Source organism: Pteropus medius, unplaced genomic scaffold (genome assembly GCF_902729225.1).
Source record: "Pteropus medius unplaced genomic scaffold, Ma_sr-lr_union100, whole genome shotgun sequence".
In the NCBI taxonomy this organism is placed as follows: domain Eukaryota; kingdom Metazoa; phylum Chordata; class Mammalia; order Chiroptera; family Pteropodidae; genus Pteropus; species Pteropus medius.
The window spans coordinates 15,982,086-16,103,460 of NW_024354499.1; the positions used below are offsets into that span (position 1 = coordinate 15,982,086).

General features: G+C 38.0%; 1 protein-coding gene, 2 long non-coding RNA genes and 2 pseudogenes across 7 annotated transcripts; 1 reads left to right on the plus strand and 4 right to left on the minus strand.

Annotated features, from left to right (window-relative positions):
• Positions 1-11,512: 11,512 nt before the first annotated feature.
• LOC120594763 (uncharacterized) lies at positions 11,513-11,631 on the minus strand (annotated as a pseudogene).
• A 2,051-nt stretch (positions 11,632-13,682) lies between these two features.
• LOC120594402 (immunoglobulin kappa light chain-like) lies at positions 13,683-87,269 on the plus strand. 5 transcript variants are annotated; one of them, XM_039852395.1, is made up of 4 exons: positions 13,683-13,793; positions 13,988-14,280; positions 83,155-83,191; positions 86,754-87,269. In XM_039852395.1, exons 1-4 carry the CDS (start codon positions 13,745-13,747, stop codon positions 87,074-87,076), a joined length of 702 nt encoding a protein of 233 aa, XP_039708329.1. In that variant the 5' UTR covers positions 13,683-13,744; the 3' UTR covers positions 87,077-87,269. The 5 variants fall into 5 exon arrangements, with proteins under 5 accessions (XP_039708329.1, XP_039708328.1, XP_039708327.1 ...); XM_039852394.1 differs by lacking the exons at positions 13,683-13,793; positions 13,988-14,280; positions 83,155-83,191 and adding exons at positions 46,139-46,251; positions 46,461-46,758; positions 82,829-82,863; XM_039852393.1 differs by lacking the exons at positions 13,683-13,793; positions 13,988-14,280 and adding exons at positions 46,139-46,251; positions 46,461-46,755 and having other exon boundaries at positions 83,154-83,191.
• On the minus strand, positions 80,821-80,939 carry LOC120594706 (uncharacterized; annotated as a pseudogene).
• A 10,514-nt stretch (positions 87,270-97,783) lies between the features above and the next one.
• LOC120594609 (uncharacterized) lies at positions 97,784-101,242 on the minus strand. Its single transcript, XR_005650646.1, has 3 exons — positions 100,920-101,242; positions 100,629-100,761; positions 97,784-99,704 (listed from the first exon to the last, which is right to left on the minus strand). It is a non-coding gene; the product is annotated as an uncharacterized LOC120594609 (long non-coding RNA).
• Positions 101,243-103,244: 2,002 nt separating this feature from the next.
• Positions 103,245-109,931, minus strand: LOC120594608 (uncharacterized). Its single transcript, XR_005650645.1, has 3 exons — positions 109,787-109,931; positions 104,215-104,322; positions 103,245-103,315 (listed from the first exon to the last, which is right to left on the minus strand). It is a non-coding gene; the product is annotated as an uncharacterized LOC120594608 (long non-coding RNA).
• Positions 109,932-121,375: the final 11,444 nt, after the last annotated feature.

Genomic DNA, 121,375 nt, shown 5'->3' on the forward strand with positions numbered 1-121,375 from the left:
GGGCCCCTGGCCATTGTTGGTGGCCTTGTGTTCCTGCATCATGTCCCATGAGACGGAGTCACTGGAACACTCGGCAGGCTTCTCCAGGACCTCTGCAGTGGAGCTCTACAAAGACAGAGCCCCGTCCCAGGCCAGTGGGTATCGTATACTTTCCAACCAATCTGTGCTCCTGTGTTATGGCAGACCTATCACACTGAACACGGTCCCTTAGGACACACTAAAGATGCAGCATTGCTCAAATGACAATGGAGTTGAATCTTGTCAAGGTCCAACAGCATTGAAAGGCTGATTCACCGAATCAGTTACCACTTTCGTGCAATATTATTAACATAAGTAAGGCCACCCAATTAAGTGTGATGATGTGTTAGGCTTGGAGACAGACTACAAGGACAGTTGAGCTGACTACCCCACAGGATACCTGAGGCAGGTAGTTAAACAAAACAGTAGTAAACTGGAAAGACAGCATACATGTTTGTCTCTACTAGACCAACAAATATGTGAGGAGTATATTTTTACACTGCTAAGAAGCTGGGGGGAAAGATTGGAGGTCCAGTTTTGCAGTGATGGGGCACAGAAAACATCCATGTGAGAAAACCATGAGAGCGTCCCAGGGGAGTCACCAAATTAGAGTTCAGGTTCTGGTCTCACATCGCCATTTTGAGGTCCTGGACATGGGGACGCCTCTGGGCCATCTCTCACCTCAGTGCAACACTGGATGGTGTGGGTATCCTGGCACACTTGTGCCTTGTACCGGGAGATAGTGTAGGTGAACCCATCATCCAGCTCCTCCACGATCTCCAGGGTAGGAGTGAAGTTCTATAGAGAGAGAGCCTGATACTGGGCTAAGAGGCATCAGGGGTCTGCTGGGCATTGTCACTGGGGGAGAAGCCCACCACAAACTGTGCTGCACAGATCAGGCCCAGAGGGGCATCTGCAAAGACCTCCAGCCAGGGAAGGAACAAGATAACACATCAAGGGCTCGGGATTAACAAGTGGATGAAAGAACATGGTCCCCAGCACCCCACTTCCCATCCTTCCAGCCATGACTTGGGGTATGAACTTGATGGTTCTGCTAGGCTTATGACAACTAACAACCTGCACCAGCATATAGTGTGCTGCCCTCATCTCAAGCTTTCCCTCGCCACTCCCAATGTGCACACATACACACACAGGATGAGGGGTAAAGTGTGTGGGGTTGTTCAGGTGGGTTCACAGTTGAGGCCTGGCATTTACCAGCCTGCCCTGGGCTGCCCTGGAGTACCTGATGGTGCCTCTTGCCAAATGGCCAGAGCCGTCGGAGGTTGTGCCAATGTCTGTGACATCGGAAAAGACATTGGTTCTGGGCTTTTTTCTTCCCAGAGCCTCGGAAAGTCAGGAAACAGCTACAAAACATCCTGCTCTCTTGACTGTCTTCAGTCAAGTGAGCTGGATAGGGGGCTATCTCTAGAATGTGGGTGCCTGGTTACCAGAGTTCTAACATCAGTTGGGATCTGTCACCAAGGAAGTGAGGTCATTTCTTCAAGGTTCCATTGTCCTGGCCCCTTCCTCAATCAGAGCCACCCGAAGCCTCTTCTGGACTGTTGACTGATCCCCCTCCTTGTCCATGTCATATCTTTACCTGCACACCAATATCTGACACAGCCCCCTCATGTTTCCATGGGCATGTACCAGGTTCCCAGCTTGAGGAGAGAGCTGTGTTCAGACCTCTTTTTTCTTACCAGTTCTCAGTCTTGGAGAAAACTTGGTGCCTCTCAGGACCTCCACAGTTTACCCCCTGCACAGTAGGGATGACACTAGACACAACTTCCTAGGAATATTGTCAGGTATAGATGAGGTAATACCTTGAACACCTGTGCGCTAGTGTCACATGAGTCTGATGTACAGACTTTGAGGTGGAAGGTTCACAAGAATGAGTGGGATGTAGCATGGAATACCTCTCGGAATAGGCCTGGGTTCCAGCTGTGTGATTTTGAGAAAGTTACTTCCATTCATGGCTTCATTTACAGGTTTGCAACTTCAAGGAGTTGAAATTAGAGAAGATTCAGATATTATCATCCACTGGCTTAAAACCTTCCAATAGTGTTTTGTTGGACTTAGAATCAAACCAAGTACCTCATGTGGGTCCATTTAGGTGGAGCCTCCACTATGGCTCCAAGTGATTTTTTTCCCTCCTGGTATGACTGTCTCTGTGTATTCACTAAGGGGATAGTAAGTGGCTTCTGAACAACAGAATACAGCCAAGGTGATGGGGCATCAGGTCCAAGTTTCTTTTTACAAAACCTCTGGCACTTGTCTCACTCTCAGGAATTCTCTAGTTCCTTCCCTTTCTCTCTACCTCTGTTTCAGTTTGTTTCTGTGAATATCAGTCTCGCTGTGTCTGTCTGTCTGTCTGTCTGTCTGTCTGACTGTCTGTCTGTCATATCTCTGGAACAAGAAGAGCAAGCTCTAGAGTTTTGAGCTGGTAGCTGCACTATCTAGTGGCTCCATAGGAGAGAACCGAGGGAGGGCCCAGATCAACAGACAGGACCTCAAGCTCTCAGCCCAAACTGCATCCATCCTACAGTAACTGGGCGCATGACCTTGAGAGCGAATCTGCCTCAGTTGAAATGCAGCCCCTGGTTCATAGAAACCTTGTGGCAGAGACGCCCAGCTACATTTTGCTGTGATGCCTGTTCTACAGAAATTGTGAGATGTTAATATTTGTACTTTAGAGATGCAAGGTTTTGGTGCAGGATTGTTAGTGCCTCATTTTCTCCATCTGACACTTGGCAATAATGATAAACATACCCTGTCGGAGCTTATGGAGAGTCTTAAAGAATTTGAAAAATGTTGAGAACACCTGGCTTATTACAAAGGCTGTGTCTATGTGCTATAAAGAAGTTTAAAATTTCTACTTACACTCTCTGTAAGTCCCTGAGAGTGGGGAGTGGTGCCTGGCCCAGTGTAGGAAGCACTCCATAACATACAATGAATAAATGAATGAGTGCACTGTTGATGGCCTTGCAAATGTCCTATCCTGCACTGGCCTCACGTCACCCACGTGGGGGCCTTTTCATGGCTTGAGGACAGAATTTCTCAGGGTCCTGGGGACTTTTGGAGAGAGTTAGGACTCCCTGGGTGGGGTGAAGATGGTTATCAGGGTCATCCCAGCCTTCTTTGGGGGAAGGCAGGAACATTGAACTGTGGACAGAATCAGTTCCAGCCCAGGGCCTGGAAGACAAGAAAGGGAGTGGACACTGCCTAGGAGGCTCAGATGGAATAGTCAAGGGCCAGGAGGAGAATCTTGGGGTCCATTTCACCAGCTGTTCATGCTGTATTGAAGGCCCTGTGCTGAGATATATAGATGATTTTTTTGACTCTAGAAATTAAACTTTTATTTAGAAATTACTCAGATGAAAATCATGTAAAATAGTGAACTTCCTTGCTGAGTGGGAGCTGCAGGGCTGTCTCTGGGGCCACCACGAGGACCTCATCTCTCAGGCACAGCTGCAGGTCTGTTCCTGGTCCCAGGACCAGGATGATGATCTGTGTGCTGGGCATCTGTTGCCAGTAGGAAAAACCTCAGCTTCTAGGAAAGCCTCAGATGGGGGAGACGGGAGGGAGCTGATGGCAACTTCACCCTTCCCAACTTCAGACTACTCGCTGCCAGAATATTATTCAACCTTAAGAAGGAAGGAAATGCTGGCACATGCTACAACCACATGCATGAACCTTGAGAACACTATGCTAAGGGAAATGAACTGGTCACATTTGGGCAAATATGGATGATCCTACTTCCATGACATCCCTGGCATCATCTCATTCATGGAAGTAGAATGATGGCTGCCTTAGGATGGGAGGAGAGGAAAATGGGAGTTAAGTGTTTCAGTTTTGCAAGATGAAAAGGGTTCTGGAGGTGGGTGGTGGGATGGCTGCCTGGCAATATGAGTGTATTTTATACCGGTGAGCTGTAGACTAAAAACGATTAAGATGGTCAGTTTTATGTAACATGTGTTTTACCACAAGTTTTGTTAATTAAAAAGAATTACTTGTGGCTGCCCAGAAGTTACAGTCACCCTGACACCTATCTGGAAGGAAGAGCATGTCCTGGACATCCCTTGGGACCTGGAGTACAGGCAGCAAAGACTCACCCATTACCCTCCGAGAACATGGGAACTTCCTTTAGGTGGCTGCAGGGCAGCAGTAAGTCACAGCATGGGTTTGGCTATATATAATTAGGTCTGCTTCTGTGGCCAGGGCAGAGGGCGGAAGTCCACGAATGCTGTGGTCATGCACAATTCCCTGAGTGTTAGGCATGTTACCTAGAGAAAGCCCAAACCCAGCACCGACCAGCTGCAGGATTCCTGTCCCCATGAAACAAAGATACAGCCCCAGATCTCAGGAAACACCCTTCTCTTTGATGGTTCAATGGAGTGTGACCCTGGCATTTCAACCAGAGGCCTTTGGAGGAAAAGCTCAGTGAGTTCTCTCCTGTCCTGGCCTGGTATCCTGCTCCATTTGCTGCCTTTTGGTAGATTCAATCAGGCAGTGGTTGAGCTGGAAGACAGAGACAGACTCAGTCAGATTGTCCACACAAAAACCTACTGGTCACTTTTCTCAAGCTTCAAAGTCTACAGGCACCTTGTGCCCACATGGTTTTCACACACACACACACACACACTGTTACTGAACCACAAATGATAGCTCTTGGTAAGATAGCCCAGCACTCACCCTGGTTATCCTGCACCTTTGGGCCCCCTCCATAAACACATGTGAAGACACCAGGGTAGCACATGTCCAACGCAATGGGATGTACCCGATTCTCTCACAGCTGGCGTGCTCTTTTGCTGGAGTTGCTTGCCCTCTCCTTTGCAGGCTGTGAAGCTGCTGGGGAGCCCCTCTGTGGCCTCTTGATGCTGAGGGCAGCCTCCAGCCCACAGCCAGCAAGAAACTGAATCCTACAACTGCAAGGAACTGACTTCTGCGCACAACCAGAGTGAGACTGGATGCATTGCCTCCCCTCGTAGAACTACAGATGAGACCACAGTCTCAGCTAAGACCCTGGTCACAGTCCTGCAAGATCTGCCGTTGGAGGACCCATGTCCGTACTCCATGCCCTGATTCCTGACTATAGAAGCTGGGAATAGTTGTAAAAGTGTATTGCCACTGGGTTTGTGGTAATATTGCTGCACAGCATAATTATCTAATATGCCACCTTATGAAATCAGTTTCTACATCCGTTTTTGACTTGTATAGAAGAAATTTTGATATTGGAGAGGAGTGCTACTTCATAATGAAATTTTGTGAAAATGAAAGTTATATGTTGCCATGTTGGGAGACAGTTCTCAATGGGTCCCTCACGGTTCTGCTTGTCTTGCAAAGGGACACTGTCTACCCTTGTACCTTTGTGTGTGTGAAACATCCTTGGAAGACAGAGGGTGTCTGCCTCTGCAGCACAGGGCAGGTTTGCTTACAGCCTGGAAGACAGAGATGGTGTCTCCTTTGGAGCAAAGGGTAGACATTCTGACTGCCCATTATTGAAGATGTGGGTTTCCTCAGCCCATTGTTCCTTTTCTGTGATGCCACCCAGTGTATATGTAGTTGTCATCTGGCCTTCCTCGCATCACCCTGTGGGAACTGGAGTTCAGAGAACTGGCACACAAATGGTGATTCTCTGCTGCTATGCTATAAGTAATAAATTCTCCATTATTTCTGACCCAGCATTTTGCTGGAGTCTATCTACATTCATAGGAGTGTGTCAGGAAGATAGGGTCAGATCTCAGACCTCTCAGAGCTCTGGAAAGCAATTGAGAATAATGCACAGCACGTACTTACCTAGGAAACTTGCTTAGAAAGCAATTTCTTTTTTTTGAACGGCAGAGATGTAAATATAATACAAAATTTCCTCTGAACTTATTGACTAGGTGAGTGATTGTCATTTCTTTCTATCAGAATATGGTGTCAACTTCTTTTCTATTCCCCTCAACCACCCACCCTTACTTAGTAAAGTCTTCACACTTGGGATTGGTTAGGCATGAACATTGCTTAAGCATATCTTCAATGTGGAGGGATTTTCAAGTTTCTTATTATTTGTTGCTCGTCACATGACCAGGGCTGCCATCCCATCCACGAAATGACCGCCTCGTGCCATTTGTAACTAATGCCCCTATTCAGTTCTGTAGGACAACATTTTCTGTATACTGTAAAAGAGTCCATTGCAGTCACCATTTCAAGTCTGCTGTCTACTTAGCAATGTACAAAAACAAACAGACCCAGAGGCTTAAAACAGTAAAATATTGCTGGTTAAAATGAGAATCAGGAAGCAAGAACTCGATACAAAGGTCCTAATCAAATTCACCTCACAGTTACCTCTGTAAAACAGACAGTGGCTTTCAATCTCTTATGATGTAGTTTTCACATGCTGCCTACTCTCTAATTATAGCTCTCTAAAACTGTGGTTTTTCTTGGGGGAAGTAGGGTGCTGAGATTTGAAAATGTAGCATTTCAGCTATAGAATGAAAATATTGTAAACTCTCTCTTTGAAAATAAAATGTTTTAAATCAGAATTATGAACTTCCCTGTAAGATAAGACAAGCTTAGATTAAATGAGTAAAATCTCTGATTTTCTAGATTTCTAGACTTCCTGTTTGTTCACTGCTATAAATTGCCCCTGATCTTGCAACTGTTTTTACCAATACCTTGTGAGATATAAAAGTGGGCCTGACAGGCTATCCAGAAGTTTGAAATGGAGAAGATATTGTGTTTTATATGCGGTGGGGTCCATTTCCCTTAAATGCCTCAATACCCAAGCTCCCAGAAGGGAAGGGTTTGCTCAGATGTGCATAACACCTGCCTTTTCTCATTTAAATTGGGTGACCAGTTGTTCCAATTTTCCTGGATGTCTACTTTAAAATGGAAAGTTTTGTATCTTGTCAACCTCCAGTCCTGGAAAAACTAGAATGGTAGGTTGACCTACTTTAAGTATAAATACTAGTCCTCATGATTGTATTGATTTCAAGTTTGTGAACCATGTATTTAAAAACTGAATAATTCAGAAAACATGGCTATGTGATCACATACTATGTAAATAAACTTGTAATGGACTCCTTTTTTTTTTCTTTCTCCCCTGACTTCTTGGGTTCTCTTTCTTTAACTCTATGAAAATCATGTAAGAATTCGGTGCTTGAGAAGACTCATGTTTGCCTGTCTCTCCTCAGCAGTAATTAAAAATCATAAAACTTTGATTTAATAAGTCTTTTGGGTAGTTTCTGAGATGATGAGTTTGTTGAGAACCAGCGGGTGAGATTGAGATAGCAGCAGATCCCAGAAGAAATTGTAGCAGTGAGTGCTGGGTTACAAAACAGAATATCTATAGCCCTGAGAACTAGAAAAACAGCTCCTGAGTGATAGATGCACACAGTGGCAAATCCCACAAACAAAGGTTGGAGGTACAGAGGCAAGGCAGCTGAGGTCTGGCAGTCACCATTCCTAGAGGAGAACAAAGCCACAAACATATCAATGGCCTCTCCTAGCCCACTCGGCCCCTACACATTGAGACTGATCCCAGCAGAGGCACCTGGGACACCTCAGGCAGCACAACACTGCACCTGGCTGCTGAGGCAGTGCTGAAATTTAAAGGACTTGCCCACCAAATTCTCCCATAGGGGTGGTGCCTTGAGACCAGGGCAACCTGTTCACAGAAGAGTGGCCACCTTTGCAAGGAATACAAGGCATCTTTCACCACCTAGCAGAGATCTAAGAAACTAGAGCAGTGCAAGAGAAAATAAAACACTTGGGCTTCAGCTACACATCGTGAAATAAAAGAAAAACATCTTAACTTGCTAAAGAGGTAACACTCTTAATTAAAAAAAAAAAAATCAGAGTTCATTCTCATAAATGCCTAGGTAGAGAAATAATCCATCAAATACCATGAACTATCAAGGTCATAAGATAGTTCAGAAAGAAAACAAAATATCTCTAGAAAATATACTTAAGGATATGGAAATATGTGGTTTAAATGACAGAGAATTCAAGATTGCAGTTCTGAAAAAATGTAGTGAGATGCAAGAAAACACAGGCTGTTTAATAAATTCAGAAACAAAATCAACGAACAATAAGAATACTTTACCAAAGAGATTGAAACTTTTTTAAAAAGTAGAAATTTTAGAGCTCAATAAAAGAGATGAAGAATGAAATAGGAACAGAGCTAACCAGATAAAGGAAAGAATTAGTGATATTGAAGATAAAAATCTGGAAATGACACAGATGGAAGAAGAGAAAGAACTCTACAAGAAGTATCTGACTCTATCAGAAAGAGTAATATAAGAATAATGAGTATATCAGAAGGAGAAGAGAGGAGAAGGGAACAGACAGCCTATTCAGACAAATAGTGAGTGAGAACTTCCCAAATCTATGGAAAGAACTGGATCCACGAGTCCAAGAAGCAAACAGAACACCTAATTATCTCAATCCAAAAAGGCTTTTTCCAAGGTACGTTATATTAAAACTGTCAAAAATTAATTATAAAGAATTCTCAAGGTAGCCAGGGAAAAGAATATGGTAACCTATAAAGGAAATCCCATTAGATTATCATTGGATTTTAAGCAGAAACTCTACAACTCAGGAGAGATTGGAATTAAATATTCCAACAAATGAAAGAGAGAAGCTACCCACCAATAATAATATATATCCAGCAAAGTTATCCTTTAGATATGAAGGAGAAATAAAGACTTTTCCAGAAATACAGAAGCTGACAAAATTTTCCACCATAAGGCCTGCATTACAGGAAATAATGAAGGAGGTTATTCCATCTGAAACAAAAAGGTAAAGGAATACAAATCTATGACTAATATGACTAACAGATAGACAGAAGCAGGAAATTACAAACTTTATTCACAACAGGGCACTATATACTTAAATATAACATGAAAGGTAAAGGAGGTAAAAATATTTTTTAAAAAAGAGAGAGAGAGAGAGAAGAAGACAATAGCTACTACAATTTGGAAATGACCTCACAGCACAAATAAGGATAATTTGTGACAACGAAAAACATAAAAGGGAAAGGGAGTCAAGATCTGAACTTGGAAAGGTAAACAAAGATAAAATGAATGCAGAAGAAAAAGGACTGCTGTATATATAAAACTTTCTTTTACATAAACTACACACACAAAAACTCAGAAATAAGACACATAACATTAAAAAGTGGAAACAGAAAAACATCATACAATACCACCAAACTGAAATAACAGACAGAAACACATGCGTAAAGAAACAATGGATACACCAAGCTACCAGAAAACAAAAGATAAAATGACTATAGGAAATCTTCATATATCAATATGATGTAAATGGACTGAACTCACCAATAAAAGCACAGAGTATCAGATTTGGTCAAAAAAAAAACTTGATCATATACTGCCTTCAAGAGACACATCTCAGCTGTAAGGGCAAATACAGACTCAAAGTAAAAGGGTAGAAAATGATATGCCAAGCAAATGGCTTCTAGAGAAAAGCAGGTGTAGCCATACTAATATCTAATGAAATAGACTTCAAGATAAAAAAGGTAACAAGAGACAGTGATAGACACTACATAATGATAAAGGGGACCATACATCAAGAAGACATAACACTTATCAATATATATGTTCCCAATTAAACAGGACCAAAATATATGAAGCAACTACTAACAGAATTAAAGGGAGAAACTGACAAAAACACAGTTATAGTAGTGAACCTAAATATCCCACTGTCAGCTATGGATAGATAATCGAAACAGAAAATCAATAAAGAAACATCAGCCTTAACCGATACATTAGACCAATTGGACATAATCAACATTTACAGTCTTTTACCCCAAAACACCAGGTTATACATTCTTCTTTAGTGCGTATGGAACATTCTCAAAGATAGACCATATATTGGGACACAAAACTAGCCTCAACAAATTTAAGAAGACTGAAATCATACCAAGTGCATTCTCCAACCACAATGCTTTGAAATTGGAGATCAATTGCAAAAAGAAAGTGGGAAGAACCACAAATACGTTTAGATTAAATAACATTTTATTAAAGAATGACTGGGTCAAAGAAGAATTAAAATGAGATATTAAAAAATATATAGAAACAATTGAGAATCAAATTACAACATATAAAAATTTAGGATACAGCAAAAATGATAATAAGAGGAAAGTTTATTCATTACAAGCCTATCTCAAGAAATAAGAAAGATCCCAAATAAAAATCCTAATATTACATCATAAAAAAGTAGAGAAAAAAATGAAGCCCAAAGTCAGAAGAAAGAAATAATCAAAATTAGAGCAGAATTAAATGAAATTGAGAACAAATAGACAATAGAAAAAATTAATGTAATAAAAAGCTGGTTCTTTGAAAAGATCAATAAAATTGACAAACCCCTAGCTAGACTCACTAAGAAAAAAAGGGAAAAGATTCTAACAAAATCAAAAATGAAAGAGAAGTTATGACAAATACCACAGAAATACAAAGATCATACAAGAATACAATGAAAGACTATATGCCATCAAATTTAATAACCTTAAAGAAATGGACAAGTTCGTAGAAATATGTAACCTTCCTAGACTGAATGTGGAGAACTGGAAAATCTAAATAGACTGATCAACAGTAAGGAAATTGAAACAATCATCAAAAACATCTCCAAAAGTAAAAGTCCAGGACTTTTAAATTCACTTTCACTAGTGAATTTACCTAAACATGCAAAGATGAATTAATATTGTCCTTCTCAAACTCTTCCAAAAAACTGAAGAGCAGGTAACACTTTCCAACTCATTTCATGAGGCCAACATTACCCTGATACCAAAACCTGGTAAGGATAACACGCACGTACACACACACACACACACACACACACACACACACACACACACACACACACAAAACTATAGACCAATATTGATAGAAAACAGAACAATGAAGGCCTCTGGTAGTGATGGAAGAAACATGGCTTCGACAGAGAAGGAGTATAAAAGCCTTTGGGATGTTGGGATGGTGTATATCTTCATCTGGATAGTGATTACAGGGCAGTATCAATATTGATTGATTCTTCCTGTTCTTGTATTTCATAATGCAATCGTGCAGAATGTACTCTTTAGCGTCTTGCTTCTTTCAATAAACACATTTTTGAGCTTCAACTATGTTAATGTGTCAGCAATTTGTTTCTTTTACTGCAGAATAATTATCCTTTATATGAATATACCACTATTAATTTATGTATTATTTAATTAAGGAGTACTTTGCAGCTTTTATTAATAAAGATTTGTTTGGAACATTCTTGTACATGTCTTTTGTGGACTTATGCACGCACTTCTTTGGATATATTTTTAGAAATGGAAGTGCTGAGTCATAGGGTTGTTATAGATTTGGCTTTGGTAAATACTGCCAAACAGTTTGAAATGGTGAACTTATGTATACTACATCAACCATGTAATAAAAATTTCAGTAGCTGTAAATCCTTTCCAATACTTGGTGTTGTCAAACTTTTCTTTTTTTTTTTTTTTTAACGCCTACAGCACCTGGTCTTCCTAGGTGGTCTCCCATCCAAGTACTAACCAGACCCGACCCTGCTTAGCTTCCAAGATCAGGCAAGATTGGGCATGTTCAGGGTGGCATGGCCATTGACAGTGTTGTCAAACTTTTAAAAAAATTTGTATTGCTATATCTGAAGTGGTACCATGTTTAAAACTTAAAATTCTCTTATGATCAATGGTATTGAGTAATTTTTTTATATGTCTGTATATATGTCTATATATATAATTGAAAATTTTATTATAGTGTAATTTATATTTTTATCACTTGTTTGTTTTTTATGTTTTTGTGTGTGTCCTATTTAATAAAAATTTTTCTATCTTTAGGCCTTAAAGAAATTCTTCGATGCTTTCTTCTAGAAGCATCATTATTTTACTTCTCACATGTAAATGGTCTACATATAATTCAAAATTTTGCCTTGTGTTTGGTGAGTCAAGGTTTTGATTGCTCATGTTATTTTCATTCTATATCAAATAGCTCTTTACTATTTATTGCAAAAGAACAACAGCAAACAAACAAACAAACAAAAAGCACCACCCAAAACTATATGCCCCTCTAGTGCCTCTATTAGAAATCAAGTGACTATGTGTGGGTCTTTTCTCAATACTTTGTTCTTTTCCATTTGTCTTTTTGTCTGTCTTTGTACCTACAGTACACCAACTGCCTTAATCGCTGTAGCTGTATAATAAGTCTAGAAATATGATATTTCTAGATTTCCATGCAAATTCTGGAATCACCCTTTCAACTTCAGAATATTCTTAGGGGATTTTAATTTAATTTCATTGAGCCTATATGTCAAATTTGGGAAAATTGAAATTCTAAAAATATTGAGTTTTCTATTCTACGAACATGAAAGACTCTATTTACTAAGTCCTTTAATTCACAATACAGATTTATGTATTGACATTGTATGCAGAGACCTGTGTTACTGAAGCCCCAGGGTTTTTTCCTAGAATCCACCTGCCTGTGGGTATTGGTCCAAAGAAATGCACGAACAGAAGTTTGTAGTATAGAACGAAAAAAAAAAGTTTAATATAGAATTGGCCGATTTGGAGGTGGGGTGCTTATGCTTCTAAAATCTCGACTCTGATGGTATAGTTACAAATTATATAGAGCAAAATCACAAGACACTGTGGCTTAGAGGTTTGGGGTTGTGATAGGAGCTGATTGGTCAGAGGTAAGGTAAGGATAATCACTTCTTCAGGTCTCGAGGATAGCTCTGAGGTTTCTTCAGGCATCTTTGTCTGGTCTCATGGGAAAGTAGCCAGGGGGCGGTCCACCTTAGGACTCAGGAACTGAAACATAGGTCAAGATGTTATCTTTAACCTGTCAGAGGTCTGAATTTTGTGACCTGACCATTAGTCAAATCCAGGCTACTGTCTTCTGCTGCCTCAAGAGTTGCTGATTATGTGGCTAGGCTAGGTCTCTGCGAGGTGTATACATACAGAGAGAGGGATGTAATTTCTAGAGCTAAGATTTAAAACTAAATAATATCAAAATCATAAGGACTCTTGGTTTTATCTATAGTATAATTCTTATAGAAGTGGTGATAATGGACATTTTAGTCTTTTTTACAATATGAACAATAAAATGTTCCATATTTTATCGTTGAGTATAATGTTTGTAGGATATTGATAGAAAGTTATCACATAAGGTATTTTTCCATTATTCCTGGCTTGCTGAGAATTTTTATCATAAGTAGATGTTGACTATTTTTTTCAAATTATTTTGCAGCTACTGAGATCACTAAGCAAGAAAGGTATATCTGGAAGATAAATGTCTGATCAGCTCTTCAATCCAATCTGATCCAATGATGCACCAACAAAAATGTCTGGACACATTCGGGGTAAAGAGAAAAATAGGAATTATGAGCATTTATTTTATTCCCAACAGGCTTGTGCCAAACACCATCTATCTGAATTCAGGCCAGTAATGAGGTGAAGGATACAGGAAGTAAATTTTGTGACTTGAGAAAAGAAATTCATCCCTCAGGCTGAGCTAACAGGCTTTTCTAACATGGCCACCTGGGGGCTGTTTGCTCAAGTGTAAAGAAGAGGCAAATGATCTCTGCAGCTGGAAGCCCGGTTTGCCCCACACCTACTGCTTTGCATGTTACTCCCAGCCCATTCTGCTGACCAGGGCCCATATCAGTGCCTGGAGTCAGTGCTCTGGGGAAGAGCTGCCTCAGTTAGGACACAGAGCGAACCATGGAAGCCCCCACTCAGCTTCTCTGCCTCCTGTTACTCTGGATTCCAGGTGAGAGAAACTTGGGGTAGTTCCGTATGTCAGTGAAAAGTTTGTCCATGTTGAGTCCTGTGACCTGACACCTTTGCTCAGCAAGTATAATAACTAAAGCTCAACATAGACCAACAATCCTGGTTCTGCTGGGAAGACAATCGGGTATGATCCAGATTACACAGGTGACTTTTGTGTCTTATTTCCAATCTCAGATACCACCGGAGAAATCGTGATGACCCAGTCTCCAGCCTCCTTGTCTTTGTCTTCAAGAGAAAGAGCCACCTTCAACTGCAGGGCCAGTCAGAGTGTTAGTAACTACTTAGCCTGGTACCAGCAGAAACCTGAGGAGGCTCCCAGGCTCCTCATTTATAGAGCATCTACCAGGGCCAGTGGCATCCCAGCCAGATTCAGTGGCAGTGGGTCTGGGACAGAATTTACTCTCACCATCAGCAACCTGGAGCCTGAAGATTTTGCAACTTACTACTGTCAGCAATATAATAGTGGGTATCCACAGTGATTCAACATGAAACAAAATCCCATAAGTACTTTAATGCTTATTTCATTATACCAGCTGCTTCCTTTATAAGCAGCTGTTGTAGTAGTTGCATGGTTTTAGCATCTCTGTTCTGTTTGGAAAGGTCCTGGCCAGTTTAATAAGACAATATCATCAATAACAAACAAGGATTGGAAAGGAAGAATTAAAACTACTATAATTCATGGATGAAAAGACTGTATGCACAGAAAATTCCAAATAATATATTATTAGAAATAAAGAGAAATGGGTAATGATTGGATTCAAAGCCAGCATGCAAGAGTCAATTTGATTTCTATGTAACTGAAATAATGCTGAAAAATTAAAATTATAAAATACATCTTTTACAAGTGCCTCAAAAACACCAAATATTTAGGAAAAACTAACAAAACACACTGAAGCTCTAGAATATTATTCAGAGAAAACAAAAAATGCTACATAAATGGAAGGTCGTATTATATTCAAAGACTGAAAGTCTCAGTATCATAAAGATGTCAGTTCTTCACAATATTAACAAAATTAAAACCCCAACTAATTTTTAACAAACATTTATAAGCTGATTATAAATATTTTATGTGGCAATGTCAAGGACTAGAAAAACCACAGCAAACCTGAGGAAGTGCCAGAATGAGGACTTACACTGCTGGATGCCAAGACTGTGGTGCTAAGATAAGCTCAACCAAGTTGTCCAATAGAATAGAAGAGAATATTCAGAGACAGACCATGTGTATATTGATACTTTTAATGGTAAAGATGATACTGCAGAGCATTATAGAAAGTACAAATGGACAACAGGGTATATAAAAGGTGCTTAACATCAATAATCAGCAGAGAACTTTAAATAAAAATTACAACAAACTCACTAAATATTCAATAGGATGCTTTAAAAAAAACTAAAAAGATCAATAATACCAAATAGGAACAATTAGAATGTTTATGTATTGTCTTTGGAAATATAAAGTAGAACAAGTTAGAGAACTAACATGAAAATACACATACCCTGTAAGGAGCAATTAGAATGTTCATGTATTGTCTTTGGAAATATAAAGTAGAACAAGTTAGAGAACTAACATGAAAATACACATACCCTGTAATCCAGCCCTTTCACTAAGAAGCGTATATAGATGTACACTGAAGCAAATGCACAATATTGTTCATATCATTATTTGTGATGACTCCAAACTGAGAACAGCCTGTCAACCAACATCAGAATAAATAAAATTAGTCATCTGCATACAGTGAAAAGCTATACATGGATGCAGATAAACAGACCTGCTGCTACATCTAAGAACATGGGAGAATCTCACAAGTATAATAAAGTACAAAAGTTATAAACGAAAAGAGATTGTTATCTATGATTCCATATTTTTAATTTACAATGTTAAAAGGCATGTTATATTAAAAAAAAAAAAAAGTAAAGTTACACCAGACCAGTTAAAGAGGCCAAGAAAAACTTTATTCAAGCTGAGATGGGACATCAGTTGTAAAATTCTTAATCTTTTAGCAGGAAATGAAATAGGACATCTTTTGCAGAGTTAATCTTTTTAGTAAACCTAGTTAAGTTTTCTTCCCTCCTGTCTTTGGAAAAAAGGCCCTCTCCCTCAAATCCTGATAATTGCCCTGACAACTCAGATCCTCTGGCTATTGATAAGGGTCATCAGTCCATTGTTAGCAGAAATGGTGTTAAGTCAGACTGGGCTCTTAGAGTCTGAGAGGGGAGGAGACTTTAGGCCAAAGGTTTTTTTTAACTCTTTAAGAAATATATTAACCAAGCCCGTTTCCCTTTACTCTCTTAATAGGCAAATCAATAATAGAAATTAATAGATATATGATTTAAATAACGAGTTTTTATCTTCTTTACCTTATCTAGGGACTGAGGTGGTGCTTCAGCAGGAAACCCAAGACCCCACCTGAGTGAAGCAGAAAGGAAAAGAGTTTCATGAAACCCCTGTAGGCAGAGACTACAGCCATTCTCAGCAGGAAGCAGATACCAAAGAAGGGACCTCCCATCCCTCAACATCTATACTAATAACAAGGAAGGTTCATGACTCTTAGAAAAGAGTTAGGCAGCAAAGTTCGTTAGGGAGTTTCGAGTCTGCCTGCAAAGGCACTGAGGTCATCCGATCCTAGAAAGGGTCTGCCCTAATCTGCCCACAATTAAGCAAGCCAAAAGGCATTTTTTAACTCACACAAAGAAACCAGTAGGCAGAGAATTAGGTACCAGTTTAAGCCAGTCACTTGCACCTGCGCAATGAAGAGCTCAACGACCTTCAACTCACCTGAAACTCATACCATTATTATAATATGATGCATACGCCCGGAAGTTCATTACTATCATTATAACAGACTGAATTCTGGAAACAAACATGCTCAGAAAGCAAAATGATGAATCACTGAGTCCTGTAAATCTTAGTTGTCAATCAAGGAAGCCCACCCTCTAAGAAAAGTAACCACCCACAGCAAAACGGTATAAAAAAACCTGAAAGCTTTGTTGCCAGGCTTTTTTAGCCACGCTTCTTTTGCTCAGGCCCCTTTCTACATTTGGAAGTGTATTTTCCTTTCTAATAAAACCTTTCTTTTCTACTGTATTTCGGTGTCTTGCTCAAATCTTTGTTCAAGACATCAAGAACCTGGACAAAGTGCTGGGAGAAGATTCCCCACTCTCCAGTAACAAAGCTGATCTCAATAAGGGAGAGAAAATACTGAAATGGGGGAGATACTATGCAACTTATTTGAAACAAAAGGCAAGATAATTTTTAAATGCTGGGTGAACTAATGAACAAGTACTAGAGAATGCTGGTAAAAAAAACCCCACCCATATACAGTCACTTGATTTCTAATAGAGGCACTATGATTAGACCATCTGTGTTTGCTAATTGTTGCTTATATAAAGTAGGTGCCTACCCTCCCACAGAGACTGAGACTGGTCCTATCTTTCTTAATTACATTGCAAAGGAATGGCTCTCAGGTCCTTGAGAAAAGCATCTCTAGGTTGTAGAATATTTATATATCAAAAAGTCAGAGAAAGAACTTACAATTGCAAGTTTTCTAAAGCAAATAAATGCTCAAAGAAAAAGGAAGTCAGGAGACTATAATCAGCTTGAAATCTGTTTAAAATTTAGTCAAGCTGAAAGAACATTAACTTTTCAGTCAGAAGCTGTATTGAGAAAAAGTGGAGTTAATGACTGGGAGGGGGCAGAGGAAGATAACAAAGGTATTTTTCTGAGTATAGTTGATAGTTATAGAAGTGTTCACTCTGAAAAATTTATTAACCTGTGTGCATATGATTTGTGAATGTATATGTGTATTTGAGATTTAGTCTACTAAAAAGTTTAAGGAAAAAATCTATAAAGCATATTATACCAACTATTTAATGCAGCTTAACCTATTTTAGTCTCATCAAATTATGTTTAATAATAATATGAATTCATTTTTACATGTTATATATGACTGCATCTTACCAAATGTAAAAGATTTCAAGGATTACAGTACACACAGTTTTATTGACCTCAAGATCACAACAGTCATCATTCCCTCTTTTTGTCCTGGGAAGCATCTAAATTTTAAGCTATGCAAAATCTATTGTATAATAACAATGACTCCTATTCACCCTAATTTATAAGGGACTTCAAAGAATAAACACAATTTGCTTCAAGTTTTTTGTATCACTATGCATTGAAGCCATTCAATAGAAAAGTAAACAAAAGCATGCACATTATTATACTTGCCACACTATTCTTAGAAATGAACAAGATGCAGATAGATAAGGGACAGAAATTGAGGTCTTCCCCTAGTTGAAGACCAACACAGAGTTCTAGTGAGCCTATTTTAGGACAAAGCTATTCTTCAATAATTCTAACAATGGATCATCTTAAATGTACAAAATACATCTCAGAAGAGAGAGCCCCAAGAACTAGTTCATAGAGATCCCCTTTGGTTTCTAATACTCATTTACTCATATTTTCCCAAGGTCTCTTTGCTCTTGAAACTCCAGACATTTTACTAACAGCTTCATCGAGATGTATTAATCATACCATAAAATTCACCAGTTTAAAATGCACAATTCACTGGTTTTTAGTTTATTTACAGAATTGTATGATCATCACTGCAATATATTTTGAGACATTTTGATCACCCCAAAAGTAACCTTGTACCCATTAGCAGTCACTTCCAATATCCCCTGGCATTACACATCCTCAAGCACTAGGCAATCATTAATCTACTTTCAGTCTCTGTTGATTGCCTAGTGTGGACATTTCATATAATCATACTATATCTGGGCTTTTTTTGACTTGCTTCTTTCACTTAGCATAATGTTTTCAGGGTTTATTTATGTTGTAGCGTATATCAATACTTCGTTCCTTTTTATGGCTGAATATTATTCCATTGTTTGAATATACTACATTTTTTTTCCATTCATCAATTGACGGACATATGCATCCACTTTTTGACTAGTGAATAACCCTGATATGAATATTCGTGTAGAAGTTTTTACAGGGACATGTTTTTCATTTTTCTTGGATATGTGCCTAGAAGTCGAATTGTAGGATTGTAGGATTGTATTTGAGGAATGCCAGACTGTTTTTCAAAGCATCTGCACCATTCTACATTCCCACCAGCAGTGCAAAAAATATATATCATTGCCACACTATGCAATGATAAGAAAAGATGGCTTGGCAAATGAGTTTTCAGAGGGCTACAATATACAGTAAGTCCCCAGTTAATATTGTTGATAGGTTCTGCCACTTTCAGTGAAATGATGTATAATAAAACCAGTTTTACCATAGGCTAATTGATATAAACAAGAATTAAATTTTTATGGTAGCTCATCGATGTTATAACAAAATATCATTGAAGGAAATGACATCTCAGTGGAAATTTATTGTAAATTGATTTACTTCATATGTAAGGATCATTTTCTAGATTCTCTGCCCCATTGTATTGGCTGATCTGTGTATCCCTTTACCAATACTATGCTATTTTAATTACTATTTCTTATATTAAGCATTGATATTGGTTAGTGTTAGTCCTTTGAGGATCTGCTATTTCAGGATACAAGAAAAACAATTTTAAGGTAGTTCAAAGTTGCCCATTAAATATTCTGTTAATTTATCTAATTAAAAAAAAAACCCTGAGCCCATGTTATTTCTGTCTCTTGGATACTTTCTCATTTCCATTGTATTCAAGAGGAAGGAACAGGCAGGATAAGCAAATAGAGAAATTGAGTAAGATAAAAAACTAGCTCAAGATACAAACTAGGGAGAAGAAATCAAAATAAAAGATGAGGAGCTGAAGAAGGTGATATAAAATTTCCTGTAGGAAAAACAGAAAATTTGGGGGGGAAATGCCTTCAAAATCAAATCACGCCCTGTGAGGATGAATCCTCTTGCCCATGGTTTCTTGAGTACTGTTCCTTCCTAACTGTTTCTCTCAACCGGAAGACATATGAACAATGAATAGACAAGAATAGGGTGACTGCTATAGACACTCTTATTCAAAAGGAAGGACACAGCACTGAATATTCTATGTACCATATAGTAACAGCTTCCTAATGGGATTTCCCAATTCCAGTCTTTTTTTCCCCCAAGCTGTACTCCTTAACCATTTAAGCTATTTCATCAGATCAAATCCCAAATAATGAATCTTAAATAGCATCTTTGCTGTTGACCTAAATTCTCATTATCCTTTGAAACAGTTTAAATTTCCTTCATGAATTCTTTGCTATTTTCAATTTATTTTGATTTTCCTTTATGAATTTAAATAACATTGTTATCCTCAAATATAGCATGTAAGGCTGACATACATACAGTATTTCTTAAATTCTGGTTTTGTGTTGTTTCCGTCAACTCTAAATTCCAAGTTCTACTGTTAAGGGAATCAACCTTAGAATCTGATCTCTAATTGAGAGACCATTCCTAGGCTTGAGCTTATACCAGGAAAAAAGTTCTGTCTAAGCTTCTTGAGCTCATATCCAATTAATAGTTATATAAGCAATTATTATTCTTGGTCAGTGCTGCCTGATGTATCATATACTACGCTTATTGTCATTCATAGTAGTCACTACCAGAGGAAGGTATTTTATACTGAGGACTAAAGAAATACTACAGTAATTTGCACAATTTTAAAAGAGGCTTGACATAATTCTCTTACTAGCTGAAGACACTATGGGAGGAAGTATCCTGGTGTGATAGCTCTAAAGTAATCTGCTTTGGACCTGAAGCCCCCCAAATAGTTCTACACAGGATGACTTTGCATGCTTTACCAAAAGCATTTGCCTACAGACCAAAGCCCTTATCCATGGGCTGCTCACTATCTAAGGATAGGTATCTATCTCAGCCTTTTGCAGAATGGATATGAGGAGCTCAACTCTTCTGCATCTGGATACCAGGTGAGGAAAACAATTAAGAGAAGTTGACAAGTAAAAATGAAAATTTCTTTCTTCACTTTGTAAGATGAATCCTGAGTATACTTTAAAGTCTGTAATAGGATTTCTCACAGAATAACCTAAGAAAACCATGAATGTGATGTGTTAAACCTCGTTGTAATATTATAGCTCATGTGATTTCTTCTTTTCATTACAGATGCCAGTAGAGAAATTGTGCTGATCTAAATTTGCAATTTCCAGACAAATCCTCGGGATAGGGAGTCAGCATCACCTGTGAGGCAAGTCAAGACATTAGTAACTACTTGAACTGGTACCAACAAAAAACTGAATAAGCTTCCAAGTTTTTTTATTTGCATTACTTCTGTACACTGCATGATTTAGTGACAGCAGATCTGAGACTAATTTCATCCACACAATCAGCAGACTAGTGACTAAAGATGCAGGGTATTATTACTGTAAACAACATAAGAGCTTGCCTCTCACATATGACAGCCCTTACTAAAGAGAGTACATGAATCCAGCTACTTCCTCTTACCAAAGTGGTTGATTTATAAATGAAGCAAGCTGGTAGAAAACCCAGTGAAAAGAACTTTTAAATACTGCTTTGTCTCACCACATAAGATAGGAACTGAAACCACATACCCTTGGTTGGAATTTTGGCTCTCCTATTTAATAGCTGTGTAATTTTTAGCAAGTTACTAGATTTTTTTTTCTTGGGTTATCATCTGCAATAAAGGAATAAAGAAACAATACCAAAGGGCTGATATGAAAATTAAATAAATGAGTGCTTATAAAGTTTTTATTTTATAATATTGAGTGGCAAACTTACTAATCACTCAAAAAGTATTAGTTGCCATTATTTTTCTTTAACTTGTAAATATGTAGATACAGTATTTTCACAATATGTTTTATTTCAAATTATTCCATAATTTTAAAAAATTGTTTGAAACTTCTACTTTGTCAAACAGCAGAATAGCTTATTTTGAACTGACCTGCTAAGAACAACCTATAAGGCTAGATGAACATAAAAACATATTGGAAGAAATCAGAGAAATACCATGTATAAAGGGCCTGACTCCATTTTTAGTGCTTGATCTCTGAAAGTTTTTTAGCCCCACCTGTAACTTTCTCTTTTGCCCTACATCTGTGCAAGTGCTGGAAAATTCAAAATTCACAAATCTCCAGGCCAAGCAAGGAAACTTTTTCCCAGTACCACTCTCTAGTCATTATGAAAGCTCAAACTTCTGTCTCACTCAAGCCAACCTGGACCTGCATGTGCACACCTTGTTCTCTCCAGAAGTGCCTTATATAAATAATAAACACTCTCAATTTCTCCTGGTATGTGGAGTGCCAATAGCCTCTATCACTTATTAATTGAAAAGGGGGCCATCCCACCTCCAGGGGAGGAACATAAAACATACCATAAAAGCAAGTTTCAAGGAGACAAGAAACAAAGGAAAGCCCATAGAGGTGAACTCTACTTTCCTTTCTTCAATGCCCCTTGAGACATGGGCAGCCTCAGAAATAAGAATAGAGCCTCAGAACCTGAGTATTTGAAATAAAGGAGAGGCTGAGAGGGCTCTGCACTGAGCAAAGGTTTTAGCAATCTCACAGGTTATAATTACAAATTAATCTTCAATGATTAAAAGGAGGAGGGATCCTGATGAAGATCAAGGATTTTAGCAGGATCCTTGGCAGAGCTAAACCTAGGAAGAGAGATAAATCAGGAATAGCAAAGAATCATAATACTGAAGTCTAAGCTCAAAAAACGTAGTCTCTGATTAGGTTAGGGTACTATAATCCTAGCACTTCATCCCGAAAGAATCAAATGTAATTTCTTTATGGAGGATAAAAATCATTCTAAAGCTAAATTCGTCTCTAAAATATTTTACATGGAAAATATACATACAAATCTACATAAATATTAAGTATATAAACCACAGTCTGACTTTCAATCAACAATACCCAGGCATACAAAATTCAAGGAGAAAAACTAAACAATGGAAATCGACCATCCCCCCTAAATTGCAGCCATTAGGTTATAGGCTTAATGTATTAGGTGACAAGATCAAGAATTATAACAAAGAGCCTAAACTATTAAAAGTAACCAAATAGAAATTCAAAAATAATAATCCAAATCAAGAATTCAGTAGATAAATTTAACAGTAGATTTTACAGTGCTCAAAAGTTAAATGGTAAACAGGAAGATACATTGGAAATTTGAAGTGATTAATCACTGAAAAACATAAAAAGGCATAAGGAATACAACAAAAAAAATCAGATGTATTTATAACTAAAATTCAAGGAGAAGGGAGTATAGGCAGGGAGAATATTTTAAGAGATAATGATTGGGGAATTTTCAAAACTGATCACAAATTGAAGTGATTAAATGAACCCAAATAAGATAAATACACACAAAAAAATTACACCTAGGCCCATCTTAGTACCAATGTTGAAAAAACAAACAAACAAAATGACAGGAGAGAGGGAAGAGGAGAGAGAGATAGAATAAAGTAATTATTAGAAAAGAAAACATTATTTGAAAATCTTTAAGAGAGCAATAAGAAATATGAATAACTTAACATTAACAGCAAACACCAGGAAACAATAAAATAAAATATATTTTCAAAGTATAGAAAGAAAATACCTGTCAATTTAGGATTCCATAAGGATTATCTTTCACAACTAAAGGCAAGATAAATATGTTTTAGAAAAAATATACATAAAAATGAATCACCAGAAGACCAATAGTATTTACTCAGTTCACACCTCTGTATCACATTATGGTAATTCTCATAATATTGTAACCTTGTTTATTTTTATTGTATTTTTTATGGTGATCCGTGATCAGTGACCTTTGATGTTACTATTGTAATTGTTGTGGGGCACCATAAACCATACCCATATAAGACTGATGAACTTAATTGATAAACATTGTGTGCTGACTATTCCACTAAACAAACATTCCCCCATCTCTCTCCCTCTTCTCAGGCCTCCCTATTTTCTGAGACACAACAATATTGAAATTAGGCTGATTAATAACCTTACAATGGCCTTTAAGTGTTCAAGTAAAAGGAAGAGTCATACATCTCTCACTTTACATCAAAAGTTAGAAATCATTAAACTTAGTGAGGAAGACAGGCCAAAAGCTGAGATAAGTCAACAGGTGGGCCTCTTGCACCAAATAGTTAGCTAAGTGGTAAAAAAAAAAGCCCTTGAAGGAAATTAAGTGCTATTCCCGTGACCATACGAATGATAAGAAGGGAAAATAACCTTATTGTTGACATGGGGAAATTTTTAGTGATCTGGATAGACGATCAAATCAGCCACAACATTTCCTTAAGCCAAAGCCTAATTCAGAGCAAAGCTCTAACTACGAAGGCTGAGAGGGGTGAGGAAGCTACAGAAGAAAAGTTTGAAGGTAGCAGAAGTTGGTTTTTGAGGCTTAAGGAAAGAAGCTATCTCCACAATATAAAAGTACAAAGTGAAGCAAGTGCTGATGTAGAAGCTGCAGCAAGTTATCCAGATCTAGCTAAGATCATTAACGAAGATGACTACAGATTTTCAATAAGATTAAACAGCCTTATGTTGAAAGAAGATGCCATTTAGGACTTTCATAGCTAGAGAGATGAAATCAGTGCCCAACTTCAAAATGTCAAACAACAGGTTGCCTCTTTTGTTAGGGGCTAATGCATACTTTCTATTGAAACCAATGTTTATTTAGCATCTCAAAAATCCTAGGGCCTTAGAATTATGCTAAATCTAGTCTGCATGTGCTCTCTAAGTGTAATGACAAAGTCTGCATGTCAGCTCATCTGTTTATAACATGGTTTACTGAATATTTGAACCCCTTTATTGCAACCTACTACTCAGAAAATAAAAAAGATTTATTTAAAAATATTACTGCTTATTGATAGATAATGCACCTGATCACCCAACAGCTCTGATAGAGATATACAATAAGATTTTTTTTTCATGTCTTCTAACATCACATCAATTCTGCAACCCATGGATCAAGGAGTAATTTCAACTTTCAAGTGTTTTTATTTAAGAAATACATTTTGTAAGGCTATAGCTACTATACATTGTGATTCCTCTGACAGATCTGAGAAAAGTAAATCGGAAACCTCAAAGAAAAGACTTACCATTTTAGATGTCATTAAGAACATTCATGAGAACTTCCGGTCAAGTTGGCAAGGTAGGTAAACTCTGTGCTCACCCTTTCCCACAACCACATCAAAATGAAAACTAAATTATTAAAAAAAAACACCCTTGAGAACCACCTGAAGAGTAGCTAAACAGAACTCCTATAACTAAGGATATAAAGAAGCCACATGAAGTCTGATAGGAAGGACAGAGATGCAAAATGGGCTGGTCCCACACCCACATGTAGTGGTTAAGAATCAGGAGAGATTTCTCAACTGCAGAGATCCCCCTGAGGAACAAGGAGTCCCAGCCCCACACAGGTCTCCCCATCCTGGAGCACCAGTGCTGGGAAAAAGAAAACTCCCCAATATCTGGCTGTGAAAATCAGTGGGGACTCCCTCCAAGTGAGATGGAGGGCTCTTGTAGACACAGGCATACTCTTAAAGGGCCCAAGCACAGACTCGCCAACAAATACTTGCCCTAAGCTCCAGTGAAGGGACAGCAGCTTGAAAAGTGCCAAGAATATATGCAGAGGAAAAGAATTTTCTGACATCAGGGCAAGGGCTAATAGGACAGCTCTCTCTGGGAATGAAATACTGGCAGTCACCATTGTTCCTTTGTTGGGCCCTTCACCTACATGGCTAGGAGGTGCAGGCAGAAGTGCTATCAGGCATCATTGTTTCTTTGTTGAGCCTTCCCCCTACACAGCTGGCCCAATGCAGGTGGTGCCAAATCCGAATCTTTATTAACCTGGATAGCACTGCGTGCCCCAATCTGGTGATTCACTGAGACTCCACCCTACCCAATTCATGTACCTGGTTCCAACCTCTTTCAGCAACTGTTCCACACAAACAGCTAGCCTCAGCTTGCACTACAGAATTTCCCAAAATTTCTCAAAGGTCTCCAAATCCCAAATAAACAGTGGTTGATCTTGATGTAGCCTGTACCTCTAACTAAGCAGCCACAAGCCTGGCACTATGGGCAATCAGCCTCCATTCACAGCGTGCTCTCTCCCAGGCACCTCCAAGCCCAGCATAGACAGCTACCAATTGGTAATCACTTTGTAGCACCTACCAGATGCCATGGGGCTGGGCAACCGGAAGCAGCTGAACTTAGCTTGCACTGAAGCCCCTCTCAAGAGGTCCCAGAATCAATATACCCAGTGATCATATTCAGACCACACCACAGCACCACCCAATTAGCTCAACAAGTGACACAACCAAAGGGCTGACTAGACAGGCCTCAGATCCCCACTAAAGTGAATCCTACTTTGTGGAGATGGCCCTCACAGAACAGCTTATCTGCTGTAGTCACAGTCAGTCAGCCTGAAGGTCAATCCAAACCACTGATGTGTCAAAAGCAATCAAGGCTCAACAACAACAGGGGGGTACGCACAACACACACAAGGGACACACACACCTGGAGCACCTAGCTCACATGAACAGGGAGACTGCACCTCTGGGCCCAACAGGGCCCCTACTGCATAAGACTATTCTACCAAGGCTAAGAGCTGTAGATTTACCTGATACATAGAAACAAACACTTGGAGGCAGCTGATATGAGGAGACAAAGAAACATGTCCCAAATGAAAGAACAGAGCAAAACTCCCCAAAAAGAAATAAACAAAATGGAGTAATCTTCCAGATGCAGAGTTCCAAGCACTAGTTATAAGGATACTCAATGAACTTAGGAGAAGAATATATGGTACAATAAAGAGATAAACACCATAAAAAAGAACCAGTCAGAAATAAAGAACACAATAACTGAAATTAACAGTAACAAACAGTAGATTAAATAAAGCAGATGATCAAATAGGTGATTTGGAAGACAAGGTAGCTATGGATTTTTGTAAATTGATTTTTATATCCTGAAACTTTACTATATGTGTTTATTTCCAATAGTTTTTAGTAGAGTCTTTAGGGTTTTCTATATAAAGAATCATGTCATCTGCAAAAAGTGACAGTTTGGCTTCTCCGTTCCCTATTTGGGTGCCTTTTAATTTTTTTCTCTTGCCTGATTGCTCTAGCTAAGACTTTCAACACTATGTCGAATAATAGTTGTGACAGTGAAGAGATTTGTCTTGTTCTTGATCTTAGAGAGTAGATTTTTAGCTTTTCACTAGTAAGTATAATGTTAGCTGAGGGTTTTTCATATGTGGCCTTTACTATGTTGAGGTACTTTTCTTTTATACCCATTTTATTAAATGTTTTAATCATAAATTGGTGCTATATCTTGTCAAATGCTTTTTCTGCATCTATTGATATCATCATATGATTTTTATTCTTTATTTTGTGTATCACATTGATCAATTTGCATATGTCAAAACATCCTTGTGCCCCTGGGATGAATCCCACTTGGTTGTGATATGTACCTTTTTAATGTATTGTTATATTTGATTTGCTAGTGTTTTGTTTAGGATTTTTGCATTTGTATTTATCAGAGATATTGGTCTGTAGTTTTCTTTTTTTGTGTGTTATCCTTCCCAGGTTTTGGTATTGGGGAAATGTTGGTCTTATGAAATGAGTTAGAAAGGGTTACCTGCTCTTCAATTTTTTAGAAGAGTTTGAGAAGGATGGTATTAACTCATCTTTAAATGTTTGAGTAAATTCATTAATGAAGCCATCTGGTACTGAGCTTTTACTTTTTGAGAGATTTCTAATGACTGTTTAAATTTCTATACTGTTGATTGCTTTATTTAGCTTTTCCAGTTCTTCGTGATTCAGTCTGGGAAGATTGTATATTTCTAAGAACTTGTCCATTTCTTCCAGGTTATTAAATTTTATATGCCATAAATAAATAATTTTTCATAGTGTTCTTGCATGATCCTTTGTATTTCAGTAGTATCTGTTGTAACTTCCTCTCTTTCATTTCTGATTTTGTTTATTTATGTATTTTCTCTTTTTTCCTTAGTGATTCTAGCCAGGAATTTGTCAATTTTATTAATCTTATCAAAGAACCAGCTCTTTGTTGCATTAGTTTTTTCTACTGCTTTTTTGTTCTCAATTGCATTTAATTCTGCTCTAATTTTGATTCTTTTCTCCCTTCTGCTGACTTTGGGCTTCATTTGTTCTTCTTTTTCTAGTTTTCTAAGATGTAATGTTATGTTGTTTATTTGGGATCTTTCTTGTTTCTTGAGATAAGCCTATAATGATATAAATTTTTCTCTTTTATTATCACTTTTACTGTATCCTACAATTTTTGATGTGTTGTAGTTTCATTCTCAATTCTTCCTATATATCTTTTGATCTTTCATTTTAATTCTTCTTTGACCCAGTCATTCTTTAATAATGTGTTATTTAATCTCCACGTATTTGTGGTTCTTCTGACTTTCTTTTTGCAATTGATCTCCAACTTCAAAGCATTGTAGTTGGAGAATATGCTTGGTATGATTTCAATCTTCTTAAATTTGTTGAGGCTAGTTTTGTGTCCCAACACATGGTCTATCCTTGAGAATGTTCCATGTGTACTAGAGAAGAAAGTATAATGTGATGTTTTGGGATGAAAGGCTCTGTAAATGTCAATATGTCCAATTAATCTAATGTGTCATTTAAGGCTGATATTTCTTTATTGGTTTTCTGTTTGGATGATCTATCTATAACTGATAGTGGGGTATTTAGGTTCCCTACTATAATTCTGTTTTTGTCAGTTTCTCCTGTTAATTCCGTTAGTAGTAATAGAAAACATGGAGCAAACAGCAAGCTGAGTCACCTGGTATCTAGATGAACAGAAGCCCTGCAACTAGGGAGAAATAAGAAATCACCTTGCAATGGTAGGAGGTAGGAGGGAGTGAAGATGTGAGGCTACCTGGTCCTGAGATGCTGAGTGGGACAGAGGCTACAGCAGCTACAGCTGGCAGGTGTGGAAGTTCTTCTTAAAAAGGCCATGTCCTTGACCAGACTCTTGCAGTGATGAACTCACACACTCTGAACACCAGCACCAGTTTGACTGCTCAGGGGGCACCAGGGACTTACAGGGGACATTGAGTTATTGGGCAAGGGCCGGAGGTGAGGCTTTCTCCCTGGCAGAAGTGTTGGTGGTATCTAATGTTCCTCTGTTGAGCCCTCCCCCTTCCAAGTGTGTGAACACAGAGCCTCCTTAGCTGAGATGTCATCGAACTGTATATCAAGGGTCGCTCCACCCAGAGGATTCCCTGAAACTCCACCTCCCCCAACTCATGGCCCCACACAAGCCACATCTAGTCGTGACATCAGAGAGTCCGCTTCTCCTTGCTGAACACCTCAAAGACCCACACTGGTGATAGCTGACCTCGGTTTTCGGCATGGCCTCTTGAAGCAACTATTAGCACAGTATCTGTAGATTGCTTGCTGAATCTTAACAATTGGAGCTGGAAGAGCACAGGCTGGAGCTACACTTGGCCTGCAGCTGAACCCTTCTCAGGACTGTGTCACTTACTATACGAAGCCACGCTAATAAGACTGGGAGACTTAGGAGTTTTGCTTAGTACATAGAAATAGATACAGAAAGGCAGCCAAAGTGGGAAGACAAAGAAGCAGAAACCATATGAGAGAACAGAACAGAGATCTAAGAATAACGGAGTCAAGCAATCTAACAGACGCACAGTTTAAAACACTGGTTATAAAGATGCTCAATGTACTTAGGGGAAGAGTAGATGAACTCAGTGAGAACTTTAACAAAGAGATAAAAAAAAACCATAAAAATGGAAATGGAAATAATAAAAGGGAACCAGTCAGAAATTAAGAAACATTATCTGAGATGAGGAGTACATTAGAGGGAATCAACAGAGTGGATGAAGAAGAGGATCGAACCATTGATACAGAGAATGGGGAAGCCCAGGACACTCAATCAGAGCAGCAAGAAAAAAGAAGCCAAGATTCTGATAATAATTTAAGGAGCCTATGGGACAAAATTAAATGTAACGATATTTGTGTCATAAGGGTACCTGAAGGAAAAGAGAGAGAACAAAAAGTTGAAAACCTATTTAAAGAAATGGTGGAGAACTTCCCTAACTTGGTGAAGGAAATAGACATACAAGCCCGAGAAACTCAGAGAATCCCAAAGAAAATGAACTCCGAAAGGCCCACACCAAGACATATCATAATTAAAATGCCAAAGTTTAAATGCAACAAGAGAATCTTAAAAGCAGCAAGAGGAAAGCAGTTAGTTACCTACAAAGGAACACCCAGAAGACTGACAGCTGATTTCTCAAAAGAAACTATGCAAGACAGAAGGGCTTGGCACAAAATATTCAAAGTGATGAAAACGCAGGATCTACAACAAGAATGGATAACTAAATATTATCTCACAGTGACCTATGATCCTATTTGACCAAGTATTTTAAAACGTTTTGATATGCTTGACAAACTTCCCCAAATCCAAAATTAAATAGAAACATTTTAAAACTGAAAATAACTTTAAGATTTTTGGAAGAATTCCTGAAACATTTCAAAGGACATCTCTTTCTCTTTATAAAAGGGGGAAATTAAACTAATTAGACCATTTTGATATACAAAAATACATGGAAAGCATTGTCAAATAAGTAATAATAGTTATATTGTATATATATGCATGTTGTTGTTATTAAAATAAATGTTATAGAAATTGTATAATATTTCTAAAGATCTAAAATGTCCTAATATAATGTTTTCATTTACAATTCTAGTTATCTTCTTAAATTCTTTTGTGACATAAGAAAATTTCTTTGTTGACAGTATTATCTTTAACCATGGGCATTTTTAACCTTTTGTAATTTACAGAGAGTTGTTGTCTTACACTGATGTTTTTGCAAATATATTTTATCTTTAGAAAGATTCATGGAGAGGACTCTGACACTTACTTTAAAGTATAGGTTTCTGATAAACTTTCAGATCATACCATTGAATTGGGTAAAAATTTGCAGAAGTGATGGCTTCATAGGATTGCTAACAAAAGATCAAGATTTAAAAAAAATTAATCATATGGGACTAAATAAACTGATGAAGATAATTATAATTTTTATGACTTTTGCTTTAAATACAATGATTTTTAATCTTTCATTTTTGAGTTATAAAGAAACTTGTTTCTTATAGAATGCCTATGACTTAGAGCAATTTGGTAAATTACACTTTTTGTAAGTGAATTGAAACATTTATCTTTTTCTCCCTACCTGATGCCTCTAAAATTTGGAAATGCTTAGTAAGTGAGTATTCTTGTTTTCATGGCAATAAAGTTATTTGCATAAATTCAATAAGAATCTGTTTGCAACAGGATATAATTGGAAATATTAGTTATATTACCAAGGCTTTTACTGGAATGTCACATTTGTTGGAAATATTAGTTATATTACCAAGGTTTTTCACTGGAATGTCATGTTTGAGAAAGACATGCATAGTCTCAGAAATAACCAGACAACTTGAAGGAACAAATATTTACTTACAGAAGCTACCTTGGGAAAACCATCCTGGCGTCTTGCTTACCGGGTTCCCAGCAGCCTTGCCAGGTTCGATGACCTATGTATTTAGCTTTCTCTGCTTTTGACATGTAATTACTTAAAGGAGACAAAGAAATTAAATATCACAATTTATAACCAGGCAATTATATATACTGGAACATCTCCAGAAGAACTCTCCTTACCCAGATGGAAAAGACTCTATCAGGATGTCTTAACTAATCCATGTGTGACAACGGAGGATTTGAAATTAAAAATTACTAGGAAATAAAGCAGATGGCATCTGTTGCAGACAGCTAACCCAGGATTCCAAACCAGGTGTGTATAATCTACATCTCCATTTTTTTCTTTTTTCTTTTTTTTCTTACTTTAATTCTTTCCTATATCCCAAATGAGAGGCCAAACTCTCATTATAATACTTATTGTTTCCCTTTCTTTCTTTCTTTCTTTTTTTTTTCCTTTGATTTCTGCCTGGAAAAATAACTCAGTATTGGACATCATTTTTAAACCTACTTCACAGGTCAAAATGTGCAAGTGTTTGCACACACAATCATGGGTATTCATTCAATGCCTGGCTGTATTAACTCCAGTGAATGTGCCAGATTTGGAAAAAATACATTTTCTTTGAGCAGGCATTATAATGAATAAATACATAATTAGAAACTTATCAAAAGCCTTAGAGAAAATTGCTGAAACCTACCACAAAGCAATAGCCAGCCAAAGAAAGACATTTAGTTTCCTAGCTTGGATAGCTCTTAATAATAGAATTGCTTTAGATTATTTGCTTGTAACCCAAGGAGGAGTTTATGCCATAGCTAATTTTTCCTGTTGTCCCTGGATAAACACCTCACAACAAGTGGAGTTAGAGACCTCTAAGTTACTTAAACTAGTGAAATACTTAAGGGAACATTTGAGCTTTACTGCAGGATAGCTTAACTTTAAATTTTGTTGATATTTTTAATTGGCTTCCTTCAGGACCCAGAGTGTTCTTGTGTTCAGGTTTGCAAATTATACTGTTGATTATTATAAATCAAGTAACTCACACTATGTATCTCTCAATGCTGTTCTACTCTCAAAATGTCAAAATAATGGTCACTTAAAGGCTCAAAATCATTCGTCAGGCCTGTCCGCTGATAATGAGAACTGAACTTTACCTATGCCTAGGCCCTAATTCCTCAAACCTCCTTGTTACTCGAATGTGTCTTAAGATTCTCACAGAGCATGCTTGTTGAGCATGGCAGATATTGAGACTCACTCCTCTGAGGTACATGAAGAACTTGGAGCAGGCTATTGGCCACTCTCGCATTGCAATAGCATGATAAAACTAAAAGGTTTATCTTTGATACTTTCCCTATACTGGAGGATCTCAATAAAGAAAGGGGGAAATAAGAACAGAAACAAATAAAATGAAGTAAGCATTGTTAAGTGATTCACTTAAAGTGGAATCAGGAGGACACTGAGAAAGTGGGGCCTGTGCATGTTTTATATCTCATTTCTTAGAGCTGCTATTAAGCTCCTAACCTGTTCCTGAATTTAGCTCAAGGCTGAGCAGCAAACATCCTGGATGGATATTTGCTATATATCAGAATGAACACACATGGGCTTTCTGCCAAGTACTAGCTCGAGCAACCAGTTATGCATAGATTAGTGTAACTGCACCTGTGTCAGGGCCAATCATGAATTTTGAAAGGGAACATTTGTAATCTCACTAGAATGTCATGTTTGCCTTTATAAACCCCTGCCTCTTGTCTTTCCCTGGAACACATTTTAGGTTGCCACTAAAGCTTGCATCTCCTGGATTGCAATCCTGACTCCAAAGAAAAGCTTTTATTTTTTATTACAGCTTAAACTTATTATTATTTTTCATTAACACCCCCATAGAAAAAAGTGGCAATTCTCATAATAAAAACCCTTGTCATTTCCTTTCTCACTCGAGAAAGTACGTTGGTCTAAAATAACTATTTCTTTTATTTTATTAAAAGCTCTCTTGAGAAGGAGTCAAGATGGCAGACTAGGTAAAAGTAGAGTTTGTCTCCTCCCAGGTCTGCATTAAAATTACAACCAAAATCAATGTGGAGAATCACCTGAAGTCCAGCTAATCATAACATGTACGTCTGATAATATAAAGAAGGAGGCACATCAAAGCCAGTAAGAAGGGCAAAGTTGTGAATTGGGCTGAACCTGCACCCATGGGTGGTGGTGGAGCACCAGGAGGGAGAGTGAGGTTGCAGAGGCTCTCACAAAGGAGAGAGGAGTCCTAGCCCCATTTGGGGACACCCCAGCTCAGGGAAGAGGAGTTCCCTAAAACTCTGACTATAAAAATCAGAGGGATTCTGACCATCTGGACGAAACGGAAGGAGACTAAAATCCAAGACACCCCTTTAAATGGCTCACACGCAGGCTCTCTCACCCAGAGACACTCAACAGGGGCACTGGCTGTGAGTCAGAGGCTTGGGCAAGAATTATATGGAGAAAGACTGCATTCTGCTGGACCATCAGCCGCCGTTGCGCTTTAGTTAGGGCACCCCTATGAGGCATTCTACAGACCAGTGCCAGCTTGCCTGGGCAGATCTCTCCACCCACATGGCCAATTCTGCAGCTGCACTGGCCTGAGGACATTGGCCCGCCCTACCCAACCCACATATTGCCTGGAGGGGCTTGTCCTTGGGCGGCTGCCTCGCCCTGACCCTTTGCAGGACCAAATTCATCTCAAGCAGCAGACCCCAGCCAGCTCTGTGAGTGCATTTTGGGGACAGTTTCAGGCAGATCAGTGCTGTTAAGATGAACATGGGTGGATCATGGGGATCCATGGGCCAGCCCCAGATGGCAACTGGTCTTGCCATGATCTGTGCCTTTTGTGGGAACATACAAACAGACACAGAAGTTACAGCAAGATTGAGCCTATATTGGCCTGATGGTCCTTGTCGCCCTTAGATCCCACTTAACTCAGTCCACAAAGTGCTCCCACATGGTTGACAGGCAACCACCCCTGCACTGACCTTTTTCGGGATTGTGCATTCTGTATAGGCAACAGACCTTGGCTAGTGCAGTGAGCACATTTTGGAGAAATCAGTTGTGAGTAGACCACTGCTCTCTGCACGAGCTGCCATATCTCTTGGAGAGTTCGCAGGGGTCTGTAGGACTGCCCCAGATAGTGCTGGTCTCACTGTGATCCATGGCCACTGCAGGAATGTGCAGACACAGAAGTTGCAGCAAAACTGAAGCTATATTGGCCTGATGGCCCTTGACTCTCTGAGATCCTGCCGCATCCAATCCACAAAGTCCTTGCCGCCCATTGACAGGCAGCCATCCCTGCCCTCTTCCTATCTTGGGTTGCACATTCTGCACAGGCAACAGACCTCAATTAGGGAAGTGAGCAAATTTCAAGGAAAACAATGATAGGAAGATCGCTGTTGCCAGCATGAGATACAATATTGTTTGGGCAGATTGCAGGGGTTCATGGGCCCAACCCAGATGGCAGTAGGTCTTGCGGTAATATGTGACCTTTGTGTCATAGTCCCAGAGCTGGCAGCAAATCTGGTGCCGTATAAGCCTGACAGTCCCATTCTTCCCTGAGATGCCGCCTTACCTAACCCATAAATTACCTGTGACAAGCCTGCTCCCAAGCAATCTAGTCTCATCCTGTACTTCCCTTGGGTCACAAATTCAACAGTAAACAACAGCATTTAGTTTATATGGCCCACACAAAGCCCAGACATCTGGGAAAAGCTGTAGGTGGCAGGCCACAAATCCATGCCCATGAGCTTCATTAATTCTTGAACAGATCTTGGGTATTTGCAGGCCTGAGGTGGGCAGTGGTTGGCCTTGCTGCTCTCTGAAACTTGTACAGAGAGCTACAGAAGCAGAGCTGTCATGTAAACTGACATTGCAGTGGCAGGGGGAAATCTGTTCAATAGATCATGGTGATTCCCTAGGTCCACACACCACTCATTCTGGTGTATTACCCAGAATCTCTTCTAGTTGTGGAGTCTTAGAGGCAACTGACAGGCAGCCTTAGGCCTTGAGGAGCAGTGGTCCTTCTGTGAAATAGCCCCAGGCCCAGTACTGAGGGTAACTGGACTGCAGCCTATAGCGTTATTTCTTCCACTTACCTATAGATCAAGCTTATGCAAAACCCATCTGTGGATCACTTTGTAGCCATCACCAGGTAGCCCCGAATAATCAAAGACAGTAGCTGACTTGGGCCTACTGGAGAGCCCCTCCCAAGGGGCCACAAGACCAACAGACCCGGAGGCTAGCACTAGACCACAACAGAGCAACTCCTAATTGGTCTCATAAGCAATACACACAAAGACTGATATCAAAAAGTACACAAGCTTGCTAGAACAAATCTCACTCATTGGGGTCAATCTCCACGTAGCAGCTCATACCCTGTGGATGTAGCCAATTCTCAGTTAGTCAGCCTGAGAGTTAATCCCATCCACTGTACCAATAAAGGCTTAGCTACAACAGAAGATCACGCAGAACCCACACAAAGATCACACCCAGAACCCTGGCACAGGTGATCAGGAAGAGTGTGCAACTGGGCCACACAGGACATCTACCACATAAGGCTATTTGGTCAAGGCCAAGAGACAAAACAAATCTTCCTAACACATAGAAACAAATGCAGAGGGGCTAATAAAATGAGAAAACAAAGAAACATGCCACAAATGAAACAACAGGAGAAAACTTCAGAAAATAAACTAAATGAAGTGGAAGCAAGCAACCCAACAGAGATAGGGTTCTAAATAATGGTTATAAGGATATTTAATGAACTTAGGTGGAGAATGGATGAGCACAATGAGAACCTCAACAGAGAGACAGTAAGCATAAAAAAGACATAGAAACCATAAAAAAAGAACCAGACAGAAATGAGGAATACAATAACTGAAATGAAGAATACACTAGAAGGATTCAACAGTAGGTTGGACAAAGCAGAATGAGCAAACTGAAAGACAAGGTAGCAGAAAACGCACAATCAAAACAGAAAAAAAAATTAATTTAAAAAATGTGGATAGTTTAAGAGACCTCGGGGACAACATTAAGTGTAACAATATCTGCATCATAGGAGTACCAGAAAGAGAGCAAAGGAATATTTGAAGAAATAATGACAGAAAACTTCTTTAACCTGGCAAAGGAATTAGACATACAAGTTCAAGAAGCACAAAGAGTTCCAAATAAGAGGAATTCAAACAGACCCACACCAAAGCACATCATAATTAAAATTCCGAAGGTCAAAGACAAAGAGAGAACCTTAAAAGCAGCAAGAGAAAGGCAGCTAGTTACTTACAAGGGTATCCCCATGAGAACATCTCCTGATTTTTCAACGGAAACTTTTCAGATCAGAAGGAACTGGCAACAGATATTAAAAGCTATGAAAAACAAGAATCTATGACCATGAATACTCTACTGAGCAAGGCTTTTAATTAAAATAGAAGGTAAGATAAAGAGCTCCTGCAGGTTGCAGGAAAAGCCAGTGAATTCATTCAACAAGTTGGGTAATATAAGAAAGCCATTTTAGAAGAAACTCTTGTAAAAAAAAAAAAAAAAAAAAAAAAAAGGAGGAAAATAATAAATAAATAGGAATAATAAAATGGCAGTAACTATGTGCCCATCAACAATCTCATTTAAATGTAAATGAATTAAATGCTCCAATCAAAAGACATAAGGTAGCTGAATGAATAAGAAACAAGACCCATATATATGCTGTCTACAAGAGACTCATTTCAAATCAATTGACCCTCACAAACTAAAAGTAAAGGGATGGAAAAAGATATTTCATACAAATGGAAACAGAAAAAAAAAAAGCCGGGGTAGCAATACTTATATCAGATAAAATAGACTTTAAAACAAAGGCTATAATAAGAAACAAAGAAAGGCATTACATAATGATAAAGGGATCAATATATCAAGAGGACATAAACCTAGTAAACATATATGCACTCAACATAGGAGCACCTACATACATAAAGCAATTATTGACTGACATTAAAGAACAGATCAACAGTAATATACTCATAGTAGGATACTTTAACACCCCACTGACACCAAGGGACAGATCTTCCAGGCAAAGAATCAACAAAGAAACAATGGGTCTAAAAAACACACTAGACCAGAAGGATTTAATAGATATTGTCAGAGCATTTTACTCCAAAGCAGAAAAATATACATTCTTCTCAAATGCACATGGAACATTGTCCAGGGATAGACTACATGTTAGGCCACAAATCAAGTCTCAATAAATTTAAGAAAATTGAAATCATATCAATTGCCTTCTCTAATCACAACGGTATGAAACTAGAAACCAATTACAAGAAAAAAAACTGGAAAATACACAAACATATGAAGGCAAAAATAACATGATACTAAACAATGAATTAAAGGCCTGTTCTCAGAAAATTAGAAGTCATTGAAAAAAGGAATTGAAGAAGATATAAATGAATCGAAGCATATACCATGTTCATGGGTAGGGAGAATCAACATCATTAAAATGGCCATACTACACAAAGCAATCTATACATTCAATGCAATCCCTATCAAAATACCAGTGGAATTTTTCAGAGAGTTAGAACAAATAATCCTAAAATTCATAGGGAGCCACACAAAACCCCAAATAGCCACAGCAATCTTGAGAAAGAAGAACAAAGTTGGAGGTATCACACTACTCGATATCAAACTATACTACAAGTGTACAGTAATCAAAACAGCATGATACTGGCATAAAAATAGACACATTGATCAATGGAACAGAATAGAGATCCCAGAAATAAATCCAACCCTGCACACTCACTTAATATATGACAAAGGAGGTAAGAATATACAGTGGGGTAAAGATAGACTCTTCAATAAATGGCATTGAGAAAATTGGACAGAAACATGCAAAAAAGAAAAAAAGAAAATGGACCACCTTCTTACACCGTATACAAGAATAAACTCAAAATAGATTAAAGACTTAAATGTAAGACCTGAAACCATAAAACTTTTAGAAGAAAACATAGGCAGTAAACTCTCTGATATTGCTAACAGTAATTTCTTTTAGGATATACCTCCCCAGGCAAGGGAAACAAAATAAAAAATAAACAAATGGGACTACGTCAAAGTAAAATTTTTTGTACAGCAAAGGAAACTATCAACAAAACAAAAAGACAACTGACTGATTGCTTATGATACATCTGATAAGAGGTTAATACCCCAAATACATAAAGAACCCATACAACTCAACAACAAAAATAATCCAATTTAAAAAATGGGCAGAAGACCTGAACAAATACTTTTCCAAAGAGGAAATACAAATGGCTAATAGACATATGAAAAGATGCTCAAGGTCGCTAATCATCAGAGAAATGCAAATTAAAATCACAGTGAAATATTGTCTCACACCTGTCAGAATGGCTATCATCAATAAATCAAAGAACAACAAGCGTTGGTGAAAATGTGGAGAAAAGGGAACCATCCTACACTGTTGGTGGGATTGCAAATTGATATAGCCATTATGGAAAACAGTCTGGAGGTTCCCCCCACAAATTAAAAGTGGATCAACCTCTTGACTCAGCATTGCACTTCTAGGTATTTATCCAAAGAAAACCAAAACAGTAATTCGTAAAGATCTATGCACCCCTTACGTTAATGGCAGCACAATTTACAATAGCCAAGATATGGAAGCAACCTAAATACCCATCAACAGACAATTGGATAAAGAAGTTATGGTTCATATGTACAATGGAATATTACTCAGTCATAAAAAAAAAGAGAAATCCTATTATTTGCAAAGTCCCGGATAGACCTGAATGTTATTATGCTGAGTAAAATAAGTCAGAGAAAGTTAAGCACCATATGATTTCACTTATATGTGGAATCTAAGGAACAAAAAGAACAAACTGATTGAAATCAGACTCACAGTTTCTTTTTTTGCAACAGACAATCTGGTGACAGCCAGAGGGGAGGGGATGGGGGCACTGGGAGAAAGCAGTGAAGGGTTTTAAAGAAGTACAAACTAATAGTTGACAGGTCATGGGAATGGGGAGCATAGCATAGGGAATGCGGTCAGTAGTAATGTAATAGCTATGTGTAGAGCCAGAGGGAAGATAAAGTAATCAGGGGGATTGTTTCACACACTATATAAATGTCTAATTAAAGTATTGTATATTTGAAACTAATAATAAAATAAAATAATTTTTAAAAGGTCTCTCGTTCACCCTTCTTCCTATAAAAACCTTTCATTTCATGCAACCCCTCGGAGGAACCTTCTAGTTACTAGATAGAATGCTCCCCAATTCATGAATTGCTTAATAAAATCAATTAAATCTTTGAATTAACTCAGTTGGATTTTGATTTTTAACAGATGTGACTTTAGCATGTTATTACATATTGTTAGCATATGAAAAAGTAATTTCTTCCAATTGAAGATTAGGTAGAAGCTACTAAATCGCACAAGGTTTAGGAAAATGGCAAGTTCTTTCACACTTGCATTGAGTTCTGAAAGAAAATATATTCTGTGCAAATTTGTGGGAAAATGAGATCTTGCTTCTCGCTTTGACTTTTAACAGCAAATGTGAATAGCAGCTAGGCAGAGATGACCAGCTCTCAGTCATTCCCATAAAGAGTCATACTTGCATATTTTAAAAGCTGCTGCCTGAGGGTCAACCCTCCATTTGTATTACAAATGAAACTATAGACAATACTTTAATGAATGAGTATGACTGTACATCAGTAAATTTTATTTATAGACACTGAAATTTTAATTTCACATGATTTTCTCGTGTCATATATTAGTCTGTTTTTTATTTTTCTCAAACATTTAAATGAAAAAGCCATTATTAGTTTGCGAGTAGTACAAATCAGACAGTGAGCCTAATGAGGCCCAAGGGCCATAGTTTGACAATTCTTGATCTATAATATTGCTTTTCTGGCTAGGCTAACGCTATTTATGCTCTAAGCCATTGGTTAGACAGGAATTATGACTTTGTCTAAAAGAAAAGGGTATTGAGATTGAGAATGGGCACAATATTGGTACTGACTTATATCTGATAGGCTGTACATAGTTCTCCAGCTAGAATTCAGGTGCCCTTCTTCTAAATGTATTTTCCTGCTTCTGTAATAACACCATGAAGTACCTCTTTCTGTATTAAAGAGAGAACTTGAAGATACAGATGTCTGAAGGACTTCCTCTTATCCCATTTTCCTTCACTTAAATCCAGACTTCAATTGTATAAGCCTGTGGGGAGAATAGTGCTGAGCTGTAGTGAATATTTTCTATAACAAGAGGAAGACTCAACGCTTTGAGGATGATGTTTGCTCTATTCTACAGATTCACTGAGAGAAGAACTGTCCATGTATGGATGAACATCTTCATAAAGCCCCACTCCTTGTCACAGGATTTAGCAAGTGAGAAGGGTAACTAATTTGCAGCTCAACTAATTCCTCTTAACTGAGCACATGTTTGCAGTACCAAACTGCATAACAGAGCACCTCTGAGTTCCCACACTTTGCTTCTTAACAGTTATTTCTTGATTTTATCCCTACTGTTCAGAGACCTCAAATATCAGCACTGATCAAGACCTCTATTGAGGAATCAGCCTCAAACAAAAAGAAGGGAGAGATATGTTATCCTCATCATGACAGAGATTATATTCTATATTCAATTTTTCTAAGTGACTCTGTAGGTAAGTGATATATCAATAAAAACAGAGCAATGAGAATGGTAATGTTATGATTTCATTGAAAAAAAATACAGCTATAGGTATTTACTAATAGTAAGGTGTTACCTAATAATGGTGGTAGAAGTATCTGCTCTGCAGTGTTTATTCTTTTCCACAAACAATAGTGACTCTGTTGCATTAATAAGAATATCAATTCAGAAATAATGATAAAATTGGAAATTCCAGGAGTCAGGATTTTATTTTTTAATATATGGCATCATGTTTGGAAAGGATACATCTTATTGACTCAGTCTTCAGCACCCCTTTCTGCTTTTCTTTTTGGAAAGCTGTCACCATTATCTACAGAACCTGTCAGACAGTGATTAATAATAGAGGCTATAACATCATACAGTGGTGCCAAGAAAAAACAGGCTAAGCATCACATCTAGTATTACATTATATAGGTCAATTTTATGCCGGTCTGTGTTGTCTCCGTGGTACTGACTGTTAAAATAACTGTACCACAGGTTTTACCTTGTCAACCATAAACAAAAAGTCAACTAAGTATTCCATCAGCAAAAAGGATATATTCAGGAAAAGTAAGATTGCGATGTGAAACATGCAGCCATGGTAAGCTACCTGCAAGTCCCCAAGACAAAGAAAAAGGAGAAACTTCTTTTTTAAAGGGGAAGAGGAGGTTAAAAGGAGGGGCTATAACCATGGAGTTATTTTTGTAGGGTTTTCGTGAAGGATATAGGATATAAGAGCTTCAACTACAGGCCCTCTTGATTCCTGTCTTGGTTAAGGTCTCTGTCATTTAGTTTGACAAACTTCTCAATCGATAGTTTGGAAGCTAATAAAATTTTCAATTTTCAATGTCAACAGGTCAGTAAAGCAACATTTCCAGGGCCCTAGTCAGACTTATGACTCTCCCATTCTGTGACAACTCTAAGGAAGGGAGTCTTAATTTAGTCCCTTGGTTTCTAAACCTTTGTACAATTCATGGTTTTCAATATGAAAGAGAGCTAAGAAAATGACAAAGAAAACACTGTCTTTGATGGTGACACAGTTTTGGTCATTCATTAAACTTCTTTTTAACTATTCAGAACAAGTTGATTCTAAAAGTTATATGGAAATTTAGTAGGCAAAAAAAAAGTAAAGGCAAGATTTAAGAAGAACAAAGTTATAGAACTACAATAGCCAGAGTGAGTAAAAATATTTTTCCTATTCTTTGATATAGTTTTTTTTAATGCAAGCTGCATTGTAGTATAGAATAAAAATATTTCTGTGTTGTATATATTGGCTTTACAAATATGGTTTGAATCATCACATGAGCTGTTTCTTTCAGATTAGATCATGCAGAGAATATTTTTAAATAAAAGTGACTTAATTTTGACATTAAAAGGTAAGGCAACAAAAATAACACACAGACCAATGTCATTTCTAAATATCAATGCATAAACAATAAATAAAATATTAAAGTTTTCTTCCACTTATGAAAACATTGTGACAAGATATAGTAAATTGCAAGAATATTAGAAATTTGCAAGAATGGAAAAATATTTAGGGAAGGAAGAAATTTTTCTCTACCCTTCTAGGTTCTTCTGGCTATCTAAGAATTAAATTGACATAGGCAAATCAATGGTAGAAAATCAATTTTTAATATGTATGCATGGGGAATTCATATAAGCATGAAAATTGCAAAGATAATAAGGTAAATGAGGTATATATGTCATTCTGGACTAAGGAGAAGATAGAAAGAATCTGAAGCTTTAAAGGAAAGTAAGGCAATTCACAGGTGGTAAGAAGATAATGTTTAGTAATCAAATGTTTGCTAGGCCATCTAGTGACAAAGGGCCACAGAGAGGACTTTAGTCAAATGGGTCTTACTAGGTTCCTCTTGTCTACCACATCTCGTTTATATTACATTATGGTTATCCAAGGTAATAATTTTTCCTGGAAAAGGCCTTCTGTCTTAAATTCTTTCAGCCAGTTTGGGGGAAGATCAAAAGACCTTCCCAAGACTCTTATTTCTTAAAAATAAAATAATACTTATTCCAAAGAGACATTTCTTTTTAGGGTGGCAAATTTTGCTTCCCTATAAATACTTTGAACTTAGAAAATCTATATAAATAAAATGGAGTTTCTTTCCATTTGCTTGATACTGTATCATACTGAAGTGGTTAGTACAGCATTGGCAATTGTGCAGTAAATCCTTGGGAAGGGTTGAGGGCAAGATAGCCCCTGTCACATAGACAAAATTCACCTGCAGGAATACTTCAGAATGCTGTTTTTTCCTGCTAAAGGAACTGAGAGCAAGGAGAAGTTTTTTTGATTTTCTGAAGTCAAGTGTTGGTTGTGCAGTGTGGTGTAATTGAAACTCATCTTAAAAGTTGTGGCTGCTGAAAAAGAATGAAACTAGACTGTTGTCTATCACCACACACCATTAACTCAAAATAGATTAAGGACCTGAATATAAAACCTGAGACAATAAAATGCATAGAAGAAAACATAGCAACTAAACTCAAAGACCTTGGACTTAAAGAGAATTTTATGAATTTGACCTCAAAAGCAAGGGAAGTAAAAGCTAAAATAAATGAATGGGACTACATCAAACTAAAAAGCTTCTTCTCAGCAAAAGAAATCGTCAACAAAGTAAAGAGACAACCATCCTAATGGGAAAATATATTTGTAAGCAACACCCCTGATAAGAGCCTAACATACAAAATATACAAAGAACTCATACTACTCAATAACAACAACAAAAACAAATGATCCAATCAAAAAATGAGCAGAGGACCTGAACAGACTCTTCTCCCTAGAGGACATACAAATGGCCAACAAGTATTTGAAAAGATGCTCAACATCACTAGCTATTAGGAAAATGCAAATCAAAACCACAATGAGATACCATCTCACACCTGTTAGCATAGCTATAGTCAACAGGACAAGTAATAACAAATGCTGGAGAGGATGCGGAGAAAAAGGAACCCTCATACACTGCTGGTGGGACTGCAAATTGGTACAGCCACTATGGAAAACAGTATGGAGGTTCCTCAAAAAACTAAGAATTGATCTACCATATGATCCAGTAATCCTTCTACTGGATATTTACCCCAAAGACATGAAAACTCATATTCGAAAAGATATTTGCACACCGATGTTCATAGCAGCATTATTCACAGTGGCCAGGACATGGAACAACCGAAGTGTCCAATGATAGATGACTGGATAAAGAAGCTGTGGTACATATATACAATGGACTGTTACTCAGCCATAAGAAGAGATGAAATACTGCCATTTGCAACAACATGGATGGACCTCGAGATAATTTGCTAAGCGAAATAAGCCAGACAGAAAAAGTTGAAAATCACATGATATCACTTACCTACAAGCAACAAATGAGCAGAACAAACAGACTCATGGACATGGACAATAGACTAGTGGTTACCAGAGGGAAGGGGGAAGTGGGGAGGGGAGAGAAAAAAAAGTTGTAGTTGGACTTCAGGGAAATGGACACCAACCTTCTGAGTGACTACATAGGAGCAAATGAACATCCCAAGAAACTGTCACTGACAGAGGAGACATGAGGTTCTATGGATATTTTATATAAGGAAAAATTGTAAAAACAAACCCTTCTTCCTCTCCCTGCCCCTGCAAAAAAAAAAATCCCACAGATTTTACAATGTAAAACTCAAATAAAAAATTATAAGATCTAGTACTCAAAGTTGAAGGTGATTTACGATCAAGATGCCTCCCACATGGACTGCTTTCTAAGATCAGCTATGGAGCATTGTAAATTTAACTATGGTGATGATAATACCCAGATTCAGAATAAAACATTTTTGATCATATTGATAGATATGTCAATGGAGCACAAGAGTCAGAGTCTGCTTTGGCTAGAAATACATGGCAAAGATTTATTCAAGGGCCTTAGGGATTTGCAAACTAGAAACACAACTAAGCAATACCCAGAGTGTTCTTAAGAAGAATGTAAAGGCAGGTATTCTCAGAGTAAAAACTACAATCTTGAGAAAAACAATGAATCCTGCATTTTTAACTCACAGAATGACTCAGGATGGTAATCTTCCAGATGTCCAGTGGTCTGGGTAATGGATGCCAAGTGGTCTAGATAATGAAACATTATTTCTTAAACATGACAAGTGGTTGTCTATAAGAGATTATACATTTCTAGCACATAAAAATTATTTCTTCAGCCCTTCAGAGGTTTATCTATAAAATTTAGATACATCCAGGCACTGCCACACAACTGAAATTTCAAAAGTTTAAGTTCCTAGGCTATTTAAATGAAGAATAGAATTGTTTCCTCATGTCTCAGCCTACTTGATTTTAATAATTTAGCAGCTTTACCATAGTGTCTTCATTTCATTTTTTCCCTCGTTTCCTCAGATGATATAAAGCTATATGATGAAATTTTACATATGTGACTATTTTTCAATTAAGAAAATTATTTGTTTATTATATACTAGGAATAGAGTCAGAATACAGGGTGACTATATGACTTTTCACCCAAACTGAATCATTTTTAATACTAATAATGACAACTCTGGAACTGTATCAGGTAAAAAAAGACCTAGTAACTCTCAGATATAACAATTCCATCAGAGAAAATTAAAGAGAGAAATGAGAAAAAGCTAATATAGAAAATGAGAAAATTTTAACATTTAAAATAATAAATTTCCAAAATAAAAATAATACTGGCCATGAAAATATACTTCAATAAGCTGTGAGCCTTTTCTACTGCACAGTGCCCAAATAGGAACTGCATACATTTACTCCAAAGGCTTTAGCTACACACCCCTGCCCCCACCATGTTTCATAACATCTACTCTAAGTGACATAGCAAGATAAAACCTATATTTTACACCTTTCTCTAGGGCATGATATTTTACATAATTTCCAGAAATAATTATGTGTTCATATTAAATTTTAAGTCTTGGAGAGTCATCTAACTTCTTGTCTTGTTCTTAGAAAGAAAATCCTGTTCTTATTACAAGCTCTTAGGCCCTGAAGACAAATAAGGACCATAAAATACAGAGGAGGTTTTATTTTACAAACATTGGAGAAAAGCTCCTCTGGGGCTGAATCCAAAGTTACTCCTGATGTGAACACCCAAGAGGAACTGAGACCTACAGAGATACTGGCTCTGCAGCTGCAAGCCCATACCAGACCAATCCCTCACTGATTTGCATGTTTTCCCCAGAGTACATTTCTGCTCTTCAGAATTCTCATTAAAAAGCCTGCTCAGTGATTCTAAGAAGGTGGAGGGAAGCCTCAGGCACTACCTGGATTGAACATGGGTGTCTTGATTCAACTCTTCTGCCTTCTGTTGTTCTGGCTCCCAGGTGAGGAAGGGCCCACAGGAATATCCCTGAGATGATGGAAATTCTTTCTTCCTAACTAACTGTAAGGTCTTCCAGAGTCTTTGTGGATCTCTTCTCAGAGACCCAAGTGCTTTCAAGATGGGGAACAAGGGCAGCTAGAATCTCCTGGGAGGAAAATGGAACAAGATCTAGTTAACAATGGTGACTTTTGTGTTTTGCTTCCTTTTCAGCTTCCAATGGGAACACCATGTTGACCCAGTCTCCAAACCTCCTTTCTGTGTCTCTAAGAGAGAGTGCCTCCATCATTTGCACAGCCAATCAGAGCGTTAGTGATTACCTAACGTGGTATCAGCAGAAACCAGGCCAGGCCCCTAAAATTCTCATCTATGATGCTGATAACCTATATTCTGGTGTCTCAAATAGGTTTAGTGGAATTCAGTCTGGGACAAAATTTATTCTCACAATCAGCAAGATAGAGCCTGATGATGCTGCCAGTTATTACTGCCAGCAGGGTTATACAGTTCCTGTCACAGTATTACAGCCCTGAACATAAATCATCCTCCCAGGCTGATTGTGTGGTGAGGGTAGGTGTTTCCAGCAGCTGCAGTTTCCCTTGTGGTCTTTTTATTTGTGCAGGATCTATTTGGGAAGAGTCTGCAGGGTTCATATAAAAATTACAGTTGCAATAGTTAGTATTGTCAAACATTTTATTATATTCATATTGATAGATCCTGAAATGGTATTGTGGTTCAAGTTTACATTTCCCTGATGATTAGTGATGTTGAGTAACTTCTCATATATTTATATTTCATTAGCTATTTAGATATCTTCTTTCATGAAAAGTTCTTGTTCAAACTATATTTTGGTTTTTTTGAAGAGTTCCTTATATATATTTTTTCTCAATCAAAAAGTTAAAAAAAAAATTTCAACTAGAGTTGACATTTAATGTTATATTAGTTTCAGTTGTAGAACATAGTGGTTACACATTTATACAATTTACGAAATGATCCCCCTGATAAGTCTAGTACCCACCTGGTACCATATACATAGTTATTGCAATATTATTGACTACTCCCTATGCTGTACTTCATATTCCCATGACTATTTTTAACTGCTAATTTGTATTTCTTAATCCTTTCACTTTTTTTTTTTAACCTGGCCTACAAAATCCTTCCAACTGGCAATCATCAGTTTGTTCTCTGCATCTATGAGTTTATTCATTTTTCAGATTCCACATATAAGTGAAATCATATGGTATTTGTCTTTCTCAGTATAACCTATTTTACTCAGCATAATACCCTCTAGGTCCATCCATGTTGTTGCAAATGGTAAGATTTTATTCTTTCTCATGGATGAATAATATTCTATTTTATATATGTACCACATCTTCTTTATCCATTTGTCTTTTGTTTGGAGAATTTAGTTCATTTACATTAAAAGTAATTATTGATAGCTATGTAGTTATTGCAATTTTATTAATTGTTTTCTTATGGTTTTTGTAGTTCTCTGTTTCTTTTTTATTCTCTTACTCTCTTCTCGTGTGTGTTGGTGACTTTCTGTAGTATTGTGTTTGAATTGCTTTCTGTTTATTTCTTGTAGATTTTGGGTTTGTGGTTACCATGTTCTTATATACCAAACTATGTTTATGTCAGTCTATTTTAAATTGATGGTTGCTTAGGATCAAACACATTCTAAACTCAACCCCTCCACATTTGTGTTTTTGTCATTATTTTTTACTTTTTTGAAGGCGGTGTGTCTGTATGTATCACTTAATTTACTATTGTAATTGCACATGATTTTCTTACTTTTGTCTTTGAATCTTTTTACTGGCTTTACTGTTGGTTGATCTACCATTATTATTATGTGTTTGCCTTCATCAATAAAAAAATTTGCCATATTTTCTTATTCATATTTTTATTTTTTTTCTTATTCTTAAAGGAGTCATTTCTCATAATATGTGTTTCTCATAATATGGATTTGGTGGTGATGAACTCCTTTAGCTTTTTCCTGTCTGGAAAGCTCTTAATCTCTCCTTCAGTTCTAAATGATAGCCTTGTAGGGTAGAATAATCTTGATTATAGGTCCTTGCTTTTCATCACTTGGAATATTTCATACCAATCTTTTCTGGCCAGCAAAGTTTCTGTTGAGAAATCAGCTGACAATCTTATGGAAGCTCCCTTGTAGATAACTAACTACTTTTCTCTTGCTGTTTCTAATATTTTCTCTTTGTCTTTAACCATTGGCATTTTAATTGTGATGTGTCTTGGTGTGGGCCTCTTTGGGTTTATCTCATTTGGGACTTTCTTCTCTTCCTGGATTTGTATATCTAATTCCTTCACCAGATTAGGAAAGTTTTCAGTAATTATTTCCTCAAATAGATTTTTAATTCCTCTCTTCACCTGCTAGCACTTGAATGATGTGAATGTTGTTATGCTTGATGTTGTCCCAGAGGTCCTTTAAACTATCTTCATTTTAAAAATTCTTTTCTCATTTTGCTGTTACAAATGAGTGTTTTCTACTACCTTGTCTTCCAAATCTCTGATTCAGTCCTCTGTTTCACATAATCTGATATTGATTTTATCTAATGTATTCTTCATTTCAGTTATTGTATTCTTCATTTCTGGCTGTTTTTTTTTTTTTTTATGTTTATCTCTTTGTTGAAGTTCTCACTGAGATAACCTATTCTTTTTCCTAAATTAATTGAGCATCCTTATAACCATTGTTTTGAACTCTGCATCTAGTATATATATTGCTTACATCCATTTTATTGGTTTCTTTTTTCCAGAGTTTTGTTCCGCTCTTTTCATTTGGAAATTCCATATTTGTCTCTTTATTTTGCTGCTCAGTCAGGTTATATGTGTTATGTAAATTCAAGTTGGTATACTTCTCTAGTACTGACAAAAATGGCTTTATGTGTGGGAAACCCGGTGGGGCTCCAGTGGTGCAGTCTTCCTCCTCTTTACCTAAGCTGGGAAGCTCCACATGGTGTCCTTGTGTGGCTTTGTGTGCTCTCCTGTCAGTGTTGAGCTTTGACTGCTGTTGTTGGCACATCAATGAGTGGGATTAACCCTAAAAGCTGACCGGGGACTTGACTGGCTGTAACTACAGCAGAGCAAGTTGTGTAAGGATTACTGACACCACAGAGCAGGATTCATTTAGCAGGGCTCTGTGCCTGAGGAGTCCAACCTTGGGTGGCTATTTGTCAGGCACACTCGGTGGTGGTGCTCTGGTGTGGTCTGTGCCAGCCACTGGGCATGTTGGTTCTGGGGCCTCTGGGGAGGGCCTCTAGTGCATGGCCAAGGTCAGCCTGTCACAGGTTCAAGCTGGGAGCCAAAACTAAGAACAAAGAATCTTGTGACTAGGCGAGGCCTTATCTGCATCCTGCATCTTGTTAGCCCCCTAGCAGTCAGCTCAGCCCAGAGTTACAGTTCCCTCCTTCACTCCCACTCCCTCTAACCCTTACCACTCCTCACCCCACCAGCTAAGAACCAATGCGCCTGTGACAGATACTCTCCCGCCCAGCTAGCCCTGCCCTCCTTTGTTAGCCCTGTATAAATACTCTTGCTGCTGAATAAAATTTTGAGGCTTGATCAGAATACTGTCTTGCCTCCATTCTTTTCTCCCGCCCATGTTTTCTTCAAGGTACGGTCCTCCTCGGGTTCTACGCAATAACTAGGTCCTGCGGGTCGGGACAAGTGGCGCCCAACGTGGGGCTCGAGGCACGGACCTTCACCGGACAGCGTTAAGTTAAAGGAGTGCACTCGAATTAGGTGCCTTCCCGGCGACTGCGACCCCCAGACGTCGGAATGGCGGGTAAGTCATTGCTGTCCCATTCTTAACATGGGCCATTCAATCTCCAGAGAGGAGACCTTTATCAAAGAGATAAAGAAGTCGTTAAGGGAGAGAGGAATTCGGGTTAAGAAAAAGGATTTAGTTAGTTTCTTTTGTTTTGTCGATGAAAAATGTCCATGGTTCATTCTTAGTGGTCCAGATATTCATCCATTGAGTTGACAGAAGGTAGGAAAAGATTTAAATAAGCTCTTACAGAGTGAAGGGCCAGATGCGGTCCCCGTAAGTTGTTTTAGTTATTGGGGACTCATCCGAGATATAATTGAAGGGGCCGAAACTGATAATAATAAGAGACAATTATTATCCGTGGCTGCTGAGACGCTTAAACAGCTATCCCGTCCCCCTTCCGTTAAAGGTGGGGCCGCCTCTTCCCCCTGTCCTTCCGTCATCGTGGACATGGAGCCTGCGCCTCCGTCTGGAGGCCCTTATTCTCAAATATACCCCATAATCCCAAAGCCCGGTCCTGAGCCCCTTGACCCCGGGGACGCAGCCATCTTAGAAGATGAGGCTGCCAAATATCATGAACCTGATTGGCCTTCATCTATTACCTTTTTTGCTGCGGAAAGACCTTCCGCACGTCCCCCTCCCTATAACTCAACGTTTACTCCGAAACTCCATGTCCCTCAGGCGATTCTCGATCCCTTTCTAGAAGCTAAAAAACAATTACAACATCAAATTCAAAGTTTCAGAGGCGTTTTTGCATTACAGAGTGAATTAGCTAATTTACAATTAGAAGTCTCTGCTTTACAGAATTCTATTTCCTTGGGGTCTCAGCCTAGGCCCTCTAAGGGACCCCGGGCCAAACCTCTTGCTTTCCCTATTCTGACTCGATCAGGTACCAGACCCTCACAGGACCCAGATACAACTCAAGAGGCATCTAATGACGCCCAAGAGGCCACCAGGTCCAGGACCCCTAATGATCCAGCTTATGACGATGTAGCTAACTCTGAGGAAGAAGGGGAAGGTCCACCCAATGATTCTGAGAGTGAGGGAGATTACCAGGACCCTTTGCCTACTGTAAAAAGGATAAAATTGAAAACTGTCAAAGATTTACATAGTGCTATAAAAAACTATGGGCTTACAGCCCCTTTTACCCTGTCCATACTTGAAAGTCTGCCCGGCGACGGCTACTTGCTGCCGGGAGAATGGACAAGGGTGGCCCAATCTGTGCTTAGTAGGGGAGAATTTTTAACCTGGAAAGCTGAGTTTCTTGATAGGGGAGAAACCCAGGCAATACACAATCAAAAAAATCCCCGGTCCCCCATGGCCGCTTGGACGGCTGATAAAATATGCGGAAGAGGGGACTTTGCCTCTGAGCGTAAACAACGCGGTCTATCCGCCGGGATCCTTAGCCAAACGGCTGCCGCCGCTATTGGGGCTTGGAGAGCTATCCCTCCGAAAAATTCGGTTACCCTTAAAGCCCCCCCGCCACATAATGGCCCCCTACAGATGCCTTCCTTCCTCGCTCCAGTAATAGACCAACCCCCCAACCCTAACCCAGTTTTCCCCCGACAAGCGAAGGTCTCTTTAACTCAGGAGGTCTCCTCCTTAAAAGATATCTTAGAACAAAAACGGGAACATTTAAAACTTATGAAGAAACTTCGCGCTCTTGAGGCTGAACTCGCCTCTTTTAATCCACCCCCTCCCACGCTAGTTAATAAGTCTCTTACACCAAAGACTCCTGTTAGTCCTCCCATTCCTCAGGGTCCTACAAACCATCCTAAATCTACTAGGGAGTCATTGACTAACCTTATTCAACACACTTTCCTTACTTTAAATCACTCTAGCCCGAACCTAACAAAATCCTGTTGTTATGGTGTCAGCCCTCCCTTTTATGAAGGCATTGCTGTCTCAGGTAATTTTACTGTTTCCAACAACCATAATCAATGTCGCTGGGCTCAACAGGGGTCGGCAAGACTGACTCTCCAATCTGTTTCAGGACAGGGAACCTGCTTAGGTAAGGTTCCTGTTGCACATCAGCATCTATGCACCCAAACTACCAATAGCCTTAATGATAACCAATATATTATCCCCCCGAACAATACATGGTGGGCCTGCAGTGATGGACTCACCCCGTGTGTATATAGTACCCACCTAAAGAACAATACAACTCAGTTTTGTGTGATTGTACAGCTTATCCCTCGCTTGACTTATTATGATGAAGCTCAGTTTGCACAAGCCTGGGACCCTAAAGATGATCCTAGTCTGCTTAGACCCAAACGCGAACCAATCACGGCTGTGACCCTAGCGGTCCTTTTGGGTGTTGGTGCGGCAGGGACAGGGATGGGAATAACCTCTCTCGTTCTCTCCAACAAGTACTACTCAGACCTTCGAATGTCCATCGATGAAGATCTCGAGCGCCTCGAAACTGCCATCTCCCACCTACAACAGTCATTGTCCTCCTTAGCGGAGGTTGTCCTCCAAAACCGCAGAGGCCTAGATCTTTTGCTTTTACAACAGGGGGGCCTCTGCACTGCCCTAAAAGAAGAATGTTGCTTCTATATGGATCACTCTGGAGTCATCAAAGACTCCATGAGTAAGGTCAGAGAAGGCCTTGAAAAACGCCGCAAACAAAGAGAATCCGAACAAAGCTGGTTTGCTCATTGGTTTGCCACATCCCCTTGGTTGACCACACTCTTGCCCTCTATCTTAGGCCCTTTCCTAGGCTTTCTTTTGGTCCTATCTTTTGGTCCTTGGGCTTTCCGCAAACTTACCACGTTTGTTAAGAGCCAAATAGAAAGTTTTTATGCAAAACCCCTTCAAGTTCATTACCATTGCCTGGCATTGTCTGAAGCAGGATTCGATGTATGTAATGATGCATACACTGATGCTGGCCCCTTCCCTACGGGGACGACATAATGTACGGAGGTATGTCTACCCTTAGGGGTATGGGCACCGAGATGGGTGCAGTAGCAAAGCTATTGCAAGGGAAGGTCATAATAAAAAGGACCCCCTCTGTATTTCCCTGTGAATACACCTGGTTTGCATAGAGGTTGGTACCAAAAATCAATTCTAATGGCTCTGCCTCTCCTCCCCAAAAGGTACCAAGAGCCATTACTAGTGGGCCCACATAGCCCACGGGAGGAACCAGGTCAATGTTCCCCCACTCGGTAAAAGCCCACCTTTCTTAAACAGAAAGGGAGGAGATGTTGGGAGCCAAAACTAAGAACAAAGAATCTTGTGACTAGGCGAGGCCTTATCTGCATCCTGCATCTTGTTAGCCCCCTAGCAGTCAGCTCAGCCCAGAGTTACAGTTCCCTCCTTCACTCCCACTCCCTCTAACCCTTACCACTCCTCACCCCACCAGCTAAGAACCAATGCGCCTGTGACAGATACTCTCCCGCCCAGCTAGCCCTGCCCCCCTTTGTTAGCCCTGTATAAATACTCTTGCTGCTGAATAAAATTTTGAGGCTTGATCAGAACACTGTCTTGCCTCCATTCTTTTCTCCCGCCCATGTTTTCTTCAAGGTACGGTCCTCCTCGGGTTCTACGCAATAACTAGGTCCTGCGGGTCGGGACATGTGTCTATCCCAGGGCCACCTGGTGCAAACTACATAGTGATCTGAAGTTGGTAGCTGTCTATGCTGGGCTTGGAGGCACCTGTGAGTGGTTACACTGCGAATCAAGGTTGGCTACCACAAGTGCTGTGCTTGGGGTTGCTAAGCAAGAGGTACAGGACATGCTGAGCCAGCTGCTGCTTATTTGAGGTTTGTGGACATTTTAGAGACTTTAGAAAATTCAGCAGCATTGGCCCAGGTTAGCCCCTTGTATAGATTAGCCTCTGAAACAGTTTTGGGTAGGGCCCAATAATTGGGTGAGGCAGGGTCTCAAAATATCACCAGAGTAGGGTGAAAGCAGTGTTAGCCAGGTTAATGAAGACTCAGATTTGGGGAAGTACTCAACGAAAGAATAATGGCTTTTGCTGGCACCTTGTCCCAGAGAAAGCTGCCCTTCTGGCCCTCGTACTGAAGCTAGACAATTACTTCCTCCTCTTATGTCCCTGTCACTTTTTGAGGTGCTATACTTTCTCTGGAGCTTAGGGCAAGTGTTTGTGAGTAAGTCTGAACTCAGGTCCCTTAAGAGGACACCTAGGTCTACAGCAGCCTTCTGTCTCACCCATACTAAGTTCCTGCTGATTATCACAGCCAGATGTTGTGGGAACTCCTCTTCCTGGCACTGATGCTTCAGGCTATTTAGGGTTAGGACTCCCTGCTCCTCAGTGAGGACCTAAGATATCAAGATAGCTAAGATATCTCTCTCAATTCTTAAATGACACATGTAGATGTGGGACCAGCTCATTTTATATTTCTGCCTCTCCAACCAATCTCTACATAGCTTCTCTTTTATATCTTTAGTTATAGAAATTCTGTCCAGCCATTCTTCAAGTGGTTCTCAAGGGTGATTGTTCTATAATTTAGCTGTAATTTTGATGTGGTTGTGGGAGGAGGCAAATGCAGTGTTTACCAACTCTACCAACTTGACTAGGTTTTTCTTTTAATGGTACATTTAGAGTATTATTTTTCTAATATGCCAGTGAAATTTGTGGATCTATGGTTACATTTCAATCATTATATTTATTTTTTTCATTGTCATTCTGAGTTCTGTTTTTTCTTTATTATTTATTCAAAACACTATACAAAATTTCTGGAATCTACATAAGATTGTTTTGTTTCATTCCTTTGTTTTCTCGTTTTTATTTCTCTCTATTTTTCTTTTTTGCTTTTATTCTTTCTTTTTCTTAATCTTATCTTTTTAAATGAGAGTTCATTAATTGATTGCAATTAATAGTAATAATCAATAATGACTTAATTATAATTTTTGGTTTGTGTCCATGGTGCACTTTCATTATTAGTACATGTATGGCTTCCTTCCTTCCTTCCTTCCTGCCTTCTTTCCTTCCTTCCTTCTTTTCTCCTCCCTCCCTCCTCCTCCTTCCTTCTTCTTCCTTCCTTTCTTCTTCTTCTTCTTTTTTCTTCTTCTTCTTCCTTCTTCCTTCCTTTCCCTTTTCCTTCCTTCCTTCCTTCCTTCCTTCCTTCCTTCCTTTCAACACACTAATTTATTCATTTGCTAATTTTAACAATGTAAATAGCTTCTGTGTCTCTTCCACAGAAAATGTAAGATAGGACAATTACATATCTGGTTGAGATTCTCCACAATCCCTAATGCCTAGCATCTCCCATCAAATTAATCACTATTCTGAACTCGTATTTTTGTATTTTTATTTATTTCTTCTATATGTATTCATCAAATAATCATTTTTATTGATTTGTTTTAAACTTTATAAATTTAAACCAAAGTAGCAAGGTTTAATTTATTTTCCTTTATGCTTGTTCACCTTCTTTAAGAAGTTTTTTCTATATCCAGGGTCATAAAATATGTTCTTATACTGTTTTCTAGAAGTTTTTTCTTTCATATTTAGGTTAATGATTCACTTAAAAATAATATTTGTACATGATAGAGTTTAAAGTTCATTTTGATATAATATGGATATCCAATTGATCCAGTATAATTAATTTATTTAAAATGATTTCTATTACATCATAGTGGCATCTTTATTGTAAATCAGATGACTATATATCTGTCGATCTGTTTCTAGATTCCCTAAATCACTGCACTGAATTATTTGCCTGACTCTTTACTAATACCATACTATTTTAATTACCATTACTTTGATATTTGGGTTGTATTAGTCCTTCAACTTTCTTCATATTTTTTAACTTTAGAATTTCCCCCAGCTTTATTGAAGTATAATATATGATTATGTGCTCATATTTATATTGTACAATTCAATGAGTTTTTTTTCAATTATAGTTGACATGCAATAATATATTAGTTTCAGTTGTACAGCATAGTAATTAGAGATCTATATAACTCACAAAGAGATCACCCTACTAAATCTGGTACCCCTCTTCTTCCTTACATATTTATTACAATGTTGTTGACTATTTTCCTTATGCTACACTTTATATCTCTATGACTATATTGTATCTATCCATTTGTACTTCTTAATTCCTTTGCCATTTTTCACCATTCCTCCAAACCCCTTCCATTTAGTAGCCTTCAAAATATTCTCTGTATCTATCGGTTTGTTTCCATTTTTGTTGTTGTTGTTGTTTGTTTTGTTCTTTAGATTCCACAGGTACATGAAATCATGTGATATTGTCTTCCTACATCGGACTAACTTCATTCAGTGCAATACCTCTAGGTCCATCAAGGTAATATATTTTTCTGTCCCTTTCCTTTTAGTCTGTGTGTCTTTTAATCTGAAGTAAGTCTCTTGTAGGCAGCATAGGTAGGGGTATTATTTTCTTATCCATTCAGCCACCTTATCTTTTGGTCAGAGCACTTAATTCTTCTCCACTTGAGGTACTAGTTGACAGGAATGTAGTTATTACCATTCTTTACTCATGTTTTTGATACATATTTTTTTCTTCTTAAAGAAGTCCCTCCAATATCTCCTGTAACATTGGCTTGATGTTAATGAATTTCATTAGCTTATTTTTGTCTGGGAAGCTGCTTATCTGCCCTTTGACAGATAGCTTTGCTGGATAAAGTATTCTTGGTTGAAGATCCTGGGTTTTCAACACTTTGAATATTTTGCTACAAGCCCTTCTGTCCTGCATAGTTTCTTTTGAGAAACCAGCTGCCAGTGTTATGAGTGCTCCCTTGTAGGTACCTAACTGCTTTTCTCTGGCTGTTTTTAAGATTCTCTCTTTGTATTTAACCTTTGGTATTTTAATTATAATGTGTATTGGCGTGGACCTCTTTGGGTTCATTTTTTGGGGACTCTCTGAGCTTCCTGCGATTATATGCCTATCTCCTTCGCCAGGTTAGGGAAGTTTTCTATCATTATTTTTTCAAATAGCTCTTCAACTTCTTGTTTCCCTTCAGGTAACTCTATGACCCAGATGTTTTTCCATTTAATTTTGTCGCATAGGCTCTTTAAATTATTATTATGCTCTTAGCTTCTTTTTTCTTGCTGTTCTGATTGGGTGTCCTTGGCTTTCCCATCCTCTATATTGGCAGTTTGATCCTCTTTTTTATCTACTCTGTTGATTCCCTCTAATATACTGTTCATCTCAGATAATGTGCTCTTCATTTCTGACTGGTCCCCTTTATCATTTCCATTTTTATGGTTTTTTTTTTTAATCTCTTTGTTAAAGTTCTCACTGAGTTCATCTACACTTCCCTTAAGTTCATTGAGCATCTTTATAACCAGTGCTTTGAACTCTGCATCTGTTAGATTACTTGACTCCATTATTCCTGGAACTCTGTTTTATTCTCTTATATGGTTTCTGCTTCTTTGTCTTCCCATTTTGGCTGTCTTTCTGTGTCTGTTTCTATGTATTAAGCAAAGCTCCTAAGTCTCCCAGTCTTATTAGAACACTGAGATTTTAATTGGCATATCTTTTATTATGAATGAAACTTATTACCTTTATATATGATTATTTACCATCTTTACAGAAGTGACTGCTTGTCATGTTTTTTCTTACTTATTTGTACTAATTATTTTTATAGTCTTATTAGAAGCCCTTTGGTGATTATATGTGTTGCAAATATCTTCTTCTGTATGCTTTAACTTAGTAATGCTTTTGACACTTTTGATCATTTCAATGCAGTCCACATGATCAATCTTTTATGTGTGGTCCTCTTGTCTTTTTTGAAAAGTGATTTCATATCCCATGTCGATAAATATATTACTACTTACTATTTTCCTGAAGCTTTATCACTGTATTTTATTTTATATATTTTTAATTTATTCATTTTATTTAGTTTCAAGTATACAGTGCATTGGTTAGATATCTATATAGTTTCTAAAACAATTCTCCCAGTTGCTCCCTCCCTCCTGATCCTCTACCTATTCATGTTATTTGCATTCCTTATGCCTATCACAGTATTTTAGATTATTAATCTACCTGGATTGAATTCTTTGATATAATGCGAAGTAGAAGGCCAGGTTTAATTTTTTCCAACTGTGAATAACAAATTAATTCATCATACTATATTAGAAAGAACTTTTTTTTTCCCACAAATCAAGTGTCCCAATAGATATAGATCTGTTTGTGGACTATGGCTTATTCCATTGGCCTATTTTTGTGGTAAATAGTAAATAGTAAATGCTCTATCAATATTTATTCTCGTACTCCATGATTAATCAAATGGCTAGAATCATTCAGGAAGTTTATTATGCTTTACCATCTTTCCTCTGAAATGGTAGTCTGAGGTCTTTATGTATCAAAAGAATATTAGTCTCACTGAGAGGTGTTTCCCCAAATGAAAGAACAATGAGGCTTTCAGAAGCATCACGGTCATATCTAGGGAACGGCTGGGTCCTGAAGCTGTAAATGTTTTTGTTTAAAGATGTAACATTGCAATGTCCTGACCATGTGTGTCAGCAGTAAGCAGCAGCATCAACTGTCTCCACATTGCTGATGGTGAGTGTAAAATCTGTCCCTGAACCACTGCCACTGAACTATGTTGGTATGCCTGAGGTCCAGGTGGATGTAACATAGACCAGGCCTTCAGAAATCTGGCCTGGTTTCTGCTGATACCAAGCAAATTTGATTTTCTCGTTGGGATTAATTTTGCAGGTGATAATTGTTTTCTCCCCTAAAAAGAACATCAGAGAGGCTGGAGATTGGATCATAGCATTGCCCATATTCAAATCTGCAATTTCATAAGACATGCCAAAGTCAATACAAATACAGAATTTTCAAAGGAAGAATTTTTGTGTGAAGTATCAGTTTTCTTTGGAGAAAGATTCCTTTTAGGTGCATATTTAACGTGATGAGACCCTCTGTGACTCCAATCCCAGCTTCCTCAGGAAGGATACTCTAAGCATAATTTCCCCTCCTTCCCTACTTTTCTCACTTGGGAGGTAGAGCAGCAGAAAGCACAAGAGCTGAGAAAAAGATCCCGTCTTGCTCTGAGATCTGACCCACTCCAGCCAACCTGTCTCCTCTTTTGAAGATCCATTCATAGCAACTCTGGGTGATGAGGTTTCTTTAAGGCAGGACTAATGCAAAGCAGATTCAGTTAGAGCAGAAACTGCATGGTCATCAGGCAGATGTTCTTGGTTTTCATTCTTCCTCATCAGCTGTAAAAGACTGGTAGTGGTTTCTTGGAGCACAGTGACAACCTAAGCCAACCAGACTAGGGAAACTGATGACTCCTCTCTGCACCATTCTAGCTACTCTGAAGGAAGAGGTCATTGAAAGCCAGGGCCATCTTAGGGGGCAAGTCTGGGAAAATCGTAGTGACGTGAGAATACAGTAAACAAAAAAAAAATTGAAAGAGGTGTCACAATAGAAGATTTGAGCAGCATTCTTGTGCCTTAGTTCCTTATTTTAAAGAAATTAGAGTGTAAGGTGTGATTGAAGGAGTTTGAGTCTTATTTGAATATAAACACAGTCCCTCCTCTTTTTTGGTATGTCCTATGTAGGCAGTTTGGAAAGAGGCTATATATTATCTGGGACACACTAAGCTTCTTCCCATAGATGCCAATTTTGTGGTCCCAGTTTCTCCATCAAGGATTACTCTTGTTATTATTTTTCTGTGGAACTATATATTCCAGTAATTTTGATTTCAAAACTTTCATTTTCTCCTTTTTCTCATTCCCTCATTTTCTGCTTCTCATTTCCTCATTTTCTATTTTATCAACAAATAATCTATGCCTTATATCAGAAATGTGAATCAATTCACTGTTTAACTATAATTCCAATAAAGAAAACAAATTTGAATATTTTCAAATTCTGTTGGTTTACATATTTGACATTAATAAGTGGAAATTCATGTCGTCATCTTAAAACTGTAGATGTAATTTATTGATACTCTCAGTTGTCTGGAACTCTTGCAATCCGCCTCAGTTCCACACCACTGCACGAACTTCTGGCACATTAGAAAAACCTGGATCTAAGAGGAACTCTATCTAGGCATTTCTCATAAAGAATCTTAGATCAATACATGATTAGCTAGATTTTCTCATGAGTATGCAAAAAAAATCCACTAGTTACCAATTTTCCAAGTTCAACTGCTGGGTATCCTGAATCCACAGCTGGGTTCAGAGAGAGATTCTTGAGCTCCAGGTATGAATCTCACTTATTTTTGCTCTGTCAGTAATGCAGGGTCTCATTCCTTCTCTCAGCATCACACACAAAGTTTCGGCCTGCTGAGGCTAGTCCCTAATATTCTTGTGTCAACACAAGAAAGGGCCTTAATACTCATAATAATCTTTTCTTGTCCTTAAAGGTAGGATGATTGTAGAAAAATTGTAGATATCAGAACTCTATGACAATCGATTTCTGTGGTCTTGGGATGGGTGTGAGTAAGAAGAAGGACATAAAACTCAACCATCAGTGTAGAAATTGAAGAAGAAGAAATTTGAGCTGGGATACAGTGCTTATAGTTGTCTGTTGAAATTCATGTTTTCCAATTTGGGGCTAAAAGGACTCCTAAAAACTACCAAATTCTATCTCATTATTTCACTGGGGAAATTTTATATGTAATTTCATGCTGCACAAAAAGGAAGGTGGGATACCACTCCTAGAGATCCATCTTGGGTTACAGGTCAGGTAGCACTTCTCATGTTTCTCTATCTCCTGCACCACTGGGAAGTCCCAGTGGGTGGATGACTATATATATATATATATATATATATATATATATATATATATATATATAAGAGAGAGAGAGAGAGAGAGAGAGAGAGAGAGATTTATCATATATATATATGTGTGTATATATATATACACACACACACACATACACACACATATGTATACATATATGTATATATATACACATATATACACACATATATGTATATATGTATACATATATGTATACATATATGTATATATGTATGTATATATGTGTATTTATGTATATATACATAAATATATTTCATAAGGTGGCTTATCAGGGGCTGTTTTATCAAGCAATGAAAATTGTGGTACAAGAGACGAACTCTTAATGACTTTTTTTTCACTTGATTCTTACAAAATTGAAAGCTCCTTGTGAAATTTCTCTGTTTTATCTGAAAAGACCACATAGTGACTCTTGATCATTCCCCTTCCTTTTAGTTAATTGACCTTATATGCAACATATTATTTATTTAGAAAGAAAAAAATATATAGCTCATAGTTCCAAGCAGAATTTAGTCATTTATTTCCTAAAGAGCACCTATAACTTCCAATGACTATTCTTTATTTTACATATTATTCTCATATTTCCTATTTCAAACTTTTAAAATCTGTAAATAAATTTATATTATCAAAAAGCCCCAAAGTGAGAAAGGGGCACTGGGCAGCCTGGGCCCTCCCAGTCAGAGCAGAAGGAAGAGGGGTTGAAGCTGCCCACGTTCAGATCTCCACTGTATAAATGTCCCCAAGAGCTCCCTCCCCACCCCAGGTGAGTGTTCCCACTGCTTGCTGTCCTGCAGTTTGTCATGGGGCACAGCGGGTGGGCTCCCTTACTGCTGGATCCCCAGGCCCTCTGGCCCTTGAAAGGATGGTGGTTCTCCAGAGTTTCTGATTTATGCCTGTCTTTTCAACACCACAAGTTCAGTGTGAGTGTACCTAGGAATGGGCAGATGAGGACAGGAGCAATGAGCACCTGGATAAAGTAGGGAGAGATTCTTCTCCAAGCCAACCCTACTGTCCTCCATCACCCAGCCAGGGAACCTATGCTGAAGTCAGGATGTGCCCCCTGCTGGTTAATACCAGGCACCAGGGATATTGGACAGGAAGGCAGCTTCACACCATAGAGTCCCAGAGCCAGGGCTTGGTTCCTGTGCTCAGACATTGCAGAGAAGACAAACAGACGTTTGCAGCAAAGGTGCCACCCTCCAGTACCTCTCATTTTCACTGTCAGGCAGGGGGGTCAACCATATGATGCCCTCGCAGATCACAAGCATCACCCAGGACACTCCTGAGGTCTCTGACTTTTGTGCTACACAAAGGTAGGATATCACTCTTAGAGATCCATCCTGGGTCACAGGTCAGGTACCACTTCTCACGTTTCTCTATCTCCTGAACCACTGGGAAGTCCCAGTAGGTGGATGACCAGAGTTTTTTCTTCACTACTATGTAGAATTTGAGGCTCTTGATTGGCTCCTCCTTTTTGGGCAAGTGACTCCTGGCCACTGCATAGTGCCGCAAGCAACTATTATTAAAGATGAGTTAATCATTGTGAGAGAGAGAAAAAGAGAGAGAGAGAGAGAGAGAGAGAGAGAGAAACAGAGTTGATTGTTTTTTTGTTTCTGCTTGCTAGTAAGTGACTTTATGCATAGCACAATGTGGCTGGAACTTGCTTTCACTATTATCTGGTAATAAGATTTTGAAGTAGTTTATCTTCACCTACATATAACTCTCAATGTCTATGAATATTATTACCACAACTAAAAATATTAATGTATTTGTTGTGCATGCCTCCATTGAAAGTGTTCACTAATTTAATGGGATGAATGATTAAAATAAAGGACTTCGTCCAGCTGTTAAGAATGCTGCATGAAGGCTAGCGTCAGTTGTCAGCCCTCCAAGGGGATGGCCCTGGCCGAAGAAAACTACCTGGCACAAGGTCACACTTATTTTCCAGGAAAGAAAATATCCAATAATTATGCAATGCAAAGGTATAAAGGTCAGTCCCTTTACTCCACGTCAGAGTACTGGGTTACTCAGAGGTTTCTGTTATAGCCAGATAAGTTATTACATGATCAAAAGAAGGTGGTATCTAAATAAATATACCCTTTTGTCATCATCCTGCATGTTAAAAAAGAGTAAATTAATATGCTATAAAAATAATATTGGGAAATCTTTCCTAAAGAACATATAATGAAGCTAGTGATTCACTTGCAACTCATATAAAACTGACCTCTGGCCCCTAGTGATTCACACCCTTTCATACAAAACACACTTACACATTCCCAAGATCCCTAAAAGTCTCATCCCATGATAGCATCAGCTCAAAGTCCAGAATATCTTCACCTAAATCAGATCTAGATGCAGATGAGTCTCCTCAGGTGCAATTCCTGAAGCACAGATTCCCAAGTACATTTCTTCTCAATTTATAGACATGTGAAAGAAAAGACAAAAGATACCTTCCTATACACACTCAACATACAATGGTAAGATAGGCATATTATAACATTATAGTTGTTCCTGTTCAGAAGGTGGGGAAATGGGTGGTGCCAAGGACTTTCTGGTCCAAAGCAGTAATGAAATCCAGCTGGGCAGATGTTGAAAGTTGCTTGATTAGGTCTCAAGTCCTGGGAGAATAATTTACCGCAGATTTTGGCTCATCTTTTGGTTCTGCCCTCTGGGTTACTCTTACTTTTTTATAAAAAGTAACAAGGGTTTGCAGCTAAGTAATATTTTTCGGGCTGCTCCCTACCTGTACAAATCTGGGCTCCAAATCCTCTCCTCATTCTGTAATCCCTCTGTCCCCTTCAATCCAAGTAGCCCATTTTCAGTTACCAAAATCTGTATTAGTTATCAATTGATATGTAACTAGGTACCCAAAATTAGATGCTTAAGGCAACAAACATTTATATATCACAGATTCTGCAAGAACCTGGGCACAGATTAGTTGGGTGACTCTGGCTCAAACCCCTTTATGAGTTTACAATCAAGCTGCTGGCCAAAGCTGTGGTCTTATCAACAAGTTGTACTGGTTGGGAGAGACACAATTCATCTTTGCTTTCATGGTTGATGGAAAGCTTCATTCTCTCATTACAGGGCAACCCCATTATATGGCAAGCTGTCTTGTCCCAGGGATAGTGATCCAAAAGACAGAAGAAAAAATGTCCAAGATAGAAGCCATAGGCTTTGATAACTTAATACCTGACGTGACATTCTATTACTTCTGCCATATTTCATTCTTTACTATCATGTAATTTTTTCACTGAGGTCCCAAAATTATGTAGCTAGCCCTGTTTTCCAGCCATATGTACCAGACATGTATAAGATTGAATCCTCTAAACTTCTTGTGAATGCTCTGTTTCATCAGCAAAGAATACCCCATCTCCATTATTCTCATTCCTTTCTAGGAGAATGAAATCAGGTAAGTGTAATTTTATTTCTAAGGAAAAGGAAAAGTGTTATCTTAATTTCTTTTCAAACTGATTGTAGCAATTCAACTTCTCATCCTTTATCTCTTTTACTCTACTAGTGAGTTGCAATTTTCAAGTTTCCACTCTTGAATTCTGCATGTGGTTTAAAAAATATAAATTTATAGTATACAAAGAAAATTATTTTAGATTCTACCCTAAACCATTGGGAAGACGTTAATTCACTTTAGTCAAAATAAAGGAAAGTAAAAAATTTCAAATGTGAAAATAAGTTCCAGTGTGAAGAAATTATGATTCAGTATAACTTTGTATAAATATTGGAAAGTAAAGCTGAGGATTGATGAAACCAAGTGTGCAGTTGGAAACAGTACTAAAGAGACACCTCTCTGAATCCTGTATTCAACCACAAGTGAAGTGATTAGAATAGGGTGCTGAATGTGGAACACAGAAAGAGGCAATGGTTGCTGATGTCAGAAATATTGCTATGGTATCTAATAGCAGCAGTTTACTTAGCATCAGAGTAGCAGAAGATGTAATGTGAATCCCGCAGAATAATAAAAAGTTTGGGTGCAGAAAAGCAAAGGAAGGGAAAGATGATGACAGTTGCCCAGGTGTTCAAGTTTTAGTTATAATCCTTTTAAGAGTAAGCAAAGCTATAAAAATAACACATGTACAGCTCATGCATGAAATTTCACACTGTGCCATTTAAACACTGCCTCTCCATCCTACTGCCACGTACCATATAATTTGCATATTTGTCCCAAATGTAACCTCCTTAAAATCTCTGAGGCTATATAATGTATGTTATCCAACTGATGAGGATATTAACTATACCCAAAAGTCAGTTTGAGGCTATGGGTTTCCAGGTGCAACTCATCAGCTTCTTGCTTCTCTGGATTTCTGGTGAGAGAAATATTTCCAACTTTCTGGGGCACTTTAGTCCTCTAAATCTCAATATAAATGTTAGGTCTTCATAAGACATTGATTTTTGTCATTTTCTTCAAACATGGTGCTTTTGATTTATTTTTCCTATTTTCTTTCCAAACAGATACCAGGACAGAAACAATAGTTACACAGTCTCCAGCACTTTTGTCAGCGGCTCCGGGAGACAAAGTCACCATCACCTGCAAAGCCAGTCAAGACATTGATGATGACATGAACTGGTATCAACAGAAACCAGGAGAAACTCCCATGCTCATTATTAGAGAAGCTACTACTCGTTTATCTGGGGTTCCATCCCGGTTCACTGGCAGTGGGTATGGAACAGATTTTACCCTGACAATTAATAACATGGAAACTGAAGATGCTGCATATTATTTTTGTCAACAAGATGATAATCTCCCACTCACAGTGATATACTTTGTTACAAAAACCCCCAAATGCCTTCAATGGTACTATCTCAGCTGCTACTGAAAATGTTCAGTATGTGGGACTGGATGACCCACTGGTATTTATAAAGTTTCTCCATGCACATGTATACCCACTTCCTTTTTCTGTTTCTGTATTTTATGCCTGACATACTTGTTATGATAAGACTATAACAACCTTCAATCACTTTGTCCAGCTTTGCCAATGACCACACTTTGAAGCGGAAATAAATTCACCTGACCACGTCCCTGTCTTTTGCCACATCTATCATGTCCACTTCCAAGAAAAACCAAGAACAATGTTGGATTCAGCTCAGGTTCCAAAACAATGGAATATTACTCAGCCATAAAAAAAAAAGCTGAGGTAACAATCAAACAAAATAGACTTCAAAACAAGGGCTGTAACAAGAGACAAAGAAGGGCATATCATAATGATAAAGGGACAAATTCAGTGAAGATATCATTCTTGGAAACATCTGCACATTCAATGTAGAAGCCTCTAACTATATAAAGCAAATATTAATAGATATAAAGGGAGAGATCAACAGTAATACAGTAACAGTAGGGAACTTTGAAACCCTATTGACATCATCTAGACAAAAAACCAACCAGGAAACAATGGCCTTAAATGACTCATCAGACCATATGGACTTAATTTATATTTTTAAGTCATTTCACCCCAAAACAGCAGAATATATACTTTTTCAAGTGAACATGGAACATTTTCCAGGATAGACCACATTTTAGCCCACAGAACAAGTCTCAATAAACTTAAGATTTAAATCATATCAAGCATATTCTCTAACCACAATGCTATAAAATTGTAAATCAATTATAAGAAGAAAATTGAAAATCACACAAACACATGGAGGCTAAATATGATGATACTAAACAGTGAATGGGTTAACAATGAGGTCAGGTAGAAATCAAAACATGACTTAAGACAAATAAAAAGAAAACTACAACCACCCAAAATCAATGGGACACGGCCAAAGCAGTTCTAAGAGGGAAATTTATAGCAATACAGGTCTACCTAAAGGAACAAGAAAAATCTCATGTGAACAATCTAACATTACACTTAAAGGAACTAAAAAAGAAGAAGAAACAAAGTCCAAATCGAGTGAAAGAAAATAAATAGGAAAAATCTAAGCAAAAATAAACAAAATTGAGTCTAAAAACAATAGAAAAGATCAATGAAACTGAGAAAAGACATACAAAATTAATAAACCTTTAACCAGACTCATCAAGAAAATAAGAAATAGAGCTCAAATAAATAAAATCAGAAATGAAAGAGAAGTGACAACCTGCACCACAGAAAGACAAAGGATTACAAAAAAAAATTCTAGAAACAATTATATGCCAACAAATTAAACAATCTGGAAAAGATGAGTAAATTCCTAGAAGCATACAATCTTCCAAGACTAAATCAAGAAGAAACAGGAAATTTGAATAAACTATAACTACTAACAAAATTGAATTAGTAATCAAAAAATTCCCAACAAAGAAAAGTTCTGGACCAGATGGCTTCACAGGTGAGTTTTACCAAACATTCAATGAATTAGTACCTCTTTCTCCAGCTATTGCAAAAAACTGAAGAGGAGAGAAGGTTCCCAAGCTCATTTTACAAGGCCAGATAAAGGGTATCTGGTTTGATCCCCAAACCAGATAAAGATATTACAAAAAATAAAATTATAGGCCAATATCTCTGATGAATCTAGATGCAAAAATGCTAACAAAATATTAGCAAACTGAATTCAGCAATACATTAAAAAGATCACACACCATGATCAAGTGGGATTTATTCCTTTGATGCAAGCTTGGTTCAATATCTGCAAAGCAATTAACGTGATACACCACATAAACGAAAATGAAGAATAAAAATCATATAATCATATATAGGTACAGAAAAAGCATTTGATAAATCCAGCATCCATTTCTGATAAAAACTCTTAGTAAAGTGGGTATAAAGAGAACATACCTCAACATCATAAAGGCCATATATGACAAACCCACAGCTAAAATCATTCTCAATGGTGAAAAACTGAAAACCTTTCCCTTAAGATCAGGAATAAGACAAAGATGTCCACTTTCACTACTTTTGTTTAACATAGTAATAGATGACATAACCACAGCAATGAGACAAGAAAAATAAATAAAAAACATCCAAATTAGAAAGGAAGAAATAAAATTGTCCTTATTTGAAGATGACATAATACTATACAGAGAGAACCCTAAAGACTTGATCAAAAAAACTATTGCAACTAATAAATGAATTTAGTAAAGTAGCAGGGTACAAAATTAATATTCAAAAATAAGTTGAATATTTTTGAATATCTTTATACACAAATAACAAACTATCAGAAAGTGAAATTAAGAAAACAATTTATTTGCAATTGAATCAAAAGAACAAAATAACTAAGAATAAATTTAAACAAGGAGGTAAAAGACCTGTATCCAGAAAACTACAAGACATTGAAGAAGGAAACTGAAAAAGATAGAAATAAATGGAAGGCTATACTGTACTCACAGATAGGAAGAATTAACATTATTAAAATGCCCATATTACCCAAAACAATCTCTAGATTCAATGCAATCCCTACCAAAATACCAATGGCATTTTTCACAGAACTTGAATACTAAAATTTATATGAAACCATAAAAGACCCCAAATAGCCATGGTAATCTTGAGAAAGAAGAACAAAGTTGAAGGTATCATACTATCTGATATTAAACTATGTTACAAGGCTATAGTAATCAAAACACATGGCACTGGCATGAAAAAATAGACACATAGATCAATGGAACAGAATAGAGGGCCCAGAAATAAACCCATGCTTATATAGTCATTTAATCTATGATGAAAGAGAAAAGAATATACGATACATTAAAGAAGTCTCATCAATAAATGGTGTTGGGAAAACTAGACAGACAAATGCAAAAGAATGTAATTGAATCACCTTCTTATACCACATATGAGAATAAACAAAATGAATTAAAGACCTAAATGTAAGAACAAAATCCATAAAACTCTTAGAAGAAAATATAGGCAGTAAAGTCTTTGAAATGGCTCTTAATAATATTTTGGGGTGATATGTCTCCTTGGGCAAGAGAAACAAAAGAAAAAATAAATAACAGTCCATCAAACCAAAAAAGTTTTTCACAGCAAAGGAAACCATCAATAAAACAAAAAGACATCCTACTGAATGAGCATATTTTTACATGTCTATTGGCCATCTGTATGTTCTCTTTGAAGAAATGTCTATTCAAGTGCTCTGTCCATTTTTAAATCAGATTTTTTTTTTTTTTTGGTGTTTGCCATGTCCAGCAAGTGGTAAATCTTGCCACATCCAGTTGATAATATATTCTCAATGAACATTCACTAAAGGTTTACTATTCAAAATATATTAGGAACTCATGTAACTTAACATCTGTGGAGAGTGGGTTGCAAGCTGACAAGGTCCTTGCAATCTGTGAGGTCAACCAAGGGTTGACTCATGTCTAGAACCCTCTTAAGAATGAGGATAATCTATGGAAATGAAAACGATTATAGCAGGGTGTGTAGGGTAGGGATAATCTACGGAAATGCAAATGATTATAGCAGGATGTGTAGGTTGGGTGGAAATAATCAATATCCAGCAAATGTATGCTCTTGTATAAAAACAACTTGCAAAAATAAAATCACTCTCTATGCCAACATCAGTGGATAGTGGGCCTCCTGATCCCAGCTTTCTGTCTTCTTTCTTTTCTCAATCTCCCACCATTCCCACTCAGGATTATTTTCCAGGGCTGTGCTGGACGTGGCAGTATTTACCACTTGCTGGACACGGCAAACACCAAAAAAAAAAAAAAAAATCTGATTTAAAAAGGGACAGAGCACCTGAATAGACATTTCTTCAAAGAGAACATACAGATGGCCAATAGACATGTAAAAATATGCTCAGCATCACTAATCATCAGGGAAATGCATTTCATTTTTATTTTTTTATTTTTATTATTTTTTATGGTGACACTGGTTAATGAAATCCAATAAGTTTAAGCTGTACACTTTAACAATAAGGCATATATACTGTTACGCTGTGTGTTCACCTCCCATAGTTAGATTTCTTTCTGTCACTATGTATTTGACCCCCTTTACCCTGTCTACCTCCCTCCTTCCCTTTCCCCGCTACCCTCTGGTAACCATTAGTCTATTGTCCATGACCATGAGTCTCTGTTTGTTTGTCCTGTTCATTTGTTGCTTTTTAGATTTATATCCCACATATATGTGATATCATGTGATTTTCAACTTTTTCTGTCTGACTTGTTTCGCTTAACATGATTATCTTGAGGTCCATCCATGTCGTTGCAAATGGCAGTATTTCATCTTTTCTTATGGATGAGGGAAATGCATTTTAAAACCACAATGAGATATCACCTCACACCTGTCAGAATGGCTATCATCAATAAATCAACAAACAACAAGTGTTGACAAGAATGTGGAGAAGAGATGCACTATTAGTGGGACTGCAAATTGGTGCAGCCACTATAGAAAACAGTATGACAGTTCCTCAAAAAGTTAAAAATGGTGGACTAAGTAAAAGCAGGGTTTGTCTCCTCCCAAGTCCACATTGAAACTACAATCAAATTATAAAATAATCAACGTGGAGAATCACCTTTAGTCCAGCTGATCATAACACCTACGTCTGATAATATAAAGGAGACACATTGAAGCCAATCCAGCATAGGCAACAACCATCTGCGGATTGCTTTGTAGTTCTCACTAGGTAGCCCTGAGCAATCAAAGGGAGTAGCTGACTTTGGTCCCTCCCAATGGGCCACAAAACCAACACATCTGGAGGCTGGCACCAGACCACAATGGAGCAACTCCTGACCAGACCCATTAGTGATACACACAAAGGGTGATTGCAACAAGTACACAAGCCTGCTAGGGAAAATCCCAGTCAGTGGGGTTAGCCTCCACATAGCAACTCTTACCCTTTGGGTGCAGTGAATTCCCACAATTAGTCAGCCTGAGCATTAATCCCATCCACTGATCTACTAACAACAATAAAGTCTTGGCGACAACAGAAGATCACACACAACCCACATAAAGATTACATCCAGAGCCCCTGGCATAAGGAATCAGGGAGAGTGTTCCACTGGGCCACATAGGACACCTTCCACATTAGGTCATCCAGCCAAGGTTGAGGTATGAAACAAATATTCTTGACACATAGAAATGAACACAGAGAGGCTAATAAAATGAGAAAACAAAGAAACATGCCACAAATGAAACAACAGGAGTAAACTCCAGAAAATAAGCTAAATGAATAGGCAAGCAACTTACCAGAGACAGAGTTCAAAATAATGGATATAAGGATGATCAATGAACTTATGGGGAGAATTGATGAGTACAATGAGAACCTCAACAGAGAGATAGTAAGCATAAAAAAGGACATAGAAACCATAAAAAAGAGAACCAGACAGAAATGAAGAATACAATAACTGAAACGAAGAATATAGTAGAAGGATTCAACCGTAGGTTGGACAAAGCAGATGATCGAATCAGCGAATTGGAAGACAAGGTTGCAGAATACACCCAATCAGAACAACAAAAAGAAAAAAGAATTTAAAAAATGAAGATAGTTTAAGAGACCTCTGGGACAACATGAAGTATAAAAATATCCAGATCATAGGAGTACCTGAAGAGGAAGAGAGAAAGCAAGTGATTGAGAATCTATATGAAGAAATAATGGTAGAAAACGTCCCTAACTTGGTAAAGGAATTAGCCATATGAGTTCAGGAAGCACAAAGAATCCCAAACAAGAGGAATTCAAACAGACCTACATCAAGACACATCATAATTAAAATGCCAAAGTTCAAAGACAAAGAGAGAATCTTAAAAGTAGCAAGAGAAAGGAAGCTAGTTACTTATAAGGATACCCTCATAAGAATGGATGCTGATTTTTCAATAGAAATGGCAAGAAATATTCAAAGTTATGAAAAACAAGAATCTACAACCATGAATACTCTACCCAGCAAGGCTTTTGACTAAAATGGAAGGTGAGATAAAGAGCTTCTCAGACAGGAAAAAGCTTAAGGAATTCATCACCAACAAGCCAGCATTACAAGAAATGTTAAAGGAACTTCAGTAAAAAGAGAAGGGGTAAAAAAAGAAAATAAATAACAAATATGAATAATAAAATGGCAGTAACAATGTACCTATCAGTAATCACTTCAAATGTAAACAGATTAAATGCTCCAATCAAAATACAGGGTAACCGAATGGATAAGAAAACAAGACCCATGCATATGCTGTCTACAAGAGGTCCACTTCAGATCGAATGACCCTCACAGACTGAAAGTAAAGAGATGGAAAAAGATATTTCATGCAGACAGAAGAGAAAAAAAAAAAAAAGCCAGGGTAGCAATACTTATATCAGATAAAATAGACTTTAAAACAAAGGCTATAATAAGAAACAAAGAAGGGCATTACATAATGATAAAGGGATCAATATATCAAGAGGATATAAACCTAGTAAACATATATGAACTCAACATAGAAGCACCTACATACATAAAGCAATTATTGACTGACATTAAAGAACAGATCAATAGTAATATACTCATAGTAGGATACTTTAACACCCCACTGACACCAAGGGACAGATCAACAAAGAAAAAATGGGCCCAAAAGACACACTACACCAGAAGGATTTAATAGATATTGTCAGAGCATTTTACCTCAAAGCAGAAAAATATACATTCTTCTCAAGTGCTCATGGAACATTTTCAGGGATAGACCACATGTTAGGCCGTAAATCAAGTCTCAGTAAATTTAAGAAGACTGAAATCATATCAACCGTCTTCTTTCATCACAATGGTATGAAACTAGATATCAACTACAAGAAAAAAACTGGAAAATATGCAAACACATGGAGGAAAAATAACATGCTACTAAACCATAAATGGGTTATTAATGACATTAAGGAAGAAATCAAAAGATACCTAGAGACAAATGAAAATGAAAACAGAACAACTCAAAATTTATGAGACATGGTGAAAGCAATCCTAAGAGGGAAATTCATAGCAATACAGGCCAACCTCAAGAAACAATGAAAAGCTCAAATAAACAATCTAATCCTATGATTAAAAAAACGAGAAAAAGAACAGCAAACAAAGCCCAAACAAAGTGAATAGAAGGAAAGAAATAATGAAGATCAGAGCGGAAATAAATGAAATACAGTCTAGAAAAACAATACAAAAGATTAATGAAACCAAGAGCTGGTTCTTTGAAAGGATAAACAAAATTGACAGACCTTTAGCCAGACTCATCAAGGAAAAAAGAAAGAAGACTCATATAAATAAAATCAGAAATGAAAGAGGAGAAATAACTACGGACTCCATAGAAACACAATGGATCATAAGAAAATACTACAAGCAATTATATGCCAACAAATTGTACAATCTGGAAGAAATGGACACATTGCTAGAAACATACAATCTCCCAAGCCTGAGTCAAGAAGAAACAGAAAATTTGAACCAACTGATTACCACCAGTGAAACAGAATCAGTAATCAAAAACCTCCCAAAAAACAAAAGTCCTGGACCAGATGGCTTCATAGGCGAATTTTACCAAATATTCAAAGAAAAATTATCACCTATTCTCAAACTATTCCAAAAAATTCAAGAAGAGGGAAGGATCCCTAACTCCTTTTATGAGGCCAACATTATCTTGATTCCCAAACAAGACAAAGACATTACAAAAAAGAAAACAATAGGCTGATATCTCTTATGAACATCTATGCAAAAATCCTCAACAAAATATTAGCAAACCGAGTTCAGTAATACATTAAAAATATCATACACCATGATCAAGTTGGATTTATTCCTGGGATGCAAGGTTGGTTCAATATCTGTAAAGCAATTAATGTGATACACCATATTAACAAATCGAAAGATAAAAACCATATGACCATATCAATAGATGCAGAAAAAGCATTTGGCAAAATCCATTTATGATAAAAACTCTCAGCAAAGTGGGAATAGAGGGAACATATCTCAACATAATAAAGGCCATATATGACAAACCTACAGCTAACATCATACTCAATAGGGAAAGGCTAAAAGCTTTTTCCTTAAGGTCAGGAACAAGACAAGGATGCCCACATTCATCACTCCTCTTCAACATTGTATTGGAAGTCTTAGCCACAACAATAAGACAAGAAAGAGAAATAAACAGCATCTGAATTGGAAAGGAAGAAGTAGAACTCTTGTTATTTGCCAATCACATGGTACTATATAGAAAGAACCCTAAAGATTCCACCAAAAAGCTGTTAGAACTGATCAATGAATTCAGTAAAGTAGCAGGTTACAAAATAAATATTCAGAAGTCAGTGGCATTTTTATAAACCAATGATGAACTTTCAGAAACAGAAATTAAGAAAACAATCTCATTTACAATTGCATTGAAAACTATAAAATATCTGAGAATCGAATTAATCAAGAAGATAAAAGACCTGTTTTCAGAAAATTATAAGTCATTGAAAAAAGGAATTGAAGAAATATAAATGAATCGAAGCATATACCATGTTCATGGGTAGGGAGAATCAACATCATTAAAATGGCCATACTACACAAAGCAATCTATAGATTCAATGCAATCCCTATCAAAATACCAATGGCATTTTTCAGAGAGTTAGAACAAATAATCCTAAAATTTATATGGAGCCATAAAAAAACCTGAATTGCCACGGCAATCTTGAGAAAGAAGAACAAAGTTGGAAGTATCACACTATGTGATATCAACCTATACTTCAAGGCTACAGTAATCAAAAGAACGTGGTACTGGCATAAAAACAGACACATTGATCAAAGGAACAGAATAGAGAGCCCAGAAATAAATCCACATCTATACACTCAATATATGACAAAGGAGGTAAGAATATACAATGGGGTAAATGGCGTCTCTTCAATAAATGGACAGATGTACGCAAAAAAAAAGAAGCTGGACCACCTTCTTACATTATATACAAGAACAGATTAAAGCCTTAAATGTAAGACCCGAAACCATAAAATGGATTAAAGACTTAAATGTAAGACTGAAACCATAAAACTTCTAGAAGAAAAATATAGGCAGTAAACTCTCTAATATTACTAACAGTAATTTCTTTTTAGATACATCTCCTCAGGCAAGGGAAACAAAAGAAAAAATAAACAAATGGGACTACATCAAACTAAAAAGTTTTTGTACAGCAAAGGAAATATCAACAAAACAAAACGACAACCGACTGTTTGGAAGATATTCACTAATGATACATCTGATAAGGGGTTGATACCCAAAATATATAAAGAACTTATACAACTCAACAACAAAAAACAAACAATCCAATTAAAAAATGGGCAGAAGACCTGAACAGATACTTCTCCAAAGAGGAAATACAGATAGCTAATAGGCATACGAAAAGATGCTAATGGTCCCTCATCATCAGAGAAATTTAAATTAAAACCACGATGAGATATCACCTCACACCTGTTAGTATGGCTATCATCAATAAATCAAAAAACGACAAGTGTTGGCGAAGATGCGGAGAAAAGGGTACCCTCATACATTGTTGGTGGGATTACAAATTGGTACAGCCACTACGGAAAACAGTATGAAGGTTTCTCAAAAAATTAAAAATGAATATACCTTTTAACCCAGCAATTGCACTTCTAGGTATTTATCCAAAGAAAACCAAAACAATAATTCGTAAAGATCTATGCACTCCAATATTCATGGCAGCACAATTTACAATAACCAAGATATGGAAGCAACCTAAATGCCCATCAACAGACGATTGGATAAAGAAATTATGGTTCATATATACAATAGAATATTACTCGGCCATTAAAAAAAATGAAATCCTACCATTTGCAACAACATGGATAGACCTAGAGGTTATTATGCTGAGTGAAATAAGTCAGAGAAAGATAAATACTATATGATTTCACTTATATGAGGAATCTAAGGAACAAAAAGAACAAACTAATCAAAAACAGACTCACAAATATAGTGGACAATTTGGTGACGGACAGAGAGGAGAGGGTCGTGGGGGTGGAAGAATGGGGTGAAGGGTTAAAGAAGTACAAATTAGTAGTTGATAGTTGGTCATGGGAATGGAAGTACAGCAGAGGGAATGCAGTTAGCATTAATATGATGGCTAGGTAGAGGGCCAGGAGCGGGAGGGAGCAATTGGAGGGATTGTTTTATGAACTACATGGATGTCTAACCAATGTACTGTATAAATAAATTTTTAAAAAATTAAAAATAAAATTACCTTATAACCCAGCAATTGCACTTCTGGGTATTTATCAAAAGAAATTTAAAACACTAATTCAAAAAGATATATGCACCTCTATGTTCGTTGCAGCATTATTTACAATAACTAAGATATGAAAGCAATCTAAGTGTCCATCTATAGACAAATTGATAAAGAAGAAGTGGTGGTACATATATACAATGAAATTAATTTACTTTTTTACAGGCATAAAAAAGAAAAAAAATTACTTTTTTACAGGCATAAAAAAGAAAATTTTATGAATGAAATTAATTTTATCAATGAAATTAATTTACTTTTTTACAGGCATAAAAAAAATTTACTTTTTTACAGGCATAAAAAAGAAAAAAAATCTTTGTGATAAAATAGATGGACCTAGAAGATAGTATGCTAAGTGAAATAAGTCAGAGAAAGATAATACCACATGATTTCACTTATATGTGGGCTCTAAAAAACAAAATTAATGAACAAACAAAAGATAAACAAACTCACAGATACAGAGAACAAGTTGATGGTCACCTGATATGAGAAGACTAAGAGGATAGGTAAAAAAGATGAAAGGGATTAAGAAATACAAATTTCCAGTTATAAAAAAAAGTATGGGGATGTAAAGTACAGCATGGGGAATGTAGTCAGTAATATCGTAATAATATGTATGCTATCAGATGGGTACTAGACTTATTGAGTGATGACTTCATAAGGTATATAAATATCTAATCATTTTATTGTATACTAGAAACTAACATAATATTGCATGTCAACTGTAACTGTAAAATAAATTTAAAAAAATTTTTTTAGTAGAAATCAAACAAATTTTATTTCTCTAGTGGATCAAATGACCTTGCAAGGGCATATATTGTTGAAGAATAAGTTATTTATGATACTTGTTAAAGAATGGTAAGGCAGACTTTATTCGGTACCATTTCCACAGGTGTGGGGACAACTGCAATGGGGTTATGCTGTGGGGGAGAGAGATTGGACTCAACTTTAAACACAAGGAAAAGAGATTTAGAGTCAAGGAGCAGGGTGGAGTCAGTGAATGGATAATTAATAAAACAAAAGGTTAGAAGTAAGGGGAGGTTCTGGCTAAACTGACCTCACAGGATTTTTGCTGAAGGCAGACCAGGGTGATTAGATATCACCTGAAAGATGGTGGAGTATAACAAACCCAATTAGATATTAACGGTGATTTGGGATGGGAAATTCCAGTTAAATAAATTTAGCAAGATTCTTGCTAAAATTGGACAATGTGAGATAAACACAGAAGCTCAAAAGTCAAGGCCTGGTTAAGAAGAGAGTTCAGAGGATCCTAAGTAGAGTTTGATCAAAGAGAAAATCTTTTTTTGTTAATAGTCACCCTATTTTTAAGTTTTTAATAATTTAACAACATTTATTATAGTTTGTGACTATTCTGCTTGGACTTGGTCTTTTCATCTTATTTTGCCTTTCTATTATTGGACTTTTCTCTTGACTTTTTATTTCTTTTTCCTGAATTTGCTAGATTAGTTTAGCAGGGTTTTTTCCCTTTTTTTTTTTCTTCTAGTGGCTTGGGAGATTTTTATTTCATTTTTATTGAATGCCTGTTAACTTTATATCTTTTTATTTCTGTTACTATTCACATGTCCTGAAGGGTGAGTGCCAAGCTCAGTAGAGTGGCCCTGGGTTATTTGACTCTCCACTGCCTGCCCAGCTCACTCCTGGTCCCAGTCTCAGATAACTCTGAGGTGCCAGTACTGGCTGCTTCAAGGTCCCACTTTTGCACTGGAAGGTAAGATTTCAGATTCCAATTGCTCTATCGACTCAAACCTTTCTGGTTTTCCTCAAAAAAGTTTTTTCTGTTAATCGGACCATTCATGATTTTCTAACAATGAAATAAATTTATTCTCATTTTATATTTCTTCTGTCATTGCAAAGGGAATTTTAAGAGAGTGGCAGACATATCTATTATACTCAGCTTAAAAGTCCAAATTATTCCTTGTTTCAATATATTGGTTTTTTGTTTAGCTTTGTTTGTTTTCCTATTGGCCTGTCCTCTTCTTATTCTCCCCTCTTAGATTTGGAACTTTATATGACAGCCAGAATTGTCAGGGTACTTGTAGTGGGAGGTAGTTGAGAAGGACAAGGATGATATGTACTTCTTTCCCCTTAATGTGTATGCAGATGAGAATGGGAGAGAGAGCCAGTAACCAGCCTAGTTTAACTCCACTTAAAATATAAATCAGCCAATTAAAGAAGGATCCAGGTTAAGATAATGGGTAAACATATCCATTCAATCACAAACCCTCTGCTTAAAAGCAAAAATAAAATATTTAAAATGCAAAAAAAAAAAAAAATTAAAGAAATAAACTCACAAGGACAGGAAGAACAGAGCAGGAGTTAACAACAGTAAAATATTAAGTTGAGTGATAACCAACTTAACCGACTCATAAAGCTAAATAGAAAAGCTAGTAGGAATAGAAAGCAGAGAGAGATCAAAATCCTTCTGAGATAGAATCCAGATATTCACATTGAAGGCATGAAGCAGTAATCAACAATGGGCAGGAGAGGTCCAGAGCCCAGCCTTTACCCAAGATGAGTAAGACTGCGAGGCCCAGGGAGGGGAAAAGGATGGTGGTAGGGGTGGAGGGCAAGGTGTTCCATGCTGGGCCAGCAGAGAAGACTAGAGTGTCCCTGTGGGACCTGAAGAGTTTGATAATAGAGAGGGGGAAACTGTGAAGCCTGAATGCATCGGTTTCCCAAATAGATTCAGAGCTAGCCCAGTCAGAGTAATTGTCCATGATGGTAGGATGAAAGAGGACACAGAGCTGGATGCTAAGTAGTGAGACGAGGTGGGCAGGGAACTGTAGGGAAGTGCTCAAGGGGCTTATCACTTGTGTAAAACCAGCCAGAAACTACAATACTCAATATGTACATTTCAGGGGGGCTAAGTCTCTCCAGAGACTCACAGAGTTCCTGCCATTTTTCCGTTCACTCTAGGAAGTCAAAAAATATCTGCAGTCTTAATATCCTCTTGAAAACAAGATGAGTGTTTACATTTTCCAGAGCGAGACTAGCATCTTGGATCGTGTTTATGACACATGCATTTGCACATGGTTGGGCGAAGGACTTTGCTTCTCTCAACATGTCTTTCCTCATAGACGAGTGGAAACAGACACAGTTCCAAAGCAGGAAGAAAGCAGTGATTTCTCAAGTGACCTCCTCCTTCTCTGCTAATGGGGCGAGGGGATTCAGGACAGATGTCAATTTGCGGCATTTTTGCCAGAAGACCAGAAATTGATAAGTTTCTAAGCAATGAGGGCTCAAGAATTTTCTCCTCACTTTGTGGAATATCACCTTAAGCACAAAGGACAGACTTTATAATCCTAAGGAGCAGTCAAGATGAAGTAAAAAAGAATCACCTTGGACTCTACTATAATTGACGAGCTGGAAAAAATATTAAGCCACAGACTTCAAGATGGATTATCAGACACAAATATTCCAGATCCAAGTAAGATAAGATTGATTTATTGAGGAAAGGCAGTGTCAATAAAATAGTCTGAGAGGTTCTTGAATTTAATGTATAAGAGTGATAGGAATAGAAAATTAGGGGGAACATTCCATCAAATGCACTCCTGAAGCTGCTTGCATTTGGCTCCCAGCAAAGTTAGATTCTTAGAAGAAATTCTAAATTGCTTATGGTGTGGAGAGAGAGAGAGAGACAGAGACAGAGACAGAGACAGAGACAGAGAGACAGAGAACATGCATCTATAAATCATCCTGGAAATTACTGATAAGCTATCAATGTTTCTCAGGTCTAACTTTTTTTTAAAACACCAGTTTTGCCTTTTATTTGATATAATTAACTAGCCTATTTGGAGAGGTCTGCCTCACTAGTAACAGAGTAAATTAGCCAGTATATCAGGGACAAAACTGTGTCAATGGCACAATTTTGCTCTTTACAAGGTTTGAGGAACCTTATTAAGGACCATCATGGACACTATAGAATGGTAATTTCTGGCAGAGCCTCACAGATGCTTCTGAGACATCTTTTGCTTTGACATAATAAAATACACACACATTAAAGATCACAGCCACTTCTTAGTAATCCTTTTTATGTCACAACAAACATCACAACAACCATTTTTATCAATCACTACTGTGTATAATCAATAAAATTGTTTTTGCTACAATGGTTCTTATAATAATTGTGTTTTATTACTAGCAACACTGTTTTATAATAGTCATTCAGTTGGACTTTTCACAATAGATCTCAAATTTATTCACTTAGGAACCTATATCCCTGTACAGCCATATCATCTTTTTCATTCCACCTTTACAGCTCCATGTCACCCCCACATCTTTTACATTTGTAGAGTACCTCCTATACAGAACCACTTTCTTACACTCCCAATTTAAAGATTATAGAAAAGTATTTAATCAGCAAAGAAAATGTATGCATGTGTATATATCATTTAAAAATTATATATGGAACATGAATGTTGAAAATTCTACAAAGAAATGTCCAAATCTACTTTTTACCAAAATTGGTACAGCTTTATTGTTTCTGAAAACCATAAAATTAATATATTCACAGAATTTTTTAAAAATCAAATAATCTACAATATACAGAAAGAGAAAGTGTCATTGTTCTTAATCCTTCCACAGCAACACACCTCTGAAATCCAAGGAGCTAACTGCTGAGCGCAGTTTGTTGTATTTTCTTCAGGAATTAACTTGTATTGATATCCATACATATTCAATTAAAATGAAATCATAATATCATACAATACATACTGTTCAGTGGCTTGTATTTTCATGAACACTTTCCATGTGACTATATAGAATCTTACTTTGTCCTCTACTTGGCTGCTCCATTGCAAAACTCTATCATAATTAGTTTAATAAAATTTCCATCAAAAAAGACTTCAGTTATTTTCTACTTTTTTTTTTTTTTTGGTGAGGCAACCCTTGATTGACCTCACAGACTGCAAGGAACTTGTCATCTTATAATCCCTTATTTTTTATTTTTTTACACCTACAGCACCTGGTCTTCCTGGGTGGTCTCCCATCCAACTGCTAACCAGGCCTGACCCTGCTTAGCTTTCGAGATCAGACAGGATCAGGCTTGTTCAGGATGGCATGACCATAGACACTTTCTATCTTTTAAATGTCACTGAATAGTCTTATATATACATTCGAACACACTCATCTACTCATTTCTAACCTTAGGACAGTCTGAAGAGTTTCCTTTTCCTTCCACTACCCCAGCATTTTCTGCCATGCATGCTGCCTCCATTGGGTGGTCTTACTCCGATGGTCAATTAAACATGAACTCCAAGTTCAAACCAAGTTCAAGCTCTGCCAGTCACTGCTACGAGCAAGTTCCTTAACCTCTCTGCATTCAAGTTTCTTCATCTACAAAATAGGGGATAATATTAACTTCTAGTTTCTAGATTTAGGGGGATAATTAAATGTGGCGATCCATGTATAATGTCCTATAAATAATTCTATATTATTTTATATTAGTTTCAGGTATATGATATAGTGGTTACACATTTATATAATTTACACAGTGATCGCCCCAATTATTCTAGTACCCACCTGGCACTATACATAATTATTACTATACTATTGACTACATTCCCTATGCAGTACTTTACATTCTCATTACTATTTCGTAACTATCAATTTGTACTTTTCAATCCCTTCATTTCTTTCCCAGTTCAGTATCTTCAGTTGGCAAATGCTCAACGAACATTTGCAGAATTAATGAAAAAAATAATAATAACGAAATCAAAAATAGATCAGTATTATTGATTTTCAATTTTTTGTTGTTGGGTTTTTTTCCCTGTTGATTCTGCAAATGATTGCTGAGCTTTTGCCAAGTGAAGATACTGGACTGGGCCTTCCAAAAACAAGACAAATAAAACATCAAACAGCTTACAATCTAGTAGGATAGAAAGAATCTTACAACAGATAAGAGAAATTAGGTTCTCCAGGCCCAATGACCTGCCTTTGTACTCTGCAAAGTTAGGTCACTTGCTGTGGGATAATCTGAGAGAAGGTTTCTCTTGAGTTGATTTCTGAAAGACAATTAGTTGTTCACAGGCTACACAGGTGGGCAAAGGTGTTTCTAAGCAATGGGGGTGTATTTTAAAAGCTGGAGGCCATAGAAGAACTATAAGGAATTTAAGATAGTTAGAGCTGTTTGCTGAAGCGGGGATGGAAGGTTAAGAGAAAAACAAGACTGCAATAAGTGAAAATGGACTCAAAATAAAATGAGGTCTTCAGTGTCCTTGATGGGATTACTATGGAAACACTAAGGCATGCCATGGTTCCCTGGCAGCTCCAAAGACAGCATACACCTAATTCAGCTCAATGACACGTGGTAGGTATCCTTTTGAGCTCTCTACCTGTCCTATGACAATAGATGATCAACCAAGTACAACCAAGAAAAGTCTACTTTTCTACTTTACTGATCTTTGTTTTTGCTTCACGTCATCTATAGCTTCATTCAAAAATATATTTCAAAGTAAGACATGGGCCTTGATTTAATATGTCTACCTTTTTTGAAACAACATTGTGGCAAAGGAGAGGTTCCAATATGAAGGCATTCTTTAATTATTATTAACTGAGAGAAGCTAAAGTGTTTCCTAATTTCATTGAATGAGGTTTATCATTTGCAAAAGTCACCCCACTCCAGCAGATACAAAGAAATGCATTTTTAAAAATTAGCTTATTTTTTTGGTAATTTTCATTTAGCCTACTCTAATAAATAAATAAATAAATAAATAAACAAACAAACAAACAAGTAGTCCAGATGTGGTACACTGCTAAAGAAAAGAACCATCAGGCCATACACATAAATATATCATCTTCTAGCATTTTAGGTCTCACCTAAGAACACAAACATTCTCTATCAGTGCTTCCAGGCCTGCTCAAAAAGGGAGTGAGGCATCAGCAGCTGACTTAGGACTCTGTTAACCTTCGATGAGAATGGTTTTTGTACAGTGACACAGTGGAGAGCTATCACTGTGGTGAACATTCGGCCAAGGGACCAAGCTGGAAATTAAACGTGAGTAAAATCCAAATTTTCCTTCCTCGTTTGTCGGTGTCTGGTATTCTCTGTGTCTATAAAGCTGATTCTTTGAAACTAGACTCTGATATCCTCCAGAACAAAGAAAAAGTCTGTAAACAAACATGAGAATTGTTTGCACATTTTCTACGAAGAACAAGATGGGTGAGACTAATTTGTCTAAGTGACAGTTTCAGAAACTTACTGGGGAGCAAATTACATGTTCAGAACAGAGATTTGCTCAAGTGTCAGTTTCTGTATAGGAGGGAGGTTAAGAGGAACCTTTGTGTATACACTTTCGGCCAGGGGACCAAACTGGAGATCAAACGTAAGTATTTTTTTCAACTGATTTTTCTGTTGCTGTGTAATTAACTTACTTTTTGTTCCTTTTTGTGTGTTTTCATTAGTTAGTTGTCAAGAATAAAACACATTTTATTCCCAGATTAGGTACAGAGGAGGAAAAATTGTTCCAGGGGAGACTAGCTGATGACTAATTTTTAAGATTTCCAAATCAAAATAACTTAATTGGGGAAAGGGACTCACTGACTTTTTAGGGCAAGTTTTTGTAGAGGCAGAAGTTAGGAAGGATCACTGAGGTTCGCTTTCAGCCAAGGGACTAAACTGGAGATCAAACGTAAGTACATTTTTGCTTAATTATTTGTGAGGTTTTTGTTCCATTGTATTATTTGTACAAGTTCGTGGCATTTTGGTAAAATGAGCCATTTCTGGTGGATCAAAAGTAAATAGCAGAAAATGGCCTCTTTTTAAGCTGAGCAAATAAACTGTTCATTTTTTGAGAAGAGTAGGATTTGTGAGAATAGGAAAGAAATTGCTGGTTATTTCTCTGAATTAGCCCTTCTCGCGTGAATGGCTTCAGGCCTGGCTTTTGTAGTGTCAGAGCCCTCACTCTGGCTTACTTTCTGCCAGGGGACCATGCCCGAGAGCAAAAGTAAGTGCACTTTTCTAATCCTTTTTCTTATAGAGTGGTAAAATTTGGAAGTTTACATGCTTGGGATATGAGTTCAGGTCAATTCCAAAAAGAATGGAACTCTTCCAAAGATCAGATGGATAAGGGGCTTAAAAGTAGTTTGTCTCAAGAAAGAGGAAAGAACTAGTTAGTTGACATGGCATCTAAATTGCCAGATTTTATCTGCATCGGGCAGTCTAATGAAGTTAGCAATAAAAGGAGGTTTTTGTTGAAGGAAAAGTAATTAAGCTAATACTGTGGATCACATTTGGCCAAGGGACACATCTGGAGATTAAACGTAAGTAATTTTTCTCTATTGTCTTCTGAAATTTGGGTCTAAATGCCAGTACTGACTTTTAGAGACTTAGGTATGAGTTTTGTGGAGATCAGTAAATGAGAGTATTTTAGATTTATCATCAGTTTCAACAGTTAAACTCAGCTCCAAAAAAGGATTTGTAGACAAAACAAATTAATTTAATCTAAATCAAAGGGGAAAATTTTAGTGTAGATTAAAAAGAAATCCTTGCATCTCTAAAGAACAAAAGCGAATTAATTTTCATTGAGTTTTGACAAATATTGTATCAATTTTTGCTCCTTATTGTTACAGAAAAGCAGTGAAATATATTTCTTAGTCTATTTGCTCTCTTCTGATAAATTATTTTATAAGATAACAATAAAAATCAATAGGGTGCACTAATTATCAGTAAGAAACTAGAAAAATATATCTGTTTGCCATGTAAAAGATGTAGCTTAATTGAGAATCAGCAGCGATGTCATTTTTAGTCTAAAGTGAATAATAAACTGTCAGTATTCAGAAATTCCACAGAGATTCTATATCTTAACAGACATCTCTTTTTTAAAAAATCTAATTGCAATGTTAAACTAACCTGATAATCTCTTATAACGATGGAAAGATGATTGTCCCCAAAAGCTCAGTTTTGAAGAAATTTGTTTAAATGGAGAAAAATAAAATAATTGCATTTTAAATGCCCGTGGACTTGTAGAAAAATAGTAAATATTTTAATGAGTACGTTCTTTTATTTACCTAAGTTATTACTTGGCCATATTTTTATATCGCAAAGGAGTCCGTGGCACAGCTAGCGTGGTCCCTAGACTTCGTGGCGGTCTTTTTTGGTGATTGAATGACTTTCGTGGCCAGGACACAGCGCTCTTGTGGCAGTGAGCCTGGCCGCTAAAGGCTACGGGCAATGCTGCATTCGCCCCTTAAACTCTGCCACGGTCTGCTTTCCTGGCACAGTGATACGAATAATGCCACTAACGAAGGAGAACAGAAATGCGGCAGTCACTGAGCTAATAATGGAAAACAGAGAGAAGACTGATTTATTAGAGATTTGAGAAATAAAATTCACGTTCATTATTATATCCTCAATGAAAAGTTTCATTAGGCAACTATAAAGAATTTAAAACTTTTTTTTTCAGTGATATGTAATTATTCCAATATCTACTCATCAAATGTATTTAAATGATAAACTTGATGTATTATTTGGAGTTGGAAAGTTTAATCCAAAGGAAAGAAATATATAAAACTTACAGGGTAAAATTCCAATCAGCAAAAATTTAAGTCCATCTGGCTCCTCAGATTTTGATCAATTAACTGGATTTTAGAGGACTATTTTAGGGCTGTTTTAAAACTCTTAAAACTCAAAATTACTTAAAACTAAGCTACTTAAGTATTTTAAGCTATTTTAAAACTATTTTCTGGTCTTTGAAAAACTCTTTTGATGAATTTTAAATGTCATTAAAAGCTAATAAGATATCTTACAAGAATTTCAATATCAAATATGCTAATTATTTAATATTTTCGTGCAGAATGAAAAATTTAAAGCTATCTAAGATTCATCCAGATAGGAGTATCTTCATAGACTATTTCCTTGCCTTTCTAGATTTCATATTATTTTGCCACCAAGGCTATTTTATAAAACTCTGAAAAAAATTAGTAATAAAAGTTAAAAGAGAAAAAATCATCAAAACATAAAAAGTTCAGTATCTTATGTTGAACTGCTTGGTTAACATGGAGGTTAGCTTTATAAAAACCTGTTCACTTATCTGCTAGGTTCTCCCAGCAACGGATTCTTGATTTGTTATTTTAACTCTTACTCTACTACCTGAGGGTTTGAATACCCACAAAGGGGAATTTCCAGGTGGCCATCTGGCAGCTGCTCACAGTCAGAAGCAAAGCTAACCAGTTCCTCCTAGGCAGGTGGCCAGAATTACAGTTGATCCCTCTTGATCTGGCTAAGCATTGCCACATATGGTGACAGCCATCAGTCCAGGGTCCAGGTCTCCTTCTGAGGCTTTTGTAAGAGGTTAAAGAGTTGCTGGCCTGAGCATAGAGGGTGAAAGGGCCGACCCCCACCCAGGCACAGAGACAGAACCTGGGACCCACTCTGCCGAGTGAGTCTGGCCCCAACACACCCAAAGGAAGCCCAGGAAGGGAAAGGCAGCCAGATGTCACTGTGCAGTCCTAAGAGAGGCACAGAGGAAATGACCTTCTGTGTAGAAGGGCCAAGACCTGTTCTCATTTCTAAATTCTGAGGGGTGTCAGATGAAGTGGCCTTTGTTTCTTGTCCTGAAGCACTGAATTACTGCAAGAGGCTGGGAACACAGTTGAAGGAAAGAACAGTGAGGTCAGAAAAGCATAAAAAAATGGCTTTAAGAATGGCTGCAAAGAGTTCAAAAAAAGCAATTTCTTAAGGGGTAGTGGGGAGCTGGGGAAAAACTCAAAATCCTAGAGATTATAAATATGCTTCCTGGCCTCCCTAATTGCTGCAGTTAAACAAAATAAATGTGCTGCTCTCTGTATGTCTGTTTCTTATGGGCTCTGGGATTTCCCACAAACAATGCACCCAAGTGGAGGACTTCTTTGGTACTTAAACACTATTCTCTGTGCTTCCTTCCTCAGGGAATGTAGCTAAACCATCCACCTTCATCTTCCCACCATCTCAACAGCAGTTACAAACCGGAAAGGCTTCGGTTGTGTGCTTGCTGAATGGCTTCTACCCCAAGGAAATCAATGTCAAATGGAAAGTAGATGGTGTCGTCCAAACCAATGGCATCCAGAACAGTGCCACAGAGCAGGACAGCAAGGACAACACCTATAGCCTCAGCAGCATCCTGACACTGTCCAGTTCAGAGTACAAAAGTCATAATGTCTACGCCTGTGAGATCACCCACCAGAGCCTGAATTCTGCCTTTGTCAAGAGCTTCAATAGAGAAAGCTGTTAGAGAGGCCTCCCAGGCCCCATCACCTGCGCCTCAATCCCAGCCTTCCCTTCTCAGGCCTCGGGCCCTTTTCCCACAAGAGATACCCCTATGTCAGTATCCCAGCCACTCTTTCCACCTTGTTCGCCCCTGCTTTGATTTTAATCATGCTAATTTGGGGGGATAAATGAATAAAGTGAATCTTTGCATCTGTGATTTCTTTCTCCTTCCTGATTTAATGGTTGTCATATGTCATTTTTCTAATTACCCAGTTTATCTTCTAAAGAACTAAATATTAAATTGGTATAAAATATATCATCATTTATAAAAATCATCATCCTCTGTTCTACCTCTACTCTACTGTCCTCTACAAGACACTCCTCTATGAAACCCATAAGCCACCTGCCTTCATACCCATTCCCCTGGAACATGGTATGAGAGGCTTGCTTTCTTGTTTTCCCCTCCTCAGTAGGCTCTCAAAGTCTTTTTAAGGGTGACAGTTCTACAGTCACATATCCTATGACGTAATTGAACCTACGTTTACAAAAGAAGGAGACAGCTATAAAGAGAGTCATTCACTGCAACATTAAAAAAAAAAAAAAAACAACCTAGATGAAAAAGCAATAGGGAAATATTTAAGTACATTATGGCACTTCGACTTAATGAAATATTATGCCTTCATTACATTTTTAAACAAGTATCAAGGGCTTCCTATCTACCAAAGACCATACTGAGCACTTACAAAGTGGCACACATTACTTTTGGTTGGGCGCGGGGTGAGGTAGTGCCTAGGAGGAGATAAGAAGGGGCTCCTGGGAGGTTGGTAATGTAACGTGTGCCACTTTGTAAAAATTTATTGAGCTGTACAATTATGATCTGTTCACTTTTCTATGCATATATATTATACTTCAAAATAAGTTTACATCAATAAATATCTTACACCCAATTTACAGATAAGAGAGGCTAAAGTCAAGGCCACACAGCTGGTAAATGGCTGGCCCAGGATCAAATCTCTACCTATGTAACTCTGCTCTCTTGAAGCCTATACAATGCAAGAGGATTGTAACCTTCCAGTGCTTATGGCGATGCACAGAAAACAGGGTCAAATATGCCACTTTCCTGGGTCTCCTTCTCCACCTGGTTAACTACTATATACATACACACACACACACACAGAATTAACCTAGTCCAGACATTGGGATCCCATGTACAAAAGATTATGTGTTTTGGGAATTAGAAGGGGTAGAGGACACATATAAAACCAACTTCGGCTCTTCTCCCTCACTTCTGTATGGGCGCCCCAGCCCCTCTCCTCTTATCTACCTATCCATCAAAAAATATCTATTGAGCACCTTAGCCTACACTCTGAAGGAAGTACAGAAATAACTAAAACTATGTCCTTTCCCTCAATAAATTTATAATCTAGTTTTTCTACTCCCTCTCCCCACTTTCTCTTAACAGTAATGAAGCATTGACAAGGACAGTCATGGGAAAACTGGTTAGGGAAACAACAATGACATTCCACCTCCTGAGAATATTCATTATTATTAAATATTTGAAACTAAAGGTCTGACTAGAGTTCAAAAAGACTCAAAAATGTACCTCCAAGCAATATAAATTTTCTCACTCATCCTTAGGGGCAAATTCAAAAATCAAGGGCACTTCTAATGAAGCTGAAATCAAAGCAAGCCCTTTCTCATAAAGCAAAGCTCTGAAGTCAGACACACCATGACTCAAGGAAATGAAGACAGGTATTGTGGGTTGAATCGTGTCCATCAAAAAGATATGTTCAAGTCTCAACTCCCAGTACCTATAAATGTGACCTCATTTGGGAATAGGGTCTTTAGAGATGTGTTCAAGTTAAGCTGAGGTCATACTGAAGTGCTGTGAAGACACAGTTGAAATTGGATTATTCACACAGTGCTCATGGGAATGTAAAATGGTACAGACACTCCATAGAATAGTTTGCCAGTTTCAGGAAAAACTAAATAAAACACACCTACTATATATGACCTAGCAATTACACTTCGGAGCATTTATCACCAAGAAATGAAAACTATGTCCAAACAAAAAAATCTGTACATAACTGTTGATAGTAGCTTTATGTGTAATAGCCAAAAACTAGAAACAACCAACATGTCCCTGAATAGGTGAATGGCTAAACAAACTGTGATATATCTATACCATGGAATACTATGTAGCAATGAAAAGAAAGTATTGGTACATGTAACATCTTGGGTGATCCTGAAGTGCTTTGTACTGACTGAAAAAAAACAATCCCAATGGGTCACATACCATCTTATTTTTATATAACATTCTTGAAATTATAATATTATAGAAATGGAGAAGAGATTATTGGTTGCCAGGATTTAGGAATGGTTGGGGAAAGAGAGTGAATGAGACTGAAAGGAATAGCACAGGGAGATCTTGATGGTAACGAAAAAATTCTTTTTCTTGATTGCAGTGGTGGTTATGTACATCTGGACATGTAATAAAATGGCATAAAACTATACACAATTTGACAAACTATACACAATTTGACCAGTGTTAAATTGCTGATTTGGATATTGTACTATAATTATGTAAGAAGTAACCATCAGGGGAAACTGGGCGAAGGGCACACCAAACTTCTCTGTTCTATAATTACTTCAAAAAAAAAATTAAAAAGAAAAAGGTAAGATCATATTGGATTAAGATGGGCCCAAATCCAATGACTGGTGTCCTTATTTGGAGAGGAAGATTGGCGATGCAGAGACGCAGGCAAAATGCCATGTGGCAACAGAGGCGGAAATTGGAGTGATGCAGTTGCAAGCTTAGTAATGTCAAGGATTGTCTAGGAGCCACCAGAAGTTAGGGAAGAGGCAGGGGATGGCTTCTCCCTCAGGGCCTCAAGAAGAAACCACCTTGACTTCAGAGTTCTGGCCTTCAGAACTGTGAGAGAATAAATTTCTGTTGTTTTAAGCCACTCAGTTTGTGGTATTTGGTTACCACAGCTGAAGCAAACTAATATAATGGGGGTAACAGAGATGAGAGTTCTGTTCTCAACAAACTTCCATCAAGTCAGCTCCAGTAGTGTCCATGCCCTGCAGAAACAGCTGGCCAAATCCTCTCGGAGAAATGAGATGCTATGGGTCTTTTTCATGAATCCAGAAAGTTCAGGTCAACAGATAAAAGACCCAGGCTGTTTCTCGTGGGACTTAATGGCATATTTTTTGGCTCTTAAAATTAACTTTGGAGTCAGAAAACCCCCACTCTACCAGTAACTAGCTGTGTGGCTCTGAGGAGTTTCTAAATTTTTGTGGGCCTCACTTTCTCACCCGTAAGATGCAGATAATGATGGTTAACCATCTGATTAGCAAAAAGTTATAAAGATTAAAATATATAGCAAATATAAAGTGCTCAGCACAGTGTCTGGTGTATATTGAAGCTCAGTGAGGCTGCTTATCGAATGACCACACCATGTGTCACCAATCTTCGGGGTAAGCTAACTCATTGACTCTAAAGTCCCATAGGCCCCACGGTAGACCTAAGGCAGATATGAGGAAAGAAATGCAAAAGAGAAAGTAAAGGAAAAAAGAAGAAATTAAGGAGAGAGGAAGGAAGAGAAAAGAGAAAAAAGAAAGAATAGGAAAAGGGGGTATGTCCAGGAAAACTTGAAGGGCCCTGGAATGGCATGCCCCCTACCGTGGCAGAGTTTGTACCTTTCTCAAGGCTTACCAAGTGTGGAACAGCAATCGTACCTGATGGAGAAGAGGCCCACACTTGTGGCACAAAGCTGGGTATCAACTATTTGGGAGTAAAGATGCCCAGACATCTTGAAAGCAACATATGTATTATATGTAGACTAAGACATAGTAAGAAAAATTAAAACTTCCTGGTGGTTGGTAGTGGGTTTATAATAATAATAAATGTTTAGTGTCACAGGGTTGGGGTGCTCCAACTGCTAACCAACCATCTCTACCTATCACTCCTGTGGGCCATCCACACATCCTAGTATCTTTGGGCACACCATGTCCCCTCTGTGCCTTCTTTGCCCTATCAGTAAGGGAAAGGGCTGGATTGGAGACCTTGAAGTTCTTTTCCAGCTCTAATGTCTGTATATCAGAGTGGGATTCTCTATGGCTTCAAAAATGGACTATAGCTTTCTATTAACTTTTTCTACAAAAGGAGAATTTTGTCAGAATTAACCATGTGTTTTAGAGTTGGTGCTAATACATTTCCACAAGCCCCTAAGCAAGTCAACAAATGAAACAGTATTTTGGAGAAAAGAGAAAGGGAGAAGAGAGAATGAGTAAAGAAATGTTTTTAAAATATCAGAAAATGGAAGATAGAAAGAAATTGGGAAGGCAGGGGGAGATAGAGGAGGAGGAAGAAGCAAAGAAGCAAAAGATTAATAGAGGATGAGAAATGAAAGAGGAAGGGGAGACAGATGTCTGTTTGTCTTTTTACGTTGTGCCTTATTCCCAAACACTCACAGTTCCAAGACCTAACTCTTCAGAACAACTCTCTTTGGTCTTTCTTGAAACCTCAGATCCCAGTGAGCTCAAGCTCAAGTCAGGCCTTTTCATCTTTTCACAGAAGGTGTCACTAGGGCTGGTACCTGTGCTGGGGAAGAGTGTTGTTATGAAAGCTAACAAGGTGGAAACTAACATTTTACTAAACTAAATTGGTGGCTTGAATGGCCACTGGAAGACCTAAGGTTTAGTCTCAAAGACACAGACCAGGGGCTCTGTGCCCTCTCCCCACAAGATGAGAACAAGTGAGTTATCACCAGGGTTAGTCAGTCATTACCAAGAGCCTGGGGAGATGTGGTGAACAAATTATTGGCTATTTCCCCCCACATAATTGTTTGTATATCATTGTCTGAGAAAATATGCTCTCAAGTCACAATAGCAATACTTGACTTTCATGCTTCAGTTTTTTTCATCTGAAAGAAAGGGGGTTTACTAATAAGATTGTTGTGAGGATTAAATGAAATAATTCATGTAAAGTGTTAAGCATCCAGTCTAGTATATATTAAGGGAGGTATAAATGTTAGTTATCATTATAATAGAAGGAGTAGCTCGATTTGGCTATTGTTAGATTTCCTTCAAGAGTCTCCTTGAATGCATTCTTCAGTCAAATTCTTCGGCCCCCAAATGTTTAAATCTTGCACTAACTCATATATGTTCCAGACCTGTGCTTCCCAATACAGCAGCTGCATGTCGCACATGGCTATCGAGATCTTGAAATGAGGCTAGTTTATATTGAGATGTTCTATAAATGTAAAAACACATCAAATTTTGAAGATTTATTTACAACAAATATGTATAAAATATCTCATTAATAATTTTCAGTTTGATTACATGTTGAGATGGTAATACTTCAGATATATTGGGTTAAATTTAATATACTATCAAAATTAATTTCACAAGTTTCTTTTTGGTTTTTATTAAATTTATTAGGGTAAAATTGGTTAGTAACATAGAAATTTCAGGTATACAACTTTATAATACAACTTCTGTATATTCTTGTATACTGTTGTGTGCTCACCATCTGAAGTCTAGCTTCCTTTTGTCACCATAAATTTTACCCCCTTTACCCTCTTTGTCATTCCCCTACCCCGCTTTCTCTCTGATAACCACCATACTATTGTCTGTATCTATGAATTTTCGTTCGTTTTGTTGGTTCATTTGTTGCTTTTTGGTTTATATCCTACATATGAGTGGGATAATATGGTCTTGTCCTTTTCCGTCTGATTTATTTTACTTAGCACAGTATTATGCTGTACTTAACACTCTCAAGATCCATCCATGTTATTGCAAATGGCAATATTTCATCTTTTTATAGCTGAGTAGTATTCCACTGTGTGTATGTGTGTGTGTATCATATCTTTACCTTATTATCCATTGAAGGACACTTAGGTTGTAGGTCCTTGCTTTTCATCACTTTGAATATTTCATGTCAATTCCTTCTGGCCTGCAAAGTTTCTGTTGAGAAATCAGCTAACATTCTTACACGAGCTCCCTTATAGATAAGTAACTGCTTTTCTTCCTTTGTCTTTAACTTTTGGCGTTTTAATTATGATGTGTCTTGGTGTGGGCCTCTTTGGGTTCATTTTGTTTGGGACTCTCTGTGCTTCTTGGGCTTATAGGTCTATTTCTCTCAACAGGTAAGGGAAGTTTTCAGTCATTATTCCTTCAAATAGGTTTTCAATTCCTTGCTCTCTTTTTCTCCTTCTGATACCCCTATGATGCGAATGCACACTTGATGTTGTCTCAGAGGTCCTTTAAGTTATCTTCAATTTTTTTTGGGGGGGGTGAGATTCTTTTTTCTTTTTGCTGTTCTGTTTGGGTGTTTTCTGCTACTCTCTTCTAAATCGCTGATTTGATCCTCTGCTTCATCCAATCTATTGTTGATCTCCTCTAATCTATTCTTTATTTCAATTATTGTATTCTTCATTTCTGACTGGCTTTTTATGTTTTATATCTCCATTTTTATGTTTCATATCTCTTTGTTGAACTTCTCACTAAGATCATTGAGCATCTTTATAACCAGTGTTTTGAAATCTGCATCTGGTAGATTGCTTGTCTCCATTTTGTTTAATTCTTTTTCTGAAGCTTTGTTCTCTTCTTTTATTTGGAACATGTTTCTCGGTCTCCCCATTTTAGCTGCCTCCCTGTGTTTGTTTCTACATAGGTAGGGCTGCTATGTCCCCCGATCTTAGTGGAGTGGCCTTATGTCAGTGTCCTGTAGAACCCATTGGTGCAGTCTCCCTAGTCACCTGAGTCAAGTGCTCCAGGGGGTTTTAAATTTAGATACGTCATCAGGAAAGGTGTCATTAAGAAGGTAACATTTAAGTAAAGACCTAAATGAAGTGAGTAAGTGAACCACGTGGATAAGTGGATAAGGACATTCAAAGCATCAGGAACAGCAAATTAAAAGTTCTGAGGTAGGCATGTGCCCACAATATTTACAGCACAGGGTTACAGAGAAGAGGGGCAGGTCACACAAGGTCTCATGAGTCACGGGAAGAATTTTTTTTTTACTTCAAGTAAGATAAAGATTGGCGGTTTGAACAGAAGAATACTTTTGCCTGATTTATATGTAGCAGGATTTCTCTGGGTGCTCTGATAAAAATAAACTGTCAGGGTAGAATGGGAGCCAGTGTGGCAGTAGGAGCCCTAGTTAGGGGTTTATTACAATAATCCAAGCTTCTTTGAAGGTAGGGCTGACATGACATGCTGAAAATGTGGATGTGGACAAAGGGAGAGAAGATAAGGATAAATACAGAGTTTTTGACCTGAGGAATTAAAAAAATAGAGTTTTGTTTGTTTGTTTTGTTTTGTTTCGTTTTGTTTTTAATGAAAGGAAGAAACTTACAGAAGATGCAGATTAAAGAGAAAAGACCAGGAGCTCAATTTTGATACATCTGGATTTAATTTTCTTGTATAGTAAGAGGTATAAGGGTCAACATTCATTTTTTCTCCATATGAATATCCAGTTGTTCCAGCACCATATATTTAAAAAGACTTTCCTTTCCCCTGTTGGATTGCTTTGGCACATTTGTTGAAAATCAACTGACCATAAAGTTGGGTCTATTTCTAAACTCTATTTCATTCCATGATCTATTTGTCTATCTTTATACCAACAGACACTACCTTGATTACTGAAACTTAAAAAGCTCTATTTTGGACATATTAAGTTTGAGATGCCTTAGACAACCAAGCAGAGATGTCAGGTGGACAGCTGGGTATAAGAGCCTGGAATTTAGAAGACAGAGATCAGTGCTAGAGACATAAATGTGCTGTCATCTTCATACAGGTGATGCTAAAAAGTCATCACACTGCGAAGAAGTATCTAGTGAGTGAGCATGGACAGAAAAATCCAAGCACTGAGGTGAGAGGCACTCTAACATTAAGAAGTTGGTGAAATGGGAGGAACTAGAAAAGAAGATTGAAAAGGATTCATCAGTGGAGAAGGAAAATCAGGAGGGGTGGTATTGTCCGGTAATCTAAGAGAAGTGTTACAAAGAGAAACGAATCAGCGGCCAGTTGGGTCAACTGGAATGAAAACGGACCATTAAATCCAGTGATGTGGGGGGCGGGGGGAATTTGAGGGGGCAGGCAAGGGGAGGCGGTCATTGGTGAACTATATTACAGCAGTTTTTATAGAATGGCAGGGGCAAAAGTCTGATCAGAATGACTTGAAAAGAAAATGAGAGCAAAGAAATTGGAGACAATGTGCATGGACAATTCTTTCAAGGAGTTGGAAAAGAGAAAGACAGAGTGATGCAGTATATAAAAGCAGAAGAGAAATGACAGCATTTTTAATGCTAATGAGAATGATCCAGTAGAGAGGAAAAATCTGGTGCGAAAGAGAGAGAAGAGAAAATTGCTTGAGCAGTGTTCGTGAGTAGATGAGACAAGGTGGATGGAGCACACGTGGATAAGGACACAGGTGGTTCAGCCAGGAAGAGAGTGTCCACAGGCACTGGTGCAGCGAAGTCCCCAGATGTGCTGGGAATTGTTCATGACCTCTCCAATGAGTGTGTATCAATTAGACTGTGTAGGTTTAAAAGTTTGGGAAGAACTTGTAGATTGAAGTAAGCAAGTACCGGCTATGGGGATGTATGGAGAGGAAGAAACATAACCGTAATCAGGTTCCCTCCCACACCCGTAGCTAGCTTCCAAGTGGAAGAAAACTCAGCACTTCTCCCCGTATGTGCCCGGTAAGCATGCGCAGGCTCCCATTATCTGGCAATGTGCCACTATTCTTTAACCAGTGTATAAAAGACGTCGCCACCATGGCGGTGGGTGGCGGGGATGGGATGCCGTGCCCTGGCTGGATAACACTGCTGCCCTGTGAGGCCGGCTGTGCCATTGCTGAAATAAAGAGCTAGGTCATAGTTGCCTACACTCCTCGCATTTTCTTCCAACTGCCTGGAGTCTAGTACCGGATCTCGAAACTGCGAATCTGCAGCAACACAGCAGGGTCAAGCTTAGAGAAGGGTTGGGAAGAAAAATGAAATTCACGAGGGAGTTCCTTTACCATCTGCCAGTTGCTTTCCCCTTGGTTCCACTTGTCAACTTTCCCCCTGAGTTCTTGGAGACTGATGGCATGGGAAAGATCCCTCTGCCACCCCAACCATCCACAACCAAAGGCATCACATAATTTTTCAGAAAAATTTTTTCTGATTTTTTTCCTTACCCTGCCATCCTCCCTCTCCTTCCCATTTCTTCCTCTTGTTCCTTTCCCATTCTCAGATATTCTCCCCTTCTCCCTTCCTACCTCCTTCCATTTTCTCTGTCTCTCTCCTTAGCTCCTCGTAGCCTTTCTACCCCTCCATTTACCTACCAATCTCTTCTCAGGATTTGAATAGCACTATTACCCCTACCACATGGTTAGTTATTTCTTCATGAAAAGGTTTGATCTCCCAACTCTGGCTGGAACCTTTTATATCCCTGAAACTAGCAAGATTCTCTGCAGAATAAGAAATAGGATGATGGAGAGGAAAGAGGCAGTGGAGTGTGGAAGGCAGAGAAGAGGAGAGTACTGACATATGCTAGTACAGTCACCTGTATGGCCACCTTTGATTCTCACACCACCCACTGAAGTGTTTTTTATTAGCCCTGCTTCATAGATGAGGAAACTGAGGCTAAGAAAGGTTACGTAACATTCTTAAGATTATAGAGTTCATGAGGGATAGAACCATAACTTAAACCAAGGTTATCAAGCCCAAACTACCATGTCTTTCCCATAGCTTTGTACTTGGCAGATTCTGTGTAGATTTTCAATAATATTGGTTTTTAATAGTAACAGTCAACTTCTCTAGGTCTAATAAAAGGGTTGGACTAATGGTGATTAAGGGTCTATCTCTCTCTCTCTCTCTGTGAGTTATTCTCAAGAAAATATAAAATTTTACCATGGGCAAAATTTTACCAAAGAGCAAAAGAGGTACAGCCTCCAACATATGACACAGTAATCAAATGCTGATGGTCAGGACTGGAAGCAAAAAATACATAGAGAAGACCTTCTGTAATATTGTTGGTGGCTCAGTACATGTAATAGTAATGGATCAATGTCCTAACACTGACAGAGATCATGTCACCAAATCCTCCTACAACCCCAGGAGTAGTTTGTGTTATAAAGAAACTACAACTTGGAGAGAATAAATACAGTGTCCAAGATCACACAATTCTTAAACATCAAAATCAGGTTTCGAACTCAAGTGGCCCGATCAAAAGTCCTAACTCTAAAACACAGTGCTGTTCTCTTAATAACTACTATTCACGGTTGCCACTTTTAGGGCCAACGAATCAGTCAATATTAAAGTGAGAAAGAACCTTAGAAATCAAATCTCTCATTAACAGATGAGGAGACTGAAGAGCAAAAGTTGAATGGTCACTTAGACACAGAATTGAGACTTGCAGCTAGTGCTCTTTCCACCTGTTATATGTTTGCTAGGTGCAATAAAGAGCAAATTATAGACATCTCAGAAGAGCAATCTATGACCCTGTGCAAAAAAAAAAAGTTAACCAAGCTTAAGACAACTGGAAATATTAATCTAGTTTGAAAAAACAACTCATTAACCAAAAGTCCCTCTTCCCCCATCACAGTGCTCAAGCCCCAACTATGCCCCCAACCACCCCACCTCAGGCTTGTTTTTACCAAGTTTCATGGTGATTGGCCTAAGAAGATTAAAAAAGTAATGCCACCCTTTGAGGGAGAGTCCCAGGGACTAAGATAGCAGCTGTTATAGCAACGGTCACACTACTTTGGTCAAGGAGAAGACTTTTTGGGGAACTGAAAACAGAACTTTAAGTACATCTGCTGGTTTCACTCCCATTCTCCTCCAACACGCCCTTTCAGAAGTTACCATGGGCCCCTGCACCTGGGACCCTCACAGCACCTGGCCAAGTCTGTGTCCAGCACTGGAATGGAAGTAACACCAACCCTAACCTTATTTGATATCATTCCACCTGAACTCACTGCTGCATCTCCAGTGCTAGAGTTCTCCTGCTGGAAAACCTCAGCCCAGAATAGTTGGCATCCTCTAAGAGGTCTACTATGATAACAGGACCCACTCAGACTGCATGTGAGAAAGAAGTAGTAAGCAAGAAGTTTCTTCATGTGGCCCACAGATGTCCTGGAGTTATTCGAGAGCAGCAAAAAAATTAACGTTGAATAGTTTGGGCATCTCAGGGATAGGAGGCTGGGAAAGATAATGATGAGATATAGCAACATTTCAGTATATATTTCAGTAAACTTTCTAGTTCCCATGACAGAAACATTCTCTTCTACTATATCCTCCTTCCAACCATGCCTATTGCCATCCACACATCCATCCATTCATCCTTTGGTCCTTACCCAAGTTACAGGGTTAGTTGTTTGCCCACCTACACCAAGCAACCCTAACTACTACAGACAAAATCTGTTTGCATGATTGGATGAATGGATGTTCATCTTCATTTATTATACAGACATTGATTAGCATCTTCATGTACCTGGCTCTGTACTATGTTCTGCAGATAACATGGTGAACAAGATAGAGTTTTCAACATCAAGGAGCTCCCAGCCTAGTGTGGAAACAAGTAAGCAGAAATTGTATCATGAAGTAATGGGCTGGAGGGTGAGGTATCTAGAGAGCTCTATAAAACCATACAGGAGGGGCACATAACCGCATATTGGAGGTCAGGGAAAATACATACTTTCACCTTCCTGCCCAAACATTAGCCAACCTGGGATGTACCTGACAATGAGATTGTCCTCATAAAGCACTCCTGTGCTCCAGCCCTCTGACTGCAAAGCCATGGGTTAATGAGCTCTGACATGGGGACCCATCACTCACAAACTTATCTCCTCTATGTCTGAGGTTCTTTGTCTATAATAAAGCAATAGTAATAGAACCTCTGTCTCAATATTACTGGGAACATTAAATGAAATTTTGTATATAATCCACTTAGTACAAGGCATGTCACAGAATATGTGTTCAATCCATGACCTTTTCTTAGTCTTAATTATTAATAGGTTCTTGGATTCCATGGCTGACCTCAGTGGATATTCTCCCCACAGGGATTCCACAAGGAAGCCATTTTAAGTATGACCTGAAACCTTCATTTACTCAAATTTGCAGTATTATATCACAGTCCTTCTGTTCCTCTCTTTATTTGACATGTAAGAAAAAAAATCTCTCAATCTGAAAGAAGGAGAAACTGAGGCACAAAGTGAAGAAACTATTTGTTGACACAATATCTCCCCCACAGGGCTAAGAATCAAGCCCGGTTCAGTGTATTTTTCCTCAGCCCATCCTCCCTGACACCATAATAGAACATACATAATATTGCAGTTTTAAGAAGGAAGGTGCATTTCCACCCCCCCCAAAAAAAACAATATTTCATGTGAGGAAAAATAAATATGCTCGCCAGTCATCAGCATGTGATTTCAAGAGGTCCAACCATCCGGCTGTCTTCCCAAATAGAAGGATAGTGAACTAAGAGTGTGGTTCATGTCCTTGAGGAAAAGGAGGCTCTGAAATCTGAGACATCACGAACTCTTCTTGGACTACACACCAGCTGAGATCTGCCTTCTCATCCACTTGGTTCATGGACAGGCAGATGGTGGCTCATTTACTGAACTCTTCTAATGGCTGGAACTGTTCTTCTCCCTTTCACTGTGCAAATAGACAAATAACAAGGAAAAACTATAACATTACAGATAGAGGAGAATAAGAAAATAAATAGATAAATAACTTTGGGAATCAGAATCAATTCAACTCAGTCCCTTACAACTTTTGACCCCACACATATTCCTGGATTCTTACATTCCATAGACATGTATGAGCAGCTGGCTCGTGTTCTAGGGCTGGGAGGTAGGTGAGGAAAGGTGCACAGGGAAGAGGACACAGAAGTCTTGTCCTCAAGGGGCTGCAGCATGACCTACCTTGAGCCCTTTAAGATCTTCAGTCACCAAACAGAAGCTCATACCTGTTCCCTGGACCTGAATAAAATGAGGACTTCCTATCTACTCTCATTCAATTTTCACTATATTCTCCACAGACTCAAGGAACCACATATGGGTTTCTTTTGTTGTCCACCAAAAACAATAATTTAGACATGAAGAAATTCTGGTTTGAGGATCACCAGTTCAATCCATCCAGACGTCTACACTGTAGAGAAATTTTTAAATTTCCTGTCTTTTTTTTTGTAAGAAATAGAAAATATTCCATGTATGTGTGTATGCAGCATTTTATTTAACAAACTAATGTTTGTAATTTGATATCATAGTGTTTTCATTTAAATTTAAAAGAAGATTAAAAAAAGGAAATTACAAAGAGATGGAAGAAAGATGAAAGGTAATAGAGATGGAAATAATGATAAAGGAGGGAAAAATATGGAGAAACAGAGAAACTGGGTATGCTCTGAAAAGAGTTCTAATCAGAGGGCTTTCCTCTGAGGACCTGGGTCATGGTCTTCTGCGAACTGCAGTGCATTGGGATGCTGATCAGCTAGTCTGCTGCTCACTGTCCCAGGATTCTGTTGCTGGATGACATGATTTCAAAGCATCTCCACTGACTGTATTAACCAGAGCAGCCCACCTAGGGATGGCAAGATTTCCTCCACTGCAATAGTGAAGAGAACCACAACAGCCAGAAAACTCGAAGGGTCTGAGGCTTCAAGTCTTGTTAGGCCGTCTTCTCTTGAGGACGTAGACAGTGTCTCCGAAAATGACTGTAAAAAACCAAAACCCAAAAACAAAACAAAGTCCTCGAAACAGGAGAAGCTAAATAAGACATGAATGAAAAATGACACCACCCAACTCTCATCGCCCCTGCCCCAACACACACACATACCCACAGATACATGCTTCTGTCTAGAGTGTTTCTCACCCCTGCAACTTGCTCTCTCCACCATCAACCTCAATTTAGTTTCCAAATATGCATTGGTGTTCAGAAATATTGTCACTCCTAATTTTTATGTAGGAAAAAGAAATGTACTTCTTTCAATTACTGTATCTTGTAGTAAGAGTTAACGAGTGAAATTAAGCGAGTTTCTAACACAGGTTTTCATTAGGCCTATCTGATGTGACAGTTGCAAATAATCTTTTCATCCATGTTGTCAGATTCCTGACACCCTCCAAAATCATGAAGCACAAATGGCTTGTTAAATATAACAATATCAAATTTGTTAACCTCATAACTCTCATTAGCTATTTATCTGTAGGCATGGCTGAAAATCAATGAAATCTTGGTTCTATTTCCGGGTGACCTAAAGAAATCCCACCTCCTCTTAAAGGCCATCTGTGAATAATGGGAAACTCTGCTGGCGTCACCCAGAATCCACTCTCTCGATTCCCCACATCACTGCATTCACTATGTATCATCTATCATTTATGTATTTTATTTGTGTAAGCCCCAAGTAGCTCTGTCTTTATTTCCCATCAAAATACAAACTCCTAAAAGGCAGGGGCTTTTGTCAATTATAAAGAAACTGGCACTGTTTCACTTGGAAACCATGCATCAAAACATTTGAGGATCAAAAATCGTAACTGAAGGACCTCTAGAGTGTCATTCTATACTTCTATCCTTCAGTTTATGATTTATCTACCATTTACTGAGGACCTAAACTAGGATTTTGCACCTTGATCTTTATACAGTTTTAGGCTCATTGCAGTGCTTAGCACAAAGCATAGTGCCTTATTTGTACAAGCATTTGTTGAATGAATAAATGAGTGAATGAATAATAAATTGTTGATGATTGATATGTTTATAGAACTATTATAGGGTTGTTTTTCTGTGTTTGGTTGTGTTTGTTTGTTATTTTAATATATCTGCTCATAGAGTGTGACATTATTACCCCAATTTACAGATGAAGAAACAGGACTAGAAAGATCAAGAGAACTGCCTAAGTGGAAAAGCCATCTCTCAGATACCTGCCCTCTGATTTCAAATGCATAGCTCCTTTGGCTCCACACAACTGTCCATCTGAAATAATACCATTGAATCTGATAACCCAGGTCCTTTTAGAGAGTGCTGCTGCACTTGTAATCCACTTTATGACTGTGACTTCCAGGAACTTGTCTTTTTATTCCTTTTTACTGCCCTTGTACTGCTCTTGACCACTCTCACCACCTCTGTGAACACATGATGGGCCCATCTACGTAGAGCAGAGAGAATAAGTCTACTTTGGGGTAGAATGACTTAACTACAGGCAAAAAATCACTGTTGACAAGGAAGAAGTGCTTATTTGCACCGAATAACTTGGAACTATTGCTCCTTCACAGTTGGAAAGTACTTTCGTGTGTGCATGTCTCCAGACAAATTTATCAAACAACCTCACTTAGTTATAAGAATAAATCTCTTAAATTTTTTTGTGAAGTTATTTCTAACATTTTCTCAATATCACTAATCATCAGGGGAATGCAAATTGAGACCACAATGAGATACCACCTCACACCTGTCAGAATGGCTATCATCAATAAATCAACAAACAAGTGTTGGCGAAGATGTGGAGAAAAGGAAACCCTCATGCATTGTTGGTGGGATTGCAAATTGGTGCAGCCACTATGGGAAACAGTGTGGAATTTCCTCAAAAAATAAAAAAATAGAACTACCATATGACCCAGCAGTTCCACTTCTGGATATTTATCCAAAGAAATCCAAAATGCTATGTGAAAAGATATATGTTCATTGAAATGTTATTTACTATAGCCAAGATATAGAAGGAAACTAAGTGTCCATCAAAAGATGAATGGATAAAGAAGAAGTGGACCATATGATTTAATTTATATTTGAAATTTAAAAAACAAAATCAACCAACAAACAAACAGAAACAAACTCATGAAACAAATTGATGATTGCCAGATGGGAGGTAGGTTGGAGAATGGGTGAAAACAGTAAAGGGAATAAAAGTACAAACTGGCAGTTATAAAAATAGTCATAGGGATGTAAAGTACAGCATGAATATAGTCGATAATGTTTTAATAACTATATATGGTGTCAGATGGGTACTAAACTTATTGGGGTGATCACTTGTTATGTTATATAAATGTCTAATCACTATGTTGTACACTTAGAACTAATATAATATTGTATATATATCAACTGTAACTGAAAACTATTTTAAAAAGAAAAAATATGTCGGATGTATTAAAATTCTAGGATTTATTTAAATTTTTACTCTTGAATTAAGAATATTTTATAAACATGAGAAAGATTCTGAAAGAAAGGATAGACTCACCAAGAAAAATGTTGTTTTGATGATGGTCCCAAGAGCTCAGATCACTCTGAGGAGATATAAGGACATGGATGTCACAAGCCCTATTTTCAAGGAGTCTATGTAGATAAAAAAGAAAAAAAAAAGTGACCCTTGCCCACCTCCCAAAAAATGGGTACAAACAAGGGAAAATTATAATGCCAAACTGGGCACTAATGCTCTAAGAAGAGCCAACTAAAAGTATCAAAGTGATTGGGATTTGATTTGAATTAATTGAGAAGTTTAGATAAAAGAGCTGAAGATGAATTCATAGACTACTAAGACTGGGGAGAAGTGGCCAGAAGAGTCAGACTACCCTCTTTAATTTAATAAATTAGGAGACTAAGTCCTAGAGAAGTTGACTGACTTACTCCACACCATTAATTGAAGTTGAGCCAAGACTAGAAGCCAGGTCTCGAGGCTTCCTGTTCAGTTCTCCTTCCTCTACTCTACATTCTCAAGCAAACTTAGGCATCAAGCTTTGAAAAGTTGGCACATAGAGTGAGTGAAAAAGGGCGCCAGGGCTCCCTGTGGTGGCATGACAGACTAGAAGACAACACTAGATTTAGTTAACTTCTAAATCAGAAGCAAATAACTTATCCGTAGATTCACTGGCACAAATATTCACGTGTTTTTTGGCCTGGTTAGACTGGACTAGTTTGCATTGGATTAGCTTGCATAGGGTGGAACTGATTTGATTTAAATAAAATTGGAGCTGGAAGATCACTGAGGGCCACAGTTGTGTTTCATCTCTTCAGATTCTTTCCCTTAACAGGAACTGACCAACTCAAGCTATGAAAGAGCCAGACCTAAATATACATTACTACCTGTAGAGTAAATCACTAAATGGAATCAGTGTGTTCCTAGAAAGTCGATACACTTTTAAAGGACATTCATGGAGAATTCTTTTGAAAATAAAATGTAAATTACCTCCTGCATTATCTACTTGTCCAGTTGATTGTTGGTATACTGTTTTTTTCTTGAAGTGCTATGCGCCTCTACTGGGGCTGAATGATTCTTGAGAGAACCAGGCATTTGCTAGAAAAGTAGAAGGAAAATCCCTGGTTCAAAATCAGAGTTCTCAGGATCTCTCCTTTTCTTTGGATTCAATATCATGTCGCAGGGAATTTGAGGAGGAAGATCTACAGAAATGTAAATGGAAGAGGACTCCATAACCTATGGGGGATTTGTTGCACATTTTTGCCGCGTCCTCTTTCTACCCTACTGCGTGACAAGGTCCGGAGATGGGGACAGAGGCTTCAAGGAATGCATCGTCAAGAACGAGGACGTGGCATGTGTTTAGGGATAATTGGTTTCTTAGAAATGATCCTATTAAGAGGGGGAATTTGGGTAGCACAAATTCTAGTAAGTGTAAACGCTATACAAATGGATTTCCTCAAAATTGGCTCTGAGGAAAACATAGTAAATTCCCCGCGTATGGAATCAGCTCTAGTCACCCTGACGTGTCCAGAATGCGTAAACCCTTTATTTGAACAATTATTAAGGGAAATTCCTTTTGACGCGCCTCTTAAAGATATTATGAATAAATTATAACAAGCTGAATTACTAGAACCAGTTTATACTCCTGTTCCCACGCAGTTAGTAGAAAAATTAGTAAAGGATAAGAAATTTACTCATAAGCCTGTGCCTACTATAGAAGGGCCTCCTTTGTGGCCTAGTGGATAAATAGAAAACTCTGGTATCCACCTAGGGGGGCTAATAGTATGAAAAGATTACCTGATCTTCCTTTGCCTTATACAGAAGCTTATAATAAAGATAGTATACATGTAGTGAATAAAGATAGAATTCATGTGCCTTATAGTAGTTTAAGTTTCATAGAAAGGCTGGCTAGGTCAGGATCTCCTTGGTGCTTAAAAACAAAGGAACAGAAACTTAGCTTATGAAAGCAGCTTTGTAAAACTGATTTTTATAAATATTTTCCTCATTACTGCACCAAGGAAACTTTTGAACAGCTATGAGAAAGGTTCAGCTTGAACTTTAGATATAGCATAAATCAAATAGCATTTAAAAGATTTCTTCAGGCAGAAAGAAGAACAATGTCTGCCCACAAGCCAATACTTGCTGTTATGAATACATCTATCTATCACCTTTACTTAAATCAAACTGTATCTTACGTAATAGATATAATAATTAAAAGTTTAGATTGTTCCATCAGGTAGTTCTGTTCTAATGATTGAGAGAAAAATGTACTAGTTAATCATGAACATTAATAATAATATACTCTATAAGATTTTCTGCTCCGCCTAACCACAGAAATTTAACTCCCTGCTACCTTAACAACAAAGTATAATCAAATGCCAAATAAAAAGTATAAAAGTTGTACTCAAATCACAATAAAACGGAACAGTGTCACACCGCCTCTGAGCTGTGTAGTCGACTGTCTCCCGCGCCGACGCCTTGCCCACCTTCGGGGCCCCCTGGATCCTGTCGTGGCTGGACCGTGGCACGTTTTTCTCTTTAAAAAAATTCAAGCCATTCAGAGATCACAATGAATATCAGAGAGAAAGTCCCGACTCAGAGAAGGCTGCATCCTTCACCCAGGGACTGGTATAATAGTCAACCCCAGTCATTATTCAGTATTAAATTATTCAAAATGTTTGGTTTATGTCAGTTATTAAAAGTGAAAGCCTACTCGAAGAAATGTTTTAGAAATTCATTCACAAATCCATAACCTTAGTACATTTATTATTTTCATTTCTCACATCATATTTTTTTCTAATATTTATCTATGTTTCTTTATACAAAGCCACAGGAAAAATTCACATCATTACTACAATTTTGTGTTCCACTTCTTTCGCTTTGTTATTTCATGGTACTTCTCTTTTCTACTTAAATATCATATCGATCATTTTGAATGATACTCATCATTCTCTCTTGTTGATAGCATATAATTTTAGTTAGCCTTTCCCCATCGTTGAAACCCATAACGTGTGACCTTGACTCTTCCTGAGCATGATCGGCTATGCTGGCATACCACTCTCCTTGAAAACTTGACTCAGATCATTACTGTGAGAATCTGCCTGCTCTGCTAGGGGTACCTAGCCCTAAATGCAGCAAATGGTCAGGTCCTGACTTAAGCTGTTGTCTAATTATTTCATATGTATTCATTTTATCTTACTAAAATATTGCTAGCTCCTTGAGATTTGAGGGAAGTTTTCAGCCTCAAGGCTAATCAATAGCTATCATTCATGAACAGAAAAAAGAAACTTATTATTTGACCCTAGGTGAACAATTTCTGAGTGCCTAACATGTGTTGGACACTTGCTAGCAATGTCACATTATTTTTCTTCTTTAATTCCCATAACGACCTATGAAGAGATAGTATTATTATTTCTAATTTACAAAAGGAAATTGAGACTCAAGGATCAGCTCACCTGTCAGAACAAAAGCCAGAGGAGTTTTATAGGTATCAATTTCTTAAAATTCAATCTCTTGAGATTTAAAATTTTTGAGAAAAATCCTTAATTTTTCATAGAAATAACCCTCCCTGATGTTAAATTAAGTCACCTATTGTTTTCTGTGATCCCAAGCACACACATCAGTATTTATTCAAGCTTTTAAGTGATACTTGGCACCTGCTTAAGAGAAGGTTGCTGATATAGAGCAAACAGAATGTCAAAATGGTGGAATGTTGTACTTTAACCAGCAAGAATAATTTTTAGCCCCAGGTATTCCTGCTAGAATAATATTGCCGGGAGAATTAAGCAAGATAGAGATAGTGATTTCCAAAATCTGAACCCTAATAGGAAACATGGACACAGAATGTTAAAGCTAGGAAGGGTCCTTGAGGTTACAGGAAGAAGTCCAGTATTTTACAAGTGAAGAAACTAGAGAGTTCAAATGACAAATGAAAGATCCCACAGAAGTTAAGAAAATGCAATGATTAGGGGATAGAGCTTCATCATTTCATAATATGAACAATGGGTGAAGTAAGGGGAGTTCGACTGTGCCACATTACATGGAACATAGGCTTCTATTTTAAGAGCCTAGCCCTGCACCTGCCCTATTCAGATGAGCTTGGCAAAAAAAAAAAAAAAAAAAAGAAATGAAAACAGGCTTTTCTCACTATGGGCTGGCATGAGGGTTCAAGGTCACAGGTTGCTTAAGCCATAATGGAGTATGTGCACCCCATGGGTGTAGTAGGGCTTTTCTTCCTAAGATTCTCAATTCAGTTACTACAAAGCTTGTCGCCATAATACCAAGAGGAGAAGTAAGGGCAAACCAGAGAAAGAGACCCTTTAGTCCTCTGGCTCATGTAGAGTCGCTCTCATATGCCCCCACACTGGCTGTGTGCTAATTAAGCAGGAGGAATAGGAAGCCAGAGGAGGTCCAAACAAGCCATAGGTTAGGGGCAGGGGAGTTAAGAGCCCATGCTCCCTACTCAGCACATCTAGAAAAAAAGAAATTGTCAGGTCTTGGAATAAACTGCCAAGAAAAGCAGAAAAATATTTTAACCACCATTTCTTCAGTAAAATAATAAAGGACAATGGAAAGATTATAGACTTTAGAGCCAGAAAGATCTGACTTTGAATTAGGTCTGCCACTATCTTGGTTGGCTAGCTTTGTGCAAGTACTAACACTGTCAAAACTTCAGCTTCCTCATCCAAAATTTTAGATAATAACAGAACACCTCTTTGAAGGTTATTGTAAGGATAGTGACAATATGGAAGCACCGACTGCAAGGCCTAGGCAAAAGTAACTGTTCTTGTTATTTTTATCAACCTACATGAGAACATTCCTTTACAATTTTCAATGCTTTGACAAGATGCTTCACTATCCTGTTTCTTCATTTCAGAACCTAAGCAATCAATTCATTCTCAGGGCTCCCCTATAATGATAGAGGCCACTCTCCTCCCAAGAATCTACCATTTGAAGTCAAAGGATTCCATGAATTTTAATTTAAATCATGTTACTAGACCTCCGTGCTCTATCAAAATCTGATGATTTAAAATCTGCTGTGTAGTTATCAAAATCCACAAACTCTTTTTCTTTGGCAAAATATAAAATATACGATGTAGGGATAAGAAAATTGCCAAAATTTGTTAAGTAATCTCAGTGAATTCCCTGTTTGCTGTCTTCCTTAAGGAATGGGTTGATCTAGTTAAAATAAATTGAATAGATTTTAAAAGATCATGAATGAAGTGAAATAAAACCAGTAACTCTAGTTTCCTTTCTTTATTAATACTCTTTTGATAATTCAGGAGTCACTTCAGATTCTTACAACAAACTACAGTGGTACTATGAAGGGACAAAAATGTTGGTGAATTAAGAGTCTGTTTAATAATAGAATAAATTTTTTACATATTCATACTTTTGTGTGTGTGCAAGAGCTTAATAAACCTAAAAAGATTTCACAGTTGTAAGGGGGTCCTGTGGTTATGGTTTCTGAACTAGTACACTTTTCCTTTTGCCTGCTCCCCTTTTGCAGAATAGTAAGCATTGGCTGCTCATTGTGCTGACTTTAAAAACAGTGGGCTGGAGTCCAAGGAGTCCCTGGAGTCCCTCCTCAACCACCACCTTGCTAACAATCTTGGGCAGGTCACTAGCCCTCAGTTTCCCAGTCTGTAATATGGGCAAGAGGCGGACTGCGGGGCTGTGAAGGTCCCTTCCACATCTAAACTGCTATGATTCCTACATGGCAATATGTAAAAAATGTTAAGGTCCTTCCTTTGAACACGATTTGCTATCTACCATGTGAAAATAACCACTTTAATATGAAAAGAGGTCTTGCAGCATTTCTTTGAGAGAGGGTTTTGAAAGCTGCATCAGATGAAAAGGTATATGAAGAGGACTAAGAAAGATGACTGGCCCAAGGTCAACTGGAGAACGGCTCTGCCAGAGATAGACTGGGCCCACCGTACAGATCAACCTACCACTCCCCTGATGTGAGGGCCTCGTGTCAGGCCTCCACCGACTTTTAGGAGTGTACCACCACCTAAAACATGTGCTCACCCCTATGGATGTTGAAAATATGCCTGTAGAGTCCTAGAGCGAGATGAGGAGATAATCCAGATTATTTAAACAATATAGTCAGAAAGAAACATAAATGAAATCTAGAAATCCCTGAGTATCTTTTTTGAGTGTCAACACTGGACAAAATTGCCAAGGTAACTAATCTAGTTTTCCCTTCATCTGTGCTATGGTTGCTAATTGAGAGATTTCTACCATCAAATGGCATGTTTTTAAATGGTCAAGTGGCCTATAGTGGACATAAAACCCAGAAAAGAGACTTGTACTTGGTTCTGGTTATGCTCTTAGGTGATGCCAAGTCACTTAGCCCATCTGAAATGAGCATCAGCATAAAACTGAGAGTAGAAACACCTGTTATGTTCTACACACTTGTTATGTAATGACCACACAAAAAATATTCTACGAAACTCTCAGCAAGCTTATTGTACATAGCCTCCTGAAAGACAGCTCGCAGGGATGGGAGCAGAACTCATTTTACGAAAGACAACATGATGCGCCTTCCTACCCCTACCAGAAAAAGAAATGAAACTGTCCTCTCCACATGTGATAGGCTCACAGACGGGCTCTCCTTACCGATTCTATGTTGAGTATTTACTTAGCACTCTGTAATTAGACCGGTGGGAACAATTTCTCTCAACTCCCTCTTTCTGGAGAGACACCTGCAATTACAGAAACAGAAAGTCAAAGTTTCCACTTTACTATTCAGGGCTTATGACAAAAAACTTACTGAATCAGGCTATCAAATAGGAACTAATACCAGACTTGAGGCCTGGAGCTAAGTAGGTTATTTCTGAATTTCTCAGTGAGATGGTATCTGTAGAATTTAGTATCCGAAGCTCAGACATTCACAGTAAACATACATGAATGTATGTCTATGCCCTACTTCACCCTCAGGCACTATTATTTTTATTTTGTTATTTTTTTTTTAAATTTTTTTTATTTTTATTTTTTTGCTGGTTGGAGAGGAGAGATATAGATATATGAAAATAAACTGTAAAATAATCCTCGTATGGTTGAAAACATTTGTGAAACATTTAGTTGGCATGTAAATTGATATAACCTTTTGAACAGGAATTTAATAGCACATATCAAAAGCCACTAAAATTTCATTCCCTTTAACTAATATATAATTTCAAGAAATCTAAAATTCAAACATTAGAAAAATACTAAATGCCCAACAATGGGAGAAATGGCAGAGAAAATAATGGAAAGCCAACTCAATGGACTAATTTAAGTCAATTGAGAGGAGGCTTCTGAAGTCTATGCGGCAACATGGAAAACTCAGCGAGCATCTGTAAAGTAAGGTGTGGAATTCTATATACATCGTACGATTAGCTCTATATAAAAAAACATGTGCGTATGAAGAAAGATTGGAAAGAAAACATGGCCCAAAATGCCATGACTGTTAAATTAAAGTACAAGGTTGTGAATTTTCTTCCTTTGAAATTTTGTTATTAGAATATCACTTTTCCAATAAGTAATAATCAGGAACAGGAAAAGAGGGGAGGGACAACTTGCCAACATTACATAAAGGAAGTCAGAAATAAACCACTGTCTTGTTTTCAGATTTGGATAGAGCCAGTCCCTTCCAAGCAACTCTGTGCCAGGCCTTGGGCAGACCATTCCACAGCCCTGGAGACATGGCGCCAGTAGCCAAAGTGCCGTTACTTAACCAAAAGAACATAAGAGCTAATCGCTTCCCAACAGTTTGAACTAAATGATCCGAAAGGTAAAATTTCACCAGTTACAGCAAATACTTCTCAGGATCTTAAATTATCTTACATTGTCAAGTGACATGTGAATCCTAAAAATAAGTTCAGCCATTCTGGATTGAGAACTGAGAATATTTTAAATTTAGACAATTGTCTAAAATAAATTAACGAGAGCATGTTGAGGGACAGAGGCATGCTCTAGTTAATTGTTGCTTCTCTCTAATCTCTCAATCCATTTGTCTAGCTCCATTCCTGAAAGTATTTAAGAGGGCAAAAGTACATGAATGAAAAATACTATAGTGCACCAAATATTTTACTGACTCTATTGATAAAAATTTTTCCATTTAATTTTTGGAAAGGTAATACATGTACTTGGTAAATATTCAAACAGCACAAAGAATAATCATGGAAGTAATTCTCTCTTTACCACTTCATATCCCCCAGATTAAAAAATTTTTAACCAAGTATTTTAGTTTTAAAGTAGATTTCTTAATAAAAGTGGACCGAAACCCAAAACTCGTATGTTAGAAAAGACATAACAAGTTAGACTTAGAGGTACAAATTGTAAAAGCTCTCCTTGCAGAGAAAAATGATTCCTGAAGTACTTCCAAAACTTAAACTTTTTTAAAATTTTATTTTATTATTAGTTTCAAGTATACAGTACATTGCTTAGACATTCATATAGTTTTTGAAATGATCCTCCCGATTACTCTATCTTCCCTGTCTCTACACCTAGCCATTACATTACTGCTGACTACTTTCCCTATGCCGTACTTTTGAAATTCTTTTAGAATTATCCTTACTATAAAATTCATATTATAAAAGTGTTAGTTATTTTAATTACAGAAAATTATCAGAAAAATAAGTTCTAGTAATTCAGTAAATAAGTCAGTCTTTATTTTGGAAAAATATTTTGGGTCACTTACTTATTGTCTAACATTATTTATACTCTTATAATACACTCAAAATTAGAAATGATCTAATGTGGTTTGTATGGAAAGAGGAACACAGAAAATATATTTTGCTGCATGAAATGAATTTATAATTAATGAGTACTCACCACATGTGTTCGATTCAAAACAAAATCTACAAGTTCACTTAGAAAAAGGATTCTTCTTTTCTCCTCAAACTTTTAAACATAATTCTAAAACTCCCTATACACATCTTATGAAATAGTAATCTATTTTAGGAATAAGAATACATTGTGGTGAATTTTATTGTATGTGAATTATACATTTATAGAAAACAAAAACGGTTTAATAAAACCCACAGAAATTGTACTTAAGAGAAAGGAGCTGATCTGAGACATTGGCCCAGAGAATACAGCTCTCAGCTCAGCTAAATACCTCAAGAACTTCCAAGATCAACATTTGTAAGCATTATTGGTTTGGGTTAATGCTTATTCAGAGACTCAACTTTTCATACCTGAAAGTTTACTTTGATGAAATCATGTTTATTTTTCACAATTAAAATTGCATCCATTGCCCTCTTTACCCTTAATCATTGTATTTTGTTTACATGATCTCTTTCTTTATGTTTCATCAAAGCAATTTTTTCCTTTAAGAGGTTTGAACTCATTTCCCCAAACAGAAAAGCATAAATTCTAAAGCATTGTATACTTAATTAGGGGGAAAAAAAGCCACACAATTAAAAGCACAGTCTCTTAGGAAGTAAGGAGCAGGAGGATGCTATCTGGAATTACGAGAAATTATTCTTCCACCTCACTGAACTTCTCTTAGATTTTGCAACCACATACACACATAGCAAACTGAGATGGGCGCACAGCCTGGGTGGGCCCCAGGACCCGGCTGTTACCTCAGAGTTTCTGTACAGGCAGCAGGTTGGCAGCACTCACTGTGGCAGCCCTAGTGGCAGCCCTAGTGGCAGCCCCAGCTGGGTCCTCATGAGGCTGAAGTTGCCTTCAACCTCAGAGCCTCGTTATATTTTTGCAATGTTCACTATTCAGAGTTTGTCCCATTCTCCCCCAGCAAAGCGTGCCATTTCCCTAGAACAATCTCCTTTGACCCCTGAGGACCTGTATGTCCAGGGAAAACCATCTGCCTGAAGAGGTGGTGCAGGAGCTTTGGGCAGGCAGGAATTCCAGCCCGGCCCAGCCTGCACCCTCAGCAGTAGGAAAGCTCTGAGTGCCCAGGAGAGCACAGGTAAGAGTTAGAGCAGTCATGATATACATCTTAACTGCAAAGAAATGTCCTCTGACCACTCAGTGCAGCTCTAACTGGCACTCTTCTGGCACTTTTCCAGTTAACTGGCCAGAGCTGATCTCCTGAGTCAGTCACTTTAGGTGAGATGGCTTGAAGAAACAGCAGAAACTGCAAAATATGGAGCTTTGCACTCATCAATTTGAAGCAATTATTTAGAGAAAATGCAGTTAGCATTAATATATTGGCTAGGTGGAAAACCAGAGGAGAGAAGGAGCAATTACGAGGATTGTTTTATAAACTATATAAATGTCTAACCAATGAATGCACTGTATACTTGAAAATAATTAAAATAAATTTTAAAAATACACACACACATACACACACATAAAGATGATTTGATAAAGCATTCACTCTTATATGACAGCTAGGGCTGAGAGCCCTAACCAGTGATCACTGGCACCTCTGTGCAAGTTCCTTTAGGCCAACCATAATCAATACAGTGAGGCTCAAGGTTCAATTGACACACATCCCAAATACTCCAAAGGGACAAATAAGGACCTTCTAGTTCCGATGGTGCTTGGCTTTCTCATGAGTTCTGGCAATAGCTTGCCTGAAACGTAAGAAAGGATAGCTCTGAGATGATTCTGACAGAAACAAACCCCTGGGAGAGTAGACAGGACGACATATTCCCCAGCAATGGCCGCGGCAATTTTCAGCGGATCAGCCGGGCTGGGGAGGCCTCCGAGTGCTGGTTTGGAGCGCCCCCTGCGGGCCCATTAAGAGAGTACACCCAGCCCTTTGAGGGCCGCTGACGAAGTGACTCAGCAACTAAAACTCTGGCTGCATCATATTCATTCTTACACACTTGTCATCTTTATAAATTTTTATTTGGCATCTCCCTCGCACACATTTGCCATTTTTAAAAAAATTTTGATAATATCGTTCGGGTTCTTCAGAAAATACAGAAAAACACGAAAATAATTATATATAATCCCATCAGCAAAAGCAACTACTTTTAACATCATTTAATAAGCATAATTTCTACCTAGTCTAGATCATGCTGTGTTGTGATCATTGTTTATCTACTCTCAGATTCATTTCCTGCCCTTGGCTCCATTACCAGCTGACTTTTGGCTCATTGGCAAAATGTTAGGGTGGGAAGAAGGGTTAAGATGTCTGTCCCTCTCTCCACTTTGGGGAGGAATTTTCCAGCAGTGGAGGCATCTCTTCTGTGGTTCTAGCTCCCACCAGGCGCCCAGCTTCTGCGTCTGGTAACAGCACCTCTCCAGCTCTGGGAGTGGAGTAGCTTCCCGTTGTTGCTCATCTGTGAGTTGCCTCAACATAATGTTTAGCTTCTCCGCCCTTCCATCACCTGTGAAGCATTTTCCATAATAAAGTCCCTTTGTTTGAAATACCTAAAATGGTTTACTTCCTTGACTACATCATGATTGATATATGTCACATCGATAACCTTTGGTTACCACGTTACTCAACATTCTGTATCTTTAGTTCTTCATAAGCTTTTATTAATAGCTGCATAAAATCTTATTATATCACACTTTAATTGACTCACATCATTAAAGTTTCCAATGTTTGTGAAAATATAACATTGGTATGAACACCTTGCTGTATAAATTTATATCCACATTTCTAAATATTCGCTTAGACTAGATTCTTGGAAGTGAGTAGGAAGAGATGATTCATTTTAAGATTCTTGGTGAATATTGCCCCCAAATCCCCAGACAGAAAGGTTAAGCCAGTTTACAATCCCACCAGAGGTCTAAAAAACTTGTCTCACCATGCCCTTTATAGCTCTACCACATTAATTTGCTAATTTTATGGTCAAAAAAGATATCTGGTTGTTATTGTTTTAATTTAGATATTTTCTTTATATTGTTAGTGAGGCAGAACATTTTTCAGTTGTTTATTGGCTGTGTGCATTTCCTCTTTGGTAAATTATTATACTACACAGTCCTTAGCGGTTCTCGTATTGACTAGGAGTTCTCAGATGCACACAGAAGTTGGCTTTGCTAAATTATGCAGAAATGGGGTTTATTGGAAGCATATCATTCAGCTCCAAAGTGGGTGAGAAGACTGGTAAATTAGGTTCAGGAAATAGATGGAACCAAGGAAACCTGGTAAGCTGAAAATATGGTCAAGATTCTACCCTGAAATGGTCTGAATAAGGTGCCACTACCAATGCTGCTCACCTGAATGATGCTCCTGGCATTACTGCTATCCACCATTGAATCCTGAACGCCACTGGCAGAATGCATATTAAACTCTTCTCACATCTTGTCACTCCTTGTAACAACTTGCAAACTCTGCATTTTTCCTTCCCTCATCTACTTCCCTATCTCTTTGAGTCTGGGCTGACATGATGACTTGCTTTGAGCAACATTATACAATTTCTGAGGAAGCCTGACAGCTTCCAGAAGAAGGTTCCTTCTGAGAATACAGCCCCCATGCCGTGAGGAAGCCCAAGAAAGCCCATGGAGAGAGGCCCAGGCATACCCCAGATGACCCAACCTCAGCCAAATTACCCCAGCTGAAGCCACATGAAATGGAAATGAGCCATCCCCACCAAGTTCTGTTCCATTTGAAGGACCATGAGCAAATGAATGGTAGTGGTGGGGTAAAGCCACTGAGTTTTGGGGTGGTTTGTTGTGTCAATAGGTAATTGAGACACTCCTTAAGGTTCAGACCTTGAGCAGGAATGGCCAGCTGGCCAAGCATTTCGAGGCCAGCCATATGCAGCTCCTCCAAGTTATCTATGCCTGGTGGTCTTTTACTCTTCTTTCAATTTTCAACAACTAGAGCAACCACTAAGAAGTAACCAAAATATATACAGTAATAATAATAATAATAACAACAACAACAACAGAGGAATTAGAATGGTATGCTAAAAAATATTTATTTAAATCAAAAGGTAGTAAAGGAGGAAGGAGCAAGAAAAGACAGGAGGCAATAAAAACAACTATATCCATATGTTCATATACAAAAACTTGTACATACATAAATGTTCATAGCAGCGTTATTCACAAAAAGTAGAAACGATCCAAAGCTCCATCAACTAATGAATGGATAAATAAATGTGGTATATCCACACAATAAAATATTATTTGGCAATAAAAAAGAATGAAGAACTGATACATGCTGCATGTATGAGCCTTGAAAACATTACACTAAATAAATACAGCAAGATACAAGAGATTATATATCGTATGATTCCATTTACATGAAATGTCCAGAAGAGGCAAATCTCTATTAATAGAAAGTGAATTCATGATATGTCTGTGGCTGAGTGGAGTGGGGGATACTGAGGGGCAAGAGGAAGTGACTGCTATTGAACATGGGGTTTCTCTTTGAGTTGACGAAAATGTTCTAGAATTCATCATGGTGATGATTGTACAAACGCGAATATACTAAAAGTCACTGAATTGTACACTTTAAGTGGGTGAACTGAATGGTATGTAAATTATATCTCAATAAAGCTGATAAAAATTTTTGATTAAAAAATATTTTTTAAAAATTCAGCTAAATGACCACCTACTCCACAAGGCCTTCCCTGAACTTCCCCAAGCAGAACACACAAACACCTACGACTATTGCAAATAAACCTATATGACACTTCATGGGACCATATAAAATTATTGTAACAGTTTCTTCTTTTGACAAATTCCAGAACAAAAGTTGACAAGCCATTTTAAGAAAAACTCTATTATGGAAAATATCACATATATAAAAGTGGGAGAATGGTTAACCTGCATCTCCATGCACCTATGACTCAGCTCATGGTATCCCCATGTACTGCCCACCCCGCCCCCAGATTATTTTCAGCAAGTCATTTTGCATATCCCAATGCTAGTAATCCTGAGGCCCAAGGAAACTGGAAAACAGAAGTCCACAGCAGTCTAATAGGAATCCAATATTTATTAAGTGCCAATAATTGTTCTAAGCACTTGGAATGAATTAGTTCATTCAATCCTCGAAACAACCTTAAAAGGTAATGTTATTATACCCATTTCACTCTGAGGAAATCAAGACTTAGAGGTGAAATAACTTCTCCAAGAGCTAGTAAGTGGAAAAATGGGATTTCAAACTGAGGTTATCATTGCAATCATATTTACCTCAGAGAAAAATAATATAACTAATATAATCATTTAACTTATAAGCTGAAAGAATGGTGTTCTCTTTCCTGGACTTTAAGGGCATTTATAGGGTCCATCTGCTTGAATTATATAGATGATTTCAGTTCAAGCTGGGGCTACTGAAGACATCCCAGGAAGCCCTCCGTTTGACCTAACCCTCTGTGGGCTCTAAGAAGCATCTAAGGCCACAGAAGACCAAGCCTGTTGCTCCAGGAAATCAAGAGCCTTTAAGAAGCCAGAACAACAAAAACAGCAGGGTCCCCTTGAATTCTAGAACTGTGCTCTGCAATATGGAAGCCACTCACCAGTGTACCCACTGAGCACCTGGAATGTAGCTAGTTCAAAATCCAATGTACTGAGGTAAAAACAAACAAACGAAGCAAAACAAAACAAAAAACCCACATATTTTGAAGACTTAGTACAAAAAAAGAATGTGAAATATTGATTACATGTTAAAATAGTAACATTTTAGAAATGGGTTAAATAAAATATTTTATCAGAATTAATCTCACCTGTTCCCTTGTACCTTTTTAGTGCAGCTACTAGAACATTTAAAATGATGTCTGCGGCTCACATTTCCACAAGGGTGCTGTTTCTGACTGTGCCTGTGCTGCCCTGGATGCCAGCTTGTGGGCTCTCACCTTGCGAATGCTTCTCACAGGTTCACAAAGAAACAGGCGGCACTACGGGCACAGAAGGACACCAGCCAGGTGCAGCCAAATTCAGAGATCAGACCTCCGGAAACTTCAGAACTTGCCAGTGATACATTGGCCTAACTTTCCACTAAGAGCAGCTTCCAAAATAAAATGAGTACAACTCTATTTGAAACTCAGGTTGGGTTGGGATATCCCTGAACCTGATTCCTCACTCAAAATGAAGTTCTGTCACCAAGAAGTCATTCAAGGATCTTATTGCCACTGGGAGGAGGCTGACAGAGACAGCCAGCCAGGGCTTTAGTTCGGAGAGATGGAGCTGCTTCCTCTCCCACCTTGCTGCTGGGCAGGAATGTTCTCAGTGGTTCGACATAAGACAATGGGTTTCAAAACTAAATTTATTTTGTTCACCAGTCTGCATAAGGCATTGTCCATAGAACAAAGGGGCTGCCTTTCAGGTCAAACCTTTCCCTCCCGCTCTGAATTCCACCTCCACCCCACTCCCCATGTCAGTGATCACACTTCCATCCCTCTAGAAGCTCCGTCACAGGTGGTTATTTGCTGAGGTCAATTTGGGCACACATGAATGCTACGCTATACTGGAATGTTTTGCTGATCTACAATACAACCCAGTTACTAAAAAAACAAAAGCACTGAAACTGTGTCAAAAACATCATCTGATTACCAGGTTAGTGGAGGGTGAAGGCCGATGAAATCCTAAATCTGGCTGCATCAGCTGCTAGGTATGACAGGAAGTGAGCAGTCAGGCATTTGAGAAGAAAGTCATAAGAGGTTGTCATGGCACCACTGAGGTCTTGGAAGGCTGGAGCTTACACCATATGGTCACTGTGGCCTGACTCCTCCACCCCAGTCAGTGCCCAATACACAGCAAGGGCTCAATACCCATCAGTTGAAGAGAAGGGAGGAGTTGATTATAGAATGATCAGGTCCTCTGGATCCTGGGGTCCGCCTTCCTGAGAAAGAAGCTGCAGCCCCTGACAGCGGGCAACTGGCCAGGTTCTATAGTCAGGACATGGTATTGCTACGAGCTGGCCTGGCCTCTACCACTAGGCTGTTGTGTTCTCCTGTGGAACAGAAACAATTTCACGGAACAGCATCAGACAAGGCCACTCTGTGGCTGATGAAGACAAAAACCAGATGACTCAGTAATCACATCTCAACACAGACAAAATGTGACCATGTTCCAAACCATACAAAAGACCAGACATCCCCCATCCCGGCTAATGAGTGGCCACCAGTGCTTTAGCCAGCCCAGCTTCAGCCTCACTCCATTCTCACTTTCTCAGTAAAAATCAAAGACAACAATCACAGAATTCTCCTGCTTCCTGAAAAAATCCAATCCAGAGCAAAGCCCTCCTCCAAAGCACCAGACATAAGCTTAAATCCTGAAGTCCTAACACCCTCTGACAGACCTCCGGTGGCTCCCCATGGCACATGACTTCCCTTGTTCAATGAGTCAATAAACCCAACTTTGTTCAAATATGTGTTCCTGAAGAGTCTTTGGCTAAAGAAAACTAATAACCCTTAGCCATAAACATCCTCTCCTAGGCTACAGTTGTCACTGTGCCTATATCCCCAGGCCTGGGGAGGGGAAAAAAGGAAATGAGCACAGGAGAGAGGAGAAAATTCAGTGGTAGCAGAGAAAGACTTCTACGAAGGGTGCTGTCCCATGGCCAACCTCAGGTTGTGCCATGTCCTATCCCTTTCTCACACTAAAGAAAGCCTATCAGGAAACAGAATTTAATATTATAGAATTACCCATAAGCCTATCTACACATACACAAAATAAACCATTTCACTAACTTCAGTAGTTAAACAAATTACTTGTGACTCACATTACAAGGATGGACATGACAATTAAGAAACACAAACTATTTAGTCCTACAACCACCTGGAATTAGGAGCCCAACAAGTCTGGCCTGCCTTCCAGCACATGACCTGAACAAGTTACTTAAACTAAGCCTGTTTCTCACTCTGCAAATTAAGAGAATGAATGCCATAAAGCTGCTGTGAGGTAACAGGCCGAAGGCCATAAAAGAACATGACACATGGGAAGTAATGACAGGTAGGATGCTATCGCCATGTTCACCTGATAACCATTTTTCCCACCTCATGGCCCACCTCTCCCCGCCCTAGGCTGACAACTCCTTTATGTTGCCCCATTATGGCACTCCTCTGTCAATCTGCCTTGCCCACCAGACTGGAAGCATCTGGAACATGAGTAAGCTGAAGCACAGGAGGTGTCTTCATCTGTCCCACCCTTCTCTCTCACTAGTGGCCTAGGAATTGGCACATGGTGGGGACTCAGAAAAAGTCTGATGAATGAAGAATACAAAAACTTTATACAAGCTATAGCTAAAACCAAAACTGAGTAGGTTTTATTCAAGTCCAAGTGATTCTTCCCCTTTGATACTTCTCAGAAATGTGTTTAACTTGGTTATAAACTATTCCCAAACACTAGACTTGCAGCTTGTCCTATGCCTCTCAAATTGATCACGAGCCTGAAAATTTTTTTCATCCAATTTATCACCCACAAGATCACATTTAATAATTTCATTGAAGAAACTTTAATCAGAATTTATCTCAAGAACAAACTGCTGTATATGTGCCTAAAGCATTGCAAGTGTTTTGTCTCAAGAAAAGAAAAACCTCACTCACATTAACATTTGAAGGAGCTGCAGTTCAGTTACAGGTGTGAATGCCTATGAAACTCGCTGAAAATTTACATGTGATGTAGAGCATGAAAAGTGTTTTTCAGAAACCCAGTTGAACTTTGTTGTTTCTCTTTATGCCTGAATTTAATTCATGTCACAAGAGCAACAAAGGATTATTAGTTCTATCAAGTTTTCTCTAAGATCTAGTGCCCGTTAGGTATAAAAATTATCTATCATCCAGACCAAAATAATCTTGAAGAAAAAGAAAGCACTCCCAACAATAGGTTCCCTAACAATGTGTGAGGCAACTATTTTTAAAGAGCACCGAGAGTGAAGAAAGAGAAGGAATTCGGCAGAAGAAAGCCTCTTCAATGCTCAGTACTGATTGTTTATTCTGCAACTTCATTTAGCAGGATTTAGATGCCAACAAGTTTGGCAGCTATAATTCAAGCTTCGAAACAGAAGGCAAGCCCAGTGAAATGACTGTTCAAGTACTGTGCAAATTCAGCACAGGTGAGATTAGGGGTCTCAGCACAAACACCTTTACAACAGGATGGATTCCTGCGTCCCATGTAGAATCATCACTGAGTTGACCGCAGCCTCTCTTTTCCCTGGCCATGAGGCTTTCTGGACAATTTGCTGCTCATTAGGCAAACTGTGAAGGTTACAGAGAGGAGGGAATAAAGAGGAAGTGCAGATCACCCATTTTACTGTTTGTCAACTTCCATGAGTAAAGAGTTGACTGAT

Coding starts and splice junctions, on each gene's coding strand:
- LOC120594402 (XM_039852392.1), top strand. CDS start 64,942: ATGTATGTTATCCAACTGATGAGGATATTAACTATACCCAAAAGTCAG. Junction 65,048..65,192: donor CTTGCTTCTCTGGATTTCTG/GTGAGAGAAATA, acceptor CTTTCCAAACAG/ATACCAGGACAGAAACAATA. Junction 82,864..86,753: donor GACCAAGCTGGAAATTAAAC/GTGAGTAAAATC, acceptor TTCCTTCCTCAG/GGAATGTAGCTAAACCATCC.